Genomic DNA, 117454 nt, shown 5'->3' with positions numbered 1-117454 from the left:
AAATATAAAAATATATATATATATATATATAGATTTATATCTATATATAGATTTATATATGTATATTATTTTTTCATATTATATTGTAAAATGCCTAATTAAATATTTTTTTCCTTTATACAATAGTATATAAAATAAAAAAATATTTTTTTTTTTTTATATAAACTATCAAAAAATTGCAGATAATGTTTTATAATGCATTTTCAATACAAAATTTCACTCTTTATTAAAATTTTTAGTATTAATAACTAAGCTAAGAGGTACTAAAATAAATAGAATTATTTATTTTGTTAAAAAATCATACCATCTTTTCTATTTTGAATTTTGAATATTTCCAGTTTTTATATTAATATTTTCCTATTATTATTACAATAAGTTATCTTAATATAATTTTTCTTTTTTTTTGCATTCTTATATATTTTCTATATTATTTTATTCTTAAGAATTATTTTATTCTATAACTGCTGTAAAATCATTAATAATAATAGCTTATTATAAAAATTTAATGTTACTACTTTACCTTGAATTTTAAAATGGAGAAAACATTGAAGAACTATTTTCATAATTATTATTAATTTTTGTATATTTTTCTTTTTTTTGTGTCTTTATTTTACTCAATTCATTAAATAAACTATATTTCTTATCATTTTTATATTATATTTTATCTAAATCTTCCTAACTATTTATATTCCTTTCTTAATTTTTTTATCATTTATTGAATTTTGGAATATATTTTCTTTTAATTATTTAATTAATTATTATTTAGTTTTAATTAAATATTCCTTTTCTTATTATATTAAAGCTATTTTTTATAAATTTAATTCGTTTTCTTTTTAAAGATTTAAATATTTGATTTCTAATTCATTTTTTTAGTAAATCAAATGATTGTTTTTTTATTTTAAATTATGATTATCTTCATCTTTGGTAATACAAACAGTACATTTATATTATTATTATTATTCTTCTTTTTCTTCCTTTTCTTCTTATTCTTCTTTTTTTTCAATATAATTTTCATTTTAGAGTGTTTTTTGTTCTAATTTTGTAAGTTATTACTAATTAGTCTCCTCTTTTTGATAAATTTCATCATTTTATTACAGAAAAGAACTTGAATAAGTTTTTTTTCTAGATGAATATTTTATTTAGTATTTTATAAAACCTATATTTCATTTTAATAATGTAAAATGAGCTTATTTAAATGATTTATTTGAGCTGTTTATTCATCTTATTTATCTTAATTTTCAAATAATTATTTCTCAATTTGATCTTTTTCTTATTAAAGGTTTATAAATGATTATTAGATATCTTATATTTATTACTATTAAAATATACAAATAAATAATAATAATAATAGATATATAATATATACTTAATATTAATGTTATTCCTATTTTGTTATTTACATTATTTAATCAACTTATTCTATATTATTTTAAAATAAGTATATAATTCTAATAGGTTTTAGCTGAAATTATCAATATATTTAGTTATTTGAATTGCATTTTCTTCAGCTTAATATAGTTCTTTGATTTCTGTGAGGTTGGGAATGTATTCTTTTTCGTATTTTTATCGCCTTTATATGTATTGGTCTGTATAATTTAATTAAAGGTTTTCTAGTTTGGATTAGAAATTGAAGAAATCTCTTAATATGTTTTCGAAAAGATCTATATTCATTTTTTGTTTTATTTTATTTTTTAAAAAAAAATAAAAAAATAAATGTATTTGTATTTATTTTTTTATTATTATTATTTTATTAATTTAAATTTATAACTTTATTATTTTGGATAAGGGATTTTTATTTTTTATAATTATAATATAGATAGATTAATCTTTTTTTTTTTTTTAATTTTTATATATATATTTTTTTTTTAAATCAATTGAAATACTAAAAATAAAAAATATTATAAAATTTAATTATATATAGTATTTTATTATTATTAATTAAAATAATAATTATAATTTTTAATATAAGTTTAAAATTTTATTAACTTTTTTTATTTTATAAAAAAAAAAATATATAATTTAAATTATTTATATTAATTAAATATTTATAATGATATAATATAAATATTCTATATTAAGACTTTATTATTTTAATATTATTATTATACATAAAATATATATAAATTAAGTAAAATAAAATAAAAATTGTAAATTTTTTATAAATTTACTAAAATATATAATTTTAAATAATGAATGTAATATTTATAAAAATCATTATTATTTAAAACTTTATTTGATAATATATTATAAATTTTTAATTTTATTACTTCTATTTTTAACTTTTAATTAGTAATATTTACTTAAATGATAAAATTTAATATTTTTAAAAATAATCTTAATAAAAAAATAATATTCTTTATTATTTATATTTTATTTTAATTTTTTTTTCCAAATTAATATAATAATAAAAATAGTAATTTATAAAAGCATATAAGTATATGTTTTATAAAATATTAATAACTTTTTATAAAAATAACTATACATTTGAAACAACAAAATATATTTTATCTTATCGAATATTTATAAAATATACATTTATTATAAATATTTACTTTGCTGTAAAATCTTTGTAACAATAAATTAAAATTATTTGATATTTAATTAATATTATTATACTGTATAGAGCATATAAAAATTATTAAAAAATTTATAGAATAAAATTTTTACAATTCATAATCTATATAAACAAAATGCATTATAAATATTATATCAAGAATAGAAAAAAATTATAATTACATATAAATCATATTTATTCTTTATAAATAAAATTTTTTACATTATATATAATTTTTTATTAAAATGTAATTACGAATATTTATATAACTAAAATACAATATTTACATTATTTATATTAGTATTAACAAATTATTTTATATAGAATAATATAATTTTTTTAAAAAAAGTATTTTATAATTTATTATTAATATTTTCAAAAATTTAAAGGTAATAGCATACAACTATATAAATAAAAAAAAAATATATAAATAAAGCATATAAATGTGGAATTTAATATAAAAATAAAAAATAAAAAGAAATTTAAAAATTATTATAATAAAAAAAATTATAAAAAATTTATATAACAAAAAATATATGTAAGTAAAAATATTAAAAAAAAAAATGGAATAAAAAATATAATATTATCAATAATTTAATAATAAATATTTATATAATGAATTATTAATTTAAATATATATAAAAAAATAAAATTAATTTATATAAATAATATAAAAAATTTAATATATTAAATAAATTTAATATACAAAACAAAAAGAATATATATTAAATAATAAAATATACTATTATATTTTTTGTAATATAAATTCTCAAATAAATATATGTTTGTATTATTTATATATATATATACATTTTTTTTTTATTATTTACATTAAATAAAAATAATTATTTAATAAAAATATAAAAAAATATATTTATAATAGTAAATCATTTTTTATTTATTCTTATTATTTAATTTTTTTTCAAAAATGAAATTAATAAATATATAAAAAATAATATAATTTAATATTTTCAGTTTTATTGTATTTATTATATTTATAATTTTTCTTATTCTACAGCTTGTAATAGAGATTTTTATACATATCTAATTCCGTTTTTTACTTATTCATAATCACTTTCTTTATCTTCATCTTATTCCTTATATTATTATAAGATTTAAATTTTATATTATATAATAAATAATTAATTAAAGATTTTTAATTTTTACGTTATATATGATTTTATCTTTGAAATCTTAAGCAATTTTTAAATCTTTTTCATCAAAACAATAAATCCTATATGTTTTTTTCCTTATATTATTTTGAAATCTCATTATATTCTAAAAATAGAAAATAAAATATAATTAATAAAAAATTAGAAAAACAATATAAATATATTCACATGTATATTTACTATTATTTCATTTATAATTGAAAAATAATATATTTTAATAAATATATTTATTATTAAATTTTATATATTTAAATATACAAAATAAATATAACATATAATTTTACGTATTTATATTATAAATTTAATTAAATTTAAGAATGAAGATTTGATTATAAAAGTGATGAGTTTATTTTTTCAAAATTTTCCTATTTAACTTTTGTTATAGATCGTGTAAAATATCTATAAGAAGCAGTAGATTCATTATCTGAAAATAATGATTCTTAGTTTATATCCTAATATTTATAAAAATATATAAATATAAAAATATATTAATATATAAAAATATAAATATATAAATATTTATATTTAATAAATATATATTTATAATATATTTATTTTAAAATTTATACATATAAATTATTTAAATTTTAAATAATTTTTAAAGTTAATAATTTTTAATTGTTATTTTTTTTTCTTATTTGATTTTTATTTTTTATTTTTTTTTTCTTTATTTTTTTTTATTTTTATTAATTTTTTTTTTCTTTTAATTTAATTAGTTTTTTTTATATATAAATGTTTATATTTATATATATATATTACTATAAATTTTATTTATATTAAGAATGTTTTTTCAAAGCAAAATAAAAATTCAAATTAAAATATAATTTTTTTATATTTAAATATTTTATATTACCTCTAAATAGGTTTATTTTATATTATTATCAAAAATTAAGTATTTCTCTTTTTTATATTTTTAATTAAGTTAATTTTTTTTCAAATGATTCAAATTATTATTTTAGTTTTATATTTTTTGTACATTATTTTGAGTTGAAGATCTTGTTTTTCTAGATAGGTAGCTTATTTTTGGAGAATTAAATTCTTTTTTAACCATATTTGTTTTTATTTTTAGAATTTTTATATTAAATATTTAAGAATGTTAAATGAAATAATTTATTTATACCTGTTTTTTTCTAATTTATATTTGTTATTTTTATTTTTTATATATATATTTATTTAATAATTATTTTGTTTTTGTTTTTATATTTTTTTTACTTGTATCCTATATAGTTAGTGTAAAATGAAAAATATAAAGTGTTCTATAATATTATTATATTAAAATGAAAAAATTATTGATTTAAATAATTTTTATAATTGAGAAATAAAATTATAATTTAAAATTATAAAAAAAAACAATGACAAAGCATTTTATTTTTTTATTTTAAATATTTATAAGTATTTTTAATATAATATTTTTAAAAATATTAATTTTTTTTTTTTATTTATGTAAGTTAAATTATTTTTATATATTTATTATTAGATTTAATATTTTATAATAATTATTTTTGAGGTTAATATTAATTATATTAATTTTATTAATTTTTAATAATATTTTTTTTTAATTTTAATTATATATAGCTATATATTTTTTTTAATTAAAAATAAAAAAAAATTATTATTTTTAAAAAATATTTAATTTAAAATAATTTAAATTAATGAAATTAAATATTTTTTTAGACATATTTTTTTAATTTTTAATAATTTATGTTTTTTAAAATAAAGTTTGTTTTAAATTAATTTAAATAAAAACGCAAATCTATTATTAAAATTATTTATATTATTATTTAATAAAATTTACATTTATTTTTAAAGTTTAATAAAATTACTATAATAATATTCTATATAAAGAAAAATTTAATAAATTATACCTTTAATAAACTTTTATATATATTTATTAAATATTTATGTTTTAAAAATTTATAATTAAATCTAAAATAACTATAAATACAGAAATAAAAATTAGAAATAAAATTAAATTAAAAATATTTTTAAATACTCCTTTATAATTTAATAAAAAATATATTATTTTTATTTATATTCTTTTATTATTAGTCTTTCATTTAGATTAATTATATTTGAAAGAAATATATATAGTTTTTTTATTTTTTCTTAAAAAAAATAAAAATATTTTACTAATAAATAAAATAGATTTTTAAAAAAATTATAAATTAAATTAAATTTATTTAATAATAATTGTTGATTTTAATATAACTGAAAAAAAAAATATATATATAATATAAAAAACATAAAATTATAAATATATAAGAAAAAAAATATATAATAAAGTAATTATTTTGAAATAAATTAAAAATTAATATAAATAAATTAAGAAAAATAAAATTAATAAATACTATAAACTTAAAAATATAAATATAGCATTCAAAAATCCCAAAAAATAAAAATCTAATAATTAATACAAATATTATTTTTTAATTTTTTAATTTAATTTTATTTTATCATATTATAAAATAATTTATTTTTTATTTTATTCTCGATCTTTTTATATTTTAATTATATTATCTTATAAAACTATAACATTTATCTTGTAAGTATAAACTATTTATTTCTCTGTTTATTCTTTTTAGATTTCTCCATTTATAAATTAATAATTAACTAATTAATTTTTTTATTGAAAATTAAATTAGTTTATATTAATTATCATTTCTTACCATTATTTTACCTTTCTATTATTTTCAAAGAATTCTTTAAAAACTTCTTTTAAATTTAATTATAGATTCTATCGATTTAAGTCTTATTTATACTAGTTTAGTATCATTAGTTTATTTATTTTTATATTACTACTATTTTTATAGGTATATTAATTTAAAAAATTATCTCTTTAATTATTTAGATTGTTTTTAAATGATTTGATGTAATATTAAGATTAATAATTATATTTAAAAATAACAATATAATATTTCACTTACATATTATTAGCTGATATTATTCAATTATTCATATAGATTTTGTATTTTATCTAAATAATTTTTTGAATATATATATATGTATAAATAGAAATAAAATAATAAAAAGTAGAGTAAATAATTTTTTTTTTAATTAATATAAATGTAAATATTATATATATATATATATATAAATATATATATATCTATATATATATAATTATTTATTTATAATAATTGTATTAGACTTTTATAAAATAATATAATATTAATAATGTTTTTTATTTTAAAAATATTAAATTATTTATTTTTATTATTAATTTACATTTTTTTTTTTAATATTAATATAATAAAATTTAATTTTATTTGAATAATTGAATAAAAAGAAAATAGTCATTTAAAATATTTTTTTTAAAAAAAATAATTATATTTAATTTTTTATAAAAAAAAAATATATATATTTTTTTTATTTTAGAAATATTTTTTTTTTTCATAAATCAAAAATATCTTTTTAAACACCAGTTCTTTCATCTGCAATTCTACAGAAAGAGCATTTACCATTTTTAATAAATTCGAATTCATATTCATCCTTAATAAAAAATATATATAAAACGGAAATAATATTAAATAAAAATATGATACTAAAATAAAAAAGCTACAACATTCATTACATACTTTCAAAAGAACATCATTATTCATAGATTTATAATAAGTAATATCATAAGTCAAACAATATCTAGTAAAATCAACACAATAAACTTCATCCATATTTAAAGTACACAATACTTATTCATCTAATTATAAGGGAATATATTCTTAAGTAGTTTATTACATTTCAAATATTTCTTATAATTTATCAATAAATGCACTATTTTCAACATTATTTTTATTTGGGGATTAATTAAAAGTAAGAACTTATTAATCGCCTAAATTATTTTCTTACCATCCGTCATCACTAATATAAAAATATTAAATAAAATGATAATAAATATATAAATATAAATATATATATATATATGTATATATATTATGTATATAATTCATATAAAATAAATATTTTATATCTTACACTTTTTTTTTTTTTTAAGTTTTAGGAATTTTAGATTTATCAGAATTAATTAACTCTATAACTTTTTTATGATTAATATTTTAATTAACTTTAAATTCAACAACTGGTAAATTCTCAAAAGATAAAAAGCAATTCACAAACGAATGCAAACACGAAGAACATTTATTCCCTTCAGTAAGTACAGGATTTTAATTCATACATCTACTACAAATAGGCAATAAATTTTCAGCATCGCTATATACTTTTGATCTTACAAGTAAACTACTAAGTTCTATTTCTTCAGTCCAATCTGAAGGGATTTTATACCCTGCAAGTTTTTCATAACAAATACGTGCTGTTTTGTATGCCTCAAGTTATTTACTTACTTTACCTAATGAATAATATAAATATGAATGCTTTACTCCATATAAGCTTCGATTTCCTAATTTATTTATGGCAAATCGGGCTGCGTTGAATATATTTAACATATATTAATGACCGCTTAGTGGTAAAAATGGTTCTTCTACAAATTAATGGATTTTAGAATAAGCGAAATATATTTAAGCATACTCTCTGTATTGTTAAAATAATTTAATATTTTGTTAATCTTCTAAAGAAGGCTGTTTTCCATTTTTTACTAAGTTTAAATATTCAGTGGATATCATCCAAAAATATAAAGTAGCATCTGTAAATCGTTTCTCGTAAACTGCGTTTTGTGATAATTTTTGTAGCATTTTTGTCGAATATTCAGATTATCCGATTTTTCGATATGCTTTTAAGGCTTCTTCGAATCTATCTTGTCTGGAAAGCCAGTTTGCGTAAGGAAGTTTTACTAATTCAAGTAATTCGGGGTTTGACTTTGCTAGTTTTTTTTTTTTATTTAAAAAAAAAAAAAATTAATATTAATTTTATATAATTTTTTTTTTTTAAATAAAAAAATACCTAAAACTAATGCTTCTTCCCATTTTTCAAGTTCTATATGTAATTACATTAATTATTTATTATCTTAGAGTTTTAAAAATACTTCTTTAGCCTATTAATGATGTTTATTTTTTCTAATTTTTTATATACATATATACATATTATTTATAATATAAAATTTACTTAAAATATGCCACACATATTTCAATTTCTTTTCTCTAAGTCTCCACATCAGCTATCCTTGATACATCAAGTAATCCTTCTACATAATTATTTTTGATAAAAATTTCAATGGCTTTTTTATATTCTTCTGCTTTTACAAATAACTCACCAGCTTCTTTCCAATCTCCAGTTTTTTATTTCCATTCCGCTTCTTATTTAATTAATTCCTTGCTTTTTTCTTACACAAACCCATTATCGTTTTTGGGTGAGCCTTATCTTTATCCTTATCTAGATTAGGGAGTTAAAACTTCAGAATTCGCGACTCTTTTTGCTTTTGTGAAATCTTTTAAAGTAATATACATTTCTTTTGCTTTTTATCTTTGGTTGGCTTTTACAAATGCATTTTCAGCCTCATGGAATTTCTGCTATAAGGCAAAAAGTTCCCCTTAATATATACTTTCGTTAAATTAATTTTTTATTTTATCCCTTTCTGCCCTTTCGAGTAAATATACAAAGTCAAGCTTTTTTAATTTAACATAACATTTTTTAGCTATCATAAATTAACTGGCTATTAATGCCTCATTTCCTAAATGTAATAAATCCGCGTCTGTAACTCCTAATAAAGCTACTTCATAAGCTTATTAAAAATCTTTTTTTTCTAAATATTTTAACATTGTTTAAGTCATAGATATGTCAATAGTACTTAATACATTTTCATTTAATACAAATAACTTTTTTTTTTTTTTTTATTAGTTTAAAAATAATATAATACTTTGTTTCCTTTAAATCCAACTACATTTCCTGACATTCTTTAAGATAAAGGTGGATGACCAGAACTTTTTATAAATGTCATATCATTCCCTCTATTTTTTTTTAGATAAAAATTAATTTAAATAAAAGTAAAACTTTAATAAATCTTACGAATAAGTCAACATATCATCAAAATCATAATTAAATGCACAAGAAAGAACATTCATTTCTTAATAAATTTATTCTTTCTAGAAAACATCATAAACAGTTAAATTGTTATTATCATCAACGATTGCAATTTTTTTCTTTTTTTATGAAATATCAATCATTCTGATTGGTACATTAAGATTAATAACCTAAATAGGGAAACTATTATCTATAAAAATCTTAAAAAAAAAACGTATAAAATAGATATATATAAATATATAAATATATAAATAATATATATATAAATATTTATATAAATATATATATTTTTATATATATATATATTTATAAATTCATTACTTTATAAACTTAACCATTTTTCAGTCCAATTATAGCCCCTTCTTTTCCTGACATTCCTCCAAGAATTTTTATTGATCTAATTGTTGAATCGAAAATCCATTCCCTTTCCAAATCTCCTGAAAATTAAAGAATTTAAAGTTTATTTTTGATAGCTACTAAAATATGAGAAGTGAGTACTTCCATAATTTAGGCATCTATTTTTTTTACCATTCTTTTTAAAAGTTTATATTTAAGTTAAGAATCATCTGAATTAGAAACGTAAACTAGAATTCTTTCGCTTAAATGAGCAGCTAATTTTTCCTTATATATACTTACGTTTTTTATTAGTTCTTTACATTTTATTCTTATTTTTTAATTAACACTCATATTTTATACTACTATGTCAGTTAAATTATCTCTATAGGCGTATCTATTTTTATATAAACCATGTACTGTCAACTATTAGATTTTCGATATTCCAATAACACCATCATTAGTGGAAAAACTTACATAAAGTTAATCATTGTTAACCCCTCCTAATTATTTAACTATCGGTTTAAATTTTCCACTCCAAACCCAGTCATTTTTCTAAACTACATCAATAAGGAATCCCCCATCTCTTGTATAAAGTGTGCTTTTTTTATTTGTTCCGGAAACTAAATAAAATTCTCCTTATGAACTGAAGTTTATATCTAGTGGATCAAATCCCAATTTTTTATCATTACCTAATTATTATCCCTATATATTATAAAAACTTAAGCATCCTTCCCATACACCTACTAATAAATTACTGTCTTAAAAATCAGGAGTTACAGGAGTCCAATCCATACACCAAATTGGTGCGCTTCGGTTTATTTCAGCTTTTATTTCCATTAAACGGTTTTTGATACATATTTAACCAGACATAGTACCAAACGCAATATATAAACCATCCGCGCTCCATGCACAGGTTATTATTTTATCTTTATATTTACCTTTTTCGATATTAGCTTGATCTGGAGTCCATACTGAGTAGTCGTTTATACCGCCGGAAAATATTTGTTATGTTAAAGGGTTGAAAGATAAACAATAGACTTTATCATTATGGGAATATTTCACTTCGGCGGAAATTTTAGGATTTTATTAAATATCGAATTTCCATATCCATACAGTTTTGTCGTTACTTTTATTTTGTTTATTCAGTTTTTTTTGATAAAAATATGGTTTTTTTAGATTTTTATTTTTACCTTGCTGTTGCAAATCTTTTACCATCTTTTGAAAATCTAATACAATTTATTTATTCTTTTTGTGCTTTTTTTTTTTTAATGTTATTTATATTTTTTTATGATTTTTTATAAAAACCTCCTCTTATTGGTTTATTTAACATTTCGCCAGATTACACGTCATAAGCTAAAATTGCATCACCTACACATGCTAATACAACTGTACCGTCTATTTATTTATTTTTAGATTTATATTTTATATTTTTTATGTTTATTTTACCATTATTAAAACAAGTACACCATACTTGGTTTGTTAAATTTGAATTGGGATCTGATGGTTTAGGCTATTATTATATATTTTTATTAATTTTCAATATTGCTTTTTTATTTATATTTTTATTACTATAATTTCTGTCCAAAGTTCTTGACACTACATAATGTAATTTTTATATATTATAAATATATATTTTTTATTTTTTTAAATTTAAATATTAAATTCAAGAAAAAATATTTACTTGGAAATAAATAAAATGTATTTATTTTATTTTATTAATTATTTTTTTTCTTTTATATATATTATAAACAAATCCAAAATTTAAAAAAAATATAATAAAATATTTTTATTTTAATAAATAATTAATTTAACTATATTTTATATTAAAATAAGAATAATTTAAAAATTTAAAATAAAAATATTTTAGGGCTTAATAAAATTAGTGTTTTTGATTTTAATATATAATTATTATATTTCAATTAAAAATATGGTTTTATTAACTTTTAATATCTCTTGAATATTAATTTTTATTTATTTTACTTTTTGAAAATTATTTTAATTATATAAGGAATATATTAAGATAATCTAAAGTCTAAAATTTTTTAAATTGATTTTTTGTTTAAATTAAAATACTTTCGTAAAAATATATTATTTAAATAAATTTTAGTCAATATAATGTGCTGGTTTATTTAATTATTTCATTTTGTTAATTAATTTTATTTTTTATATTAATATAAAATGTATATATATATTTATTAGAATTTGTTTTACATTGTATTATAACCATGTTAATAATCATTTTAATTATTATATATTTATTTTTATTATTAAGTTGATATATATATTATTATATTAATTTACATGATTTTAGTTAACTTTTACATTAACTGTTTTTTGTTATAATATTAAAAATTTTCAATAAGTTTTTATTTAATCATTTATAATTATAATATTTTAAATAAAAAAACTATTTCTAATAAAATTTTATTTTAAATAAATTTTATTATTTTTAATTTATTAAGTATTTCAAATTATTTTATTTCGTAGGATTAATTATATTATATTTTTTATTTTTTGCTTTTATAAATAAAAAGAATAAAGAGAGAAATAAAAAATAAACTTTATTTATATAATAAAATATACACAAAAAGAAGTTTTTATCGTTTAAAAGTAAAACGACTGCAAATATTTACAGATAATTATAAAAAAAAATTAATAACTTATTTTTTTAAAAAAAAGAAGTATAAAAATAATATAAACTAAAAATATTTATAAAATAATAAATAAAAAGTACAAATTAAAAAAGATTAAATTTAATTTATTTATATCTTATTTTTAATAAAAATAATAATGAAATAAAATAAATAATTAATAAAAAATAAAAATAATTCTAAAATATAAAAAAGAGAAAACTAAAGTATTAATAAATAATAAAATTCCTCACTAAAAAGTAATTTTATATAAAAAAATAAAAAAAAATAATGATGTTAACAATTTTGGAATTACCGTCTGAAATCATGATGTCAAACATGGCTTACTGAAATATTTAATAAATAAAAATAAAAAATTATATTAATATTAATAAAAAAAATATTTTTTATTTATTAAATTTTTATAAAAGATATATTTCAAATACAAAAAATGTGATTTTTAATAAAAATTATAATAAAATATGAATATAATCATCTTTTAAAAACATATTCTATAGAATGATATAACTTTAAAAAACTTAATTGAACTTTAAATTAACTATTTGAAAAAAAAAAAAAATCTTTCGAATAAAAAGTAAAAATTATATAAAATATATATATTATGATGTAACATACCAGTTCTGCTGCTGAAAACAGCTTGAAGAAATTTTACTTACCATTCTGATTAATTATATATATAACTATATAAAATTATATAATCTTATTTTTTTATTAATCATCTTTAATAATTAGAATGATTTATTGTCTGATTTTATAATTTTTTTCTAAGATACACTCAAAAAATTGAAAACGAAAAAAAAATGTATTTTTATATAATAATATATTAAAAAATCTATGTAAAATCTAAGATGAAAAATATTAACAACACTTAATAATGTAAATTTGATTACATTTAACTGCAAACTGAATATTTTATATAATTTTTAATAAATAATTTATAAAAATATTTTTTTTAAAATAATTATATATAAATATATATATATATATACATTAAATATATATATATATATACTTATATATATTATTAATGTTAATTATAATATAATAATTTATCTTATAATATTATAATTATAATAATTTAATCTTATAAAAAATATTTGCGATGAAGAAACGATGACGAGAATGACTGGAAAATTGTCATGTTTTTTTCAAAGTTTTTTTGATTAAAATTTGATTTTTTTCTGTTTTCCGTGATTCTAAATGAGGCATTTGTCAGAGCAAATATAATAAGAGATAATTATTAAAATAATTTTATAAAACTTTAATAATTTACTTATATTTTAATTTTATTTTTAAAATAATAGAAAGAATAAATAATATATTTTTAAAGATTTCTTATTAATAATTTATATTAACAACTTTATATTATTGATTATAGTTTAATAAAAATATATAAAAATTAATTATAATAATAAAATCAATAATAACAATAATCATAAAATAATCAATAAACTAATAATCTTTAATAATTTTAGAAAAATTAATAATATAAATAATAATAGATTTTATATAAATAAATGGAAATACTATATAAACTAATGTTATAAAATTAATAATAATAATAATATATAAAAAAATAATAAATTATTAATAAAATTAATAATATTAAAAATATTACTTATAAAAGTTTATTTAAATCTTATTTAATAACTAGACTAAGTTGATTCTTCTTTATAAATAAAGGTAATAATTATAAATATATATATATATATATATATATTAATATAAATATATTATATATATATTATTATTATTGATGACTAATTAGCCGCCCCAGTAATACGCTACGGCATTGGTTATAGGCTTATGGACCTGAATATATTTATTAAATATTAAATTATTATAATTAATAACTATATTTTTATTTTATTTTACATATTAATAGGTAATATATAAATACATAATATATATTATAATATAATATGATGACAATATATTTGCTACTCTTGACTCTTTTTAAGAGTATGACGATTTACCACCAAGATCTCTGATTTAAATTATAAATATATTTTTCTTATTATAAATATTAAAAATCTTTTTTTTCTAAAGATATTTTTTTTACTCGTTAATTAATCTAATTATTTGTTTCTTTTATTGAAATTATTAAGGTATTTTATAAATAAATAAAAATATATAAATAAAATATATATTTAACTGATGATTTGTAGTCATCTGAATTTAATATTGATGTAAATTCTTTCGCTCCTAACTGATTTATATATATATAATTATAATATAAATATTATTTTATATTCTTATTTTTTTAATTATAGGTAAAATTAAAAAAAAAATTATAAAAATAATAATTATAATTTGATGTATCATTGTGTGGAATCTCTCCAAAATTTTAAATTGAGGAAAATTTACAACTAACTGATTATAAATTTTACTTATTAATAATAAAAATATATATTTATTTTAATAATATTAAATACAGAATGTTAGAAAATACTTATTTCTTTAATAAATAAAACATTATTTTATTTTGTCTAATCTAATTAAAAAAAGTAATAACATTATAATCATAATATATATATAAAAATAATAATCTGATGATATTATTTGACTAGAGTTTCTGATAATTTTAATTGATTACAAAACCCTTAGCTGCCTGATTAATTATATATATATATATAATTAAAATATATTATTAAATTTATTAAACAATTAATCATATTAATTTTATTTTAATATTTTAAGGCTTTTGTTAATATTAATTTTATTTGCACAAAGAATTATCCTTAAAAAATTAGAAAGAGTTTTAAAATAAATTTTCAAAAGTAATATAAATAAATATAATTAATATAATTTTTTTTTATTTTGATGAAACAACTGACACCTCTTGAGAAGAGTGTTTTTACTATGTAAAAACACGATGATCAAATTCAGTCTCTGACAAAAAATATATAAAATATAATTATATATATATATATATATATATATATATATATATATATATAAATTTATATTAAATTTATAGGATTATTAGGATTTTTTCTTTTATTTAATAACATCTATTTAAATATAACTCAATTTTAATAATAATTAATTTTTAAAAATATAACTTATTTTAATAATTATAAACTTAAATAATTAGTAATAAAGAATATAAATTGAAATAAAAATAATTTGATTAAATAAATTTATTTGTTTATTGTATTATATTTTTAATTTTAAAAAACAGTTTATTAAATAAAACTATTTTAAAAAGAAATAAATATATATATAATTTTAATACTTATTAAATAAAAACATAAAAAAAAAAAAAAAAACATTTATAATAATAAACTACTATTTACATATGTACGAAAGAAATTTATTTTTAAAAAAATTGTTTTAATAATTAATTTAAAAAACAAAATTTAAAAAATAAACAAATTAAAAAAATATATAAAAAATAAAAAAAACACACACAAAAAACATGTTCCTATCTAAAAAAGACCTAACCTATACAATCTTTTTAACTCCAGAATCTCCAATCTAAATAACTATCCCTCGAGATTCCAAAATACAAGACCTAATTCAAAAAATACAAAAGCAAACGAAAAAATAAATTATATGTTTAGAAACAATATCTGAAAATGAAGTTTTAGACTATTATTTAACCCAAATAAATTCTCCTATATAAAACATAAATGAAAAAATACATTTAAAACCAATATTTTAATCTCTTAAAAAATAAAAATAAACTTAATAATAATAAAATTAATAATATTTAAATATAAAAGATTTTCGTTTTTTAAAATGTCTTGGAAAAGGTGGTACTTCTGAAGTTTTTTTAGTACGAAATAAATAAACAGGAAAGCTTTTTGCATTAAAAATGATAGCAAAAAGTCATTTATCAGAATACAAAAGACTAGAATAGTTATTAAGGGAACGAAAAATACTCATAGATGCCCAAAAAGCACCTTTTATAGCCAATTTACATGCATGTTTTGAATCTGAAAATCATTTAAATTTTCTACTCGAATTTTATTGCGGAGGAGAGCTTTTTTTTCATCTTTAAAATAGAAAATTGACCGAAAATGAAGCAAAGTTTTATTTCGCAGAAATCTTGATGTGTTTTGAGTATCTACATGAACATAAAATTTTATATAGAGACCTTAAACCTGAAAATATAGTACTAGATATAGAAGGTCATGTAAGATTAACAGATTTCGGGTTGTCTAAAATCGGTATGTAAAAAAATGATATGACAGATTCTTTTTGCGGATCACCTGAATATATGGCTCCGGAGGTACTTTTAAGACAAGGGTATAATTATTCAGTTGATTTTTACACTTTAGGAGCTTTTTTGTATGAATTGGTTACTGGATTACCGCCGTTTTATGCTTAGAATACTGAATAAATATTAAGTAATATTGCTACATAGGAATTAGAAGTACCAGAATGGCTAGATGGTGATTTAAGGATGCTTCTATTTCATTTACTAAATAAAATTCCAGGTTAAAGACTAAAAAGTTTTAAAGAAATAAAAAGATGTTAATGGCTTTAAGATGTAGATTGGGGAATGATTATTTAAAGGAAAGGTTAAGTACCCATTATAATTGATTTAAATTTTTCGTATATTCATAGTGAGTTTAAAAACGTTGAATTACCATATATTTAAAATGAAGAAAATTAAGATTTAGATTAAGAAAATTAATTTTAAGAGGAAAGAAATGAGAATTTATTTTAATTCTTTTATTTCGTTAATGAAAATTCGAAAGATCTTTTGTGGATAAATTTATAAGATTAAAAAGAAAATAAACTAGGATATTCAAATATTGTAGAATGTTAAAAAAAATAAGATAGTTTATGTTAAAATAGTTTTTAAGATAACAATAAAATTGTTAAAATAATATTTAATAATAATAATAATAATAATAATAATAATAATAATAATAACAATAACAATAATAACAATAATAATAGGTATAATAATATGTTAATAACAATTATAATTAATAATATTTTAACAATAATTTTTAATTAAATTAAAATGTTAGAAATAATACTAATTTGTTATAAAAATAATAAGTTAAAAATAATTAAATATCGAAAAATAAACTAAATATTAATTCGAATTCAAACTAAAAAAGTATATCGAAATCTAATAAATAATAATAGTTCGATAATATTTAATAGTCTAATATTAATTTATAATAATTTTTAAGTAATAATTCTTAATTTTAAAATAATATTTATCTTAATTAATTATAATGCAATAATAATACATAATTTTAAAGTAATATTAACTAATTTACTAACTAAAATAATAATAATAATAATGGATTAAATTTAAATAATTATAATTTTTTAAATTTAAATAATGATAACTATTCTAATTAGAATACCAATATTCTAAATATTTAAAATAATAATAACAATATTAGTTCTTCTTCTTTAAAATTTTCTAATAGCTTTTTCGATAATTAATTTTTAAATAAAGAGAAATAATAAACACAAGAAAATAATATTACAAATAAAACAGTATAAAATTTCCAATAAAGGACTAAAACAGAATAAAGTTTTGGAAAAAAACAATAATTAGACCTTCCTAAGAATACCATTATAGATTCTAATTCAATTATTAAATCTTTCCTTAAAGGATAAATAAGCTATTCAACTAAAAACCTTAATAAAAATTAAGATATTAATAATTAATATTAATAAAATTAGCCTATAGCTATTAATTAGGAAAAAAAAAGATTCATGTCTCCTTGCTATTCACCTAAAAATTATCAAGTATTAGAACAAAAACGTCCCATTACATCATCTAATGTTCAAAGTAAAAGCAAACTTTCAATAAAAAGTAGAAATAATAACCTTTAGGAGTAAAAAAAATAAGAAACATAAAAAGGGTCATTTTTAAAAAAAATTTAAGTGGAAATAAAATGAATAATAACTTTATAAATAATAATAAGGAAAATAACTATTAAGTAAAAGGATTTTAGAAAAAAATAGTATAGGCAATATAAATGTATAAAATAATTTAAAAACATAAGATAATAATTAAAATAGTAATAAAAATAATGAAATACAAAAAAATAATAAATAATAATAATAATAATAATAATAATAATAATAATAATAATAATAATAATAAATTAAATTGTAAAAAAATAAGAATAGAAAATCTTTAGAAATTAATCAAAAGTAAATTATTACAAGCATTAATGATAAAATTAATTTTAGTAAAGTTTTTGATGAAAATAATTTCAAAAGTACTAAAAAATAAAATTATTTAAATTCTTTCAATAATTATAGTACTTAAAAAAATTCTTACAGTAAATCTAAATAATTAGATTTTTCATTAAAAAGAAATTGAAAATTTTATTTATTTAATAAATATAAATATATATATATATTTATTTTTTTAACAAAGATTTATATTTATTAATTAATTTAAAATATAAAATATTAATGAATTTTTATACTTTTTATTAAAAAAATGTAAAAATATATATGAATATTTAATTAAATTTATATTAAGTATAATTTCATTTTTTTTTTTTCTTTATTATAAAATAAAAATTTATATATATATAAAATATAGATATATTTAAAAAATAAAAATAAAAGATATTTTTTTTAATAAAAAATAATACAATATATTATTTATTAAATTTTTAAATCTGTTATTACAATAAATTAATCATAAAGTTATTTTTGGAGAAGGTGTACGCGAAATTTTTGGTCTAGGCTCAAATGCTTAGAAATCTTATACTACTTATTTATCTAATTATTTAATTTCTTATAGTTATGGTTATTGTTATTATTGTTATAATTATTATTATTATTATTATAATTATTATTATTATTATTATTATTATTATTATTATGTTTAATCTAATTTATTATTATTTATTTTGTTTATATTATTATCTTTTATATTTTCTAAAATTTAACTGATTATTAAAGAAGGTGAATTGGGTAACATAATAGTTTCTTTTTCTTATTTTTAATAACTATAAATATTCATATTAGTCTTTTTATTTTCATCTATTACATTTCTTATTTGTTTATTTTGTTTTAAAGCTTCTTAACCTCTTAAGATAAAATTTTATAAAAGAAGATTTTCTCCAATTAAATAATCAGTATTAATTTATTCGTTTTTTCATCGTCTTCTTCATCTTCTTCATTTTTTTAGCCATCTACTTCTTCATCAATTTCTTCGTTTTCAAAATCATCTTCATTGTTTTCCTCTTCTTAATCAGATATGCTATTTTCTTCATTATAATCATCACTTTATAATTAATCTATTATATATCTAATTAAAATTTAAATTAATTTTATTTATATATATATATATTTACTATATTTATTTATAAAATATTTCGTTTGAATTTAATTTCAAGTAATTTAAAAATTATAAAAAATTTAATTTTTTAGCTTATTCTTTTAATACAGATCTACTTAATAATGAATATAAAGTTCCGTTTACGAATGTTCGAACTTATTAACTATTATGTTCTAATAAAGAATATAATACTTATAAAACTTCGACAGAATTTTATTAGCATTTATCTTTTCCTAATGTCCTTAAAGATAAGTTCATAAATAAAGCAGTTGCATATTCATAACTATATTCACTTAAAAGATTTTTATCCTCAGAAAATAAATAAAATTATATGTAAAAATATGAAAATAAATATGCATATGTATATAAATATATATATATATATATATATATATATATATATATATATATATATATATATATATAAATATTTTTTACATATTTTAGTTTTTTTATTATCCATTCTATTACATCATTTTCTATCATAATTAATTGACATGTTCTCCTTAAGGAAAGTTTTTATAAAGCACCTAGTGCATTTCTTCTTGTGCAATTATCATCATTTTCATTTTTGAGTATTCGGATTAATATTTTTATTAGATTAGGGCATTCAACTAAATAAGTTCGACCTTAAAAATCTGAAGCTATTGCATTTGTCAGTCTTAATCCATACCTTTTAATTAATTATTTAAAAGAATTAAATAAAATAAATAAGAATTATATTTTACTCGATAATTTTTACATTTTAAGAATAAAAAATTGATTATTATAAAATTATGTCATTATTTTTTCCTCCTAATATATCATTTATAGTATAAGATATAACTACTACTCTTCTCATCAATCCATTTTTAGTTTTCGTAATTCTCCATCTTAAAGATTATAATATATTAATAGATAATTAATCGTTATTATTTAATTTAATTATATTTTTTATTTTATAAAAATCTAAAGGTAAATATTATATTTGACAAATCTATTATTATTTTTATTATTATTATAATTATATTTATTATTATTAATTTTAATATTATTATTAATTACTTTATTATTATATTATATATTCTTTTTATTATACTAATTCTTACTATTTTTAAAAAATTTGATTATTATTAATTTATTCATTATCCAATATACTCATTTAATTATTAAAAAGCGAAATATCTTAACTCTAATGTATTAAATCATCAATATTAGAATTTAAAAAATGTTCATATTTAACCAACTTCTTTTTAAATCCTTCCATTATATTTTAATATTATTCACTCTAAATATCTTTTTTTTCAGACAAAATAATTAACTTTATTTAATTAAATATATATATATATATATATATCTATATATATATATATATATATATATATTATTAATTTTTTATTTAATTACTTCTTTAGATAGCGAAACTAAATCTTGTCCTATTTTAAACCATTTTTAATGCGAATCCATAATTGTTTATTTTGCTTATTCTTATGCCTACAAATAAATTTTATGTAAATTATTATATTTATAGTTTAATTCTTAAATTATAGTCAAATATTAAGTATTATTTCTTAAATTATCATTCATATATGAATTTTCGCCTAAAAATTAGGATGTGTCTTATTAAACATAACTTACACTGTTATTATTTTGAACAATTTTTACTTATATTGGCTAATTTTGGTTATTATTTTTTTATTTATAATATTCATACATTTATTCTAGTACTGTTTATGTATCTGCTTATTTTATAGCAGCATCTAATCTTTCTTTTAATTTTGTTAATAAGTCTTATACCCATTTTTTTTCAAATAATTATTTAAAGCCGACATGTTATAATGGCTTTTAGACATATGGAAGTGCATAAAAGCATAATAATTCGCTTGTTTTTGCTAATTCTGATCCTTTTGAATCTAAATAATGTTTAAAATAATCTATTTTTTCTTGAAAAATTTATTGTCTTTATTTAAATAAAGGATGAATATCATAAATAAGGAAATATATTTGAATGTAAAATTCTAACTAATTTGTATATGTAAAAAGTATATTTTTAAAAATTTATAATTTGTTTTTTTTTGTGTTTAAAAAAAATAATAATAAAAAATACTTTGTCTAATTCATGTTCTTATTTAGGATGAGAAAGGTTTTTCCATAATTAAAAAAGCAATCTCTGTTTCCTTTATTAAAAGACTAAATATATATATACATATATTTTATAGATTAGATATTTTTATTTTATTATTTTAAATATAAAAATAAAAATTACATTAATAATATTATTATATATATGCTCTTTTTATGATTATTATTTATTTGGTATTGATATCTCTTTTATAAAAACTTCATATGTTTAATTACAATTAATCTTTAAAAGATAATCTTATATTATTTTTATTAATTCTTATTATTAAATATTTAATATTGGGGGTTGATCATTATCATTAATTATAAAATTATTATCCATTAAATTAGTTATTTTATTAATATTTTAACGGCCTGAATTGCTTTAAAGTCTTTCTTAATTTGCTGAATTTTAAGAGCGTTCTGAATTTGTAATTTTTGTTGAATTTTTTGGGCGTTATTTTTCGTTTGCGCTTTGTTTTTTTGGCTTGCTTTAGGATAATTATCCGGTATTTTTCTTCATTTTTTTATTGTTTTTAGTTTTTTGTTAAAATTTATAATATATACATATAAATTATTTTTTTGTTTGTTTTTATTTAAAAATAATAATAATAATTTTTTTTTATAGCTATTTTTATTTGTAGTATTAAAAAATAATAAATAAATATAGGCATAGTTTTTTTTATTTTTTTTTTTAAAAAAAAAATATTAATTTTTTAATTTGATAATAAAAAGATAATAAAGAACTATTTTATTTTTATAAAAAAAAGTTTTATTTTTTTATATATAGTATAATATATATATATATATATATTAATAAATATTTATTTAAAATTGTATTAATTCACTTTTATATATTTACTTTTAAACATAATTATATTTAATATTCTTATCCCATTTATATTTTTCTGCTTTTATTTATAATATATATTTTTTAACATTTTAAATTTTAAAAATAAAATATTTTATCAAAGTTTTTTTAAAAAAATAACCGCAAAATTTGCAATAAACATTATGAATCTTTAATTAATATTAATTTTCTATTTAATCACATTTAGAAAATACTATTTTTATTTAATTACTTTAAATTTGATTTATATATAATGATTATTTATAACATTTGTATGTATATAAAATAATTTTTACTTTTTATAATTTTTTTTTTTTTTTTTCTAATTTTACTTTTTTCTAATTATTGTATATTTTGATTAGAATATGATTAAATTATCTTTTTAATTATTTGTTTTTAGTTAATATTATTTATTATAATTTAAAAAAAATGTAATTATATCTTATTTTTATTTTATAATTAAAATTCATATTCCTTAAACTTATTTTTTTTATTTTATCCTTAATATATTTTTAAAAGCTTAATCATAAAATATTTCATAAATTTAGATAATAAAAATACAAATAATAAAAAGTGATTATCATTAAGATAATAATAATTTTAATTTTAATAAAATTTTAATTTCATTTTAAATTTGTTTTAAATTTTATGTATTTTTAGAAAAAGGATTTAGAATCAAAAATAATAAATATTATATAATGTATACATAAAATTATATATTTTAACAAAATTATTATAAGTTTTAATAAGCTTATACAATATATTTGACAATTAGTAAATTTAAATATTTAAATTGTGATGATTATTACTTTATAAATAAATAATTATAAATATTATATTATTTTTTTTAAAAGAGGTGCCAGGTATATATTCTAATCCATAATTAAGTAAAGTATAAATTAGCTTTAGAATAAAAACTTTAATTAGTTTTAAAAAAATTCTAAATAAATCTGTAAATTAAAAAAATGAAAGTATTTAATAAAATATATATTTTTTTTAATTTATACTATTCTATCTTCTTTTTCTTTTAATACAAAAATAATTTATTAAAAATAACTATTTTTATGAAGCTAAAAATAATATCAATTTATACGACAAGTTAAAAGTTTACTTTTAACTGAATAATAAATACATTATATATTAATGACATTAAAAAATAAATAAATAAAAAAGTAGGACTTGTAATTAGACCTGGATTAAGATATTCTTAATAAAAAATTTTAATTTAAGATTATTTTGTTTAGAACTTTTAATTTAATAAGGGAGAAAAAATATCTAAAAATATATATAAAAAAAAAAATATCCAAAATAAAATTAAGTATTATATTATAATTTTGAAATATTTTTTGTTTTTAAAAAAAATAAAAACTAAAAATAAGGATTAAATAAAAAAAGTTACATATAATGATATAATTTCTAAATATAATAATAAATAATTAATGTAAATTATATTGTGAAAAAATGAATAAATAAAAAAAATATATTTATAATATATATAAAAAATATTATAAATATTTTTATACATAATTTAAAAAAAAAAAAAATTAAAAAATATATTATATATATAAATATTTATAATTAATTATATTTATATATTAATTAATATAGATATATATATATGTATTTATATATTTTATTTGAAATATTCATATTATAAAAGACTAAACTTTTTATATATTATTTTCATTTTCTATTTTTATTAATATTTTTTTAACTTTATTTTGTTTTAAAGAACTTAATTTAGGTTTTTTTATTTTATCATAGATTGAACCATCTTATTTTCTATTTTATTTGAAAATTAAAATAAAATAAATATTTAACAAATATATTAATTTTTTATATATTAATTTAAATATAATTTATTTTATATTTTTAAATATTTTTATTTTTTTTGAATTATTAATAATATAATATTATTTTTTTACAATATGTATTTTGTTGAATAGCTTCTATCTTATTAAAATAATTATTTTTTTGGTGTTGTTTATGCACTTAATTGCTTTAAAACTTCTAATTTTTAAATTTTTTTTTATATAGTATCCATGAAGTTATTTTATATTTTTTTTTTAGTTTAAATAGTTTCAATATTATTGTTTAAAAATTTTTCATTTATATTTTTTTATTTATATTATTCCTATATTATAACTTAAAAGTAAATAAAAATATATTTAAATTTACATTTTAAATGTTTAAATTAGCTTTTTATAATTTATAACTTATATGTCCATAACTATTTAATGTTAATTTTGTATCAAATAAGACTTCCTCATCTTAAAAAGTTTCATATCTTTTATTTACTTTTTTATTTTTTGTATTTATAATATTCATTAAAAAAGTAATGTCATTTTGTAAACTTTCAAATTCCAACTTTTGTATATTATATTAACTTTATACTTATAATCTCTTGTTTTATTAAAGTTTTGAATTATTTCTATATTTTTATTAAATATTATAATTTTTATTATTTTAAGTTTGTTTATGAGATATTTTATAAAATTCAAAAAAATCGTTTTCTTTTTGTATATTCGAAGTAAATAATTAAGGTTTTTTTAATGTATTATTAAATTTATTTGTAAAATTTAATTATTTTAACACTTATATTTCATTCGAAAGTCTTTCTATATTTTCTGTTTATTACATTTTATATTAATATATATTTGTTAAAAAATATATATAAAAAAAAGTTTTTTTAAAAAAAAAAATAAAAATAAAAAAAAAAACAATAAAAACAAATATTTTTTTTTTATTAATAAAATAATATATATATATAATTTTTAATTTTTAATTATTTTATCTTTTAAATTTTTTTTTATTTTTTATCATTTGTTATTAGGTTTTAGGAAAATATTAGAAATTTCAATTTTAGGCGACAAATTTTGTAATTTTTTAATTTACATATATTTTTCTTTAATATTAATATAATTTCTATTTAGATTATTTTAGTATCTATTATCAGCAATAGCATACTTACTTATTCCATTAACAATTTATTATTAACTATTATTCTAATTAATTTAAGGTAATTTACTTTTTATATTTTTGTTTTATATAGAATTTAAATAATATTAAAATAAAAAAAAAATTACTTTTAATAACTTTCTTATATATTGGCCATTAAGTTTAAATTAACAATATGCTTTGATTTTTAAGGATAAGTATTAATATTTTATTTTTGTGGGGTTTATAGAACTTTTAATTTTTTTCCTACACTCATACTATGTTAATGCACTTTTTTTTTCTAAATAATATCTTCCTCATTATTTTTATTATTTCCTTAAACAACATCTAAACTGGAAAATCTTAAATTTTGAATTTTTGGTAACCAAAAAGATTCTTAAGGGACTAAATTTTCCTTTAATACCTTTACTAAATTATACTTTTAATATTAAGCTTTAGGTAACCTTTCATTAAAAAATAGAAAATCTTTAGGAATACGAATTGTTTTAAGTAAAAAATCTTATTCATCTTTTACTTTTTCTATTTCATATAAATGCGCATCATTAATTCTTTTAAATACACACTTATAAGAAAGTATTTATTAAGCATTAGGTCTACTTTAATGCTTTACTTATAAAAGCTATTTTAAAATAAATTAAAGGTCATTTGAATAAAAAGATGGAATTTTTCCATAAACACCAGATGTAACTTTTTTAAAAAGTCCATTTAAATCCTAAGCCCTAAAAGGAGGATGAGAACTCGCCATTTCATATAAAACACAACCTAAAGACCATATATCGGATTTTTCATCATAAGGTTCATCTTTCCATACTTCAGGACTTTTTTTAATTTATTGAAATTTTATTTTATTAAGTTTTACCTTGCATAATATGGAGTTCCAGTTTGAGTATGTAGAAAACCCTTTTTTTTTATTTTAGCAACATTTAAATCACCTAATTTTATTGTTTTGTCTTTGTTTAAGAAAATATTTGCACTTTTCATGTCTCTGTGAAGGATTTTTAATTAATGTAAAATTTCGAGTGCTTTTACTACCTTTTTTTTTTTTTTTTTAGGAGTGGGAATGTTGGTTGGAGGGGGGGAAAAAAAATAAACTTGTATGAATATATTCCATATATCTTCTTCTTGAAAAAATGAACCGTTTTTTTAATTTTCCATTATTTTTTAAAGTAAATCACCATCATCGCAATATTCCATTATTATACTAAAATTTTTGTTTGTATATTTTTTTATTTTTTTTATTAAAACCATAAATTATTATCTTTTTAATCTATAAATGCTTCTTTATAACTTATTATATTGGTTGATTTTAAAGATGCTAATATTCTTACTTCATTTAATGCATTTTCTATTTCTTTTTCTGAAAGTTTTTCTAGGTTTACTTTCTTTAATGCGTATATTTGTTTATCTTTTTTTCTTTTTACTTTGTATACTATACTATATGCTCCTTCACCTTTATATTTTATGACTTTTTTAATAGAAATAAAAAATAAACCTAATTTTTCTAATATTTAAAACTTTTGTTCTACTGACATTTTAATATTGTTTATTTATTTTTTATTCAAAAATATGATTATTTTTTCTTTAATAAAAAAAATAAATATACCACTAAAAAATATTTATTATTAAAAATGTATAATTTAAAAAGTTCATTTTATAAAAAATAATTATTTGTTAATATTTTTTTTTTAAAAAGAATAATAATTATGAGAAATTTTATTTATTAATAAAATAAAAATTAAGTCTAATATTTATAATTAAAAAAAAATCGAAACTAATAATATTTTCATATATAAACTTTTTTTTGTTTAAAAAAAAAAAACTTTTTTTAAAAAAAATAATAATTATTTTATATAAATAAATTATTTTTTTAAAATAAAATAAATTAATATTTTATTTTTTTATTAAAATAAAAATAAAAAACATGAATATATATATATATATATATGTATAAAAAAAAATCAATTAATTTCTAGTATATCTCCTTAGAAATTATTTTTTTATTATTTCAAATATAACTGTTAAGTTTCTAAAGCTTTTTTTTTAAGCAACAAATCTTCTTGTTGTTTTTTAGTATTTTCAATTAACTTTTTTAATTCATAAATTTAGTCGACAATTTAAGAATTATTCATAGAAATTAATTTGCAAGCTTCATATACATTCTAGTTTATTAGAAAATCTTTTATACTTTCAATTTTTTAATTATAAATTTAATTAATTTAATTTTAATCGTTTATAAAATATTTACATAAAAACTCATAAAAAATATGACAATTTTTATAATAATCTTTTATTTAGTTTCCATTTTATTTTTAGTCAAAAATTACCATTTTAAAATAATTATCATTTACTTAAGTAAACCATTAAATATTTAATTCAGAAATATTTTAAGGAATTTCATTTTATAATAACTTTAAAGAATTAAAAACACATTTTTTTATGTAAGATGCAAACAATATTTATTTCAATTAAAAATCTATATTAAATATATTATTTTAAAATTATTTTAATAGAATAACTGTTTCTTTAAAAGATTAAAAACAATTGTCTTATATTATTGTTTATGTTTAAGGTTATTACAATATATTAAAAGGATTCTTTACTTATAATTTCAAGCATGTAAATAATAAGAAAGAAAATTCATAATCTATTTTGAATTCTCCGTATCCTGTAAATAGATAAAAAAAAATTGATGAATAATTTAAGTATTGCAACCGAATTCGTAAAAAATATCGCATATATCAATTTATTCAGTTAATGTAAATTATAATGCTAAACAATTCTACTTAAATTTTTTAGAGATTACTGAAATACCCATTTGTTATTGTTATTTAGATTATCTGAATTTCTTAGATTGAATTATATTATTAATGCTACCTCGTTTTAAGGACAATTATTGTAAAGATCTTTAAAATTATTTTCCTTTAGTTATATTTATTGTTAGGTTAGCCTATTTTCGTTAATAATATAAATTCTTTATTAGGGATTGTAATTAAATTATTATTAATTTATATAATTTGTTAGCATTTTTTAATTATATATTAAATATTTATATCTAAATATATTAATTTTTATATTTTATTTACTTTTTTTTGTTATAATTAATTGTTTGCAAAAATATATATTATTTACGAATATTAAACGCTTATATTTAAAAATAAAAGGATTCTTTTATAATTAGTTGGATAGTATAAGTTTATTTTAAGAATTTGATATAAATTATTTATAATATATTTTATTTATAACATTACTATGTAATAATATAAATTTTATATATTAAATAATTATTTAGAATTTTCTTGTTTTGTTTATTTTTTAAATAATTAAAACATTTTTATTTTATATAAATATATTTTCTAAATATAAAATTATTTATTTAAATGGAAAATAAAAAAATTAAAACAATTTAATTTAAATAATAATAAAATAAGATGCCGGCTAACAATTAGTATATTTTTAATAAAAAAATGGTTTTTAAATTTATTTTTAAAAAAATTAAAATATAAATATAGAAAATATTCGAATATTACATTATTAAAACTAAGCGATAAATCAATTAAGTTTAAATATTTTCCTGATCAATTTTTAAATTCAGAAATAACATTAATAAACGATTCAGAAAATTATTAAGCATATAAAGTATTATAAAAATAAATAATTATTTAAATAAAAAATATTGTATGAAAATAAGATAAAATCTACAGATCAAACAAAATATAAAATTTTCCCCCATTCAAGCATTATTAATCCTAAATCTTAATAAAAAATAAAATTTGAATTAAATCCTGAAGTAAGATTTTTAAACATAAATTATTAATAAATAAAAATAGTTATTAAAAAATAATTTGTTTAAAGATTCTTTTCAAATAATGATTTGTTAATTAAATAATGTAAATACATTTATATATATTTTTTTGTTTAAATATCTGTAATATTTTTAAAGGTTAATAATCTAAATTTAGATTAAATTTTCAAATAAAATTCAAATAATATTGTAAAATAAGAATTAGGAAGAATTAAAATTGAGATTATTTCATAAGATAATAAAAATGTTCTTAATAATCTTTTTCTTAAATAAAAAAACTCACCAGAAAACAGTTTGTATTAATCTTAGTACAAAAATGTAATAATAAGTTTTATTATTTTAAATAAATAATAAAAATAAGAACGGAAGTACTATTTAAAAGTAATAAATTTAATACTAAATTGACTTATTAGATTAAAAATAAATTACAAGCAAATATTAGGATTTATAATATAATTATGAAAATTTATAAAAAAAAATATATGAAAAAGAAAACGTGTATAAAACTTTATAAAAAGAAAATTAAAAAATAAACTCTTAATTGCAAAAAAAAAGCATGATTCCTTAGCAAAAATAAAAGCATCAGAAAAAAAATTATAAATAATTAGTTATATAAATATTAGTTGGACTCTTTATCGGAATAGTAATAAATTATATTTTCAGAATTACATAAAATTAAATATATGATTTAAATCATTTGAATATATGATAATAATTTTCTAAAAATTATATATTTTATTAATAATATATATAATATTTTAAATTGTTTTTAAGGAAAAAAAATTATATATATATATATATAAATATATTTATATATACATATATATATATATACATTATTTTTATATAATATAATTAATATTAATATATAATATAGATATTATAATATATTTTTATATATTGTAATTAAAACACTCTTTAAATTATAAAATGAATAAATTTTTTTAATTCTCAACCAAATTTTTATTTTATAAACGTAAATGTAATTTTAGTTTTGATAAATTTGAATTCTTATAAATAAGAAATAAACTAAATTTAGTCCAATGCAATGAGATTTTAATGAAAGTCTCTGAAAATTAATTAAGAGAATTGACTCCTGAATAAGTTAAACAAGAATACATAACAAAAGGTTTTTTTAATAGTGATTCTTAGTAAATTAGAATTTTTGAACATAAAAATTTAGATAAATCCAACAAAGAAATAAATTATCCTAGAAACTCTTATTATAAAATAATAATTCCATTCTAAAAAAATTTACAAGTAAGAGACAGATTCTGTAATTATTTTTCAGATAGTATAAGAATCGGTAGAATGTTAGAAATGATGGATTATGTAGCTGCAAACATAGCATATAAGTATATATGTATTTATTAATTTATATTAATATATATTTATTATTTAGATATTGCTATTCTGATTTAGGACAAAGATTAGTTACAATAGTAACTGCTTGTGTAGATAGTGTAAATATATTTTCTTAGTTATAAAATGATATTGATTTACATTTATAAGGTTAAAAAAATATATAAATAATTAAATTTATTTATAAAAATAATATTTAGGCTATGTTACTTATGTAGGAAAAACTTCAATTGAAATTTAATTAGAACTTTTTTAAAATGACGAATTAAAAGCAAGTGCTTAATTCTTAATGGTGGCCAAACCTAATAATGAAATATAAAAATAAGACTTTTAAGTTCCTATATTAAAATTTGAAGGCGAAGATAACATTTCAAGATGCGAAATGAGACAATATATAGGAGTTAAAAATACTTAAATTCGAAAATCTTAAAAAAATTTATCTTTATAAAATAAAGCACCTAATTAAGAAGAAATATAGGGAATTCATGAGTTTTTTACAAATTCAGAAACTTTTAAATAGAATTAGGAATCATATGTAGATTTGAAATAAACTTAGTTAGTGAAAAATATACTTACACATAAATAAGATAGGAATATTCATGGAAAAATATTCGGAGGTAATTTAATGAGAGAAGCCTTTGAAATCGGATGGCTTGTTGGACTTATTCATAGTTAAGGAGATTTTCCTGTTACTTATAATATTGATGACTTTTAATTCCTTAAACCTGTACCAGTGGGTTCAGTTTTAAATTTCGAAGCTAAAATAGGATATACTTATAAAAATATAATGTAAATTAGAGTCGATTGTAATATTATGGACTTGAAAATGAATAAAACTAAAACTAATGATTTACATATTACACTTATTTCTAATAATAATACGTAATTAAGAAAAATCGTTCCTCATAGTTATGACGATGCTATGTGTTATTTAGATTGCAAAAGAAGATTGGATAAAATTGTGCTTTGATTTTTTTTTTTTTACATATTATTTATTAAAATATTCTCATATTTTATTTTATTTTATTTTATTTTTAAAACAAAAAACTATATTATTTGATTTTATCTTAATTTATACTGTATATAGAATGGCTTAAGCTTGTGATAAATTTACATGTAGTGCATTAATGGGTTTTTTTTTAAAAAAAAATCATCAATTAAATTTAATTATTTGAAATAGGAAATTGGTACGAGGAAAGACTTGCACCAATATAACCTTTTAGGGAAAATATATAATCAAAAACAGTAAAAATTAAATCTATTTTTGTTTAATCATATACCAAAAAAGATACGTGAAGAAGAAGCTACAATATCTTTTGAATCTAAAACAAATTAATTAATACCTTTAGAAAGGGTAAATAGAAATTAATATTGGGCCACAAAAGATATATTAATAGATGATGGGTTTGTAAAAAAATAAAATATATGTGTTATTTTTGTCCATAGATAATATAAAATAAAAAAATAAAAAAAAAATTAGAGAGAATATAGATCAATAAATAAAACTACATATGATCCTATAAATTTAAATAATTTTTATAAATTATAAGATTGTCGTTCAATAAATAAAACATAAATTAAACAAAATATATATCCAGAAAATAATCCGAATCAAATTCAAACACAAAGAAGTGATAAATATACTCTTTTAAATGGTAAAAATGTTTAGCATATATAAAGAGAAAGATAAGGTCTAACAAATGTTACTGATTTTGGTTCTACATTTAAAAAATTCCCAGAATCACATGAAAAATTGTAAAAAAAAAAATAAATTAATTAATTTATTTGACTATTATTAAAGTTATGGAATAACTAATTATTAACATTCATTTTCTCGTCCTTTAAAACAAACAGCAAATGAAATTATATCTGCAAGAGAAAAAAAACTTATTAATTTAGCAGGAACTAATGAAAGACCTTATAATTAATAATGTTTGAAAATGACTTCAATTTTAACGGCAGAAAAATATAAAAATGGTAAAAAAAATATTATTAAATTTAATAAATTTAATATATATAAATAAGTAAATAAATAAATATAATAAAAATATATATATAAATATATTTATAAATATATATATATATATTTATATATATATAAATAAATAAATATACATAAATATATCTATATTAATAAATATATATATTTTACTTAATCTTATTGTTTTTTTTTTTTTTTTTTAATAAAAAAATAAAAAAATAAAAAAATATTATTATAATTTTTTTTAAAAAAAAAAAATTTTAAAAAAATTAATTAAAAAATTATATTATAATATTTTATATAATTACATATATATTTAAATATATATATATATATATATATATATATATATTTATATTTATTTATTTTTTTATATTCTTATATAAAGGTATTGATCCTAAAGATAATACTGCAATTTAGAGATCTTGGTTACCTTATTATGATAAGGCTATATTTTTTGCGGAGAAAAATATATAATAAAATAATGAAATGAATAAAGTAAATGGAATAGTTCCTTTTGATTCTTTATAAACTTATAAAACTAACATAAATTAAGTTTTAAATCATGATATTTCAACAAGTTTAAATGTTGTTAGATGTAAACGAAAACAATTCAAATTATTTTGAAATAATTTTTTTATATATTATTAAAAAAAGATAAAAAAGATGAAAATGTAATGTAAAAAAGATATAATATTCCTGGAGAATTTAGACATATAAGACAAGACGTAACAATGATAAGAAATAAAGGTTAAACAAAAAAATGAAATTTATAATAAAAATAAAATAAAAATAAAAATAAAAATAAGATATTTAAATAATACATATATAAATATCATTATAATTCTTAATAGCTTTTACATAATTTTAAATTATCAATAAGACTATTAATAGCCTAATTAAATCGTTTATCCTTTACTTCGCTTTATTTTGTTGCTTAATCAATTTATTAAATAATTCCATCATTTAGATTATATATCCAGGCATGAATATTTACTTTTTAACCTCTTTCCCATGCATTTTAAAGTATAGATGAATTTCCTAAATTATAAATTTATTAAATAACATTAAGTTCACACATTTTATCGCATTTTTCTTCAAAATTTTAAATTTAATCTAATCTTTCTTTATATCTTAAATATATATCTCTTATATGATGTAACCAATTATTTATAAGACCAAGCTTAGTATTTTGAACTGCCGCATGCACTCCTCCACATTTATAATGTCCACATACAATAATATCAGATACTTTTAAAACTTCTACAGCATATTAAACTACTGAAAGACAATTCAAATCAGTATGAATCACTAAATTAGCCACATTTCTATGTACAAATAAATCTCCAGGACCTAATCCTGTTAATCTTTCTGCAGGTACTCTACTATCAGAACAACCTATCCATAAAAATTTAGGGTGTTAAGCTTCAGATAATTATTTAAAAAATTAAGGTTCAGTTATTTTTATTTTTTTAGCCCATTCTCTATTGTAACTTAATAAAGCTTGAACTCCAGTATTATTATCGTTTTCTTATATAGGACTTTAAGAATTTTTATCTTCTGTTTTTAAACATTTTTATGGAAAGCAAAAGTGGTTTACGCATTATTCATCATCAATTTAAATATTTTTTAATAGAAGAGGTGAATGTAAAATATCATTTTTTTATTTTTAAAATTAAGTTTTTGGAAATATTTTAAGCTTTGAAGGAAGAATTTTAGTATTATTTTAAATTTTGATAGGACAATTTTAAATTTTATAATGGTTATTTTGAAATTTTTTTAATTTGGAAATTTTTTTATTCATGTAATTAACTTCTAATTCTTTCTTGTATTTGAAATAATATTTTTTATAACAAAATCTATAAAATAATAATAAAAAATATTAAGTATTTAGTAAAATAATATAAATAATAACTATATTAATAAAAAATATCAGAAAAATATAAAATAATTAAAATATGAAAATAAAAATATTTATATATATACATATATTTAATTATAATTATTTGAAATAAAAGGAATATATGTATAATATATATATATATATATATATATATATATATTTTTATATATATAATTGAAAAGAATCATATTTCTGAGAAACTTTTACAATTTTAAATATCATCCAATAGCATATCAACAGCTAAATCATGTCTTTTATCTCTAACTTCCTTTATTTTCGCTGCATAATCAATTTCTTCAATAAGCCCATCTTCTAAATCATATATCCAAGCATGAATAGCTACTTATTACCCTTTTTCCCAAGCGTCTTAAATAATACTAGAATTACCTAAATTATAAATTTATTAAATAACATTAAGTTCACACATTTTATCGCATTTTTCTTCAAAATTTTAAATTTAATCTAATCTTTCTTTATATCTTAAATATATATCTCTTATATGATGTAACCAATTATTTATAAGACCAAGTTTAGTATTTTTAACGGCTGCATGCACTCCTCCACATTTATAATGTCCACATATAATAATATCTGATACTTTTAAAACTTCTACAGCATATTAAACTACTGAAAGACAATTTAAATCAGTATGAATAACTTAATTAGCTACATTTCTATGTACAAATAAATCTCCAGGACCTAATCCTGTTAATCTTTCTGCAGGTACTCTACTATCAGAACAACCTATCCATAAATATTTAGGATTTTATACTTCAGATAATTATTTAAAAAATTAAGGTTCAGTTATTTTTATTTTCTCTGCCCATTCTTTATTATAATTAAGTAGACTTTTAACACCTTCTGTTTAAGATACTCTTTTTATGTTCTTTATAATATCAAATTTAGTTGAAAATTTCTTAGGGCGCATTCTTAATAATCCAGTGCTTTTTTCTAAATCTTAAGATTATTAAAGTAAAAGTTCAGATTTTTCTTCTGTCGGAGTTTTTTAAGGAGCAGTTACAATTGTTTTATAAATTGGTTAGTCTTTTTGATTGTTAATAGCAGATTTTTATTCTTATTGGTTATTATGTAATTGAATAGTGTTTTTTATTGATTACTCAATTGATATTTAAAATGTTTTTGTATCACTTTAAATTTCAGAACTAGACCTGTTTTGAGGACTTTACTCTTTTGATTTTTATTCTTCTTTTATTATGAAAGATGTGTCTTTTAAATAATTCATTTTTTATTTATGATTTATGAGTTTTTGTTTTAATATTATGTTTAGTTTATTATGTTTTTTTATTTTATTTTATATTATATGACTTTTAATGATATTATTTTTTTAATATATATATATTTGTAATTAATTATATTTTCTATTTTATAAAATTTTCTCCTTTAAATATTTTTTAATTATAAATTTGACTTTTTTATAAAATATTTAAAAAAATATGATTAACTATATATTACGTAAATAAATATATAATATCATTATTAATTTATTAAAAAAATTGAAATTATATTTTATTATAAAAAAAATTGTTTATAAAATAATTAAATAAATATATAATAAAATAATTTATAACTAAATTGCTGATAATAATAAAAAAAAATATAGAAAAAACAATTATATAATTTAATAAAAAATATTATCTCTTCATTCGAAAAAAAAACAAAACAAAACAAAAATTATAATTAATATAATAAATTAAAAAAAATGTTAGATAATAATTTCATAAGACAAATAAAAACTCCTTTAAACCTAATATCACAAAAACACTAAATATTGACATTATCAAATAATTAAAGTTTTAGAATACCTACGTAGCCAAATCCTATGATATCTACTTCATCACATAAGCATATATATACAAATAACAATAACTTAACTTAAAGTACATTATAATAATATTAAATTTAAAAGACTTAATTTTCCCCTAAAACGGTATTAAAAATAAACTTAAATAGATAAAGAGAAATGAGTAAAGCCAGTAAATTAAGTAATGAATAATAAAATAATAAAATTTTCTTGTCAATAAATGAGTTAGAAGGTGAATGGTCAAAATTAAAAAAAACATAAAAAAATGAAAAAACAAGTATTTATTCTTCCCTCAATAGTAGCTATAGTGGTCCAAATAAGGTTTTAGTTAATTAATTGGAATAATTTGCAACTTAAAATTCAGATAATAATTCATAAATTAATGATTTTAGGTAAGTTTTTTATTTTATTATTTAAATAAATAATTTCGTTTAATTTGATTATATAATTTTTTTTTTTTGTTAAAAAAAAAAAAAGTTATTAAGGTGTTTCTATGCATTCTATTTAATCTTATACTAAATAAATAAATCATAAATAAAATATTCCTGAATTAGAAAAAAAAACTTTTATAATTAATAAATCAATTCCTCTTTCAAAAATAAATCTTGACAGAGGGACAAATAATTAATTAAGTAGTAGATCTATAAGCGAAAAATATGAAAATAATGATTTGTCCAAAAATTTATATTAAAATAAAGGAATTTGGGGACAACAAAGTAATTCTTTAACAGAAAGCGCATACAGTCCTTTATAAAAAAATAAAGAAAATAATTAAATAATAAATGCTTTACCTTAATCAATGATATAAAATGTTTAGAATATAAGAAAATTAAGCGAAAAAAAATAACAATTATGTGAAAGTAATAGTAATATAAATCTATTATCTAACAAGAAAAAACTAATTTAGGATATAAGAACTAATCCAATAAAAAAAATGTTACTTACAGACGTTTAAAAAAATGAAAATAATATGAAATTAAATGTTGCTAAAATATATTTAAATGAAGATTTCTATTCTTGCTAATAAAATAAAAATTGTGGATTTACTTATAAATAAAATAATAATATTAATAATATTAATAATAATAATAATATTAAAAATAATATTAATAATAATAATAATAATAATAATAATATTAATAATAATAATATAAATAAAAGTGATATTAATAATTTTATTAATTTGTTAGATAATGATAAAAAAAATTTTATTAAATAATAGAACCAAAAAGAAAGTTTATTTTTAAATTAAAAATAAATATTAAGTAGCAATAATATTAATTATCATAAATAATCATAAAAACCTTAAGTTTATTAAACTTATGTTAATTTAGATAATACTTTTAATTATACAAGGTTTTTTTTTATTTTAATTATTTTTGAAAAAAAAATAGTCAAAAATAACAATATAAAAATAAAACATGTAATACAAATAATTATTTTAATTAGAATACTAAAAAATACAACTGAATTCATTTATATAATTTTTTTTCTTTTTTTGCTTGTAATTATATGAAAAAAAATATAAAGATTAAAATATATAAAAAATATATTTATATATATATTATTATTATGATATAATAATTTATTTTAAAACTTAAATAAAATTATAATTTAATATTTAATATATATTATATAAAAATTAATTATTTTTTTTTATAATGTTTTTAATTATAAATTTTATAAAATAATTATTATTAAATGGAAAAAAATAATAAGTTGTAATTATAACCAAGTATAGAAAAATAAATAAAATAAGCATATTCAATCAAACCTCCTCAAATTAGAAATTTAAAATAATAAGTTACTACAATGCCTTTTATTTAACAAATTAAATTGTATGATTAAAATAAAAAAACTGGTAATTAGAAATAAACAGTTATCTGCTCTTAAAATAAAGTATATTTATTATATTTGATTATTTATATGTATAATTTATATAAAATTATAACCATTTGAAATTTATTTATATTTAATAATATTTTTTGTGATAATTTTAAAACTCATTTGAAAATATTTAAAATTATTTTAAATAAAATATATTTTAAAAAGAAAATATAAGGCATGTATATAAATATTTTATTATTATTATTTTTTTATATATTTTAATAAAAAATATTCCTATTTTATTAATTAAAAATATAGTTTAAATAGGAAAAAGAAAATAGTTAAACATAAAAAATAAAATAAAACTAATATATAAATTCTTAAGTACGTGCTAAAATAAATTGTTTAGAAAATTATTAATTAGGAGAAATAATAGGTAATTTAAAAAAAAAATATAATAAAATATTCCGATAAAATAAAATGAAGGAACCGGTAGCTATGCATAAGTAAAATTAGGAATAGATAAATAAACTAATCAAAAAGTGGCAGTGAAAATATATGAAAAATTCAAATTATTTGATGCTTAAAAAAAAAAAAATGTAGAAAGAGAAATTAAAATATTAGAAAACATAGATAACTAAAATGTAATAAAATTAATAAAAATAATAGATACAACAAGATAAGTAAATATGAATACATAAAAATATATATATAGATATAATATATACATACATATATACATATTTACATATATACTTATATACATATATGCATATAACATATTTACATATATATAGATAAATATTGTAATGGAATATGTTGGAAAAAATTCTCTTTATTCATATTTAAAATAATAGACAGATAAAAAGTTATCAGAAATAGAAGCGAAACGCATTTTTAAATAAATTATTTAAGGTTTAGAATATTTGCATTAGAATAATATTTCACATAGAGATATAAAATTAGAAAATATTTTATTAGATTAAAATAATAATATTAAAATTATTGATTTTGGATTTTCTATTATTAATCCTCCAGATAACAAACTAAAGGTATTTTGTGGAACTTTAAGTCAATTTTTTTTTAAAATAATTATTTTTACTTTCATAATTTATTTTTTTTATATTTTTTAGGTTATATGGCTCCTGAAATGGTCTCTAAATAATATTATAATGGATAATTAGTTGATATTTGGGCTGCTGGAATACTTCTATATGTAATGTTGTGCGGGACCTTTCCTTTTAAAGGTGTTGATGATAAATCTTTATTTAGGGAAATTTAAAAATGTAACTTAAAATTCCCTCCTCATGTTAGTGCAGGCGCGAAATATATTTTATAGAAAATTTTAAATATTAATTTTGAAGACAGAGTTAATGCAACTTAGGTTATTAATTTTAAATTATTTTTTTTAATTTTTTTTTAGATATTATAAGATACATGGATTAATCCAATTAATATTTAAAATTAAATTAATAAAATAAAGAAAGATAATAATATTAATATTTGATTTTGTTTTTTTTTAATTTTATTATATATTTTTTTTTTTAAAAAAAAATAAAAAATAATTAAGATATATTTTAAATTATATATATATATATTTATATATAAATATATTGAGATATATATATATATATATAATATTATATATATTTATATATATATATATATATATTTTTTTAAATAAACATTAAAATATTGTTCTTTATAATTTTAAAATAAAATATAAAGGATTTTTTTATTTTAAAAAAAATTATTTATATTTAAATAAATATTTTATACATATAATTTTTAATAAAAAAAAAAAAAATATTAAATAAATTTTTTATTTTAATTTTTTTAAATAAAAAATAATTTTTCTTCTTTGTTTTAAATTTTTTCCACAAATAAAAAAAAATCAAAATCAAAAACAACATAATTATTAAAACATAAAAATAATAATGAGCAGCCATACAAATAGAAGCAGGAGCAGATAAAATATATCTAATAAAGATATAAAATTTAAAAATGTAGATGAATAATGTAGTTTATAAGTAGAAAATATAAGTGATCCAGATTCATATAAAGAATTCGAAAATTTAATACGATGTTAAGGAGGAACAATAACTAAGTTTTGGATAAATAAAAGAAGTAAGACTTGCGTAGTTACTGTAAATCTAAAAATTTAAATATATTTAAATATAGATATATAATATATTAAAAAAATAAAAAAAATCAAAAATAAATAAATATAAAGTATAGTAATTAACCTGATTGTATACACGTTCTTTAAAAATTTGATAATATGAGATGGCCTGATAGTAAAGGAGACAAATTAAGAGTAAGGTTAATAAGAAATACTTAAGTAGCAGAAATAATTACATAAATATAATAATCTCAAAATATTACAAGACCAGAATAAGAGAAATTTGTTGTGGAGAGCGAATATGCAAAAAGAGGTAAAATTAATGAATTTGAAAATAGATATGGAAGAGAAAAAAATTATAGTAGAGAAAGAAACGATAGCATATATAAAAGTCATGATGATAGATATAAAAGAAGTCCTAATACTGTATATTCTTCTTAGGAAAAATATAGTAGCAGAAGTTATACTAATAAACAATATTTTTTAAATATAAGTAAGAATTTTCAAAAAACTAAATTTGATCCGCCTGTTTATTATAAAATTTTACCTTAAGATATAGTAAATAATTAATTTTTTTCTTGTTTTTATGATTGATTTTTTTTTAGATTGATTAAAGGCATTAAGAAATTGATAGATATTTTAGTAAAAATAAAGATAAAAAATGATATATAGAATTGTATTTTTTTTTAGGTTTTTATAAAAATGGGAAGATTTTATTTATTATTAATTATTATATTTTATTATTATTAAATTTTTTTATTTTATAATTCTATTTCCTATTATTTGAAAAATAAATTTATTATTAGATATATTAGAAAATTAGATTTTAAGTAATTAAAAAAAAAAGCGATATATAAATATTAGATAATTTAATTAATTATATTATTTAATATTATTAATTCAAATTATTTTTAGATTAATTACCTCTTATTATTCAATTAATTAATATATTAAGATTTTAGTTTCTAAGTTAAGTTTTGTTTAAGGAACATTACTAATATTTAATAACATATAATTAATTAATTAATTTTAATAAAAATAATATAAAATTAATATTTTTTTTAAATTAGTATTTAGTAGTATTTTTAGTTTAAATTAGTTATTTATTAATCATAGTTTTTTTTTTTTATATAGTTATATAAATATTTGTGTTCTTTTTTTTTATTATTATATTATATTAATAAATTAATATAATTAATAATTATTGTTTAGTTAAGTAGATTAATATGGATTTTAAACGCTTAACTATATATTTTTTTATTTATTTTTAGTTTTAAGCACATTATTGCTTTTTTAATATTTATTATTAGTGAAAATTGATTTTTTTATTCATTATTTAAAAAGATTAATTTCTTTTTTAAAAAATATAATTTTTTTAGTTTTATAATATTTTTCAGATTATGTTCAAAATTTTTTAATATTAAAAATATATTAATTTTAATCTGCTAATAGTTTATATTTAAGCATTTTTTAGATTTAGTTTTTTTTTTTTTTTTTAAATAACTTAACGAAAATATAATTATAAATATCGATTTTAAATTACTTATTTAATAATTTTTTTTTTTACATTCTTTGCGAATAACTTTTTAAAATATAATCTAACATTATATGAATTAGTTAATAAATAATTAATTAGTTTTTTTAACTACATATTTTTAGAAAATATTAAATATAAATAAAGTTTCATTATATATTATAATCATTTCAAATTGTATATTTATATAGCCTTTACATCTTTAAGCTTATAAATTAATTTAAAAATTATATATATTTTAGTTTTTAGAAACTAGTATTTAGTTTTGTAAATCTATTAATGATTATAGTCAGCTTTTTTCATTATACATGTTACATTTAACATATAATTATTATAAATAAATAGATTATAATATATTTAATTAGTTTATATAAAATTTTAATTATGTTTAAATTCAATAGTACATTGTTTATATTATTATTATAAATAGAGTTTATAATTTAGTTTTTTATTTAATTTCTAGATTTTATTTTAAAGATACCTTAAAATCATGTTTTTATTAACTATTATTTAACCATTTTTTAAAATAATATAATAGTTTTGATATTTTTACTAACCAAAAATTCATTTTATCTTAAAATGAAATTATAAATATTATATAAAATAATAAAGTTTATAAAAATTAAAAAATATATGATAAATGGTTAAGAGATATGGTTAAGATAATAACTTTTATGGAGTTATTAATTTAACAACGATACGAAATAAAAATAAAATGTTAATTTTTTTTTTTTTTTAATTAAAAAAATAAAAAATACACATATATATATTAAAAATAAAAAAAATACAATTATAATATAATAATAAGAAAAAAATAAAAATAAAAAAATGACATAAAACGCTGTTGAATAAGAAGACATCCATCATTAAGGAGTTATAGGAGCTCCTGTTATAAATGGAGTCCATACCATCCACCTACCGAAAAACTCTAGTTTAGCTGCTAAAATATGGGCAACAAGAGATATGTTTTATGAACATCATTGGGAAGTAAAAAATACTCTTGTTGCAGGCTTAAAGGGGGGTCTTTTTGGACTTGGAGTTGCAGCATACATATCTATTTCATATAAATCAATTCCGTCGATCGTTTTAAAGAAAATGCTGAGATATATTAACCTTAATACTTTTGGACATGCACAGTAAAAAAATATTAATATATATATATAATGCCATTTTTTTTTTTTTTTCTTTGAAATAAAAAAAATAGTTTATTAAAAGAATTATATCTTCCTTATGGCCTTACTGGCTTTGGCATAGGATCATTATATTATACTTATAACGCTATTTTAAGACCTGGTCCTAGCTTGCCTTATGAAATCTTTTCAAATGCATTTTTTGGATAATTCCTTTTTGCTGTATGTTTTAATCCTGCTGCACATCATATAGGATTCATTGGAGGATTATTTTTTGGAATGGGTAAGTTTTATTTTATGAACTCAAATAATAGTGCTTGGAGATCTACTAATGGATTTTATAGTCATATTGGAGATTTAAGTGATGAATAAAGAAGAAGATAATAATATTAAGATTATTTTGCTGGAATGGTTGGCTATAATGATATTAGAGGATAGAGTTTAATTGATCTTTGAAAAAAAAAATTATTAATTTTGGAAGAGCTTTTATTTATTTATTTTTTTTTTAAAAAAAAAATATGTTATTTTTAGTATTTTTTTTTTTTTTTTTTTTTTTTTTTTAAATAAAATAAAATAAATAAATAGAAAAATTATCTTTAATATATAAATAAAGCCTTAAAAAAATAAAAATAAAATGGAAGTATTTTTTTTAAAAAAAATGCAATTATTTTTCTTTTTGTTTTAAAAAAAAAAATAACTTTAATTTAAAAATAATAAATTTAATTAAAACATATATTTTTGTTTTATTATAAGATGATCTTTTTTCCTAAAAAAATATTTAGTTTATAATAAATTATATATTTAAATAATTATTTTAGAGTAAAATTTGAATTATTTAAATAAAAATTGGATAAATATATATTAGAAAAAATAAAATGAAAAGATAATATATTCTTTTAAATATAAACATAAAAAACGAATCAATAAACCCTTAATAGTTCGATAAATATCCTTTATTAAAAGAAGCAATTCAAAATGGGATATCAACATGTATATTTTATCCCAAAAAACATTTTTAGAATCCATTATTCTCTTTATTTTCTTTTAAATAGGACACAAATATGTAAAAAGAAGAAGATTTTTTTTAAAGCTTAAAAGAAAAGAAAAAATACTAATAAAGCTATTCAAATTATTATAAAGAAAATAATTAAAAAATAAAAATTTCTGAAAATGATTTTGACGAGGAATAAAATGAAATAAAATTTATTGAAAATCCTTAATAATATAATTAAATTTCGAATTCTTTATAAAGTTTATTAATAACGAATTCAATATAAAGTGCTTCTTTTGCTTCTTAAATATATTTAGATCATACTTTTTGGAATTAATGGGATGAAAAATATGTCTAAGATAGTATTTCTTTAAAAAGTTTTAAAGAATTGCTTATATTTGATTTAGAAATTAGAGAAAATTAACAAGAGTTTTTAATTGAATAGGTTATTAATTTTATTAAGAAAATTATGAATAATAATTCTATTTTTAATGCCGTTTTTAGCCCTTTTTTTAAAGTTGAGGATATCCTTAATTTAAAAAAAGAAAAGGTTTAATAAAAGGAAGTTTTGAATTTTATTCCTATGTAAACATGGGAATAAAATAAAGGAAAATTAAATCAAGAATTCTATTAGGAAGATAAATATAGCTGTTTAAGTGTTTTTTTTGATCCTTAAGGTGTAAGATAAGATTCTATTTAAAGTTTTAATGAAGTTTTTGGAGATTTAAATTAGTTGGAAAATATTGGATATGGAATTATTAATGCGGCTTTCTTTTTTAGAGAAATCATATTTAAAATGAATAAATTACCCAAATATGGTGCTTGAATATATTATTATTTATTTATATATTTATTTTTTTCTTTTTATACTATTTTTTTAAAATAAAATAAAATAATTTAAATATAAAAATATTGGAAATAAATTTATATCATACTATTTATAATTTAATGGAAAAATAATAAAAAAGTATTAATAAATTTAAAAAAAATATAAATAAAAGAAATTTTCTTTTAGAGGAAGGCCTTATAAATAAAACAATGAACTAAAAAGCTTGGAATAAAATATAAAACTTTAATCTTGGCATTTGGCTGAGTTAGAAGTAAATTTATTAATAAATTTTGGAGGAGCCTCAGCTGAATTTGATAAAAATCAAGAAAAATTAGCAAAAGAGAAAATATGGTAACTTTTTTAATGTTAAGAGGCTATAAATTGCTTTGATAAAATGATAAATGAATATAATTCTTATAAAATAGATTTAAAAGACCCTATTGGATAAAAATTTGTTTTTTTAAGTGATTTATATTTTATAAATATTTTTATGGATCATGAGTCATAGGAAATATTGTTTTTAAGATATATTGTTATCTATATTTTTTAAGTTTTTATAAAAAGCGGAATTTAAGGATTTTAGAAAATAAGTGAACTTTTATTTAATATTTATAATTTATTTAAAATTGAGAATAAAAGAGTTGTTTAATTAAATATTGATCTTTCTTATGAAAAAATTTAATATAAATATAATTTTGATAAAAAATTTTAATAGATATATTCATAAATTTATTAAGTCATGGTTGATTCTTTTAATAATTAAGAAAATTTGTAGTTTACTATTGTTTTAAATTGATTTTTATTTATAAATTTACAACATCAACAAAATTATGTTTTTAAATTAATATTTTTGTTTTGACTTTTTTTAATATAAATAAATCTTTTTAAATAATAAAAACTTTTATATTTTTAAATATAATAAATTATTTAAACAAAATAAAAATATTTTTATTGCTATTTTTTGTAAAAAAAAAGTAAATACAATTTATATGTTTTCCCTAAATTTTAATATATTATTAAAAAATAATATATATTATGAAATTGATAATTTTATATTTTGTTTGTATATTATTAAATAAAATAACTACTTTTATATTAATATTATTTTTTAAAAGAAAAAAAAAAAAAAAAAATTAAATACATTTTCAATAATTATTATTTTAATAAATTATATTAACATATTATTACTCAAGTTATTTTAAATTAAAAACTAACAATTCGTCCTTTATTTAAAGAATAACATCTTCTTCGTTTAATTATTTTCTTTAATTTTTTTATAATTTTCAAACAATAAAAATAATATTTTAAATTACATTATTTTTACAGGATTTTAAAGCTAAATTTATTATTTGTTTTTTTCTTTTTAATCTATAAGTACAATTTTATAAACTCCTTAGTTTTCAGTAAAAACAACTAGCCTATCAAGTTTTTTTATACTTTCCATTATACAGAAATCGATAATTCTTTTTTTTAAAAAAATACATTTATACATATATAAGTATTAATTTTTGTTTTATTTTTTTTAAAATTAAATATACCTTTCCTATAAATCTAAATTCCATTTTAATTCCCCAAATTCAACATCCCAAATTTTTATTATTTTTTCAGTCATAGTAATAATTATGTTTCCACTTGCTTCGGCTAATAATATTTTTTTTTTATATATAAATGGTTTTATTACAACTAGTTTTTCCCCATGAATAATATTGAATTTATTCCTCGTCTACAAATTCTAAAACATAACTCTATTCACTAAAAGTCCATATCTTTTTTTATTTTAAAAAAAATATATAAAAAGAAAGAGTAACTTTATTTAACTTTAACAGTATTTTCTTGAGAAGAGAAAGTTGCTAATAATGAACTATTATAATTTAATGTCATATCTACAGTTCCTACCTTTTTTTAAAAATAATAATATATATATTATTTTTATTATACATCTGCTTAGATTATATGAATAGGTTAATTTTCGGTCATTGAGCATAAATAAATAGTATAATTAGTATCTAAATATAAATATTAAACAAAATATTTCCATTAAAACTAAATTATTGCAAAATCACAAAATTTAACAGTTTCAGTTGTTGTAATGTCAATAATTTCAAATGAATTTGAAAATTCCAAGGCTAATATATTATAATAGTCTGGATTCCACTTTACATCTTTAAGATTTTCTATTCCTTCAATTTTGCATATACTTAATTAATTTAAAGATTTATCAAGTACTTGAAAGAAACCATCTTCATAAACAATAATTAAATAAAGGAATTATGTCTAATTTTTTAATAATAATGATTTATTATAAAAAGAATTTATTTTTTTACACTTTCCCATGATATAAATCGAGGCCTTTTAAATTCTTAACCTATTACACATGGAAATATTTATTATGTTTCAAATTAATTTACCCTTTCATTATTATAAGAAATTATTTTAATCCATTTGTTTTATTCTTCATAAAAATATAAACATTTTTATAATTTATTCCAAGTAATTATTTCCTATTTTACAAATGAATATAAAAATATATATATATATATATATATATATATATATATATATATATTAATTTATTTAGTTTTATATTTTTTTATATTTATATTCTTAATTTATACTATTTCCTAATTTGTTTAATCCAATTTCATTTAGTTTAAATTTTGAAACAGAAATTATTAATTTAGAATTGGTAAATTTTAAATTCCTGTACTCTAAATTATTCCTTTTCCTTCAACAAATGTTTCAGTCCTTGTAACAGCTTCTATCGACATATTTACTTTTTCATTTATCCTTTATTAGCTTATTTCTTACTTTTTTTTTACAATTTCACATGCATGCGGTTTTATTAATTCTGTAGGCTATTTACATTCACAATATTAACTCTTTTTTATACAAAATATTTTTAATATATTCTTTGATTTTTTATATCATATTTATTTAAAAATATCTCACCATGTAAATATGCGATTCTATTTAATTTAATATTAATGCCCTTTCTAAAAGATGAATTAAATGTCCTGCTTTTATGTGTCCTTCATAATCTTTGTACTTTTCTTCTATTTTTGCTTCATTATATATGGTGTATGCACTATGATTTAATCCTTATTTTTTTTATTTTTATTTTTTTATATGTTTATTCAATTTTTGTTTTGTTAAAAAATGATTTTATAATTGAAAACCTAGTTCTAAAAGATATTTGTAGATCAGAAAATTTACTTCATCTTGTTTTATTAAAATTGACATTTTATAGAGTTTTTTTATGTTTATTTATTTCTATTTAATAAATAAATATATTTTTTCACTAAATATATAAACTAATTTTTTTTAAAAAATAAAATATTATTATTGTATAGATTTGTAAAATTATTTAGAATAATGAAATTTCTTTTATATATTGAAATATTTTTTTTTTTTTTTAATTTTTTTAAAAAAAAAATAAGGTAAAACTAAATTAAATAAATATTAAATATAAAAAGTCTAAATTATAAAAAAAATTAAAATATGTTTATTTGTTATAAAAAAACTTTTTTATCTTTTTGTAATTTCTTAAAATAATATAGTCAAATAAAATTAAAAATAAATATCCAAAAACTTATCTATTCTAAAATAAATCCATATTAAATAGACATATCAGGTTTAAACCATGAAGGAATAACTACAATATCTCTCAAAGTTTTAAAAGGAACGAACTTGATATCTTTTTCATCCATAAGATCAGGATTTACAAGCTAATTATTTTCTCCAATAAAATAGGCTATATAATCAGAATTATCATAAAGAGAATTAAAAGTGAAAATATTAAAAACATTTTATTTATCATTAGCCACCCCCTCTTTAAAAACATATTCTTTAGAAAAATATTATCCAATAGGTAAGAAGTAATTAGTAGAGTTTAGAAAATATTTAAGCTGTTTAGCAGTTGGCTTTGGAGATTCTTTTAACATAACAATTGCATAGCAAAATCCGGGATTGGAGAGTTAAATTTAAAATGAGGCTGATTCTTCAGTAATTTTAATGATTTCAGGATTATGTTTGAATTTTTGAGGGCTTTTATATATCTAGTGCGCACTTTCGTTTATTTTGAAATTTTCTAAGAGAACATTTTTACCATTAACTTAAAGTTCTGATTGCAAAATATCGTAGTTTTCTTATAATATGTTAACTATTTCTATAGGACGGATATCATTAGAAGTTTTATTTGGGAGAAGAATGAATTCATAATCTATAGGAACTTAATCAATAATTTCTTTTATTTCATCTTCTATGACACCTTCGATTTTGAATTTTTCAGGTTTATTAATTAGTTTGAATCTTTCTTTTTGTAACGAAGTTATAAGTCCAAAAGCGGCGAAAATTTTATCCTCAGGAATTATTTATTTAAACTTTAATTTGAAATAAGCCGGAAAATGTTTTGGAAATGTTGTGAATGTAAAATTGTGCATAGGAGTTTAGTTTAACGAAAGATCTTCTGCGAAGAAATACAAAAGATAGTCTGTTTATTCTTCAAGGTCATTTATGAATATATATGTGTCATAATATATATAATTTGTGGTTATGGGTGATACAAATGATGAGTTTTTACCAAAATATTCTATTACGTCAGTTTTTGTGCCCAATATTCGTCTTAAGTCCGAATTTTTGAGTTCTTTTTGGGATGGTTATTGGGTTCCTGGGAATGTTAGCATATAGTAAATATTAACGCTTTCGTCACAAGAAATTCTTAAGTACATATATGTGCGATCCATTCGGACTGTATAGTAGTTTATGATAGTCGGAGGATTTCTGTCAATGTCGAGAATTTCAAAGGAAAGTTCTTTATTGGGCATAACGAAATATTTAGCACTTTCTTAATCTAGAGAAAATAATAAGGAATCTGAAATTGTGCCCATTTTTGTTGTATAAGTGAATGCGCAGGAAATTTGGCCAGGTTCAAAAATCATTATGGGAGGTTGGAAGATTAATTTGTCGTCTTGATTTTTTTTTGTAGTGTAGGAAATACTTAGTCGCTTATTCGAAGGTTGATTTAGTTTAATTTCTATTGGTAAGGAAGTACCTAGTAAAGGAACTCTCGAAACTGTAGTCTATAAGATAGCTTTGAGGGAATTTTCAGGAGTAAACGAGAGTAAATTGAATTAAGTGTCGGGAATTTCAGAGAACTTATTTATGGAGTTTTGTTCTTTTTTATGCCATAATATATTATTTTGACCTTTTTTAGCATTTTTTAAAGGCTTTATTTTAAAATATTACGTTTTACCTCCTTTAGTAGGATCGAATATGATTATAGGTGGTATAAATTCAAAGTTTTCGAGTTCTGGGAATGCTACTATGGAGTAGGAAACGGAAAGTTCGAGTTAAATCGAAATTTCGTTTGTAGTTGCACCTTGAGGAATGTCTGGTATTTATCCTACTATGATTTGATAGCCTTCCCTTTAGTAACGGAATTATGTTTTATCACTTGTGAGGCCTGATGTTTCGGATTTGACGATTTTTTCTGAAGGAGAATATATTTGGATTTTAAAGTTATCAGAATTGCCGGGAACTGATGGGTTTTGGACACCATCAATTTTATAACAGAGGTTGGCATTTATGCCGAGATTTTTGGTATTTTTTTGACCTTTTATGGCTATTCTTTTTTATTCGCGTTAGGTTTCACAATTTAGGATGTCATATGTTACTTTGCTGTTTTCATGCTGAGGAGTAATTTGGCATTAATAGTTGCTTTTGAAGGAAAATTATGATGGAAAATATATGTAAACTATGTAGTCTTAGCCTATTAGTTCAGATGTGTTACACAAAAAGTATATGAAGCTTTTGCTTAAAGAGCGGTTGAAGTAGTTTCTAAAAGTGTCATTTTTAAATCTGAAGGAGGGCTTTTGGGATTTACTGAGGCAGCGTTGTCTGTATATTAGATTATTGATGACCCTTGACGGAGAAGAGATTTTATTTAAGTTGGAGCTGGAGGATTTACTATATTATTTATTTGGACATCAATTTCTTTGCCTAAATAAGTGTCGGAGGTTAATGGTATGGAAAGGACTCCGTTTTTGACTGTACATAATGCATCTGCATAGTTAGATTATGATTTTAGTTTGATTTTACAAGGAACCGTTTAGTCGATTGTTGTTAGGGTTTAACCATATACAGTTGTGTCGAATATGTAATCTAAATAGTATGGGTTTTAGGAAGTTACAGTAGTTCCAATTGGGGGAGATGGAAGGGTTAAAGGGAAATTATATGTGGATAAAGAACCCTCGTTTTGGGGCGTAAAGGAAAATGCGCCTACTTAAAGATCGGCTGGCTTAGGCTAGAAGTTAAATTTTAAAGAATTGTCGTTTATATCGGTTTGGTCCTACTTTTTATTGTCATAAATTGTGTAGCAGGCGAATGGATTTGTAATAGAAGTTATTTAGGGATTTTTAAATGAATTAAATTTAAATGTTAGGGAACCTCGAGATGGCCAAGCAAAATTCGGAGTTATTTTAAGAAGATAATTTGCTCCAGCTTATTGCCATATTGTTGCATAAGTTAATGATTCGACAGTCCATGAACCTTTATTATTTTATATATGTATATAAAAAAAATATATATAAATACATATAAATATAAATATAAATATAAATATATATAAATATAAATAAAAAAAGATATATAAATATATATAAATGTATATGAATAAATATAAATATATATTAAAATATATAAAAATATATAAATATATTTATTTATATATTTATTTACATAGATATTCATATATATATACATATATGAAGGAATTTTTTTTTTTTTTATTACCTTATATCGATGTTGGAGGTGGTATAGAATTTAAAGATGGATATTCAGTAAGAAAATCATTTGGAAATTATAAATAAATAAAACCTCCAATTGGAAGATCAGAAGAAGATTAAATAGTGAAAGTATAATCTGATTAGACTTTATTAAAGTAAGAAGTACCAAACATAGTGAGATAAAGAAAAGATGTTTCTCTTTTATTCAAGAAAGTAATAACTGGGAAATTTCCTTAATTTATAAAATAAGGCATAATAGTATAAGGAGATTGAGTTTATATAGAAATAGAAAAATCATTAGATAATGTACGCCCTGTGAAAGTAGGGTGATTTCTTGTACCTATAATTTAGACTGAGAGTGGTGTTTATTCTGCGATATTCGATTTTACTAGAAGAGTTAGTAAAGATGGACCCATTACACATGAAGATTAATCAAGAAGATTTTAATCAGAAACTACACAAAGCTCTTTTGGAACAGAAGTTCCTAAACCATTATAAGTTATATCTGCTCTATTTGGGAGTTCAATTGTAATTTTGGAACCTAAATGAATATTATAGGAAGGGGTGAAGGAGAATGTATATGTAACATATCTTTCATCTGCAAAGTATTTAGATAAAACTAAACTTAAAGTAACAAATTCACCTGGAGTAGGTGATGAGATGTTGTTAAACCTGAAAGTGTTTTTAATTTATTTGTCTATACGATAACTAGTAATTTTTAATGAATATGGAGTCAAAAATTAATATGCAGCATTCCTTAGTTGAGTTATTTTGAGTTCATTGGCTCCTGTACAAGGGACTGTTTATTCAATTCTTAAGAATATTTGATTTGTCTCTTCATATACCCATATTTTCATTGGAATATTCGAAAAAGTGGCTTATATTCTTCCATCGTCTTTCAATTCGAAATAATTTTTAGGAATATCCAATACAAAAATTGTTCCTGCAGCGAATTCTATAGAACTAGTTAAAGCTGTTCTTATTTCAGGACAATCTACATCCACGGGGATAGCTGGAATTTTATATTATAGGCTTTTAAATGTAAATAGCCATTCTGAATATGCTCCGACTTGATTTGGAGTTATTTTTATTTAATCAGTTTCATATAAACGGTATTGGTTATAATATTTCCAGGAAGGACCACCGATTGCAAATCTGGTTAGCTCAATAATCCAGACTAAGCTGCCGTCTCCCATTTATTGAAATACTCCAACGTCTATATATCCGGCATTTCCGCCATGTATTTGTCCTAAAATAGATAGCAAATGTAACTCTATAATTTAGTTTTTGGCAACTGATTGAAAATTATAAACTCGGACAATCGCTGGAGTATATATTGTGTAATCTTAAGCAGGAATAAGTTAACAGAGAATTTTTTCACCTTCTTTCGGTATTAAACCTGAATAAGCTTTACATGGAACAAACGTTTTCTGACCAGCAGTTACAGTGAAGCCTAAATTAAGAGGCCAACCAAGTACTCTTGTCCATCCTGAAGAAGAAGTCCAAAATATGTTATTAATATCATCTCTTGTATTAAATTAAATGTCTAAATAACTTATTGGATTATTCAAATTTACATCAGAAATATTTGCTGATGTATCATAAGCTGGGGGAATTATTATTGGAGATTTAAATTTTATAATTACTCTTTGTTTTTCTTAAGTTTCTTGTTCTTGTACAGAAATATTAAACTAATCTCCTGTTGAAGATGTACTTAGTTATTAGGGTTTTGTGGTTGCACCTAAATCGGAATATTCTTTTGTCACTTTTCCGTTTTATTCAGACGTTATGAATACTTGGAAGTTATTATTTCCTGCAACTGAAGGCAATTTTACACCATTTTAATTATTTATACTGTCTATTTTTTTTTTTAATATTTATATATATTTTATAAAAATAAAATACTTATTGTAGTAGCTGAAACTAATCCACATTTATCCATAAGACCTTAATATCTATTTGTATTAACAAATATTTTTCTATCAGAAGTGATTTCACAATATTAGCCACTTGTATCATCATGATATTTATGTGTAACTTCGCAAACTCTTTATCCTCCGTTTGGAATATCGAACTCTATAGGCATCCAAATTTCAATTTAAGTTTTGTTCGAATCATCTGTTTGTGGGTGAGTTTTTTTAGGAATAATTCTCATATGTACTTCTGCATAATCATTAGTTGAAGCTCTCCTATCTTAAAAACTAACAGTATTTCTATAGACTCTAAATAAGTTCGGGAAAGGTACAAAATCACCTACCCATGTACTTCCTTCAGCTTAATAATTTAAATCATGAATTTTTTATTCGTCCATTGCATAAGTTTTGCATTTCCATTAATTTGTCCATCCAGATATATATGGGTTCATAATTAATAACTCGAGTACTAGCAGTCCATCATCGTTTATATTTTTGAATTTGAAATTAGTTATTTTAATTAGCCAAGTCGTTTAGTAAATGATTGTACATTTTATATTATCATTCAAATCGTTTACATTATTTAAAACTAATCCTTTTTTAATTCTACATCTTCTAATGTTTTGGAATTCTTTAGGGGCGACTAACTCTATTGTTTACATAAATGAAGATAATGTTTGTAAATATACGCCTATTCTATATGTAACTTCTCTGTTTTGGGGATTATCTGCAGCTGTAGTTTCCATTAAAACTAAGCATTTTTATTAAACTGGAGATATTAAATCTTAGATACGGCGCATTATGACTCTTTTATTACTATAAACCCATGCATTCAAAGGAGAATTTTTCTATATATAATCGAATGTATATGGAGGATTCATACGGCTAGTAGGCTCCCATTCAATCACTAAATATTTTTCAGGAGGATTTATTACTAAGTTGTTTGATAAAACTACCCATTTACTTTATTTTATAAATGCACATGCTACTGGTCCATGTGGCACTGAAGGTAGGTCTTTATTATGTTATATACAATCTCCTTTTGAGACTAATTCGTAAGGTTCTGAGTATTATACTACAATAGCAGTTCTTGAATTCGATAATTGACTGGTGAGGCTATTTATTTCATATGTGACATTTCGAAGTGGGAAGTTTGTTCGAGTATCGTAGTGGCTGATTTTGAATGTTGCTGTAGATAAACTTATTGGAGTATTTTCGTCTATGAATTATGGGATTATATTATATCTCCATTATCTATTAATTGCTATTTTTGTTTATTTAAATTAACTTTTTTTATTTTTTTATTTTTACGATAATATGTGCCGTCAACTTATCTTTATTCTATATGGATACGAATATGGGCGGATGTTTAGTATCTTTTAGTGTCATCATATACTTTATATTCATATGTTGTTCCATGGTTAGGTTTATTTGGATTTTTTATTTTTCCAAGATTAATATTAAAAGTATTGCCAGCAAATATTTTTTCATAGTTTTCCATTACTATGTATGTTGGTTATTCTAAACTTTGACCTCTGGATGGATATACAGTACATTCAATATCTATATTGCCAGGAGAATAAGAGTCGAAAGATTTAGGAGAGTTTTATTTTCCAGCTGTAGCAATACCGAGATATTAATTAAATAATGTTCCACAAGCAGCAGGGCCTGTTTAACTTAATTTGTTACCTGTCGGATCTTCATCCCAGCTTCTGAAAACTCCATTATGTGTTAAAAACTCGAAAACCATTCTTGTTCTGAAAGGGTTAGAAGGGTCGCTTACTTCAATATCATTTCCTGTTGTTGCTAGAGTTATATTAAATAAATTGTAAATGTATTTATTATTGTTTTTGTTAGCATCAATTATACTATTATAATCTAATGTATTAAACTCGTGGGTTAATGCATATACGCTAAATTAATTATTATCAAAAGGACAGGGAGGAATTAAAGCTTCAACCCAACCAACTTTTGTATAAATAAAAATTAATTAAAAATAATTTATAATAACATTTGATTAAAAAAAGAAAATACCATCATAATATGTTGCTTTTTCAGCCGCGGTAGCTGAAGGTGCTCCTGTTTCTCTTTTTGTACTTATTCTTGTCCATCTAGCTTTGGATGGCCCACTGATTTTAAATCCCCATGTATCAACATTATCAGTTCTAATAGTCATATAAAGATTATATCTATTAGTATATAAAAGGTTCATTTCTTCCGGTACATATGCTAATATTCTTTTGTTTACTTAATCAAAATCACAACGGAATGTTTTAATTTTAATTTTTTTAGGGTCACTTACATTATTAAAATAACAAATAACTTCCTATATTCTTGGATCTGGGATAGTTAAATCATATATTAACATATTATATAAGTCAATTATTATATAATCATGTGGATAATATAAACTTTCATTCAATTAAAATGTAACTAATAAAGGCCCTATATTTCCGCCACAAATTTCAATTTCGTTTTAATATCTTTCTAATAATGTTAATTATATAGGATTGACACTTATTAAATTTATAGATGAATATAGTAAGTTTTCACATGTTCTCCTTCTTTAGGATAAATTTGAGCCAGAAACTTATACTCTATTATTATATCCATAATAATCCCAATATATACTGAATTTAAAATTTGATCTGAGACCTGGATCAACACTATTTCTGAGCTAGATTTACAATTTAATAGGTCCATCTTTTGCTGCATTATAATTAGAGGCCTAACCTTTAATTTAAATCTAAAGTATGTTATTTAATTTATCTTAAATTATTTAACAATCAGGGTCGTCTAGTCCACTCAAAATTTTACAATATTGATTTGTAAATTCCCAATTATTATCTGGATTAGGAGTTCCTGTAGCCCAATAGGCTGTTATAATTCCACTTTTAGGAATATTATTGAAGGGTTAAAATGTAAAAGTAAATTTATTTACTAATCCAACCAAATTATTTTCAAATTAAAAATCAGATTATACAAACGGATGAGGATCAGCCATATCTAATTTATTGTATTTTGTGTCTAATTTGCTATCTCCTGTGGACCATGTTTCAGCTGTGAAATAGACTCCTTATTAAATTTCATAGGGCATGTTTTTAAAGTCTATAGTTCTTATTTATAAAGAACTTCCGGAAATATTTACAGTAGGTTCTATTTCTAACCATTAGGCGAGTGTATATATCCAGACATTTCCTTAATCACTTGTCGTTTTTAAGGTTTTACTTACAGGATTTGCAGGTTGTTCGAATATCATTTCATCTGTCTTAGTTCCTATAATGATTCTATCTCGTGTATTTTTTTTCAAATCATTTGTATTTCCTAGTTACCATAAAATATTGTTAGGACTTCCTACTTTATTATCAATGGAAGTGTCTAGTAATTAATTTGTCTAAATTGTGGTATATTTAGTTGTCAAAAATACAAAATCGGAGGGTTTATCGGATAAATAAATAAGCTCTTTTTTTATAGAATCATAAGTTATTTATCTCAATTATAATCTCACATAGTAATTTTCGACTAAAGGCATACTTATTTTAGGGAAAGTTAATAAAAGAATATCATTTACAGCTAAAATTTATTAAGGCTTTATTATAATAGATGTGGGTGATTCTTTGCTGACTCCAGAGTATTATACGTAACATTTAAAAAGAAGATTTATGTTATTTTAACATAAACAATCTATTTCTTGATTTGATTTGTAAAATCTACTATGTAGATTGTAAGGAATTAATGTTTAGCCTACTTCATTCATTGTTTCTAGCGATAATTCGAACATTCCCCAAACTTTGGTATCAGGTAGTGCATCATTAGAAGGCTGAGAAAGCTAGAAATAAACTTTTAATAAAGAGTCTCTATTAATATTAGTCGTATAAAAGCAGAAATAAGCATTCATAAATCCTTAATTAATAAAATGCCACCATTTTTTTACTTAAAGTATTGAACCGCCTGCATTCTACAAAGAAATCGGAATATCTTATAATTTCTCAGGAGTGGCCTTATAAAAGCTGTATGTGGGCAAAAGTTTAAAATTCTGAATTAAATTTGTTCCTGTTTGATATAAAGTATCTCTCCAAGAAAAAATTTAAATTCTTAATATTGTATCTTTCAAAATATCAGTATTAGATGGCGCAAATATATTTATAGTTTTCTAGACAGAATCATAAAAACAATAATAAGAGGCAAAATCTTAAAAAAAGCAAGCAAGTTCTTTACTTTAGGTATTATCAAAAGATATTATAGTATCCATAAATGAAGGATTTTCTAAAACTAAATAGTCAACCAATTTATCTAATTTATCAGGGAATTTAAACGAGAAACTTAATGGACATTGGTCCTAACTTTGACAAAAAAAGGCAGTGCTTTGGGGTTGATATAGTCTCAAATTTAGCTCTTTTATATCTATTATGGATATTCCAATAATATTTATAGATTGTTATTCATATAAACAAGCAGAATCAAGACAAAATTTCAACATGAAATTTCCTGTAGTAACAGTAGTTGTTGGATTATCAATTAAAATACTTATTTACATATCTGATCCTCCAGGAATTAACTCTTAATTTACTACTATTTAAAATCTTTTATTTGTAACATTACTTATGCAAGTAATTGGAATAATCTAAATATTCGTTTAGTCTATTAAACTACAAGAAGGGCTTGCAGGAACAACAAATTAAGAAGGAAAAGTAATCCATATAGCATTATTTTTGAATAGATCTTTTTGCAAAGTATACTTAAAATCATATTAGACTTATTATTTTTTAATATTATAACTAGAAAGTAATAAAGAGTTGAAAATTGCGAAATCTCCTCCTGAAGTAAGTGTTGTAGAAGACGTAAAAGTAAATTTAGCTCGTTTTTTTCTATTGCAAATTTGCTCTATTATATATTAATTATATGAAAAAGTGCCTATAAAAGGGGGTGTTTTGATATCTTAAACAACCATATTGTAAGTAGTGGAAATTTAATCATTTTCTATTGTGAAAAAAGTAGTTAAATTATTCTAAAAATCAGTGTTTGTACCAGAATTTATTTCCGTCATAGCTTAATTATATTGATTGTTTAAAAATTAAAATTTAAAAGTACATTCGTCCTCTTTTTTTGGAATTTAGGCTAAATTTAGAGAACTGAAAGTCAGGTTTATTATTGTCCCTGCAGTTGTTTGGGAAAAAGTAGCGCTTCCTTTTTCTGTAGAAGTACCTATATCATTATATGTGTATGTAGTATATTAAAATACATACACATCGCCTAATTTACCATCAGAAAACGCACTATATATTCTTATTTGACTCATTAAATTAGTTGACGAGGGATTTCCTATAGTTTTCAAATTCACGTTTAAGTTAAGTCCACTAATACTACTAGAGTACATAACTCTTATTTTGGTAGGGTTATTTAATTATGTTTATCCATAAAAGAGTCTTAATTAAGTTGATTTACCTAAACTTCCTGTTTTATCTTCAAAAGGAACCGGTTTTCCGTTTTTTATGCCTGTAGCGAGATCTTAGGCGTATAAACTAGTAAATGAAGGGGAAGCAGTTTATAATATTTACAATGGAAACTCAATATCTATAAAAGAAGCGCCTGAAGAGAATAATCCTTATATATTTATTAAATTTTAAGTTGATATAGTATTATCAAAGGATCTTATTTTAGCGTTATTTATTTTATTATTGTATATTTTTAAAAAGAAAAATTATGCACCTTTAATAGTTTTTTCAGTTAAATCGTTTGGATTTGTTATTAAGTCGGATGCCTCGACTATTTGGTTATACATAAGGGCAGTTGAAGGCATTAGGAAATATAAGGGAGAACTTGTAGTTACTAAAGGGTTGTGTATTAAAAATACATGAATGTCATATATTTCAGATGATTGAAAATTGAAATTCTGTACAATTAGTTTTGTGTCGGAAATTTTTTTCAAAAAACAAATTACTGCTCGATAGTTTTAATCTTTTTATCCTGCTTTTTTTACATTGCATTTTACAGTAGTTTTCTAGGTTACATATGTGTCGACTGCTAGAGGATTATTTGTACCAGAAGCAAGTGTAATTCGGATTTCGGAAGAACTTGTATACGAAGAAGATACTTAGAGTCTTATTTTAAAAGATTCATATTAATTTTTTAATGTAAATGGTTCTATATAGTTCACAAAATTCAATGAATTTACTGTTTCGGAAGATAAAGTGGAAGTTGGAGTTGTATCTGTGGCTGTTTAGGAATGCTAGTCTACAATAAATTAATTGTTATAATGTATTTTTATATTAATATTTGCTGTTTTAGTAGTGCAACCTGTACAAGAGAATTTTAAATTGACATTTCCAGGCTCTATTTATTTAAAGCCGGTTATGTCTATTGATTTTTAAGGACTATTGACTTGATGTTAAAGAGTTTATGTATTATCTTCTAGTATATTTATTTTATTGATCCATTAGAAAAATATAATTTAAACCGGATCTAAAGGCAATTAAATTGAAAGAGTTGCAAAAGCTGGCACTTTTTATGTAAGTTTGAATTCAATTAAATAAATATCATCTATTTAATATTCTAAAGTTTCAAAAGTTATAGTATCAGGACTGTTAATTGAAGAAAAGTTAATTTTTTTATACTAAATAACATTTTATAAATTATCTAAAATTAAAATTCCATAAGCAGTATCTGTAGAGCTCATATAACTACTCGGAAACTTAAAATTGGTAATAGAAATGAAATTTCCGCTAGTTGAATCTGCCTATATATCTTCTTGTAGTGTACATTTAATTATAAATGTGGTTCCTGTTTCTTTTATGCATTAATTACTTATTGTTTATGCATTTAAACTTATTACTGGATTAAAATTTATAAAAGTACTTGCAGGCATATTAAAGGGCATAATATATACAATATAGTTAGTTAAATAAATTTAACCAACTTTCATAGGAAAATCAATCTGGTTTTTAATTTCTTCATGTATATCTCCGTTTTCAATTATTTGGAATTCCGCTAAATCATCTGTAATACTTGCTGGATTATTTATTTACGTAAAAGATAGACCTGAGCTTTCTACAATTTTAGTTTATAATAATTTATTATAGGCCCCAAATGATATGTCACATTTGTCTTAATTTAAAAATGTAACCAGACTGTGAAAAGAGAAAGTGTAGTTCTAACCACTTAATATATCTCCTTGTCCGTGTATATATATTGTCGGGAAGGCACTATTAAATCCTTCATAAATACCCGCAGCTCTAATTGTACAATATATAGGAAAATCTCCAAAACAAGGAATATTTTGACCTATTAAAGATGAAGGAATAGTAGCTACTGTTGTCATTTGCAAATACAAGAAAGTATTCAAAGCATGAATTAAATTCGAAGACTAATACGTAAGATACAAGATATTTGGGAAGTTCATATTGTTATGGACTGTGACTATTGTAGTACTCTAAAAAGTAGGAATTATAACCGGAATTACAACAGGGAGTATTATGTTATTTTGTAAATTAAAATATTGCGAAGAAGTAGATAAATATCCTTTTACTATATGTACTTCAATTTATGGATCGGAAAGAGGATTCGGAGGATTTTTAACATTATTTATTTAAATATTGATATTTCCGCTTGTTGATGCAGTACTCAAGATTATAACATTTCCTATTTTTAAACTTTAATTTGCTAAAGTAGTTGTCACTGAGGCTTATTTTGTTTCGAAGCCTATTGGAAATTTGATCACTATCCTATCTGTATATGAAAAATTGTTTGTGGCTCCTAAGCTTATTGAATTAAAGGTAATATCGGCACTTTAACCTATTTCATATGACGTAGAAGTTATTTAAACAGGAGTTCCTATTTACGGTGATGATGGGGTTGCTGGAGTGAGTAAGTCTTCGAAAACTGTCCCTTCTAAAAGATTATTAGAGCTTGTTTGTGTAGTTAGTTCGATTGGAATATTATAGGATTTAGAAGCTGGATTTGAAGGGATTTTAATGTTTTGGGCTAGAAAATAAATTTATTAAGCGGGAAGGTTTTAGTCAAGAGTGAGTTTAAAAGAAACTTTGTTATTTATTTTTTCTAGGGTACAAGTGCCAGTAATTAATGGAGATGCAACAAAATTGTATACGCAATCGATTTTTTAGTAAAATTGTATGTCTGTTTTACCCAAAAATTTATCAAAAAGTACCTATCCATCTTCTGATTTTAAAGGAAAAGAAGCACTTATAGAACCTCCTGAAGGGATTGTGACTGTTGTTCGAAAAACAAAGATAAAATCGGCTATTTTCCCCTCGTTTTCATATGTAATATGCATTTAGGCATTTTACTCGAAATTTTATGTTGGGTATATAGTAAAAGGGAATTATTAGATATCTAAAGGGTTTTAATTTGTAGACAATTTATACACTGAGTATGAAGATTTAGTATATTGGATTTAATTTATGTAAATTTAATATCTTTTTTATTTTATTTTACTTTTTAAAAAAAAAATTATATATTTACTTTTATGTTGCTGATAATGAGACTGCTGAAGGGCCATAAATATAAATTTTTAAGGGGCTTTAAGTTTAAACAATACATTTTGAAGCTTCAATTTTATCAAATCCACATAATAAATTAGTTTTAGCTAATGCAGAAACATCATCATTAGGGAACTCTAGAATTAGATAATTATTTTCATTAAAAGACGATATTCCTATAACAACAGAAGTTCTGAATTCCCCAATATTATTAAGTTTTGAAAAACGCATATTTTCCTAAAGATGTTCTATAAAATTAAATCCATATAAATTTGCAATATTTGGACCTGTTGTGGATTGATTTAAAACACTATTTGCTTTTGCAGAATCTAAAAATATTTATATTTAAAATATTGGATTTGTAGTAGCTATATTTGGATTTTGAGCCCATATTTCGAATGCTATTTCAGTAGCAATTGTATCTTTTATATCTGTTATACTATATACTTATCCACTTACTGAACATGATATTTAATCTTAGACACCTAGTAAAGGAAAGTCTATATTATCGTTACAATATGGCTAAAGAACATAACCAGTGGGGAATTTAATATCAATAAATGCTTAATCTTTTAGAAGATTAAATGGAAGATTTAATCTTATCAAATACTTAGTCACTACATTTTTTGGAATCTAAATATAATTTGAAAATTTAACAAAAATTAATAAAATAATATATATATTATACTTTTGCTGCATTTATATATTCAGGCGCAGTAACAGTAAATTTATCTGAACTAATAGCCGTAACAGCCGGTAAAGGTCTAAAATACGTTTTATCAGTAACAACCCTATTCTTAATAGTATAACATAATAGATGTATTGTATTACTCGATATTTTCGCATTTTCGACCATATGTACCACAAGTTCTAATAAGCTTCCCTTATTTAAATTTGAGTTAGCTTTCCATACAACCCAATTGTATCCTTAATAAGCTTTACAAACTCCAATATTGCAATTAATAGTTAAAGGTTAAATATTATAAGCATAAGTTGGAAACTCTATAATTATGTAATCATATCTTTCAATTCCGGCTTTTAAATCATCTTTCAAGTTAAACTTAAAATTATAATCAATATTTTTTTCCTTTGGACCTGCTCCTGTACCCGCAGATACTGGTGCTGGATATTTATCTCCAATTGGAACTTTAGTAGCATCCGGATCTAAAGCAATAGAAGAGTATTAAAGGTTTTTAAATGAAAAATCATAGTTTATTTCCGAAACTAACACATTATATGCTAAATCTAATCCTTCAAGTATCATATAAACATGCCTGTCTTCTGTAGAAAGATTTGGATTAACAATTTAGTCGACCATAAATTCATAAAAATTACCAGCTGAAATTGCTTGATTTATAATTATTTAAGCGTGATTTCCATTTGCTTTACTTCCATGTATTATAATACAATTCAATTTTAAATTTAAAGATCCAGAAATGTTCTAGCAATTTATATTTCCTCCCGAAATTATTCCGCTACCCAAATCATTGTCGAAAAGATCTATTCCCTCTTAATCTACAACAGGTACATAAAGCCTTAATTTTAAAACAGCTACAGGAGAATTAAATCTTATTATAAAGGCAGTTCTGTGTTTTGGATTATTTATTAAAGTTGTAGGCTCAAATATCGTGAATTTTACTTTGTATGGGATATATATTTTCCTTGAGCTTTCGTATATGTTTCCTGAGCCTGTTATTTTCATCTTAGATTAGTAAAAACCGGGTAAAATAGGCATTTTAATACCGTTTTTACCATAATAATTATCTAAACTTGTTATTATTATAGTAACAAAAGTAGATGATGCAATAGGATTTCCTGTATTTTTGTTAAATATATCAATATATTTTTATATAGGAGTAAACACAGTAATTAGATTCTATTTTTTTATTTTAATATTAAAAGAAAAATAAAATATAATTTATGTTTATTAAAATAATTACTGAAGGATCTATAAAACATTATTCTGCTGGCATCTTATCATTATAATATAGTGAAAAATCCCAAAAACAAGCTAATTAAGCATCATCTTATACAGTAAAATCAGTTGGCAATTAAATATAGATCTTATCATTATGATTTAACGCAATAGGTAATTTTACCGTAAATTCTAAAGGCCCAGCTTCTTCTGTGTATACTTTTTATCTTGTTTTAATTTACTTTTCCCAATATAAAATTGGTGTAGGATTAACAAGCGCAGGACTATTTTAAGTTCCAGTAGCTACTAATAAATTTAATGGATCTTCTTTTTTATACCATTATTTGATTTCCCAATCTGCAGGAGTGGCAATGTCAGGATTTTCCATTTTGAAATTAACTACAAGAAGCTAAGGATTAGTTGTACTTACTTTTATTCCTCCAAAAGTATGCACAAGTAAATAAATAGATTTTGTGATATCAGCTGGAATAATTAATTCACAAGAAAAAGATATTCCCAAAGGGTCTATGTTAGAACCTAAAAGAGAGGCGTTTCGGCAAATACTTTCTTTTGTTTTCCTTTAAAATCATTCGGAATGATTATTTGAATACAGCCGTCATTTGGTATCGTTTTAATAATGTTATATTAAATAGTGTATTCGCCGACCTCTTTTCTTATATTATTAGAAGTTTTTATGATTATATCGGTATTTTTTATAGTTAGTTCTGTAAGTATTTAAACGAATTTAGGCAATTTGAATTTTGCAACAATCCTTGAGCGCCAATATGTATAGCCAGTAATAACTTAACTACTACTGCTTGTATTTATAATTTTAAAAGGAGGAGTATTCATGTCTATTTTACCTAATATTTCTGAACCAGCATTCACATTTTTGTCTAAATGAATTAATATCTATTTAGCGGAATCATAATGATCACATTATGAATCTAAGGTTGTAAATGTATTTTTACATACAGTATTTATTGACGGTAATATCCAATCTTAAGGAAACATAAATAAAATACTGTCTCCGCCTTATAATTTATGAGTACTTGTTTTATAACAAAGGGATAAAGTCGCTAATGTATCTATATCAGTTTTATCAAATTCAGGTTTACATGTTAATTCGCCTAAATTTAAAGGAACAGCATGGAATGTGTGCGATTATAATGTGTTTGTCATATTCACTAAATCATAAATATTCTCATATTATGGAATTGTTGTTACTTGAACTATTTTTTTAAATAAATAAAAAAATATAAATTTATATTTTTTACTTCCTGCAATGGATTAAGTTTCAACACTAAGTGAAATTCTAAGTAATTCTAAATCTTTTTAAGGATTATAAATTTTAGGAATATGAATTTCATATTTTCCTGCATTTAATTAATCAAAATCTGAAATAATAATTTATGTAGGCAATGGCTTAGCACTTTGATAAAGCTTACAATCAAGTCTATCAATGTTTGCATTTAATAATTTAAATCCTTTCCCCTCACAAGGTAATATACTTCTATGTCCAAGTCCAGTTCCAAGATCTGAATCGAAGCCATCGTTGAAAATATTGTCAATATTAGATTCAAAATTAATAATAAATTTAGTTTTACTAGTAACCATATTTTAGCTATTTTTAATAATGGAAGGAAGAATTGTGCCACTAATTGAAAATCTAATAATAATAGTAGTCATTCCACATTCTTTAGAATTTCCCCCAAAGCATTAAGTATATGAAATACCTGTATTTGTACTGATTTTATTCATACTCCAAATCCAAAAATCATCAAAGGATTTTGCCAAATTCCTATAAGCTATACTAGTTTAGGCTATTTATCCTCCATTTTAAATCTTAAAATCCAAATCATAAATATCAGCTTTTGTTATCAAAAAACCATCTCTTGTACTTGCCCCATCATCATTTCCTCTATACCCGAACTTAAGAGTATGTTTTTACCACTGTACTATTCCATTCATGAACTTAGGCGATTTACTTACCTTCATAGTGAGTTCTTAACTATTTAATTAAATTGTGCATTCTTCTTATATTTAATCATCTATTGAACAATATAAATATCCTTAGGTCTTTATCTTTTATAAATCGAAATTGTCATTTGAAAATGGCTGGTCAACCCCTCCGCCGAAATTTATCGTAATAACACTCCCTTAAGGAAAATTTAAAGGGCTTACTATTTCCATTACAAAATACCCTCTTTAACCTTATCTTGCTAATTTATTTTGAATATAAAAATTATCCCATTTAATATATTAAGGAAACACATTAGGTCCTGCTACATCTAAAGCATTTACTAAGGTTTTTGTGAAGTTTATTTTAGTCTTTTTTCATATTATAAATATTATAAATAATATTTTAATATTTTTTTTTTCTTTCTACATCGTCTGTTTTATGTGATGTTATTTCATATTATCCCGGATTCCAAGTTGCTGCTTGCTTTGCAGGATTAGTAGCCCTAAATATTAACTCTATAGAAGTCTCTTAGTCTACTTGTTTAAATCCTGATACTATAAAGTAATTATTAGAAGGAATTGTAGCATCAAGTTTACAAGAGACATCATTATAAATACTCAAATTATTTATACCTTAAACTCCTTTACTTACTATACAATCAGGATTAATATTTATAAAATCTGGAGTTCCTTTAGGAATTTTGACTTTTATTTTTCCATTTTCAGGAATAATTCTACAATTATAAAATCTTATTCTAAAAAAATATAAATTATAAAAAATATTATTAATAAAAAATAATAATATACCTATAAGCAACTTCTGATTTCCATTCCATATCAGTACTCTAAGTTCTTTTCGGTTAAGTATCAGTTCCATCGGGTAAAATATCAATTATGGACCCTAAAATACCTCCATCATCAAAGTTCGGCGACCTAGCCCATTTCATATATCCAACTTTTTTTTTATTTTACCAATAAACTCCTTTAACTATAATCCCCTAAACTACATTAAGATCCTAAGAATCTCTTATATCTATAACGTTTTTCAAATTTTTCAATTAAAGACTTGTATTAGCCGCAACGTTGATATTAACTTATATGTAAAAATATATTTCATTAGTAGTACTATGATTAATAAATGTGACAGTTCCAAAATTCGAACTAACATTCTACACTTACAATTTTTTAAGTGAAAAAACATCATCATCAACCCATCTATGATAAGGAAATTTCAAAATAATAGAATCTCCAGATTAAAATCCTGTACTAAAGGTATACGGGAAAGTCCAATCTGCGAAAACACAAATTTCCTTACTAGTCCCAAAATTGGGCTAACTTTCATTTTAAGTATTCGCGATTTCATTTATATTAGATTTAGTGTTTATTTTCGCCTATACCGCTACTGTTTTCCTATTCAAAAAATACGGATCTGCAATATCTGATGTATATGCTGTGTTTAATTAAATAAAGCATCCCATAGTTTCGACTTCACAGAATCTAATATTCGGTATATACACCTAAATAGTAGTTCCTGAATTTATAGTATAGGAAAATCCTCTTATTTATAAAATAGCATTTTATTATATATTTCCATTAAAAACATAACAACGCACATTTGGGTGATTAGAATCCTTAAAACCGCACAAATCTCCAGATATAAATACAGAACAAGGCACAAGTTTACCAAATATACCTGCTGGCATATCAAATCCTAACGCGAATTCCCACCTAGAGGAATTTTCTTCCTATACATTAACACTAGTCATATTAAAATTTATCGCTCCTTCATAAGGAATCGCGATTCCCACGTTAAAAGACGCATAAACGACATTATCAGGGTCTTAAGCTTCTGAACCGCTGGTTTATATAATACAATTATTCAAATCAGGGATTGCAATATCCATTAAGAATAAATCTTATTCCACAGGGACATCTGATGCTAACTTGTAATTTTAAAAAGTGAGACTTCTGAAAAAATATTTGCCACCAAATCCGGGTAAAATTACAGAATTTAACGAAATAGGCAAATCACATTACCCTAAACCTAATTAAGGTGGATATTTTAATACATTGGTAGCTGAAGGTGTAAAAATATAGAAAATATTATTATTGTATGATACCGAAAAAGCAGGATCATTTCCAAATAAAGCTTCTGGTAATTTCTATGCTTAAGTATTCGTTTAAAAACCACAGCCTTTTAATCTCCAAAATATAGGAATTTAAAAATAAATCATATGTTTGGAAGTAGAAGAAGACAAAGCAAGTTCTTTTCCTGGATTTGGGTATAAACGAAAATCCAAGGGGATAGTTTGACTAAAAGTTCCGTTTACAAGTACTTTAAACAAGTCTATTTGGACATATTAAGGCCTGTTTATGTCTGATATTGTTACTTAACCAGAATCTGTGTTTTCGTCAATTTTTTTCGTACCTACCGAATCTTAATATGTGACTATTTAGAAAGGACTATATGTCGCTGCTCTTCCTGGATTTACAGCGAAAATCTTTACTTCGATTTCTTAAGAAAAAAATTATTAGAAATTACTTATTGTTAAATATTCTTTTGTGTCTGATTTACAATCTACTGTTTTGCTTGGTGCTTTTTTTGTTTTATTAAACATTTTTTATTCATATATATATATTTTTTTTTTCACGTAATGGTATTAATCCGTTAGTAACTCTACAAATTGAATCTAAAGTAAATCTTCTAGTTATAGGATCATCGGAAGTCGCTGCAAGTGTTGGAAATTTAATTTTAATAGATCCATTTGAAGGTATAGTATTAGTGGGTGTGAATTAAATTGTATAATCAATTCTAAGATTCATATTGAGAGGATTTCCTGAAATTTAAGGATTCTTTATTTACCCTGCTTTAATTATAATGGACCCTTAGATAATGTAAAATTCTAATACATTAAAAGTTCCTGGAAAAAGGCATTCAAGAATAAAGCCTTTAAATTCATCTGCATTATTAGGATTTACAACGTTCCTAATTTTTAAATCATAATTACCCAAACTCATTTATCTAGAAACGCTTCCTGTAATAAGTACATTATCATCATTTACTGCACAATCGATTTTTTCAGTTGCTAAATCCGTATAAACTATGGAGCATTCCAAAGTCTAAAAAGAATATTCATAAGGAAACCTAAACCTAAACCAAGTTCCTAATGGCAAAACTTGAAAAAGGGAAAAAGTCACTTTATAATTAGTCGAAAAACCTCCCAAATTAGAACCATCGTTTGCTATATACCCATATTTATTTGGAATTATAAATGGAGTAAAAACGACTCTTCCCAAATTCAAATTTTAATCAAGAAGTGTTTCTTAAACATATGTTTCAATTCGGAAATTACCTGTGCTTTAATTTGGCAAAGCTAAAGGATTTCGAATATATTTTATAAATATTCGTAATGACCCAGCAAATATATCACCTGATATGTTATTTATTTCTATTTAACGCTATGTTGGAATCCATTTAGCACATAGACATTAAGTTGTACATACAATACATTTATTTGAAGCATCAAAATATATCTTATATAGTATATTTTAAAATAATGATACCGATAAATTTTCATTTTTTATTTAAGGGTAGTCAGGATCTTAACTTCTTATATCTATATTTGTATTATCTGCTATTGAAAAATCATATTATGTGGGAAATGTTATCCTTATTTTTCCAGTTGCTTTTTATTATTTGTTTTAGTTTTTGTTTTTATGTGTGCATTTTTTTTACATTAAGGTATTCGTTATTGAAGAGATACAAAAAATATTATTGATGTTATAGAACCTACATTTGTTCTTTCTAATTCTATGGGATTTGCTGCATCTGGTAGTACAGTTTCTTTTTTTTTATTTTTGGGAATAAAAAATATTTAAAAGTTAATTTTTACATGCATGTGCATATATATGTATTATTATTAATTTTAATATTTATTTCAAAAAAATCATTTTTTAATTTATTTATTTTTTTAATTAGAAAAATACTATATGTTTTTTTTTTATAAATAACAAAATAAAAAAAAATATATTTATTAATTAAAAAAATATTTATATATAGAAAATAAAAAAATACTATAATTTTTTTATATATAAAAGATATTCAACAATATAAATATTATATTATATCAATTTATTGTTAAAACGATATTTTATATTTTAAATAATTACTTTTCTTTAATATTTAAAATATATATTAAAAAAAAAAATTCATAATATTCATTCTTAAAAGAATAATTACTTTGCAAAATTTAAATGCAAATTTTCTTTTCCTAATATACTTTCCAGCTCCTTAAAAATATTATTCAAATTCTTATTTTAGATAAAAACCTATTCAAAAAGTTTTTAATAATTATTATCATTTACATTCCAATGATAAGCAACATTATGAATACCATTTTCAGCCAAAAACAGGCTAAAGAAGTCACAAATTTAAAATTTAAAATTCATTCCAAACTTCATATTATTAGGTGAAAAACATAAAGAATAATTTTTAAAATGAATACTCGAATATTCACTTCTAAAACTTTCAAAATTAATATTTTTTTATTCATTCTATAAACAAAATACTGAATTATTATCGCTTTGAACTAAGCACACAGGATTATTTTAAATTAATTTTTACTTATCTTAAAAAATAAGAGGTTGGAAAGAAAAAGGATGAAATAACATATTCATAAAATTACTTTATTTAGTTTTTTCATTTTAAAAACTTATAATCCACATAAAATTAATTTTATTCTAAAACTTATATTAATAAGGATTATGTTCGAATATTTTATTTTTAGACTTTCCTTTTTTATTAATTCCTTATTAATCATCGTTATTATTAGAAGGTACATTATGTTTTATTTTTTCAGGAATATTATATAATAAATCTTTTATTTTTTAAGGTAAATATATTTCTTCTTAGTTTTCAATTTCTTTTATTTTATTTTAGTCGATTTCGCACTCTATTGCGCATAAAAATTTAACATCGTTTAATTCATAACCATTTTTAGAATACTTTCCAATTAAAGGTACAGTTGGCAAAAGTAAAAAATCATTCATAAAATAATTGTCTTAATTGTATGGACCAATTTATAATAAAAATGGAAAAAAATTCTATTAAATATTCTTTGTTTTAGTTTTAATAGAATGATTATAATCCATTTTATTGAAAAAAAATAAATTTATAATATATTAAAAATAAATAAAATATTTAATTAGTATATAAAAAATTATTATTATTATTATTATTATTATTATTATTATTATTATTATTATTATTTATTTTTCTAAATTTTAATATAGTTTACAATTAACTTAAAGATATTAATCATATTTTAATTACTTTAAACAAAAAAAATATTTTATAAAAAATATAAATATATTTTTTAAAATCATATACTTACATAAAATATTAAATATTAAGAAATGTAAATTACTGTTTTATTACTTTATTAATTTTGAAAAAAGGTAAAGCAAAGTAAATTAGCTTGGAACTGATTATTAAGGATCAGTGTAAATATAAAAATACAAATTTTAATAAATATTTTATTATAAATTAGATATAATAATATTAAAGAAATGTGGGAAGTAGAATTAAATGGAAAACAACATCCAAACGTAGTTAATAAAATAGGTTCAATTGCTTAATGGTATTTAAAGGCAGCATAATATTGGGAAGTAAAAATTTTTATTTTATTAATTTTTAATAATATTTAAAAAAATTAATAAGAATACAGAAGCAACTACAAATGGAGTTTTAGGAGGATTCGGAATTTTACATGAACCTGATATACATGATTCAAATGAATTTTTAGATTTTTTAAATAAAAATTTTGGATTACAATATGGAAGAGTAATTGATTGTGGTGCTGGAACAGGAAGAATTACAAAAGAATTATTATTAAAGCATTTTTAAACTGTTATTAAAAAAAAAAGATAAGAATATTTACTTATTTTATATATTAGGTAGATGTTGTTGATTAAAACCCTAAATACATAGAACATATGGCATAGGAATTTAATAGTAATCCTTAAGTTTAATTATATATAACAAGTGGACTTTAAAGTTTGAATTTTACAGAATTATACGATTGTATATGGATATAATGGGTTTTTTATTTTTTTTAAGTATTTATTTTTATTAAAAAGATAATTAGGTTTCAAACTATTTAACTGATGACGATTTTATTAATTTTTTAACTAGATGTAAAAATGCATTAAAAAAAAATGTAAATTTAAAAACATGCTTATTTACTTTGTTATATTTTTGTAAATAATTTTATATAAAGGGAATAATTATTGTAAAAGAAAACATTGCAAATAGTGGATTTGTTGTAGATAAGGAAGACAATTCAGTTACAAGGTCTGAATAATTATTTTTGGAACTTTTTAATTAAGTTTAATTAGTTTTAGTTGCAGATTAATTATAATCTAATTTTCCAAAAGAACTTTTTAAAGTTAAAAGTTATGCATTAATGAGTTAATATTGATTTAAATTTTAATTTATTTATTATAAATTATTATTTAGTCTTTTTTAAAATATTTATTATTAATATTTTTCTTTAAGCTAAAGTTTATTTTATTAAATTTTTCTATACAATTTAAATTTAATAATTTCTTTATTTTTTTTTTAAAAAAAAAAAATCAAATATATTTTTTTTAAAAATAAAAAAACTAGTTTTTTTATAAAAAACGAAAAAAAGTATAATAAAAAATTGAATATTATATATAAAAAAATGAATTAATACGGAAATCCATAATATTGGGAAGAAAGATATACAAGGTAAAAAAATATTTAAATAATTATTAAAATAATTAAATAACAAAAATAAATTAATTAATAAAGAGAATAGGATTAATTTGATTGGTATTAAAGATTTAGTGGAATAAGAGATCAAGTATTATCCCATATAAATCCAGAAACAAAAATATTAAATGTTGGATCTGGTTCTTCCAGTAATACATTAATTTTATTTAATAAATATTAAATAAAATAACAAATAATAATTATAATAAAAATAATAAAAGGATTAAGTGAAGAAATGTTTGACGAAGGATATTAAAATATAACTAATATTGATTTTTCTATGGTTGTTACAAAATAAATGTAAGAAAGATATAAAGATTAGGGTCCTAATTTTAAATGTAAAAAACTTAAAAATCGATTAGCTTTTTACATTTTTTTTTAAAAAAAAAAAGATATTTAAATGGATGTAAGAAATATGGAATTTGATTCAAAATCGTTTGATTGTGTTATTGATAAAGGCTTATTAGATTCTGTTTTATGTGGAGAAAGTTAAACAACAAATGCAAATAAAATGCTTTAAGAAATACACAGAGTTTTAACAGAAAAAGGAGTTTATATTGTGCTTACACATGGGACTTCTGAGTTTAGAAAGCCAGTATTATAAAAAGTATTTCAAAAGAAAGTTATTAAATAAAAATTAATACTATTTAAAAAAAGCCTGAATTTTAATGGGATATCTAAGAATTTAAAATAATAAAACCACAAATAAGTGATAATCCAGGAAAAGAGTTTTTAGATAAATATTAACTTTACATTTGTAAAAAAGTAATTTATAAAAAAATAGAAATTGAATTATTTTTTTATATATAAATATATTTTTAATAAATTTAATTAAGAATGAAGGTAATATAGTAGAAAAATAAGAATGAAAAAAATTATTTCTAATATTTAAAATTTATATATATATATAGCATTTTTATTCATTCATTGTTCTATTATACAACATATATACATTAAAACTTTATTAAAAAAATTATTCCATTATTATTTTATAAAGAGAATATTGAAAACAATATTTTGTTTTTATAAATCTTCCGTCTTTGTTTGGTTTTTCAAAATTCCTTTATTTTTTTCAAAATAATTCTATATTTCTTCTGCAAAAATAATAAAGCTTTAAAAAGGTATAAAAATAGCATTTTTTTCATTTACAGAGCAACAAAAAGGTATAGTTTTTTATTCCTAAACTAATTCTATAACAGAAAAAGCTCCATTACATTAAAAAGCTTTTATAAATTTTGGTTAATATTCTAAAGTATTTATTAAAAAATATTAAAATAAATGCGCAAGTAAACCAAAAGCACAATTAACTGAAATATAATTCTATATTTTATAAAAAAATAAAATAATAATAAGATTGCTTAATTTTTTATTTTTATTCTACTTAAAGATTAGGATAAGCAATAATGTAATTATTAATAGAATTATTATTTATATTTATTTAAAATGAACTTTATAAACAAATAAGAGTATTTAATTTTTCTAATTAAAAATTTGCATTGTTTAATTTTTTTTAAATATTATTTTTCCTTTAAATTTCATTTTATATTTAATATTCAAGATCAAGAATGTTTTCTTCATTTACATCTATTTCTTTGTTTTAAAAAAGCATTTGATATTATATATCTAATTGATTTTCTTTTTCAATTAACTAATTTAAAGTTTCTTAACTTTCCTTTATATTCAAATCTAACTAATTTTCTTTTTATTGCATTGAATCTAATAAATTATAATCTTAATTATCTAAATTCTTTATCAATCCTTCTAAATATTATATTTCTTTTTAATTTGTTTCATATGTTTCTTAAAAAAAGTCAAATTCTTTTTTAATACACTCAGTGCATATTAAAGACTATTATTTAATTTCAACTATACCTGATTCAATTAGTTAGGAAGGGCAATTTTGACATTAATGCAATTAATATATATAACTTGTATTCATTTTTTTTTTATTAATATAAAAAATATAATGTAATTTTAATAATATATTATTTTTTTAAATTTTTATAAAATTAGTACCTTTTTTTTTCTTAATAAAAAAATAAATGATTTTAAAAAATAAATATATTTTCAAATACGAAGATGAATTAGGAACTGGAGTAACATCTCGAGTTTACAAATGTAAAGATTTAAACGATAATAAAGAATATGCAATAAAATAAATAGATAAAAGAAGAGAAAACATAATACTTTAAAATATTGATTAAGAAACTCAACTTTTACAATCATTAAATAATTCTCATATAATTTAAGCATTCGATTATTTTACAGAAGGAAATTATGTATATATTTTAACTGAATATTGTGAAAATGGTGATTTATAAAATTATATAAATAATAATTTTCCTGAAAAAAAGATACCTGAAGAACTCGCATGTGTATTTTCATATTAAATTTTATTAGCATTTGTTGAACTTTATGATAATAAAATAATCCATAGGGATTTGAAACTGCAAAATATATTAGTAAATAAATCATTAAATTGCAAGTTGGCAGATTTTGGATTTGCTAAATCTTCTTTTGATTTAAATTCTACATTTGTAGGCACACCACTTAATATGGCTCCGGAAGTTATTTTTAACTAACAATATGATCATAAATGTGATATTTGGTCTTTTGGTTGTGTTGTTTATTAAGTATTTTTATATATTATTTTTAATTAAAAATTTTATATAAAAGATGTTATATGGAAAACCTCCATTTTATCCTAAAAGTGGTGGCTTTAATGAATTGAAAGAGTTAATTAAAGGAAGAGATATTTAATATGATTCAAATATAAGTTTAGATGCTATTGCTTTTATTGAAAAAACTCTATAGTTAGATCCTAATTAAAGAATTGATTGGACTGATATGTTTTACTAATCGTGGTTTTATAAATGTTTTAATGAAGATAAATATATTTAAAATATTTTAAAAAAATATTCTAAAGAGGACAAAACTTAGTATTTTAATATTTTTCCGTAAGTTAATAATGAGCAATAGCAATAAGAAGTTTTTAATTAGAATGATTTCTAGTTCAAATTAAATAGTTCTAGCTATTTAGAAGAAAATAAATAGAATCAAGATAATAATAATCAAATTAATTAATAATAAAATAATATTATAACAAACCAAGGTAACATAAATAATCAGTAAGAATCAAATTAAAATAATCTATTTAATTTAATAGATAATTCTTTAGATTTATAACCTATTATTCAAGATCCGAGTGAATATAATATAAATAATAACTAACAAATTATTACATAAGAAATTTTTATTGCAAATTTATCAAAATTTCTTTTTTAAAATATTAATAATTATATATAAAAATTACTTTAAGGCCATAAAATCCTAACAAAATTAATGTCTATAGATAAATAAAATGCTTAAAAATGTCTTTTTCATTTAGGATTCTTAATAAGTTGTATATAAATTAAAACTTTCTATTTCTGTTATTTAAATTAAGAATCCTTTTAAATAAAAGCTCCAAAAGAAATAATATAGTAAATTTATTTTTCAATAAATATTTTAATTTATATTTTAAAAAAGAGTAATTTAAGATATTTTTGAATAGCAAGAATTATAAGAAAATTTAGAAAATATTTAAAAAAATAAACTAGATTTTTTATAAATTTTATAAAACCTTTTTTCGTCATTATTAAATTGTTTGTAAGAAGGAATTGATAATAATTATATAGAAAAATTTAATTATTAAGAAATCTATAGCTTTATAATTTATTGTTATGAATTTAAATTTCCTTTAAAGATATGTGTATATTAGGATTATGAATAAATAATATAATCAATAATAAGAAATGATATTGCAAAGATATATGAATTAAATTAAAAAAAGAAAGAAAATGGAGAAAATATAGAAAATATTTAGTTAATTATTGATTTCAAATGTTAAGAATATGAAGAACTAAAAATCGAAGAAAAACAATAAGGTTTATTAGATTTTTGGAAAGATATGTTTTGAAATTATATGTTATTTTTAACTATTATATATATATTTTTATATAAATAATTAAATATTTTAATATAATTAAAAAAAAATTATTTTAATTTTTAAATAAAATAACAATATTTTTTTTTAAATAATTTCAATAAAAAAAATCGCTCGATGAAGGGATCGAACCTTCGACCTTGCGGTTAACAGCCGCATGCTCTAACCAACTGAGCTAATCGAGCTTTATGTAATTTTTATGTTAATTATATATTTATTTGTTTACAAACAGTAAATGTCTTTAAATTATTATAAATATAAAAGATACTATTTTATATAATTTTTTTTATGTTTATTTATTTTAATTTTTATGATAATAAAAATAATTAGTTTAAATAAGATAGGCAAATATTAAAAATTTAATATATACTTTAAATTAATAAAGATTATAAGTTCTTTTTTATATTTATAGTTTCTTCATTTTATCATTTTATTTGTTAATATAATTATAATCTTTTAATCTTAATATTAAATTAAGGTATTTATTTATATTTTAAAATAAAGATATTTTATTAAAAATTTAATTTATTAAACATTTGTTATTTATGTTATAAAATAAATATACTAATATGAGAATATATATGTATATATTTATATATAATAACTATTATTTATAATAAGTAATATATTTAATAATAAAAATTTATATATAAGATTATAATAATTTTATATATTATATAAGCTCATTGTAAATATTATATTATTTATAATATATAATTATTATAATTATTATATTATAAAATATTTTTATTTTAGGATAGTTTTTTTTTTAATAATAATAAAAAAAAAATTATTAATGACTATATAAACTAAATAAAATACAGATTTTATTTATTTTATAAATTTATTTATCCTTTAAATTTCTAAAAAAATAAAAACATAAAAAAAAAGAAAAAACATACGCATTAACTTAAATTGATATTAAATGCTACAATTTAATATATAATATTTAAATATTCCTGTAATATTTATCCGTCTCATATTCATTAGTATTGATAGACGAATTCGTCGCATTTTTTTTATATTCTTCATCAAAATTAATTTTACTTTCATTATTAGAATATTATCTATTCATCTATAAAAATTAATATTTATTAGTAAGTGATTAATATATGGTTTCTACTATATTTTTTTTGATTAAATATCTTATAGAAACTGAGTGAGTTAAACTTACATTTTTTATTTCATTTTTTTCTTTATCAGTAAGCAATAAATAATCAGAAGTAATAACAACAAACTTTAAACTTAATTATTATTATCTTTTAGTTATAATTATTATATATATAAATTTGATTATTTTTATTAATTGTTTTATTAATATGAATCATTATAATCCCAATAATTTTCCCCATATTTAGCATTTACAGTAACTTCTAATCTATTTATAATCGTATTATGATTTAAAATTAACTTTTTTATATAAGATAAATATTTTACAATTAAATAATATTCGATTTTTTGCTCTTTATTTAACTTCGCTTATTCTATTGTCTTTTAATTAATTTTATTTAAAAAAAATATTTCTTAACATTTTCACTTAAACTTTATAAATTCTACCATGGAAGACATTTTTTAAAATAAAAATCATTACATAAGCCAAAGATTATAAATCATATTTTGTTCCCAATATGATCTGTAATAGATACATATCTTGTAGTCCCTATCAAATGTTTATCCACTTTAAAACTAATATGCCTTCCATAATTTAATAATATAACATATGATTTTCACTTTCTCTTCCAATTATCATATTTTCAGGTTTTAAATCTTTATGTAAAACGAACTTATTATGAGTTTTTTCTAAGGAAAATAAGCAATAATCATATTACATTAGAACTGTTTTTAAAGAATTCTTTGTTGATTGTTTAACATAACATACAAAGTCTTTATTTAACAAATTTAATACCATTCTAATATAACTATTTTCTTAACCACTCTAGTACAAAAATGGAATATTTAGAAGCACCTTAATTGTATTAGAATTACTACTGCTTTTCTAAGCTAACTAGTGTTTTAATCTAATGCTAAAAATACTGAACTTAATTTTGTTTAACTATCCGTTAATTATTGAATACTTTGCTGGTGTCTTTGACTTTTAAATCTATTCTACTGTTTGATGACATTCTAATATTTATTATTTTTTTATTATATATTTTTTTATGGTTTTTTTTTTGGAGATGTTTTTGGTTTTATTTCTTTTCATTTTTTGCTTTTTAAAAAATATATTTATATATTTTATTTATTATATTTATTATATTTATAAAATATATATAAACAAAATTTTATTTTAATCTTTAAATAAATTTGTAATTTTATTACAAATATAGTTTATAAAATTTGCATTTGATAAAATTCAAGAAACAAATTTAATAAAAATATGATGTTTATATGATTAAAAATTATTAAAAATTTTTTATTAAAATATTTATGAAATAATTTGTTTTTAAATTTACTAGCAAATAAAAATTAAATTAAAAATAAATAAAAATATAAAATTTTAAATAAAAAATTATTAATCTCGATATAAAGATAACATTTATTTTTTTATGAAAATCAAACAATTCTTTTATTATCCAAAATTTTTTTAATATAATAAATTTGCCAAGCATTTGCAAATATAACAATAATAATTTCGAAAATCGAAAATGTTAATAATCTTGTATTTGTGCTATTAATAGATTCTAATTATGTTTATTATCTTTTTGATGCAAATCTTTGTTCATTTAAATAATCCTATTAACAAAATTATATATATATATATATTTATATGTAAAAAAAAAACCTTAATTCCTATAGCAATAGAATCTAATCTTTTTTCTACTGGATCTAGATCTTCATGTTTTAAGTGAGTTTCAGTTGTATTTCTTACATCTAAGGCAAAAGTAATAGATTTTTTATCTTTTGCCTTTATTAAAAAATAATATAAATAAAAATTAATAATTAAAAATAGATAAATATAATTATACCTTTTTGTTCGAAAAAACAAATTAATATTATCCGATTTCTAAAGCTTCAACATTAAATATACCTTCTCTTTTATCAATTTTTCTAAAAATAATTTTATTAAGAGGATTTTTAATCTTTATTAAAGATAAAATATATATATATATATATATATATATATATATATATATATTTATATACAAAGAAATCTATTTTTTCGTTTGTATAATAAGATACAAAATATGCTCCTCTTATATTTGTTTGTTATGTTATTTCTTCCAAAAAATTTCTTCTCCTTTTGATTCAATTTCGAATGTAAGCATTTCATCAGGAACAAAATCTGACATGTTTTTTCCCAATCTTACATAAGATTCTATCTATCTTCTTCTTCCTCTACTTTTGTTGTATTAGTTTTCTTTGTATTTGTATTTGTATTTGTATTTGTATTTGTATTTGTATTTGAATTTGTATTTGTATTTGTTTTATTTTAATTATTTAACCCCGTATTTGGAATTATAATAGTGTTGCTTCCTGTTTTTGTATTTGTAGAATTCTTAGCAGCTTTTTAAGCGCGTTATGATTCATTTTTTTGATTTTGTTAGGCGTACTTGTTTGTAAAATTTAATTTTTATTGAGTATCCTTAATTTTTTAATCATTATTTGCCTCTATTTCAATTTCTTAAGCTTATTGATTTTCTTTTTAATTTTATTATTCTTATTCTTCTGGAATATTTTCTTCAAATACATCAGGATTTTCTTTATTTTCTTATTGTATGCTAAACATAAATAATAATGATAAAATTAAAATTATTATTGGTTTTTTCATTTTTTTTGTTTTGATAATTTTTTATTTGATTTTTTTTAATAAAAAGATATAAATTTTCATATATAATAAGTAATATAAATATCTATATATATTAATTATACTTTATTAATTCATTTTAATTTTTTTATTTGTTTTTATTTTTTACGTGCGTGTTAAAAAATAATTATATATTTAATTTTATATTTTTTAAAAATTAATATATATTTTATATTTTTACATTTATTTTTTAATTTATAATATATTTAATATCTAGTTAAATAGAAATTTATAATAAGATTAAAATCTTTCAAAATTATTCTTTTAATTAAAATAAAAAATATGATAAAATTAATATTTAACCATTTTTAAAAATAACGCATTTTTAATAATAAATAATATTTTATTTATTTTTAAACGAAATACAATCAGTGGTTTAATTATTTATAGTTTATTTACTATTAAGTTTTTAAAGTTTTCCTTTTTAATTGACATAAATTTTAAATATTAATATATTATATTAATTTTTATATTTTGAAGTTTATATAATTTATTTTTTTTATTTAATTTATTTCATACAAATGTTTTGAAAATATCTTTATAATATTTTAGTCTTTTTATAAATCGATTGTAATTTCTATAATTAATTTTCCTTTTATTATTAAGAATATATATTGAATTAATATTTTTTATTAATACAATTATTATTTATATTAATACATTTAATTAAGAAACACTTTTTATAATTAAACTTATGGTTTTAAACATAAAAAATTAAAAATCATATTATTTAAATTTAAGAAAATAAATATAAATTAGTAAATATAATTTTATACATGTTATAAAAATTGAGTCTAAATGATTAAATATCAATTCTTATATTTACTTATTATAAATATAAAATTAAACCAAGAAACTAAAAAAGTTAATTAAAAAAAATATAATTAATAAATAATTTTATATTAAAATTTATATAAATATATGAAGGAATTTTTTTTTTTATTAGAATTACATATTTTATACTATTTTTTTTTTTCAAAATATATAATAGTTTACATTATTTAACTATATATATAAATATATATATATATATATATATATATATATTTATATATATATTTATAGTATATTTAAAAACATATTTTAGTTTTTTATTAATAATTATGAATTTTTATTTTCTTAAAGATTTTTTACTATTATTGAGAAGAACTTAATTGTGTTAATGTCGATAAAGAAGATGAATTAATTTATTAAAATATTTAATGAGTATGAAAAGTTTATTTTATTTTATTTAAATATTTATATAAATATATATATATGTATCTATATATATATATTTAAAAAAATATAACAGAAAGCTTAAAAATGATTAGAGAGTTTAAAAATTAAATTTTTAGATTTAAAATGTTTAGTTCATGAATTTTAATATAGTGAAAACGATTAAAATATTTTTAAAGTATTAGAAGGAAAAACATACTTTGATTTTAATAGTTTTAACATTTAAACTATAATTAAGATATAAAGAATATAAATTAATTAAAAAAAAGTTAATAAGTGATGTTTAGGAGAATTATTATTTTAGAAGTTATCATAGAAAAGTTAAATGAATTAATTGAAAATATGAGGACTTTTTCTTTATAATATTTAACTCTAATATAAGTAATTTATGACTTCTGCATAATTTAATTCAATAATAACTTTTTTTAAAATTAAATATCTATTATTTATTTATAATTAGTATATTGTATTGATATTAGTTTTTAATATTTTTTATTTTTTTTTAATTTTTCTCATTTTTTTAATTAAAAACTCAATTGACAAAAAAAATAATGATAAAAAAATTGCATATTGTCTTTTTTATTTGAGTTTTTTTTTATATTATATAAAAATTAAAATTAACAAAAAACCATTATTAATTTATTTTTGGTCTTATTAAATTCCTCTAAAAATAATTCTTATATTATTAATAGAATATGCAAATTTATAACTATTAAAATAAATTATTCGAACAATTAAATTAGTATTTTTTAATAGTTAGATAAGTTAAGACTTAAAATAAAAATTATTTAAGCTAGTTATCAATTTTTTCTTTAATAATAATTTAAATTATAAAAAATAAATAATTATTCAATTTTTATTATTATTTCATATAAATTAAAAATCCTATATTGAGTAAAAATATAAGTGGATGAAAAAGCTTATAAAAATAATTATTTCCAGGAATATAATAAGCTTGCTAGAAGGAAAAATCTTTAAAAGAGGCAACATAAACTATTTTACATATAAGAAATTATATTATGTATAGAAAGATTTATCTTTATTATTTAATAATATTAAAATAAGATTAATTTTTATTACCAAAAATATAATTAGACTTTAATCCAGAAAATTCTATTTTTCTATTTATTAATCTATAAATCTTAAACTATTGAATATATTAAATAATATTTTTTTGTTAGATTTTTAAAGAGATATTATGTTAATACTAACTATTATTAATAAAATTAATATATTTTAATGTTTTTTTCTAAAAATTAATATTATATTTGTTTTGTTTAATATTTGTGTAAAACATATCTTTTATTTTATTTTAAAGTTTTGAGTTTGATTATTTCTTCTTGTTTTTTTTGTTTAGTTATACTTTTTATTTTGGTTTATTAAATATTCTTAGTTTTTAGCCTGTAAGACTATATAATATTTCTGAAATTTTTCCTTAAAATTAATTGGTTTTATGATATATTTTTAAAATTATAAAAAGTTTAATTTATATTATAATTTTAATTGTTTAATATTAATTTTAGATTAAAATTAGTTATAACTATTTTATTATTATGTATCTTTTTTAATTTTAGATAATAATAAATATATTAATTCATAAATTTGTATATAATATTTATTTTTTAAAAAAATTAATAATTATAATAAACCATTTTATTTTTATATAGTTATTTATATAAAAGAGTTAATTAATTATAAATTCTATTATTTTTATTTTATTTTATTTTATATATTTAATATTTATATTACTTTTTATATTTTAATTAATAAATAATTATACTAAATTTTTATATATTTATAATTTATATTTTTTATTTTTAATAATTCACTATTTAATTCATTATTTTTATATTAAATTATTATCTTATATAAGAAAACAATAATAAGGTATTTCTAGTATTTCATCAATATCTAAATTAAATAATCCTTTTTTTAATAAATAAAAATGTATATTTATATATATAAATAAGATACCAAATACAAAAGGTGGTTTTAAGAAATAATAATTATTAACTGGTAATTAAATTTTTACTATTGGAAGGTAAGATTAATAGTTAATTGAAAAGTTTAAATTTTAATATAATTAATAATTATCTTTCATTCCCAAACTATCTTTATTTTCTACATTTATTTAGAACGATGGGATAAAAAGAGTTTCAGTAATGAATTCTTAATTTTTAAGAGATTTCATTACTTCTTTAACTTTCTCTAAAAAATCATTTTAAAATTCTTTTAAGTGATCTTAAACTTCAAACAAAAATATTTTTGTCTAACTATCGTCAGTAGGCAATATATAAACATTTTAGTTTAATAAACTTTTAGCTTTCATAAACTAGCTTTCCATATTTTCCGGCTTTATTTTTAACAAAAAAACGTAAATATAATATAATATTATATTATATTATATTATATTTATTTTTATTTTTACAATATTAATTCTGAAATAATTTATATTATCAAAACTACATTAAGAAAATGAAATCCATTTATAAACAGCTTTATTAATACAACAAAAAACCTTTTTAAGTATATATTTTTTTATACACAGAAAATAAATATAATATTATATACTTTTTTATCATTTTAAATAGAATTTTCGAAATTTTTAAAATTAAATTGATTTTCTTCCATGAATTTAATTAAATTTTATTTCCCGTCAAAGACTCCTTTTTTAAAACCTCTAAACTCATAATTTTTCCTAACCAAAAGATTCATAAACCCAATAATTTTCTATAATGCTTTATTATCATTTGCAAAAACGCTCGAATTTAAGCACTAAGAAGCTTCTAAAAAGCAAGCTGCAAGTTAAACACTCATATCAAAATTTAAACACTAAACTTAATGGGAAAATTAATTTTAACTCAAAAAAGAAATAGTAGACATAGCAATATAATCATCCTATATTTTTTTAACTGAATTTATTTATTATTAATTTCTTTTAAGTGCAAAAATAGTAGTTCTGTATTATTTATAATTATTAACACTTTTCCATTTGAAACCTTAGCTAGTAAAAAAAAGCTGTGTTTCTTTGTCTACGGCTATTTTTTGTTCATCTTGTTATTATTAATGGAAAAGAGAAACTCGAATTTCCTCACAATTATCTTTTTCGAAAATAATAGAGGCTAAATTTCCTAAAAAATCTGCGAAGTTTTCCTTTTATAAAGTACTGATGTGTAAGATTTAAATTCTGCGTTATTATTGACTATTTTCGTTAAAAAAAATTGATAGTCCTTAAATTTCATCACTATTTTATTACATATATTTCACACATCCTACTTCTAACTCAGTTTTTATCCTCTAAAGAAGCTCTTTTGGACAACTTACAAAGCTTTAAGATATATTTTGGGGTAATTAGGATATATAAGTTTGCAAAAAATTAAATAGTTCTTCTTCAGTTAAGCACATATCTTAGACTTTTGAATATTATATTTATTCTCTTTTAGATGGGAAAGCTGTTTTGAATAAATTTTAGCGATTATTAGGTGTTGGAGTTTTTTATTATTAAGGGGAATTATTAGGAAAGATTTTTTATGTAGATAGGTTTATTTAGTTAATATTTATATTTTCAAGATTTTCTACAGATTGATTTTTATTTTATTTATTATTTGTGATAGTTGTTTTTTTGCTTTTGTAAATTTGATAAACTGGTTTTTGATGTTTTTAATCAATTTACAATTTTTAAAATTCCTGCTTAAGGATTGATATAGAATTTTCTATTCTTTTTTTTATGTTTTTTGATAATTATTAGTTTATGGAAAATTAAAGTAAAAATGTGTCTTAATTTTCGGGAGGAATTTATACATTATTTCCAAGGAAAATTTCTTTTAGACATGAATTGTAAATAAAATAGGTATCTATTTTCATCTTTTTTTTGTTGTTTTGTTTTTTTATTACTTTAGATTTTTTTTTTTAATATTACTTTGAGAAGATAGTTTTCATTATTATATATATATATTATGTTCTGCTGCTTTTCTTTTGGAAAGTGTTGTATTAAATATTCACGCCAAGTGAATATACATTCTATAGCATTTATTGATAAAAAACGAAGGTGAGTTATTAACTCAGAACACTTTTTTTATTTAATTTTATTTTAATTTTTTAGTTTTTGTTACTTTTTATATTTATTCTTGAATTGTTTCTGTAGAATTTTATGTAGAAGAAATAATATCTATTTAACTTTTTATTTGAAGTAGGCATTATTCGCGAGATTTTATTGCTCTTATACAACTTTAAATAAATGAATTACCTTCTTTTAAATCATTTATTTCTACTTAAATTAGGTCTGTACAATTTTATTAATTATTTAAGCAGCATTAAAGGAATATTTCTCTGTTTTTTATTTTTGTTTAATTTATTCTATTTTTTATACCTATGATGAATTGGTATTTCAAGGTTTTCCCATTAAAATTTTAAGTCTTCAATTAATTTTTGGAATTAAGGTAACCATTTTTTTTAATTTAGTGAAGATTTTATTTTTGGGTTAATTCCTGATTAAAATGTTAAAACACCTTTATTTTATCATATTTTTGTTTAAAAAAATAAATAAATATTTATTTACATTTTAAAATATATATATTACTAAATTAATTATCGAATTCATCTTAAACGTTATATTTTGATTTTTTTCTTGTATTTTTAGATTACAATTCTTATCTTTTTTTTAAAAAAAAATATTTTTATTTATAAAAATTATTTATGTTTATACCTTCTAATTTGTAAATTTTGCATATATTAAAAACCTTTTTTTTTTAAAAAAAAAATGTAAATATTATTATTTTATTCAAATAAATACTTTCTAAATGTTTGTCTTAACTTGCATTATATTTTGGAATTTATTAAATATAAAATCTATTATCCCATTATTCTTCCTTTTTTAATTTGTAAGATTTAATTAATTTTATAATATTTTTACTCTTTTTTTTAAATTATTCATCATCATTAAATGCCTAGAACGAGATCCTGTAATTTTTTAGTGAAAAATTTATTAATCCATATTTTTATTGACGGAAAAAGGTGTAGCATCAGCTTTTTAACTTATTTTTTATAAATTAATTATTCAATATAATATAATATTGTTTCAAATTTATTAAAATTACTTTATTATCATTTTTTTTATGTATGAATTATTTTTAAATAACTTAATTTTAAAATTTTATAAATATAAATAATATTATATTTTAATTATAAAAAATGTAAAAACTAATATTTTATTTGTAAAAAATTAAAAAATAATTATATAAAATTAAAATACGAAATTTTTAATATTTTTAGTATTATTATTATTGTTTATTTATTTTATTTAGGTTCTATAAAATTATTATTTAGTTATTTGATTTGATTTTGTTAAAAAATGCTTTAACAAATAAAAAAGTTAAAAATTTAAAAAGTTTATTAATAAATTTTTTATTTAAAAAATAAATATCTTAAATTTTTTTAAATAAATAATACAAAAATAATTTTTGCTTTTATTTTTTTTTAAAATATAAATATTTTTATTTTAATTAAAATGAAAAATATGAATTTTAAACTATAAAATTCTTATAATTATATAATTTTTTTTTTATATAAAAAACAATATTTCAAATTTTATTTAAAAAAAATCAATCCTTTTCCTCTATATCTTTATAAATATTCATAGGGTCATCAAAAACTTTTCTCTGTTTTCTATAATTTTCAAGATCTTCTTCAGTAACTTCTTTATAATCTTCTTCATAATTATAATACTTTCTTTTTTTTCAATTTTCTTAACTTTTCCATTTTCCTATACTTATTATTATTATCCATTTTCATTTTTATCCACTTATTTTTCTTTAAAATATATAAATATATAAATAACAGAATAAAAAAATAAACTACTTCTAGCCATTGGAGCTTTAAAACCATCGTTTTTCTTCTAAGCTTCATTTAATTCTTTAACCCTCTTAAAATCTTCATCTTTTTATTTTCTAATCTTAAATTCCTTAACAAGTGCTTCTTTTTTTCCTTTATCCCCACTACACACACTATCCTTAAGATTATTATGACAACAAGCAAATCCCCATCCAAGTACATCACTATACCATGATCCCCAGACAGTTGTATGATTATTAATAAAAACATCTTCAATATATTTGGACCTTTTATGGTTATAAATATCTAATTATTATCCATCAGCTGAATATTCGGCATATTTTTCTGTTTATCCAACTATTAAATCATAGTCGACATCTAAATGTTCTTCTCCTCCATATACTTGCAGAATTTATTTAATTTTCATATTTTTTATATTTTTATCTTTATCCAACATTTCTTTGAAAACTTTTTCGGTTAAAGTCGGATTTGCTATTGATGATAAGGATAAACCGTTCTTTTCAACTTGATCCCAAGCAAACTTTTCTTAGTTTATAAGCTTAACGGCATCTCCGGTTGTCCTTAAGGAGTTTTCCCCTTTAAATATTGAATTTAGATCATTTGGATTCGGATTTTCTCTCATGGAACGACATTTAGGATTAAAATATGCACTATTTTCATCTAAATCTAGTAAATATTTGGCTTTATCTTCTCTAATTCTCAAATCCATTGATGATGTTTTCGTTTTCGGATCTACTGTTTATATAATTAGGCCTTAACGATCATTTTATTCCCTTGTTCCGTCATCATATTTTCCATTTGCAGATGCTTCAAGTTCTTGTTCTTGTTTTTTTTTTCGTATCTCTTCTACAAGTTCATATTCTTTATTTTTTGCATATACTCATCCGGATCCTATATTTAAAAATGCAAATGTATTTTGATAAAATATTTTACATATCCATTCCAATTATGCCTTTTGGCATCATAACTAAAATTTAAATTCATAATAATATCATCTGCAGCAATATTTTGGCCAGTAAGTTTTGCTCCTTTTTTTCTTGGACGTTCACAACATTCCTTTATAGTATGTGTTAATGCTCCACAGTTTTCACATGCTCCTTTTCTATATTTTGTTGATTAAAATCCTTTCTGGCCTCTTGCATACCATTATTAATCATCGTCTCTTTCTTATCCTTTGAAAAAATATTAATGTTTCATTGATGGCTATGTTTGATTCAAATACCCTATTTTTTTTAGCATATGTATATTTTTAATTTATTTCTTTTTTTTTACATGGTGCAACTGTTATATATTGGGGCATATGGGGATTTATTTCTTTTCCTTCTTCATCTAATTGGGCGGGAATTTTTCCTGCTTTTCTGGCTTCTTCTAATGCTTTTTGTTGCTTATATTCATCTCTGGATACAAATTGGGCTATTTTTTTTATGATTTAAATATTTTATTGTTGCGTGTTTTTTGTTATTCTTTTTACTTGTTGACATGTTATTTATTGATTTTTCTTGTTTTTATATATTTTTTATTTATTTTAAAAAATAATATTATTATTATTATATTGAATTATTTTTAATTTCTCTTTTTTATTAATATATATAGGAATTTTGTTTTTTGTTAGAAATATTATAAAAATTCTATTTTTATTACTATTTTTTTATTTTTGTTAATTTTTTAATATTAAATTATAATTAGATAAATATTTAATTTAATAAAACTTAAAAAATGCAAGAAAAGTTATTAATTTATTATTTTAATCACCACCTTAAATACTAAAGTTATTTTAAATAATTTTTTTCTTTTGATATCTTCATTATTAATACTATGCTTTTGCTGTTTTACATCTTTCAGAAGGTCTTGTTTAAATAACTTTATCCCAAGTACTTAAATTAGGTTTTTTATTAATAAGCTTTTCAATTTATTTAATATCGATTTTATTTAAATTAATTATATCAAATCCTTATTTTTTGTTTATATTTTATAAATAATTTTATTAAATACCCTTTCTATATTATTCTAAATATTTTTCATCACATAAATGATTAGCTACTCTTTATTATTATCTTGATTATTCTTCTATGTTTCTTTAAAAATATTCATTTTCAATTGCATGTTTTAATTTATATCTTTTCTTAGCATTTTCTTTTTATTAATCTATTGCTTTTATTGTTTCTGGTATTGGTTTAGTACTATCAAAAATAATTGTTTCTCTTTTTTTGTTTATAGTAAAAATATTAATAATTCAATATATATATATATATATATATATATATATATATATATATATATATATATATATATATATATATATATTAAAATGCCTAAATCTAATTGAAGGAGGTAACTTTTCGTTATAATTTAACCATGTGTAATATTTTATTATTTGAGTTTTTCTTAAAAATCTTTTTCTTTATCTTCATTGTAATATTTTCCAATAACAAAATTGTAATTATGTGTTTTTTCATACTTTTCTTTTAGAATAAACTTCTATTATTCAGAATCTTTCTTTTTATATTGATTTTGATTTGTATTTTTTAAAAAAAATAAATAAAAAATACTTATATTCTTGTATCGTGATCTTATACATATTTATTTGATAAAATATTAAAATTTCTAAATTTTGTTCTATCTAATTTTTTAACTATACCAGTCTTTTAAAAAATAGATTAATATATCTAATTTAAATTTTACCTTTTATTAGATTAAAGCTTTCACATTTTTTAACATATAAGGTTAAGTATCTTAATGATTAACTATATTATATTCTCTTATGAGGGGTACAATTACAGTTTTTGGAATTTTTTCTTTTTAATCATTATTATTATCGTTTTCAAGGGTAATAATATTAAAATCTTTTTTATATTTTTCCAATTATTTTTGATGTAGAGTTTATTTCTTCTAAAAATTTTATTGTATTTAATTAATTTCTTTTTCTTCCTTTTATTTTTTTTTTTTTTTTTTTTTTTTCTCCAAAAATTCAATTAACATAATTTAACTTAATTTTCATCTTTAAATTTTTAAAGAATAATATCAAAAGTTTTTTTTTTTTAAAGTTATAAGTTATTAATCTATACTTCGATGTTTTCTAATTTTCTTTCTTATTTGTATTTTTTATATTTTTAAATATCATCCTTCCAAGTTTATATATCTTATTATTCAATAAACATATTTATTTATTAATTTTATTTATTTAAATCAAATATTAATATATATATATTTTAAAAAAAGTTTTATTTTTTTATTTATTATTATTAAAATTGAAATAAAAACAAAAAAATCAAAACTTTTTTTATTTTTCATAAGTTTTTATAGAAAAATCAATTGCGTTTTGTATTTTTTTTTAAGAAAAAAATTATCATTAAGAATATCTTTACAATTATTATTTAAATTATTAAATTCGCTTTTAAAATCTTTAAGTTTTCTTTCAGTTAATTATTTCCTATTTGAAATATTTCTCTCAATTTTCTATATTTCTTACTAAACATTAATATCAAATTTTATATTTTTCTTTCTCCAGTTTTCATAATAACTATTTAAATCTTCTTATCTTTCATCAATATTTTTAAATTTCGAAAGCTCATTTAATTCTCTATGCATTTATTTTAATTAAACTTTTTTAATAATTTAATCATAATATTACTTCGACCATAATTCACAACAATAAAAAACTCCAGTTTTTCTCATTTTTTTCTTAATAAATTAAGCGCCATTTAAAGATTTTATAGCATTAATTTCCTTCATAGTACTACTTTTATTTATTTTAGTTTATTATATTTTCTCCTAAGTATGGTTTGTATCAAATTCCTTACTATTTAATTTCCTAAATGCATAAAAAGTTTTCAATCGAATTTAAAAATTCGAGTTTTTTATTATATGGGGTATATTGATCATTTATGAAAATTTATCTTTTTAATTTTTGTATTTTTACTATTAAAATTCAGGTGTATAAGAGCTTCTTGGTGATTATTAAATTAAACCTTATTGCTATTTTAATTGATTTAATTGAAATTTTTGCATATATTTTTGTTATTTTTTTTTTTTTAATAGTATAAATTAAATATTTATTTGCATTTATTTTTAATTTTAAATATACAAAAAAACCACATTTTTTTTTAATTAAACATAATAATTATATCGAAAATATTTATTTATAATAATAAATGAAATTAGTTAATTACGGATCTGAAAGTGAGAAAGAAGAAGAAGAAGAAGATAAACAAAAAGACCAATAATTAGAAAAAGAAGAAGAAATAAATAAATAAAAGAAAAAAATAAAAATACCATATAGGAACTTGCCAGGTATCCAAAAACCGATTTCTAAAGAAGAATGGGTTCCAAAAACCTTAAAATAAATTGAAGAAGAAAGATTAATAAAAAAATAAGAAAAATTTACAAATGGTGAAAAAAGTTAATAAAAAGCGAAATTTTCGTTAAATTTATCTCAACCTAAAAATCAAATATAAAATTAAATATAAAAAGTCAGAGCAAATCCAATAAATAAAAAAGATGAAATAGAATTCAAAGAATTAGGAAAAGTAAAAATATATTTTTTAAAAAAATAAAAAATTCACATAGGATATAATAGAATAATTTGATCAGGATGATATATTTTTATAAAAAAAAAATAAAGTGCAAAATGAAAAAATAGAATATGAAAGTTAAACAAAAAGAAATATAAGAGAAAACGAGAAAAGTATAATAAATAGTGTCACAAATAAAAAAAATTAAATTTAAAATGTTCAAGTTCATGAATTAAATGCTAACTAATTATTAGATTAAAATGAGTGGCAAATGTAAAATGAAATAAGGAGTTAATAAAATGAATTAAGATATAATAGTATCTTAAATATGCCTGTCGAAAAACAACAAAAGTAAAAAAATTAAATCTAATTTTTGGCTGCGGAATCGATTGCAAAAGCTGATTAATTAGATTTAGAAAGAGTTGAATAAGCTAGAAATGTAAGAAGGATGAGAAATAGATATGGATGGTGATTGGGGGTATATTTTTATTATTTTTTTAAATAAAATTATAAATTGATTAAAAATATTTATTTTTATTTATGTCTATTATTATTTCTTTAATAATTATATATTGTTTTCTAATTTTATTATCAATTAAAATTATCTATTATGTTAGCAATTTCTTTTTCTGTATTTTAAAGTAAATCAATATAATAAAAAGGCTTATTTTATTCTTTATAATTATTAATATTTTCGAAAGTATTTTCAATAATATTAGCATAGAAGCAGATTGCATTAAGTTTTTTTTAAATTTCTTATAAGAAAAAGACTTAAAAAAAGTCAATTAAATTAATATTCAAACATTTTTATTTTAAATTTTCTTAATATATTTATTCAATTATTTAAATATCCTTTTAAAAAAAGCTACTAAGTTTTTAATATTTCTATATTAAATTCGTACAAATTAATCTTTAATTTTATATTTATGCTATATCACTATCTACTTTTTTTTTACATATGCAAATAATTCAGGATAATTCTAAAGTTCTTTTTCTTAATATTTAAAAGTTTCATTATTTTATTCTATATTCTAAATTATGTATTATATTTTTTTATTTCTTTCTATAAATTGTTTTGATGCAATTTTCCCTTGCTCAAATATATAATTTAATAAATATTCTGCATTATATTAATTTTAATCCATTTAATTTAAATCTATTTATAAAAAATCTAATTAACTTAATTAATGAGAATCGTTAAATTGTTATTATTGTATTAATTTTTATTATTAATATAATGGGGAATTTTATTATTGTAATTAATCGTTCATTTAAAAACTTTATTATTAAGCTTAATTTTAATGCTAAAAAACATTTTATTATTGATTATTATATTACAAATTTTAAGAGCACTTTATTTTTTTATCCATTTATAAAAATACTTTAATTTTTATTTTATTAATATAGAATTTATATAATTTTTTTTAAAAAAATATTTATATATTTTGATCAATTAATTATACAATAATTTTACTATTATTATTATTATTATTAATTAATTTATTTAATATCCTAAATAAATAAAAAATTTGTTTAAATTTATAATAATTAGATAACATACTTTTTTAAAACTTTTTTAATTGAAATTATTAAATTCTTAAAGAAAAAAAATTCTTAATAGAAATTATGCACATAAAAAAAGAACAAAAGGTCACTAAATTTATTAATTTTTATTATTTTTATTAGTTTTTAAATATTTTCATTTTTTTAATTTTAAATATATTAATTTTTAAAGATTCAAAAATATTAGAATTTATAAATATTACTTCATTCTAAATATTTTTATTTTCATCATTTTCTTTTGTTTTAGAGTATTACTTTTTTGATATTTCAATTAGCTACATAATAGCAAATATTTATTTTTATTTTATTTATTATAATTATAATAAATATTAAATTTTATTTCATCAAATAAGCAATAACCTTATTTTTCGGATAAAAACTAAATTGACAATGTTTTTTTAATTTAACTTTTTCGTACTTTCGTACTTATAATATAGTTAGGATTAATTGCTTTAATATTCATATTATTAACTTTTTATTAGAGTTTATTTGCAATTATTTTATTATACTTTAAAACTTTATTCTCATTTCACAATAAAAATTGATTATTATATGAATTTATAGAAAATAATCTGTTTTATGTATAATTGTAAAAAATAATTATTTTATTAAATTTATATTAATTTAATTATTTCCCATAAAAATAATATTTCAACAATTTGAAAATATAAATGAATTACATCAATATCATAAAAATTTTATCTAAACTAAAATAAAAATATTACTCTACCCTCCCTCCCCCTCTCCAAAAAAATCACAAGTAAATATGGAAAAAAATAGTAATTAGAATAAACTGAAACATTCAAATAACTTCTATTATAAATATAAACATAAAAAATAAAATATTAATTAATTTTTAAATACAAACTTATATAAATTTTAAATAACAAAAAAAGCAAATCTATAATCCCTATAATACAAAATAAAAATTAAAAAATCCAAATTGGAAAAATAAAGAGGAACCTTATCAAGAAATATATATTAATCATATTTATTATAAAGTAAAAACTAAAAAATATAAACATCAAAATAAAAATATATAATTTATTTTTATAATATATTTTTTGATTTTAAATACTATTTTATTTTATATAATTAAAATACTTTTTAGTTTTTTAAATTTAAAATAACAACATAAAGTGATATGAGCAATATCTTAGTAAAAAAATATAAAAGAAAGATTAATTAATAAAGGAAATTTATAAAAATAGCAATGCAAATGCAAATACTTTATAAAGAAAAACATATTTTTTATTTTAAATTATTTGAAAGTTGACTATATTCTTAAAAATAATTTTTTACTTTGTATATTAAAATATTACTTATTAGTTTTATTAATTTCCTTTATATTTTCTAAGATTATATAAATTATAATATAAATAGTAATATAAATACTATTAATATCAATATCTAAAAGTAAAATTTAGGTAATAAAAATCAGCTAAAAAAAAAACATAAGACAATTTTTTTTTAATCATTTTTAATAAAATATTTTATAACTATTTATTATTATACTATTATCAATTTTTTTTTTATACTAAGTTAATATTATTTTATATACTAATCATTATTTTATTGATATTATGTATTTTTTCAATTACTTGATACTATTTTAATTTAATTTTTTTATATTTTATTCTTTTTTGAGATTCTATATTCAATTATGGGTATATCAGTATTTTAAATTTATATTTATTCTTTTTTATAAAATAAGTTTTTTATATTATATTTTTAAAACTTTTTTTAATTATGGTTACTTATAGATTTATTTTAAGTTTATTAATTTAAAATTTATTGTACATGTTTATGAATTTTCAAATATATTTGATTTAATACGTAATTATCTCTTTTATATAATTTTTATGAAAACAAACTATATATTTTGAACTTTACAATTATTACTAGAATTAAAACAAGATTTTAAAGGAAATTCGATTTATTTTAGTTGTGAAGTAATAATTTATTTTTACTATTATTAAATATATTAGATTTCGATAATAATTAATTTTTTTTGTAATTTAAAAAAAGATAAATGTGATTTAATTTTAATATTTTTATTGATATGTTTCAATAATAACAATTTGTTTATATAATATAATAACTATATTACCAATAAAAAATGTTATTTATAATTTCATTTTTATAAAATATAATAAATATAAAAAAATTTCATTCATAACTTTATTTGTATAAATATTCAGCCTAATAAAAATATAAAAATTAAATTAAAATAATTTTTATTTTACTAAAAATTCCACAGGATCATCCGGAAGCATTTTACTAACTTCTAATAAACCTTCATTTAACTCGGGTACAATATAATCCATAAGATAATTTCTGAAAGGAATATTTTTAATGATATCAAGTTCTCCTTCATTTTTAGAAACATATTCTAATTATTCTTTTGCGAGATTATTTTTTTAATCTTTTAAGTTTGATAAGTTTTTTTCCAATCTAAATTATTTGATTTTTTTTTAACAAAATTAATATATATAATAAAAATTAGTTTACTGTTCTTATTTATCGTGTTTAGATTTTTCAATATTTTCATTTTTAATTTTATAAAATTAATTATGCCTATGCTTTAATTCTTCTTCTTCAATTAAATAATTATAAGGTCTTCTTTCTCTTTCAATGAAAATTCTTAAACATTCGAAGATTTCGAAATTTTCCTTTTCTCTTGTATCAAATATGTATGTTTCTAATTTTTTATTTGAAAAATATTCAACTAACTAACAATTTGGATTTTCATTTTTATTTTTATCTTCTGTAAATATTTCTATTTTTTTGTTTGTATTATTATTTAATTTTATTATTTATTAATTACTTTTAATAAATATCACAGATTCAGGATAGTAAGGCTCTATTTTAGGCTTTGGATTGTCAGGATCTTCTTCTTCTTCCTCTGGAGGTTATTCTTCTTCAGCTGGAGGTTCTTCTTCTTCTTCTTATTCTTCAGGTGGTTATTCTTACGCTTATTATTCGTTGCTTTATTCTTCATTATATTCGTCTTTATTTTCATGATTAGGAGAATTTTCGTTTGCATCTTCTGGCTTTTCTTCATTTTCATTTTCATCTTATTATTTTTTCTTTTTTTATTTTTTTGGTTTCGGTCTAATTCTATCAAGTTGTTTTTTTTCTTTTTTTAAAATTATGTATTTGTAATTATTTTAAATTATTTATTTTTACAAGGATAAAATATGTAATTGCATTCTTCTCCGAAAATCGGATAATTATCTAAAATATAACCTCTATTTAAACAATCATTTTAATTTAATCGCCATTTTACAGCTCTATATAAGACTTTTAAAGTTTCATTAAGTTTTTATTCCTATTTAATTGGTTTTATTTTTTATTTTTTTATTTTTTACTTTAGGGTTATTTAAATAATCTCTTATATTTTGTGCTTCTTCTTTTATATCGCTATATAATGTATCATCAATTTCCTTTATTTAATAAATAATTAAATTTATAATATAATTTTATTTTTTACTGTTTTTTATTCTAGTTCATTAATAATATCATGTACTTTTATTATAGGTATTCTGTAATGTTCAGATACTCTTTTTTTTATTAATAATAAAAAATATTACATATAAATTTAAATTTTGATTAAAAAATAACTCTTTGATGGCCCAATCAAATTTAGAATTTTTATCAATTCTTTCATTACTTGGTGTATTTGCAATAATTTTAATAGGCCTCAATTCTTTTTTTAAAGTTAAGAATAAATAAAATAATATATATATATACTATGAAAAGCGCAAAATTCTTTTAAAACTTTTTAAACATTAACTGGATCATCTAACCCTTTCTTTATTTATGTTTAATAAAAAGACATAAAAATAAAATACTTAGCAAGTCCATTAAAAGTCACTAGGATTTTCTTCATCACCTACGAGAAGTGGCGAAGGTGACATGTCAACATTTAAATTAAAAATATCAACCATATTTTCATCAATAAGATCTGATTTTTCAACTGAAGTTATTTTCTTTGAACCGACACCGTTTGAAATATTTTAAATAATATTTTACTATCTTTTATCTTAAGTTTTGTCAATAGCGAATAAATAATTATTTTCAGGTGGATTTTCAGCAACTTTTATTACAAATTTAGCCAAATCGTTTATATGTATTGTCGGAATTAGGTTCTATCCATCACCTAAATAAGGCAAATATTCGGGATTTTATAACCATGAAGCTTTGAAATGATTTTTAAAGGCCAACTCTCCTAAGCCATATAGAATTCCTGAACAAATCACGATTATTTTGAGATTTTCTTTTTTCAAAGATAAGATTAAGTCTTCCATTCTTTTCATTTTGATATATTTTTCTGAACATTATCTCAATTTATAGTCTGATTCTTTAAAAAAAGTATATTCTATTGGCTCTTCTACTTCTTCGTCAATCTAATTTTCATTTTTATTTACTTCCTTTTTTTTTTATTTCTTATATATATATTTATGCGCATTTTTTTGTTTACATTTTAATTTTCTTAATTTTCATAATTTTCATAATTTTCTTAATCTTCTTAATTGCTTTTATCTAAATTTTATTCTTATTATTCATTTTCTGCTTATCCATCTGGATTTTCAACATCTTCTTGGACTACAGAAGTTTTTTCTTTTATTTTTTTTGGAGTTTCATTCCATACCATTACGTCAGAAATCAAAATAAAAGTCTATATAATTTTTATTAAAAAAAGAAATATTTTTTACTTTTTACTTTTTATTCTTCTAAATTAGCTTTGTGTAATATGTTTGCTCCAAACAATACATCATCAATTTCTGAAAAATTCAAATCATAAATATAAACATCACATTCTTCTAACATTTTTTTTCTCATAAGTTTTGGTTTGGTCATTTTATTTAATACTTTTTTCACACCTTTCACTCTTTCTTTACTTTCTTGATTTGTATAAGTTACCATATGGGTTGGTTCTTCATTTTCTTTAGTTAATTCTTTTAGAATTTACTATCCTATTATTGAATCGTGATTGTTTATAAAATATCTTTTTGACATTTTTTTTTAATTTATTATAATAATATAATATTTGTTATTTTAAGTTATAGTTTTTATTTAAAACAATGTTTTAATTTTTATTCAAAAAATGATTAAAATATAATTAATATTAGTTTATAAAATGTATAAAAAATTTATAGTTTTTGCAACAAAGAAGTAGTTTAATGCGATAGAAATTAAAAAATATATTTTTAAATATATATTTTAATAATTTATAAAAAAAAATATTTATATATTGTTAAAAAAAATTAGCTTATGACAAAAATCGGGTATTTGATTTTATATTTTTAATAAATATTTGTATATTATATTTTAACATTTCTTATATATATATTTCTGCAATTTTATTTTAAAAATATAAGTATCAACAACAAAGGATGATAAAAAATGGAAGATGATAAAAAATGGAATTATGAAATGTTTTTTTTATATATTTTTCGACTAAGTTTTTTTTAAAAAATCATACTTAAAAGAAATATATATTTTATCTATATTTTTATTATTATTTAATTTTTTCAACATATATTTAAAGGATACATGGCAACTCTATAACCTGGACCGGCAACAACTTATTCTATTTTTTATAATTAAGTTTTATATTAATTTTTTTTTTTTATTCCACAATAAATTCCGGAAATAGTCATTCCAAAAATAATGGCTAATATTACAAATTTGAAATCAAATAGAAACCCATATACATTTCTTTATTTAAATTATGAATAAGACATTATATTTTTATTATCCTGAATAATATTAATTAATTATAAATATGAATATATATATATATATTTAATATTTTATTATTACTATTATTTATTCAAAATTATTATATAATTACTCATCTATTTATTTAATTTTAATATTTTTTTCATTTAAATATACATTATAATTTTCTTCATTATTAAATTGACTACTTATATCTTCATCGTTAATTTGCCAATCAGATTATATTCCTTTATTTATAAATTTATTGGTGTGATAATTAAAAAAAAAAGTACCATTTTTTAAATCATATGTCAATCTTTTTTATTTATCGATCAAATTTTCATAAGCTTCAACAATTTTTTTAAATTTTGTCTATTAATATTTTATTTTATTTTATTTTTTAAAAAAAGTTATATATAACTATAGTTTATTCATCAGAATTAATATCTGGATGATATTTTTTAGTTAAATTGATATATTGCTATTTAATTTATTTAAATTATGCATTTTTTTAAACATTCAATATTTCATAATAACAAATCTTGCTTTCTTATTTTGTTGTTGAATTTCTAAAAACTTATTTTATAAAACGTTAACTATTCAATTTTAAAAATACTTTGAAAATCATTTTTTTTTTTAAGAATTCAATAAAAAAAAGAATATAAAATAAGTTTTTTAATAAAATAAACAATTACAAATATAAGATATTATAAAATTAATATATTATTTTTTTAAACATAATTAATAAAGAATATTTATAAAAAAAATCATTTTTTAAAAATAGGATTTTTTTATTTTTTTTTAAGATAAACACCATATGATGCTTATTATGGCATAATTATTTAAGTTTATTAATTATTAAGATTTCCAAAAATATTAATAATTTCCAAATCGTTATTAATTTGTTAACATAAATAAAAATTTGTTCTTTTATTTCTATTATATCTTAATTAAATTTTATTTTTTTTAACTTAATTAAGTACTTTATCAAAATTATTATGAGGAAAAAATTTAGTAAAAATCTTTCCTTTTTCGAATTATTATTAAAAATAGAAATCTTCATTATTATTTTAAATTTTTACTTCATTAAATTTTTATAGAATCAACATAATTTCTTTTTCTTTATTAATACCATTTTAAAATTCATTCTAATATTAGCTTTTATTTTCAATCTAATTTTCTCTATTAATCCGAATATTATATTTATTTTTTTTAAACTCAGATTCTTGTTCAGAGCAAGAATTTAACTAAGAATTTTCTTCTGAAATAATTAATTCACTTTCAATTTCACTATCAGAACTTTCAAAAAATACTTTAAATACTTCAAATACTCCACTTATATATTTTTTTAATTTCCGAATTATTTCTCTATTTTTTTTGATAAAGAAGAGGCTTTTATATATTTTTTTTTTGCTTTTTCTTATAAATTGATCATTCCTATCTTAAAATCTTGAATATGTATACCTCAAAGTAATAAATTAAGAGTCTATATTTAAATGTGTTTTTGGACAATTTTTTAAAAAATGTGTATTTTCAGCACAACTATAGCAACTTTAATTTAAAAAATTTCTTTAGTTTTAAAATCTTAAAAGTTCTTCTAACATTTTAAATCTTTCAAAATCTTATTTATTTCCTTAAACTACATTCAAAAAATCTTCTCTTTTTATTCTATATAAAGTTGATAGGTTGACACTTCGTGCAGAAGCAGTTCTTGCAAGTCCAGAAAAAAAAGAAAATTCTCCAAAAAATTAATTTTATTTTAACTATTTTAACACACTATTTTTTTTCATATTATGAATTCCAGGATTAAATATTTCCACAGTTCCATTTTCTATAAAATAAATTGATTAATCGTTTATATCTTCTTCATTAAAAATTATTTCGTTTGGAGATATTAAGACTTCTTCCATTAAAAAGAGTAATTATTTTAATGTTTTTTCTGAAAAATTGTAACTAAATATTAAATGTTTTTTCAATATGTTTTTGTTTATTTCGACTGTTATTTATTTTCGAAGCTTATTTGACAGTTTTTGGAATACTTTTTCTTCTTCTTCTTTATTTCTATTCCTTTTTTCGTCATTTAAATATGTTAAATAATTCGTAATTCGTGTTTTTAGTTACTTATTTATTTTCTTTCGGTCTAAATATCTATATTTTATTTTTATTTTTATAAAGGTAAAGTTTACCTCTATATTATTAGTGTATCTTATATTAATTCTTAAGAATTTTTTTCTATTTATTATAATATCATTCCTATATTATTTATAGAATAAGCGAAAAAACAACTCATTAATATCATACTTATAACTGTAAATATTATTTCATATGAATTTGTAGGAGTAATATCACCATATCCAACTAACATAAATAATAATCAAAAATATATACATATATATTTTAATAACTTGTAGTCATAGTTGTTAAAGACCAGTATAACGAAAAAATATATTTTTAAGTCCAATTCAAATCCAAAATATTAACCTTTTTCATCCAATAAATTTCAAAGTTATTATCTTTTTATGATTTACCTAATAAATACCAACCAATAGAAACTTTAAAGATATAATATGTTAATTAATTTAAAAAAAATACCTGAATGAGCAACAAAAAAAATCATAAAAATTAAATTAAATAGTTTCAAAAGATAGCTTTAAGTATCACTTAAAGTAATAATTTAAGTTATTTTATAATATTTTTTAAAAACACCAATAATTCTTAAAAAGACTAATGTATTTAACAAAAATTAAATCAATAAAAATCTTTAAGCATTTTTGAAATTCAAAATTTCCAAAAGAATAATAAAAATACTCAAAATATCAAATAAAAAATATGATTCTAATTATTTTTGAGCTATTTTTTTCCTACTTTTTACTATTTGGTCTTTATAAAAATAAGCTTTATTAAATGTAAATAAAAGTTCGATAAAAAATATTGATAAAATAAAAGGATAATAAGAAACAAACACTTCAAATGTATCATTTTAATCACAAAAAAATTAAAAAAGAGAATATAAATATAAAAATAAAGTTGTCAAAAAACAATAAAATATATCCCAAGTTATTACTATTGGATCTGTAGGACTAAAAACAGGTATTTTGTTTTCTAAAAAATAAATTTATTATACCAATAAGTTTTTAAATGAATTAAAACTAAGTTTATTTGTAAATTATTATAATTATTTAGAATTATAATCAACTAAATCATTTAAATGATAAAAATCTTATTTTGATAATTATTCTATTTTCCTTAAAGAGGTTTAATTTCTGATTAATTAAATGAACTTTTTAATATGAAAATTCGTATTATTTAATTTTATTTTATTTAAAATAGCAACTTTTTTATTTTATGATTATTTTTCTTCATTTTCTTCCATATTACGAATATTTTGCTAAGAATCTTATAGACCCTTTTAAGATGTTGTTGTTTTATTTTTATTTTACATTTAAAGCTTCTCATCATTAATTATTTTTGGCATACAAAATGATATGTTAGAAAACGATGTATCACCTTTTTTAAAAATTTACTAATTAAATTATATTTAGTTTTATAAGTAAAAGTTTTCTGTATTTATTTCTTCATTATTTGATTTATTCATTATTTTTATTATTATTAAAAAAATTTTTTTTTTTTTTAAATAAGAATTAATTTTTTACTTTTTTAACTTATTTAATTAATTAAAAAAATACTTTCTTTTGATATTATTTTTTTTCTTTTATTTTAAACAATATTTATTTGCTTTTTTCTAAATATATTGAGTATTGAATAATCAAATTAATTAAAAAAATAAAGTAGTTATAAACATATTAAAAAAAAAAGTATAAAAATATTTCACATTTAGTTATATTATACATAAATTATATTATGAGCCCCAATAATAAACAAAAATGTTTAACCCTAATTACTGTTTTCTTTTCATTTTATATAACTAAAGCCATAATTTTATTCCCAAACTGTTAAATTTTTTAAAGTCTGACAGTACTAGTGTTTATTATAAATACATCCCAAGTAATATTTTAAAAATACGTATGATTTTTAATTTATAATATACATAAATCAATTACTTAAAGATAAAAAAAATGTTAATATTATTAACCTAGCTAAAATGTTTTTCTCATACAATAACTCAAACATTTAAAGTTTAAAAAAATTTCAATCCATAACTTAATCCATATCATTACTTATTCTCATTTTGTATGGAAAATATATAAAACTTTCGCAAAAATATGCATTTATATTGATTCCTATTTAAGCTACAACCAATATCTATGATTTTTACATTACGGTATTTATCCGAAACTAATTTCGATATTTTTAAATATCTATATAAATAGATTTTTTATGTAATTCTTCTAAAGCTAAAAAAAAATTAAAATTTCTTAATCGCAAGATTATTTCATAAAATGCTATATTTTCACAATATTATTTCTAAAATTAAAATTAGCTTTAAAATTCTTTTTATAATTAAATAATTTTTTTAAATAAATTTACATTCGTAATGCAATACTTTATTATTATTTATTTATTTATTTTTTTAAATTTTCCAAAATTAAAATGCGTGTATTTTAAATGAACATTTATAATAGATAAATGCAATGCTGTATACTTAAAATATGTTCTTGGGCGATAAATTTGACCTTTTTTTATTTATTAGGGTATTATAAAAAATATTATTAACCTTTGTTACTTGTATAATGTATTATTAAGTTATTTTTTTATCATAGTTTATATGATATTTTAAAGCAATTTATTTGATTGAGAATAGTAATTTAAAACTTTGTAAATGACTTTAATCTTGAATATCTATTAATTATTTCTTATTAGTCATTTTATTATATTTTACGTCTTCAAATAATTTTAATAATTATTTTCTTATAAATATTTGTTTTCTGGTTAATTATCTAAACATTTTAATTCAAGCTAAATATTTTATTATTATTGTTATTCTATAAATTTATATATTTCAAAAGAATGAAAAAAATAGATTATTTGATGACATAATTAAGTTTATTCATGTATCAATTTATTTAATTTTTTTTTAAAAAAAAAACTAATATAGTAAATTTATAAATGCTATAATTTAATTAATATTTATATTTAATATTCATTTATTAAAAAAAAAAAAAAAAAAAAATTATTAAAATTCAGTCTAAATCACTGTCACTATTTTTTTAAGATATTGTTCTTTGTAGTTTTCTATTATATATATATATATATATATATATATATATATATATATATATATTTACCTTATAGTTTGCTATTATTTTAAATCTAAATATTCTTCATCTTCAGATTATTCATTACTATTCATACTTAATAAATCAGAAAGCGTAGAATAACATCTTGGTAAAATTTTATGCTATATTTATTAATATTATTTTTTAGTATATTCTTCGAATTCATTTTCTTAATCACCTTTTTTAATAGAAATTACTTTTTCTTTTTTATTGAACATTTTAATTAAAGAAATAACTGAAAAAAGTAGTCCGAAAAACGAATAATAAATATTATTCATAAATTTATTACTTTTTATTTTATTTTTTAAATAAAAATAAATAAAAAATACAAAGGAGGCAAATTCTATCTTTTACATAACATTAGAATTCTAATACAAGTAGTAATAAATTTTATTGTATATACTCTTCTTTTATGTTTATAGATTAATAATTTTTAACATTAAATATGAATATCACTTTCTTCTATTATTGGCGTGTTTTATTTTATTTCATATATCGCTTAAAGTCCACATTTTTCTTTACTTATTTTTATATAAATACATTATTTATAATTTTTTGTAAAAATATAATACTTTCTTTTAAATAGAAATATATATGAAACTTAAAATATTTTTAAAACACTTTTTATTAATAGAAATATATCTTTAATTGATTTTACTTTATGTATATATTCTTTCGATACAATTTCACTTATTTTTATTTTTTAAAATAAATAAATTTTATTTATACTTTTATTTTTTAATTTTTTTATAAATTAATACCTCATATTTCCTATATTTATAGCCCATAAAATATTATCTAAAATATAATAAAATATTCGGCAAACTACGCATAAAAATTATGCTGTTTTTAAAAATAAAGGCTTATTACTTGATAAAACTTTCTAAAATCCGTTTAATTCTCCGAAAAACTTTAAAAATTTGAAAATTTTACGACTACTTTTCATTGAATCGCTTACTTTTTTTGCCAAAAAAGCCTCATTTAATCCACTTTATTCTTTGAATATTTTTTAAACAGTTTCGATATTACTGTTTTTATGGCAAACATAATAAAAATCAGTTAAATATTATGTAAAACAACAAATTTTATCTCTCCCTTTACTATTTTTTAATATATCGGCAAGTGTTTAAACTTAATTTTATAATTAATATCCAATCGAAGCTACATAATTGCCATATTTTAAAGGAAATAATGTTCCTTTTTTAATATTTTAATTTAAAAGTTAGGTAAGGTCAGTAAATGATAAGAAGCTTTATTAGTTTTTTTTATACATTTTTTTGTAATAAATTATGTCAAAATTTTTTCAGAATTTATATAAAAACAAAAAAATTATTGTAAATAAATATATTTTTTTTAATTAATATTATATAATAATACTTTTTATTTTTAATATATAATCATATATATATTAAAAATATATGTTTTTATAATAATTGCATAATTTTATCAATTAATTTTTTTAAAAATAAAAATAAAAAAAAAGTAGTAAATTAATATTTTTATATAAAAATGTCTTTTAAAATTAAAATAATCCCGTAAAACAATTGTTTAAAAAATAAAGCAACAACCATTATCAAAGGAGGAATAGTTTATATTAGTTAATCTGAAAGAAATATACGCATATCTACTAAAATATAAAAAGACTTATTACCATTATTTGAAATCAAAATTGAAAGTAAAAAAATAAGAAATTACTTTTGTTTATTTTTAATAAAGTGTTTTAAAAATATTTATTTTTATTAAAAAAATAAAAGAAAATAATATAGAAATATATAATATCGAATTAAATAATAACCCTGTTTACATTTATTTCGATAACCAAATTCAACTAGAACAAAAAGACGATTTTTTACAATAAGGCGTTTATTTTAGAATTATATACATTGTAAAAAAAAATTATTTTAAATAATATTCTGTTTTATATATAAAATTTTAATAATATTCTTATATATAAAAAAATAAAATTATTTATATATAATTTATTTTATAATTTTTTATAATATGGTTTTGACTTATAATTTATATATTTATAAATTAATATATTTATGTAATATATAATATTTTTTAATAGTATAAATAATATATTAAATAATAGATCGTTGATAATGATAAAGTATAAATTTTTAAAAAAGAAAGTAATTATTAATAATATTAAACTCTTACAACTGATGATATTTGTAGAGTATGTTATCTGAATTCTTCATATACAAATCCTTTATTAAATTTCTGTAATTGCTTAGGGACATGCGGTTATTTTCATTCTTAATGTCTTTTGGATTGGATAAAGAAAAAGACGAATTTATAAACAACAAATATTAGTGTAATAAATATAAAAAATAAGATATTTAATGTGAAATATGTGGTTAGTAATTCCATAATATTATATTTTTGATTTTTTGTACTTTCAATAACTTTGCTGTAATTGAAAGTGGAGAATTCATTTATTTATTAAACTTTGATTATATAAATTAAACATTGCTTTATATTTAAGATTAAGAAATAGTAAATTTTAGTCAAAACTAACTTTTAAGTATTTAACATTCAGTTATAAGTATTAATTAGAAAAAATAATTATAAATATAGGGAAAATTTAAATGTTTAATAAAAAAGTTATTTAAAATTAAATTCCTATAGTTTTAAATTAAAAAACTTATCTATAAATTGGTAATTATGCTTTTTAAATATAAATAGAGTTAAAATTTAAATTATTAAAGCAATTATTAAGATTTGGTCTATTTTTTTATTTTTAATATTTATTTATTTATATATATATATTTAGTTTGCAGAATTAATAATTATTAAGATGATTACTCATTATAATAGTAATAATAGTCTCAAATAATTTCAAAAAAAAACAGTTTATAAATATAAAACTTCAATCCTCGCTTTTTAACTTGTGATTATGAATTATTTCAATAAATTTAATGAAAATAAATAAATATCATATTTATATAATAATATTTAATTATTAAATTAAATATATATTTTTAAATTATTATTATATTTTTTTTTTTAAAAATATTTATTTAATCTGATGTTAAAAAATAATTTAATAATAAATATCAATAAATTAAATATATAAATAAATAAATAATGAATCAATAATAATTTTTATAATCTTTAACATAAGATTTTCCTCATTTAAGCGATAAGTTCGAATAATTATTTTGCCTATAAGACTAAAAGTATATATAAAAAATAAAGAATATGTAAATATATTTATTAAACAATAAAAAAATAAAGATTATGGCATGAAATTACTTAAAATCTTAATTAATTAATTTAAGACTAATAAATATTATAAAATAGAAAAGCTTTGCTCTTATTATATGAGAACTTTATCTGTAAATTTTGGTAAAAAATGGACTAACTAATACTTGCTAGATATCTTTGTTACGCTGCAGATGCATTTAATAGTAATAATACAAAAAACATTTTATTTATATTCATGTTTTATAAAAAACAGCTAATTAAGAAAAATATGATTTTTTATAGAAAATGAATAATACATTAAAAGACGAAAATGCATAAATAGTCCTTTAATTATAACAAGTAATTTTTGTTTTCTTTATTTAATTTCAAAACTTTTAAATAAAAAAAAGTTAACTTATAGACTTACTGAAGAACACTCTGAATAAAATTATATCCTTTTAAATTAATTAAAGGAAAAAGTAGAACAAAATGCGCATATAGAACCTATTTTATCTTCCTTTTTATACAAAAGCCACTATTAATATTATACTTTCAAAAAAAGTTATGAACTAATATACTAAAATGGCTTATAATATTTAGCTTATACCTAACCTTAATACATTCCAGATTTCTTTAAATAAGAAATATCTTTAAATATGACTATATCCATATTATTATCACCTAAAATTTATAACTTTAGTGAACTTTTGTAATAAGAAGTGGTGAAATCTTTATAAAATTCAAAGTATGAATGGTTATATAAATTAATTTAAACATTTAATGAAGGAAATGTAAGTTAATTTTAAAGAGATATGGTTAATTATAATGATCATATAAACTAAATAGTAAAATATAATAATAATATATAATATATAATTATAAAAATAGCCTGCATTAAAATAAAATCAAAAACTTCTTGAATAAAAAATAAGAATTATGGCTTTCCTTGATCTTGTTTTTAATCTTCCAAAAAACGACAGAACTATCAGCTTTACTTAAATTGCTTAAAAAACAAAATAAGATGTTAAAGAAATTGAATTTTTGCTTATTAGATGTATGGCTTATGGACTTGTAAAAGGAATGATTAATGAAATTAAGCAATAAGTTACTATAAGTTGGATGATCCCAAGAATTTTAGATAATTAAAGAATTGAAGTTATGAAAAATAAATTTAATGAATGGAGTTTTGTTATGAAAAACTTAATCTAAGTTGTTGAATAATAAGCTTCGCCTATTTATTGAATTTTTATTTTTATTTTTTAAAAAAAAAAATTAATTTTTTTAATATATAATTTTTAATATTTGATATTTTTATTTTCTTTTAATAAATTTAGGAAAATAAAAATAAATCATTAAATTAAATAAAATTTATAATTTAGTATTATTTAATACTTTATTAAAAAAAAATCAAATATATTCAAAAATAAAAAAAATAAGTTTAAATAATAAAAATAAAAACAAATATAAATAAAGAAATATAATAAATTAAAAATATGTAAAATTTTTATATTAAAAAAAAATATATGATTTAGATTAAAAAATATAAGAAATAATATATAAATATAATATATATATATATCTTTAAAATTAAATTTTAAAATATTAAATATAGAAAAAATATAATATTTAATTTGAATATTTTAGCATTTTATTCTATATAATTAATTTATATTTTTAAATAAATATATTTTTATTTTGTAAAATAAAAAATTTAAAAAGAATTTTTAGATTTTTAAAATATAAAAATTATAAATTAAAATAACATAATTTATTATTTTAAATATAAGTAAAAAATGTCAGAAAATACAGAAAATTAATACTTTTTACATAAGCATTAGATTTTGTCTCCGCCTTAAAAAATAAATTAAAAATAGTAAATATTTAATCAAAACTTGAATGTTGATTAAAATAAGTATGAAGTATAAAAAACATAACAAATAGAAAAAAATAAAGAAAACTTAACAGGTAATCCAACCATAATTATTGAAAAAAGCCCAGATAGAATTATAACAAAAAATAAGAATAATAATTATATTTAATAATAACAGAACAAAAAATATTTTTAACAATAACAACAAATAATAAATAACAATTTACATCCTTTATAATAACAATAATAATTGCAATAACAATAAAATTAACAACAACATTAACAATAACAAATTTTATATTAATAAAAATAAAAATAAATATAGTATCTTAATTAATAACAATAATACTAAATATAATAGCAGCCTAAAAATAATAATTAGAATAACCTAAAAATATACGTAAACTAATAATAATAATAATAATAATAATAATAATAATAATAATAATAATAATAATAAATACTAATTTAGCAATAACATGCTCATTAAGGTTTCGTTTCATTTTAGTAAATATAAGATATTATTAGATAAGAAATGAAAGTGAATTTAGAAACTATTAAATAAATGTAAGAAAAAATCAAAATTTTAGAAGAAAAATCTGAAGCAGATAATTTAAATAAATTATTTGTTAATGAAAACAAATATCTTTAAGATGAAATTCATGAAAAAATAAGCTAATTAAAAAACGAATTAGAGGCAAAAATAAATTATCATCCTTAAGATTAGAATTCTCTTTTCCAATCTCTAAATGCAAAAGTGGAATAGTTTTATAATTATGAATTTTCTGCTCTTAAAAAAACTGTCTATCAAGATAAAGTTAATTTAGATAAAACACTTAAATCAATAGATGAGAGATACACAAATATTATTTAAACTATTTCTAAATAAAATGTTGATATCGACCTTAAATTTAAAAAAATATTTTATGAAACACAACCTTATCCATATGTTTTAACTCCCTAAGCTCCTGTTATATAAGGTATTCCTTCTGTAAGCATTCAAAATTAACCTATATAATATTAATAATAATAAAGTTTAGTTTCTTAATAATAAAATTTAGTTTCTTAATAGCAGAACTTAGTTTCTTAATAATAGTCTAATTTAATTACATAATAGTAATAACCGAGTACAATTTAATAGTAAACTATTCTTTAACAATAATAGCAAAGTTTAGTTTAATAATAATAAAATTCAGTTTAATAATAACAATAATAAGCAGTTTTAATTTAATAATAGCATCAACAAATACCTTAATAAGGATTAATCATTTAATAATAAGCATAAAATATATAATAACCTTATTTATAATAGTAATAATAATAGGTTATTTAAAAAGAAAAAGTAATTACAAATTTATAGAATGATTAACAAAAATAGTAATATGTAATAAAATAAGAACATTAATATATTTAATAACCTGTATAATAAATACAATATACAATAAAATAAGACTAATAATAATTTGAATAAGACGTTATTTTATAAATATAACCATAATAACAATATTATCAATAATAATTACCATAATCTCGAACCTCTGATTAATCTTTGTAATATTCAATAAATTAAAGCAACATTTAATAATAATAAATAATTAGTGATATATCTCCTTTAAATTAGAATTATAAGTATTAAAACTAAGAAGATAATACTAAAAAAGATATGGATAGTTATTTATAAGCAGATAAGGTTAATGATAAAATGAAAGATATTTTATAAAACTAAGAAGTCTAATAAATTGAAGATATTTAAAAAATAAATAATTCATTTAAAAGTTTAATATTTATTTAAATATCTATATATTTATTTTTTATAAAAATATAAAAAAAGAGTAAATAACTCCTAATTTACCTATTATAAAAGAAGAAGAGGAAGAAATTGTTTATTAACTTGATTAAGAGGGTTACTTAACTGATTTTAATGGAAACTATATATTAGATGAAGCAGGAAATCTTGTAAAATTAAACTAAGATTAAATAAATTATTTAAAAGAATAAAATATAATTGAAGAGTGAAAATAATTTATAAAAATAAAAAATTATTATAATTTTTTTTGAAAAAACGCGTTAACTATATAAATTATATATATATATATAAAAATAATTTTAGAAATAATATTTTTTTTTTTCATTTATTATAAATAATATCATAATGTCCCTGTCTATATAAAAATGTTGGCAAAAACGAATTTTGATTAATATTTTAACCTTCAGGTAACTAAATTACATCAGGATTCATTTTTTAAGGTTTTGAATCCAAATAAACAATACGAATAGGTATATTAATATATTATTGCTAACTTTATAAAAAATTGATTTTTGAAATAAAAATATATTACCTAATCAGCTTCTTTATCTATTGGATCAATTTCAATAGCACAATATTCATCAATAGTAATATTTTCAAGAACATAATTTTAAAATTGTGATTAATTTTTTTTAAATAAGCAGAAGTTATAAATCTTAAATACATGAAAAGAGAATCAGATCTTACTTTATTATTAAAAAATATACCCTTTAAAAAATAAAATAATTAATATAAAATCAATATATATATTTTACAAATTATTAACAGTAAAGGAATTTTTTAATAATTTTTAAATGAGTTAATGGATAGTATTATAAAATTCAACAATTACACATTCATCATATTTTTATTCTTTTAACTATTTTTTAGATAATTCTAATTTTTTAAATTTTTATCTTATTTTTTTATTATTTCTTCACATATTAAAAATAAATATCATCTATAGAAGCAACTTGCATCCCTTCTTACTTTTCTTATTTTTGGAAAATTTTCTTGAACATACTTTTTTTTTTTTTTTTTTTTAGAAAATATTATTATTATATCTTTACAAATAATTTTTGCAAAAATGGAATATGATCTTCAAATTCTTATTAAAGATTTAAGGTATCATAAACATTGCTTATTGAATTTGAAACTTAATATTGCATGTTTTTAGATATTTTATTATAAACTTAAAAATGTTCTGATAATATAATTTTTATAAAATAAATATTTTTTTTTAAAAAAAATATTGGTTTTTTTTTATTATAAAAAAAAAATCAGTTTACTAAAATATTAAACAATATAAAAAAATAAGTAATAAAACTCAATTAGTTTTTTTTTCTGGCATAATATAAGTATGTGAAGTTCCTAAAATTCCTCCTACTGCATTTTTATTAGGAACATTTTCCAAAACCGTATAAAGAGGTGCATTATTATTCCTTAAATCTACTTCAGGAGTTTCTAATCCAGAAATAACACTATTAATTCCTGTATTATCTGTAGAGTTTTACATTTTCTCATATTATTATATTTATTCTTCAAAATCAACATCTTCATCTCCATTGTCTTCTTCGTCTAAATCCTGTTCATCAGGTTCTTAAATATTTTAGTTATTAATACCTCCTGCCTATTCTTCATCTTCATCATCAATCACTTATCCCCAATAACCCTTATAAATTGCAATATTATCATCCATTTGATCATCATCAGTTTTAAAAGTTCCGTATACTCCTGGTTATTGCATTTACTTGCTTTAATCATCCATTTAAAGTTTATTAAAAAAGGATACTCCTCCCTAATCATGATAAGTGAGTCCAATAATTTTCAAATTTGGATAAGAAGGTGGAGGTCCATATCTTTGCATATTAATAAGCCAAGGCGGATGACTATAATCTGCAATCTCGAGTGCTGCTCTTAATGCATCTGATAATTTTCCTGGTTTATACTATATATATATTTTTTTTAAAGAAAGTAAATAAAATAAAAAAATTACTTTTTTATGAGTAAATTCATCCTCTTTTCCTTCGTAATAAATATCTCCATGGATAGTGAGTTTTGATTTATTTTAATTTTTGAAAAAAGCGTCATGTAAAACTTCATAATCAATATCTATTTTTCCCATTTTCGGATTCATCCTTTCTCTTAATTTCTATTTAACCATCTAAGTTCCATCTCTTTCTGAAAAAGGGTCACGAAGTTTCGCAATACCTGTTCTTTCGATATTTTCTGGCAATTAGAAAGGTTATTTTAAAATACCTCTTTTATTTTATAAAAACTTTCTTTTTTGACTCCAATGACGAGGCACAGGGACTGTATTTTTTAAAGATTTTAAAAAAACTAAAGTGCGTGGGTCTGGTGCAGTAATATCCCAAGCCTCAACTAAATCAGGTCTTTTTACAATGGCTTTTAACTAAGCTACTTATAGCCATCTTTATTATTTCTTTTATTTTCTAGAAAGCTTTTCTTTATTTTGTTCTTTTAGTAATTTTTCTTATTATCTTTTGAGCTTTTTTTCTTCAAATTCATCTTACTATTTTTGTAGTTGTTCTTGAGTTTTCTCATCTGTTTAGATTTCGTATTGCTTTAATGAGTTTTGATTAAAATTTTTAAATACGTCTTTAAATTATTCGTAGTACATTCCTGTTAATACTGTTTCATCTGATTCCATTACATATTCTACTTGCTTTTAATAATCATACTCATAGCTTTCTTGTTCGAAATGTGTTTGGATGGATTGATTAGGTAAGGTTTAGATGTTATTAGTATTATTGCATTTTCGCTTTTCTTTTTTTATTTTTTTCTTTTTTGCGTTATATAATTTTTGCTTTTCTTCTTTGCTAAGTTTCTTTTCTTATTGAATTTACATTTAATTTTTGTTTATTTTTATTTTATTTTATTTTATTTTTTGTTGATAGACAATAATAATAATATTTAATTATTAATTAATCTTAAAAAATTATTTATATTGCATTTTAAATAAAAAAAATAAGATATAAATAATAAATTTATATAACTTTTATAAATTATATTAAATAATAATTTATTTTTATCAATAAATAATTTATTATATTATGTCCTTTTAATTTAAGTAGTTATATTTAAAAATAATAAAAAATTAAAATAATAATAAAAAAAATTATAGCATTATTATAAATATAAAAAAAATTGTATTTTATATTTGAATTACATATTATTTTATTTTATTTAGCGAATTCTTTAGTAAATGTTACAGCTGAAAAATGTTAACCTTAAGGTGTAAAAGTAAATTTAGGTGACAAATACAATCCTCAAATATCGAATCCAACTTACCATTATGAAGTAACTTATTTTACAACTAATGAATGTAAAGAAAATAAATTAATAATTAATACGTATACTAACTACTTAGTAGCTCAGTCTTCTTAATAACCTAAGAAAATGAATTTGCAAGTATTGGATTCTTCAAAACAAGATATTAGGAGTATTCCTTGGGCTTAAAGATAATAATTATTAACATAAAATTTGAAGAAAGACTAATAAATGAATGTATATTTTCATTCTATTAAAATTAATGCAGAAAATTTTAGATCAAATGAATACTTTAAATATGATCTTGTGTATTAAAAGGATGATAATACTGTAGGAGTCAAAGGACCATTTAATTACTTTCATCTTACTATATAGCAATACTAATAATTTTAAGTCGCATTTGTAGCTGACTTTGATACTACTTCTCCTGTTTTAAGTTTTTTAAAAAAACATTAATAATAAAACAATGGTAAATAAAATAAATATAAAAATATAAAAATATTTTTTTTAAAATAAAAAGATAAGTTCGTATCTATAATTGGGGGAGGAGATTACGGTTATGACCTTCATGACCTTAATGGAGAAAAAGGACTAAAATTTATGAAAGAAACTGAAACTTATTTTAATGAAATAGCCTTTAATTCAATTGCTGGAAATCATGAAGATAAAGGAAATATGTATGAATTTTATTATAATTTTTATATTTTTAAAAAAATAATTAAAATTATAAAAAAAAATTAAAAATTATTAAGAATGAAATTATTTATATATTATTTTGTTATTATTTAAATATATATCAATATATTAATAGAAAAATTAATTTTATAAAAGTTAAAAATAAATAAATATAATGAATATATATATAATAAATATAAATAAAATAGAAATTATATATTTATCTATTCTAAATTAATTTTTTTAATATATCTGTATAAAAATTTATGTACTTAGTTAGAGCTTTAACCATATGAGAAAAATATATGATATAGTGAAGTTTTTTAATAAATAGTTATCTTAAAGATTTTCAAATTAAATACATAGGATAATTTTCTAACAATAAATAAAAATCATAATTTAAGTTGTTATTTTTATTTATTTTAATTATTTTTTATAAATAAATTTTATTAAAAATCGTACACAAAGCTGCATAATCGATTTGGATATTTTCAATTAGTAAATTAAATTCATAATTTCTTTTTAAATATTTTTAACCATTTAAGTTTGATCTTTTTTATAATCACTAATTGTTGCAATTCCTGCCATTTCAATATTTTCTATCAATTAGAAAGGATATTTTTAATTTTTCTATTATATTTTAAAATATTTTTTTTTTTTTTAATGACGAGAAACAAGGACTGTACCTTTTAAAGATTATTAAAAATCAAAGTACGTGGGTCTGTTTTTTTAATATTTCAATCTTCAACTAAATCAATTTTTATAGAACTTTTTTTAATAAAGCAACCTAAACTTATATTTGTTATTTATAAATATTTCGGTTTTTATTCCTTATTGGTTTGTATTTAATTTTATTTAAATATACTATTAAAATTAAATGAAAATGTATCGATTAATATATATTTACTTATAAAATTTATATGACAATTACTTTAATTAATATAAAAATAAAATATTATTTAAATAATTTAATTTCTTTTATAAATTTTATTAGAAAATATTATATAATTAGACTTTATAATTTTATTTAAAATTAAAATGATTTAATTATTTGGATTACATATTATTTTATTTTATTTAGCGAATTCTTTAGTAAATGTTACAGCTGAAAAATGTTAACCTTAAGGTGTAAAAGTAAATTTAGGTGACAAATACAATCCTCAAATATCGAATCCAACTTACCATTATGAAGTAACTTATTTTACAACTAATGAATGTAAAGAAAATAAATTAATAATTAATACGTATACTAACTACTTAGTAGCTCAGTCTTCTTAATAACCTAAGAAAATGAATTTGCAAGTATTGGATTCTTCAAAACAAGATATTAGGAGTATTCCTTGGGCTTAAAGATAATAATTATTAACATAAAATTTGAAGAAAGACTAATAAATGAATGTATATTTTCATTCTATTAAAATTAATGCAGAAAATTTTAGATCAAATGAATACTTTAAATATGATCTTGTGTATTAAAAGGATGATAATACTGTAGGAGTCAAAGGACCATTTAATTACTTTCATCTTACTATATAGCAATACTAATAATTTTAAGTCGCATTTGTAGCTGACTTTGATACTACTTCTCCTGTTTTAAGTTTTTTAAAAAACATTAATAATAAAACAATGGTAAATAAAATAAATATAAAATATAAAATATTTTTTTAAAATAAAAGATAAGTTCGTATCTATAATTGGGGGAGGAGAT

At 18.5% G+C, this 117454-nt stretch overlaps 19 protein-coding genes and 1 non-coding gene across 20 annotated transcripts, besides 161 other annotated features; 6 read left to right on the top strand and 14 right to left on the bottom strand. All coding sequences in view use genetic code 6, as the record gives it.

Annotated features, from left to right (window-relative positions):
• Nucleotides 1-10: 10 nt before the first annotated feature.
• Nucleotides 11-66: a microsatellite.
• Nucleotides 18-66: a microsatellite.
• Nucleotides 67-956: 890 nt separating this feature from the next.
• Nucleotides 957-994: a microsatellite.
• Nucleotides 960-997: a microsatellite.
• A 2026-nt stretch (nt 998-3023) lies between these two features.
• Nucleotides 3024-3088: a microsatellite.
• A 102-nt stretch (nt 3089-3190) lies between these two features.
• Nucleotides 3191-3250: a microsatellite.
• Nucleotides 3226-3259: a microsatellite.
• A 927-nt stretch (nt 3260-4186) lies between these two features.
• Nucleotides 4187-4265: a microsatellite.
• Nucleotides 4238-4286: a microsatellite.
• Nucleotides 4266-4324: a microsatellite.
• Nucleotides 4325-4336: 12 nt separating this feature from the next.
• Nucleotides 4337-4430: a microsatellite.
• Nucleotides 4338-4424: a microsatellite.
• Nucleotides 4351-4431: a microsatellite.
• Nucleotides 4351-4450: a microsatellite.
• Nucleotides 4353-4425: a microsatellite.
• Nucleotides 4369-4402: a microsatellite.
• Nucleotides 4369-4437: a microsatellite.
• Nucleotides 4369-4450: a microsatellite.
• A 663-nt stretch (nt 4451-5113) lies between these two features.
• Nucleotides 5114-5142: a microsatellite.
• A 41-nt stretch (nt 5143-5183) lies between these two features.
• Nucleotides 5184-5265: a microsatellite.
• Nucleotides 5235-5297: a microsatellite.
• Nucleotides 5241-5297: a microsatellite.
• Nucleotides 5298-5835: 538 nt separating this feature from the next.
• Nucleotides 5836-5885: a microsatellite.
• Nucleotides 5886-6795: 910 nt separating this feature from the next.
• Nucleotides 6796-6845: a microsatellite.
• Nucleotides 6846-7028: 183 nt separating this feature from the next.
• Nucleotides 7029-7095: a microsatellite.
• Nucleotides 7079-7124: a microsatellite.
• On the bottom strand, nt 7117-11631 carry IMG5_153390 (intraflagellar transport protein, putative; the record flags this gene model as incomplete). Its single annotated transcript, XM_004030755.1, has 13 exons — nt 7117-7215; nt 7269-7581; nt 7696-8536; nt 8617-8649; nt 8779-8857; nt 8916-9488; nt 9530-9620; nt 9679-9893; nt 10015-11155; nt 11220-11283; nt 11335-11424; nt 11476-11539; nt 11599-11631. 13 exons carry the CDS (start codon nt 11629-11631, stop codon nt 7117-7119), a joined length of 3636 nt encoding a protein of 1211 aa, XP_004030803.1.
• Nucleotides 7610-7654: a microsatellite.
• Nucleotides 7615-7664: a microsatellite.
• Nucleotides 9919-10004: a microsatellite.
• Nucleotides 11290-11329: a microsatellite.
• A 527-nt stretch (nt 11632-12158) lies between the features above and the next one.
• Nucleotides 12159-12202: a microsatellite.
• A 602-nt stretch (nt 12203-12804) lies between these two features.
• Nucleotides 12805-12847: a microsatellite.
• Nucleotides 12805-12852: a microsatellite.
• Nucleotides 12807-12873: a microsatellite.
• A 655-nt stretch (nt 12874-13528) lies between these two features.
• On the top strand, nt 13529-17194 carry IMG5_153380 (protein kinase domain protein; the record flags this gene model as incomplete). Its single annotated transcript, XM_004030754.1, has 5 exons — nt 13529-13556; nt 14335-14363; nt 15381-15438; nt 16409-16917; nt 17126-17194. The coding sequence occupies 5 exons, from the start codon at nt 13529-13531 to the stop codon at nt 17192-17194; spliced, it is 693 nt and encodes a 230-aa protein (XP_004030802.1).
• Nucleotides 13643-13702: a microsatellite.
• Nucleotides 13692-13750: a microsatellite.
• Nucleotides 14086-14140: a microsatellite.
• Nucleotides 14224-14289: a microsatellite.
• Nucleotides 14372-14425: a microsatellite.
• Nucleotides 14795-14830: a microsatellite.
• Nucleotides 15583-15640: a microsatellite.
• Nucleotides 15599-15659: a microsatellite.
• Nucleotides 15702-15768: a microsatellite.
• Nucleotides 15731-15768: a microsatellite.
• Nucleotides 16034-16069: a microsatellite.
• Nucleotides 16045-16087: a microsatellite.
• Nucleotides 16358-16394: a microsatellite.
• A 284-nt stretch (nt 17195-17478) lies between the features above and the next one.
• Nucleotides 17479-17540: a microsatellite.
• Nucleotides 17526-17632: a microsatellite.
• A 1035-nt stretch (nt 17633-18667) lies between these two features.
• Nucleotides 18668-18768: a microsatellite.
• A 455-nt stretch (nt 18769-19223) lies between these two features.
• Nucleotides 19224-19288: a microsatellite.
• A 128-nt stretch (nt 19289-19416) lies between these two features.
• Nucleotides 19417-19504: a microsatellite.
• Nucleotides 19429-19504: a microsatellite.
• Nucleotides 19429-19527: a microsatellite.
• A 113-nt stretch (nt 19528-19640) lies between these two features.
• IMG5_153370 (hypothetical protein) lies at nt 19641-22062 on the bottom strand (the record flags this gene model as incomplete). The annotated part of the gene is made up of 5 exons (XM_004030753.1): nt 19641-19932; nt 19979-20271; nt 20401-20635; nt 20691-21262; nt 21349-22062. The coding sequence occupies 5 exons, from the start codon at nt 22060-22062 to the stop codon at nt 19641-19643; spliced, it is 2106 nt and encodes a 701-aa protein (XP_004030801.1).
• Nucleotides 20320-20393: a microsatellite.
• Nucleotides 20940-21038: a microsatellite.
• Nucleotides 21277-21326: a microsatellite.
• Nucleotides 22063-22843: 781 nt separating the features above from the next.
• Nucleotides 22844-22876: a microsatellite.
• A 346-nt stretch (nt 22877-23222) lies between these two features.
• Nucleotides 23223-23256: a microsatellite.
• A 245-nt stretch (nt 23257-23501) lies between these two features.
• Nucleotides 23502-23536: a microsatellite.
• Nucleotides 23537-24379: 843 nt separating this feature from the next.
• Nucleotides 24380-24457: a microsatellite.
• Nucleotides 24458-24464: 7 nt separating this feature from the next.
• Nucleotides 24465-24514: a microsatellite.
• Nucleotides 24470-24541: a microsatellite.
• Nucleotides 24542-25013: 472 nt separating this feature from the next.
• Nucleotides 25014-25042: a microsatellite.
• A 472-nt stretch (nt 25043-25514) lies between these two features.
• On the bottom strand, nt 25515-27425 carry IMG5_153360 (protein kinase domain protein; the record flags this gene model as incomplete). Its single annotated transcript, XM_004030752.1, has 7 exons — nt 27363-27425; nt 27116-27320; nt 26963-27071; nt 26730-26902; nt 26481-26688; nt 25999-26273; nt 25515-25539 (listed from the first exon to the last, which is right to left on the bottom strand). Exons 1-7 carry the CDS (start codon nt 27400-27402, stop codon nt 25515-25517), a joined length of 1035 nt encoding a protein of 344 aa, XP_004030800.1. The 5' UTR covers nt 27403-27425.
• Nucleotides 25607-25647: a microsatellite.
• A 268-nt stretch (nt 27426-27693) lies between the features above and the next one.
• Nucleotides 27694-27763: a microsatellite.
• Nucleotides 27710-27747: a microsatellite.
• Nucleotides 27764-30267: 2504 nt separating the features above from the next.
• Nucleotides 30268-30297: a microsatellite.
• A 159-nt stretch (nt 30298-30456) lies between these two features.
• Nucleotides 30457-30573: a microsatellite.
• Nucleotides 30478-30582: a microsatellite.
• A 401-nt stretch (nt 30583-30983) lies between these two features.
• IMG5_153350 (thioesterase family protein, putative) lies at nt 30984-33782 on the top strand (the record flags this gene model as incomplete). The annotated part of the gene is made up of 8 exons (XM_004030751.1): nt 30984-31027; nt 31075-31184; nt 31235-31916; nt 32215-32279; nt 32633-32789; nt 32836-33011; nt 33404-33613; nt 33673-33782. 8 exons carry the CDS (start codon nt 30984-30986, stop codon nt 33780-33782), a joined length of 1554 nt encoding a protein of 517 aa, XP_004030799.1.
• Nucleotides 32044-32069: a microsatellite.
• Nucleotides 33044-33180: a microsatellite.
• Nucleotides 33045-33181: a microsatellite.
• Nucleotides 33047-33181: a microsatellite.
• Nucleotides 33067-33148: a microsatellite.
• Nucleotides 33071-33177: a microsatellite.
• Nucleotides 33082-33181: a microsatellite.
• Nucleotides 33084-33181: a microsatellite.
• Nucleotides 33217-33244: a microsatellite.
• Nucleotides 33297-33381: a microsatellite.
• Nucleotides 33324-33373: a microsatellite.
• Nucleotides 33776-33823: a microsatellite.
• Nucleotides 33790-33823: a microsatellite.
• A 957-nt stretch (nt 33824-34780) lies between these two features.
• Nucleotides 34781-34814: a microsatellite.
• A 66-nt stretch (nt 34815-34880) lies between these two features.
• Nucleotides 34881-34948: a microsatellite.
• Nucleotides 34884-34948: a microsatellite.
• A 4-nt stretch (nt 34949-34952) lies between these two features.
• Nucleotides 34953-34999: a microsatellite.
• Nucleotides 35000-35035: 36 nt separating this feature from the next.
• Nucleotides 35036-35091: a microsatellite.
• Nucleotides 35092-35102: 11 nt separating this feature from the next.
• Nucleotides 35103-36208, bottom strand: IMG5_153340 (hypothetical protein; the record flags this gene model as incomplete). The annotated part of the gene is made up of 1 exon (XM_004030750.1): nt 35103-36208. Exon 1 carries the CDS (start codon nt 36159-36161, stop codon nt 35103-35105), a length of 1059 nt encoding a protein of 352 aa, XP_004030798.1. The 5' UTR covers nt 36162-36208.
• Nucleotides 36209-37789: 1581 nt separating this feature from the next.
• Nucleotides 37790-37900: a microsatellite.
• Nucleotides 37793-37891: a microsatellite.
• Nucleotides 37793-37914: a microsatellite.
• An 844-nt stretch (nt 37915-38758) lies between these two features.
• Nucleotides 38759-38789: a microsatellite.
• Nucleotides 38790-39269: 480 nt separating this feature from the next.
• Nucleotides 39270-39304: a microsatellite.
• Nucleotides 39275-39361: a microsatellite.
• Nucleotides 39289-39334: a microsatellite.
• Nucleotides 39362-40058: 697 nt separating the features above from the next.
• Nucleotides 40059-40113: a microsatellite.
• A 37-nt stretch (nt 40114-40150) lies between these two features.
• Nucleotides 40151-40239: a microsatellite.
• A 1160-nt stretch (nt 40240-41399) lies between these two features.
• Nucleotides 41400-41454: a microsatellite.
• Nucleotides 41416-41455: a microsatellite.
• Nucleotides 41456-42024: 569 nt separating this feature from the next.
• Nucleotides 42025-42066: a microsatellite.
• A 504-nt stretch (nt 42067-42570) lies between these two features.
• Nucleotides 42571-42614: a microsatellite.
• A 191-nt stretch (nt 42615-42805) lies between these two features.
• Nucleotides 42806-42856: a microsatellite.
• Nucleotides 42857-42972: 116 nt separating this feature from the next.
• Nucleotides 42973-43037: a microsatellite.
• Nucleotides 42973-43040: a microsatellite.
• Nucleotides 43041-43051: 11 nt separating this feature from the next.
• IMG5_153330 (hypothetical protein) lies at nt 43052-43814 on the top strand (the record flags this gene model as incomplete). The annotated part of the gene is made up of 2 exons (XM_004030749.1): nt 43052-43359; nt 43428-43814. 2 exons carry the CDS (start codon nt 43052-43054, stop codon nt 43807-43809), a joined length of 690 nt encoding a protein of 229 aa, XP_004030797.1. The 3' UTR covers nt 43810-43814.
• Nucleotides 43815-43886: 72 nt separating this feature from the next.
• Nucleotides 43887-43914: a microsatellite.
• Nucleotides 43915-44040: 126 nt separating this feature from the next.
• Nucleotides 44041-44082: a microsatellite.
• Nucleotides 44083-45668: 1586 nt separating this feature from the next.
• IMG5_153320 (hypothetical protein) lies at nt 45669-48313 on the bottom strand (the record flags this gene model as incomplete). Its single annotated transcript, XM_004030748.1, has 9 exons — nt 48123-48313; nt 47789-48052; nt 46992-47498; nt 46858-46939; nt 46712-46808; nt 46552-46636; nt 46156-46171; nt 45989-46032; nt 45669-45710 (listed from the first exon to the last, which is right to left on the bottom strand). Exons 1-9 carry the CDS (start codon nt 48123-48125, stop codon nt 45669-45671), a joined length of 1140 nt encoding a protein of 379 aa, XP_004030796.1. The 5' UTR covers nt 48126-48313.
• Nucleotides 47698-47739: a microsatellite.
• Nucleotides 48273-48308: a microsatellite.
• A 447-nt stretch (nt 48314-48760) lies between the features above and the next one.
• Nucleotides 48761-59668, bottom strand: IMG5_153310 (hypothetical protein; the record flags this gene model as incomplete). The annotated part of the gene is made up of 8 exons (XM_004030747.1): nt 48761-51719; nt 51963-53813; nt 53861-55087; nt 55180-55836; nt 55903-58437; nt 58960-59073; nt 59314-59472; nt 59578-59668. The coding sequence occupies 8 exons, from the start codon at nt 59666-59668 to the stop codon at nt 50107-50109; spliced, it is 8247 nt and encodes a 2748-aa protein (XP_004030795.1). The 3' UTR covers nt 48761-50106.
• Nucleotides 51749-51888: a microsatellite.
• Nucleotides 51753-51881: a microsatellite.
• Nucleotides 51753-51936: a microsatellite.
• Nucleotides 51765-51887: a microsatellite.
• A 3570-nt stretch (nt 59669-63238) lies between the features above and the next one.
• On the bottom strand, nt 63239-69979 carry IMG5_153300 (hypothetical protein). The gene is made up of 5 exons (XM_004030746.1): nt 68892-69979; nt 67048-68755; nt 66668-66995; nt 64304-66609; nt 63239-64239 (listed from the first exon to the last, which is right to left on the bottom strand). The coding sequence occupies exons 1-5, from the start codon at nt 69976-69978 to the stop codon at nt 64062-64064; spliced, it is 5607 nt and encodes a 1868-aa protein (XP_004030794.1). The 5' UTR covers nt 69979; the 3' UTR covers nt 63239-64061.
• Nucleotides 66985-67038: a microsatellite.
• Nucleotides 66999-67043: a microsatellite.
• A 1479-nt stretch (nt 69980-71458) lies between the features above and the next one.
• Nucleotides 71459-71509: a microsatellite.
• Nucleotides 71510-71808: 299 nt separating this feature from the next.
• IMG5_153290 (phosphoethanolamine n-methyltransferase, putative) lies at nt 71809-72719 on the top strand (the record flags this gene model as incomplete). Its single annotated transcript, XM_004030745.1, has 4 exons — nt 71809-71907; nt 71960-72148; nt 72196-72339; nt 72387-72719. The coding sequence occupies 4 exons, from the start codon at nt 71809-71811 to the stop codon at nt 72717-72719; spliced, it is 765 nt and encodes a 254-aa protein (XP_004030793.1).
• Nucleotides 72720-72932: 213 nt separating this feature from the next.
• Nucleotides 72933-72971: a microsatellite.
• Nucleotides 72966-73905, top strand: IMG5_153280 (protein kinase domain protein; the record flags this gene model as incomplete). The annotated part of the gene is made up of 6 exons (XM_004030744.1): nt 72966-73012; nt 73076-73185; nt 73258-73374; nt 73429-73643; nt 73694-73801; nt 73873-73905. The coding sequence occupies 6 exons, from the start codon at nt 72966-72968 to the stop codon at nt 73903-73905; spliced, it is 630 nt and encodes a 209-aa protein (XP_004030792.1).
• Nucleotides 73906-76090: 2185 nt separating this feature from the next.
• Nucleotides 76091-76133: a microsatellite.
• A 928-nt stretch (nt 76134-77061) lies between these two features.
• Nucleotides 77062-77116: a microsatellite.
• A 16-nt stretch (nt 77117-77132) lies between these two features.
• Nucleotides 77133-77206, bottom strand: IMG5_153270. Its single transcript has one exon. It is a non-coding gene; the product is annotated as a tRNA-Asn (tRNA).
• Nucleotides 77207-77609: 403 nt separating this feature from the next.
• Nucleotides 77610-77660: a microsatellite.
• A 15-nt stretch (nt 77661-77675) lies between these two features.
• Nucleotides 77676-77759: a microsatellite.
• Nucleotides 77718-77767: a microsatellite.
• A 1385-nt stretch (nt 77768-79152) lies between these two features.
• Nucleotides 79153-79182: a microsatellite.
• Nucleotides 79183-79232: 50 nt separating this feature from the next.
• Nucleotides 79233-79293: a microsatellite.
• Nucleotides 79253-79282: a microsatellite.
• Nucleotides 79294-79478: 185 nt separating the features above from the next.
• Nucleotides 79479-79515: a microsatellite.
• Nucleotides 79479-79527: a microsatellite.
• Nucleotides 79528-80117: 590 nt separating this feature from the next.
• Nucleotides 80118-80164: a microsatellite.
• A 216-nt stretch (nt 80165-80380) lies between these two features.
• Nucleotides 80381-80445: a microsatellite.
• A 549-nt stretch (nt 80446-80994) lies between these two features.
• Nucleotides 80995-81026: a microsatellite.
• Nucleotides 81027-81125: 99 nt separating this feature from the next.
• Nucleotides 81126-81161: a microsatellite.
• A 671-nt stretch (nt 81162-81832) lies between these two features.
• Nucleotides 81833-81896: a microsatellite.
• Nucleotides 81897-82523: 627 nt separating this feature from the next.
• Nucleotides 82524-82566: a microsatellite.
• Nucleotides 82524-82569: a microsatellite.
• A 1179-nt stretch (nt 82570-83748) lies between these two features.
• Nucleotides 83749-83806: a microsatellite.
• A 531-nt stretch (nt 83807-84337) lies between these two features.
• Nucleotides 84338-84378: a microsatellite.
• Nucleotides 84379-84422: 44 nt separating this feature from the next.
• Nucleotides 84423-84461: a microsatellite.
• Nucleotides 84462-87216: 2755 nt separating this feature from the next.
• Nucleotides 87217-87277: a microsatellite.
• Nucleotides 87278-87676: 399 nt separating this feature from the next.
• Nucleotides 87677-88516, bottom strand: IMG5_153260 (step ii splicing factor slu7, putative; the record flags this gene model as incomplete). The annotated part of the gene is made up of 2 exons (XM_004030743.1): nt 87677-87852; nt 87901-88516. The coding sequence occupies 2 exons, from the start codon at nt 88514-88516 to the stop codon at nt 87677-87679; spliced, it is 792 nt and encodes a 263-aa protein (XP_004030791.1).
• Nucleotides 87723-87760: a microsatellite.
• Nucleotides 88517-88593: 77 nt separating the features above from the next.
• Nucleotides 88594-89375, bottom strand: IMG5_153250 (hypothetical protein; the record flags this gene model as incomplete). Its single annotated transcript, XM_004030742.1, has 4 exons — nt 88594-88785; nt 88828-89117; nt 89167-89307; nt 89366-89375. 4 exons carry the CDS (start codon nt 89373-89375, stop codon nt 88594-88596), a joined length of 633 nt encoding a protein of 210 aa, XP_004030790.1.
• Nucleotides 89376-90130: 755 nt separating this feature from the next.
• Nucleotides 90131-90198: a microsatellite.
• Nucleotides 90199-94064: 3866 nt separating this feature from the next.
• Nucleotides 94065-94115: a microsatellite.
• Nucleotides 94116-95026: 911 nt separating this feature from the next.
• Nucleotides 95027-95097: a microsatellite.
• Nucleotides 95036-95097: a microsatellite.
• Nucleotides 95098-96137: 1040 nt separating this feature from the next.
• Nucleotides 96138-98831, bottom strand: IMG5_153240 (hypothetical protein; the record flags this gene model as incomplete). The annotated part of the gene is made up of 12 exons (XM_004030741.1): nt 96138-96170; nt 96215-96422; nt 96480-96747; nt 96796-97107; nt 97158-97299; nt 97340-97414; nt 97462-97531; nt 97593-97677; nt 97722-97782; nt 97823-98401; nt 98452-98649; nt 98694-98831. 12 exons carry the CDS (start codon nt 98829-98831, stop codon nt 96138-96140), a joined length of 2169 nt encoding a protein of 722 aa, XP_004030789.1.
• Nucleotides 96860-96913: a microsatellite.
• Nucleotides 96948-96990: a microsatellite.
• Nucleotides 98455-98505: a microsatellite.
• Nucleotides 98832-99366: 535 nt separating the features above from the next.
• Nucleotides 99367-99400: a microsatellite.
• A 105-nt stretch (nt 99401-99505) lies between these two features.
• Nucleotides 99506-100434, bottom strand: IMG5_153230 (hypothetical protein; the record flags this gene model as incomplete). Its single annotated transcript, XM_004030740.1, has 4 exons — nt 99506-99564; nt 99905-99943; nt 99989-100067; nt 100312-100434. The coding sequence occupies 4 exons, from the start codon at nt 100432-100434 to the stop codon at nt 99506-99508; spliced, it is 300 nt and encodes a 99-aa protein (XP_004030788.1).
• A 28-nt stretch (nt 100435-100462) lies between these two features.
• Nucleotides 100463-103207, bottom strand: IMG5_153220 (hypothetical protein; the record flags this gene model as incomplete). Its single annotated transcript, XM_004030739.1, has 4 exons — nt 102288-103207; nt 102101-102247; nt 101882-102053; nt 100463-101843 (listed from the first exon to the last, which is right to left on the bottom strand). Exons 1-4 carry the CDS (start codon nt 103168-103170, stop codon nt 100463-100465), a joined length of 2583 nt encoding a protein of 860 aa, XP_004030787.1. The 5' UTR covers nt 103171-103207.
• Nucleotides 103208-103259: 52 nt separating this feature from the next.
• Nucleotides 103260-103295: a microsatellite.
• A 1597-nt stretch (nt 103296-104892) lies between these two features.
• Nucleotides 104893-104937: a microsatellite.
• A 2007-nt stretch (nt 104938-106944) lies between these two features.
• Nucleotides 106945-106979: a microsatellite.
• Nucleotides 106980-107970: 991 nt separating this feature from the next.
• Nucleotides 107971-108037: a microsatellite.
• Nucleotides 107992-108025: a microsatellite.
• Nucleotides 108038-108974: 937 nt separating the features above from the next.
• Nucleotides 108975-109006: a microsatellite.
• Nucleotides 109007-109060: 54 nt separating this feature from the next.
• Nucleotides 109061-109366, top strand: IMG5_153210 (26S proteasome protein, macropain, putative; the record flags this gene model as incomplete). The annotated part of the gene is made up of 1 exon (XM_004030738.1): nt 109061-109366. The coding sequence occupies one exon, from the start codon at nt 109061-109063 to the stop codon at nt 109364-109366; it is 306 nt and encodes a 101-aa protein (XP_004030786.1).
• Nucleotides 109367-110148: 782 nt separating this feature from the next.
• Nucleotides 110149-110208: a microsatellite.
• A 22-nt stretch (nt 110209-110230) lies between these two features.
• Nucleotides 110231-110286: a microsatellite.
• Nucleotides 110287-110400: 114 nt separating this feature from the next.
• Nucleotides 110401-110454: a microsatellite.
• Nucleotides 110455-111018: 564 nt separating this feature from the next.
• Nucleotides 111019-111089: a microsatellite.
• A 56-nt stretch (nt 111090-111145) lies between these two features.
• Nucleotides 111146-111201: a microsatellite.
• Nucleotides 111202-113051: 1850 nt separating this feature from the next.
• IMG5_153200 (hypothetical protein) lies at nt 113052-114586 on the bottom strand (the record flags this gene model as incomplete). The annotated part of the gene is made up of 2 exons (XM_004030737.1): nt 113052-113728; nt 113777-114586. Coding segments are annotated over 2 exons (1431 nt in total), but the record flags the coding sequence as incomplete, so codon positions are not given.
• A 61-nt stretch (nt 114587-114647) lies between these two features.
• Nucleotides 114648-114690: a microsatellite.
• Nucleotides 114660-114689: a microsatellite.
• Nucleotides 114691-115778: 1088 nt separating the features above from the next.
• Nucleotides 115779-115819: a microsatellite.
• Nucleotides 115820-115907: 88 nt separating this feature from the next.
• Nucleotides 115908-115950: a microsatellite.
• Between the last annotated feature and the right edge of the window lie 1504 nt (nt 115951-117454).

Source organism: Ichthyophthirius multifiliis (genome assembly GCF_000220395.1).
Source record: "Ichthyophthirius multifiliis unplaced genomic scaffold scaff_1120509251171, whole genome shotgun sequence".
NCBI lineage: Eukaryota > Ciliophora > Oligohymenophorea > Hymenostomatida > Ichthyophthirius > Ichthyophthirius multifiliis.
Note: the sequence above shows the minus strand (reverse complement) of the source record. Positions and strands in the feature narration are given on the sequence as shown.